The following is a 144,179-nucleotide window of genomic DNA, read 5'->3' as shown; positions in this document are numbered from 1 at the left end:
TTGAATATTATTAGGAACTGTATAAAAAAAAAATTGTTGAAATACTTTGTGTATAATAGAAGTATAATCATTTTATGGCATATGAATTTTAACAACAAAATCTTTTATGGACCCCAAAGGCCCATGTGGACTTAACACTGCTCTACAACCACCTCACCCATTTCCTTCCCTTCAATTCCACCTCCAACACTTTTAACCATACTTTTCTCATTCTTCCTTTTCCCTTACTTCCATCTGTACTCATTTCCATCACTCATCATTTTCATCCATCTTTAGAACACAACCCAACTATCTCATCCCACACAATCTAAGGTTGTGTCAAAAAAACTGACTATTTCATTGATATTTTCAAATGCAATAGTTAGGCTAAAATTGGCAAATAACTTGTACAGGGCTTTTCTGGTTTTTCTCAAGAACTGGTTTAGAGAGATCAGTAGCAAGTAGGAGAGCATCGTCATGTTACAGTCCACCATGGATTGCAGGAAAGTACGTGCAAAGTTGCTGGAGGAGGTAAAACCCAACAATGTCCATGACTTGAGTAGAATCTGAAGAGCCCATTGTTATATTGAAATCATTATTAAATGCTCTACAATAAAGTTTGTTATTGAAGGTAATAAGAGTCTTTCTAGCAGAACCCACCTACAGCATTCTGTACATTTAATGGGGTCCACTCTAATTGCCATCAAGCACACACCACACACAGCCACTTTTCACAAGGTTTTATAGATGAGAAACCACAGAACTAAAGCAACAGGAAAAAAAGTTTCCTGGAGGTGCTCTCACATGCCAAAATGAAAAAAAAAAATTTATGATAAATGGTAATTACAAAATTTTATCAAAATATGTTATTGAAAAATGTTTAGGAAAGAATACAAATATTATTATTTGTACAGCTTTAAATATTGAGAAAAGAAAGAAAAAAATTCTATTATTCTGTAACTTTCAGTATGATTCAGATGGTTCCAATATCACATACACCAGACTTATGTGTGCAATTGTGTTATTGTATCTCAAGAAGGTCATTTTGTCAATAAAAACACATGCACTGGTTCTATTTCACTTCTTTTTTGCTTTGTCATGAGGCATCAAAGTCACATCATTGATGAGGATGTAAATGATGACAAAAGGATGCTGACAAACTAACTGATAGATTAATCAATAAAATGATTAGCCAAGTAATCAATAGGCTGATTGTTCAATAAGCTAATGTGTTGACTAATAACAATAAAAAGAAGTGACATAGTACTGAAGCAGGTTTTCTTTATTGGCAAAATAGTCTGCCTGAGATACTGCCATTGTTTCAACACATGATTTCACACAAAGAATCTTGCAAAACTGAAGCAAATAAAAAAATAACTACACACATGCGTATAATTTGGGAAATGTAAAAGTTATCATACAATCATCATTATCCGTATTTAACATCCACCTTCCATGCTAGCATGGGGTGGATGGTTTCACAGGAGCTGGTAAGCTGAAGGGCTGCCTGTGCTCCATGTCTGTTTTGGCATGGATACTACAGCTGGAGGCCCTTGCTAATAACAATCATTTTACAGAGTGAAATGGGTGCTTTTATGCTGCACCAGCACAGTTGCTTTTTACACGGCACCACAGAAGTTGCAAACTTCTGTCCAAACCGAGCATATGCTTTTCTAGAGCCTCTGTCTATTTCTTTACTACCCACAAGGGGCTACATACAGAGGGGACAAACATGGACAGACAAACGGATTAAATCGATTATATCGACCCCAGTGCATAACTGGTACTTATTTAATCGACCCCGAAAGGATGAAAGGCAAAGTAGACCTTGGTGGAATTTGAACTCAGAACGTAACAGCAGACGAAATACGGCTACGCATTTCACCCGGCATGCTTACATTTCTGCCAGCTCGCCGCCTTCTAGAGCCTCTGTCATTCAAAGATGACCATGCACAAGTTTTTTTAATGAAAGTAGTTACCTAAGCATGCAAAACTCCCTTCTCCAAGCCCACACATCATTTTATTTGATGCCCTAGCAGAGCCACCTACTCCCCTCTCCAAGCCTGCACAGCATTTTATTTGATACCCTAGCAGGGCCACCTATTCAACCTCCTGAATAGGTACAGGATGAAAATCAAAATTGGCTTCAATGGGATTTGAACTTAGAGCACAGTGTTGAAAAAAATGCTTTAACAACTAACAACACTGCCAATATGATACCTTAAACCAAACATCAAGAAAGTAGCAAACAGAATCACTAACAGAGTAGCCTTATCTTCACTCAATGAGAAACCTATTATCAGGTTCCAAACCCCAATCCTTAGAATAACTCAGAGAAATGAGTAAATAATAATATTATCCAATACTATTCATATATATATACACGTGCATATATATGTGTTTGTGTCAGGAGGAAGCACTCCGTCGGTTACGACGACGAGGGTTCCGGTTGATCCGATCAACGGAACAGCCTGCTCGTGAAATTAACGTGTAAGTGGCTGAGCACTCCACAGACACGTGTACCCTTAACGTAGTTCTCGGGGATATTCAGCGTGACACAGAGAGTGACATGGCCGGCCCTTTGAAATACAGGTACAACAGAAACAGGAAGTAAGAGTGAGAGAAAGTTGTGGTGAAAGAGTACGGCAGGGATCACCACCATCCCTGCCGGAGCCTCGTGGAGCTTTTAGGTGTTTTCGCTCAATAAACACTCACAACGCCTGGTCTGGGAATCGAAACCGCGATCCTACGACCGCGAATCCGCTGCCCTAACCACTGGGCCATTGCGCCTCCACATGTGTTTGTGTGTGTGAGTATATATGTGTATATATATATATATATTATATATATATATATATATATATATATATATATATATATACATACTTGTGGCAATTGAAACCGAAAACAAATTCAATGACTGGCATCCATGCAAGTGGAGTGCTAAGAGTACCATACGAGCAAGATCATTGCCAGAGCAACAATCTGGCCTCCGTGCCGATGGCACGTAAAAAGCACCATTCGAGCATGACCGTTACCTGCATCGCCTTACTGGCACTTGTGCTGGTGGCACGTGAACAAAAGATTCGAGCGAGGTTGTTGCCAGTGCTGCTGGACTGGCTCCTCTGCAGGTGGCACATAAAAAGCACTATCTGAGTGTGGCCGTTGCCAGTACCGCCTGACTGGCCCTCATGCCGGTGGCACGTAAAAGCACCCGCTACACTCTCGGAGTGGTTGGTGTTATGAAGGGCATCCAGCTATAGAAACTGCCAGATCAGAGTGGTGTCTGGTGCAGCCATCTGGTTCGCCAGACCTCAGTCAAATCGTCCAACCCATGCTAGCATGGAAAACGAACGTTAAACGATGATGACTATTCATATTCAACTTATGAATTTACAGGCCAGCTGTGTATTCAGATTGGGATGTGTAATTAATAAGCAGTTTAATAGCTTAAACTTCCGTGTTTCAATTTTGCTAAAGGTGATTTGCATCCCATTAAAATCAATAAAATAAGTACTACTGGTATATTGAAAGAAGAAAGAGAGAGAGAGAGGGAGAAGTTGTCAAAAGCTAGACCATGGCGTAGTACACTGATTTGGTGAGACACTTAAACAATTATACTAAGGTGTTGTGAGATAAAACAAAGAGATAAAAAAGATTTTGCTTCATTTTTTTCAAGAGTATATCTAAGCAAACTAAATACTGTGCAAATGTAACAATACAATTAATACGCATGAGAAAGAATAATTTTAAATGATTTTTACGTCTAATTCAAGTTCCAAGGTGTTTATTTCTTCAGAGGCTTTGTTTAGTTGCTCAAGTTCAATCTAGGAAAAAAAAAAAAAAAGAAAGAAAATACAGTTTGTTACAAATGTGTGCCATATTGAAATTACAAAACAACAAACTGATAAACAATCTATGCATACTTTGAGCATAATAATCATTTGAAGATAATAACAAGGTGAAAAGAAAGTAGACTTAAAGGTGATGCATATTTCTATATCTTTCAGTACATTTTAAATAACGACAGAATTATGTGAGAAAGGAATTTCCATATATATTTCATAAAAATTAATGCTTCATTAAAATTATCTTACTTTACTATTTTTTTCATAACATTACACAATTAATTTAAAAAAGATGGGCTGGCTGAAATTGAAAAGACTAGTGATCTTATAGACACCAACTGCAAATTACTATTTTAGTCAGTGTGTTTTTTTTTTTTAATTGATCAACATCAATGGAAAATGTAGCTGTGATACCAGTGCTGGTGGCACGTAAGAAAACCATCCGAACGTGGCCGTTGCCAGCGCCGCCCCGACTGGCCTCCGTGCCGGTGGCATGTAAAAAGCACCATCCGATCGTGGCCGTTTGCCAGCCTCGCCTGGCACCTTTGCAGGTGGCACGTAAAGAGCACCCACTACACTCACAGAGTGGTTGGCGTTGGGAAGGGCATCCAACTGTAGAAACACTGCCAGATCAGACTGGGCCTGGCACAGCCTTCTGGCTTCCCAGACCCCAGTTGAACCATCCAACCCATGATAGCATGGAAAACTGACATTAAACGATGATGATGATGATGATGATGAGGTTAAAATTGTTACTTCTTTTAAAATAGGTCTTTATGCTTGAGGTTAAGTAGTGCAATAAAAAAGAAGTTTGGAGAATTAAGTGAAAAGAAATGTCATCTGTTTTATATTAATGGTTGGAATACTACCAAGCTCTATGACTTTGGTGAGGTTTAGTTGTTGAGACTCTAAGTAAGTGGAGAGAATGACTTAGAGAAAGAGAATCTAACAGGATATTTAGTGAGTGTTTGTGTGAAGAATGAAGCTGGAATAAAAAAGACCAACAAATGGAGAGTGAAGCGGGAATAAAAAAAAGAATATTTTCTGCAAAGGATTAAAATGTGGAGGGTCAAGAACTTTTAAGATGTTGCACAAAAAGTAAGCTTACACTTGATAACACCGAGTTGTGAAAGCAATGAAAGATTTTAGAAGTTATTTAGGGGTTGTTAGATGATACAAAGACATTTACTGGCATGGCTAATTGGTCTGGAATTGACAAACACATAACCAATTGACTAACTCATTGCTACTTTGGAAAGCTTGCTGAAGTGGTCAAATAATATCTAAACATGTCTAGAGTTGTCTCCCATACTTGCAGAGAGGATAAAACACTATTAATTATTGAGCTATTTGTCTTTTCTTCACCACAGAAGTATTTCTCATCTATTAAAGTAGTCCTTTCATATTCACTACATTAAATATCCTAACACTAACTTTTACTGTTTTTCAAGCAGATTGGGGTCTCTGAGTAATTAACTTCAGTGACTTGTGTTTCCAAGTAATTAACTTCAGTGACTTGTGTTTCCAAATAATATATGATCACGGAATTGTGTCTCTCAATCAAAACTGCTCATACCGAGATTGCATCAAAAAATTGTTTCCCTTCATGATAAAAAGATTACCAACATTTTCCAACAAACATACGGCTACTATTAAACTGTGCCCTTTTACTATTATTTATTATTATTATTATTATTATTATTCTGTTTGACTTTTGCTTTACATTTGTACAAGTTAGCTCCAAGTCTCACCCAGAGACCTCAAGAGACAACAAGTTGGAAGTTCATGTTGGTGTTATACCTAGGGTGCCATATATTTGGTTTTGTACTTAGTGTTGTACTAGTGAATGTCTAAAAAACAATACAAAAATTATGTTTGTTTTAAAACTTGAGATTACATAGAAAGTATTTTGCGTAGGATATGAGCAGTTCCCATGAGCACTATCTTTTGAATTTCTGCCCTTTTGGGGTTTCCTGGTATCTGAGTTAAGTAGCAATCAGTCCCTTTTGCTGATTATTATTATTATTAATATTATCATTATTATTATTATTAAAGATGCAAGCTGGCAGAATCATTAACATGACAGTATTTCGCCCGTCCTTACGTTCTGAATTCAAATTCTGCCAAGGTCAACTTTGCCTTTCCTCCTTTCGGGGGTCAATGAAATAAGTACCAGTAACACACTAGGATCAATGTAATCAACGAGCCCCTCTCCCTCAAAATTTAAAGCTTTGTACCTTTAGTAGAAAGGATTATTATTATTATAGTACTACAACAGCCCCTATGCTTTTGAAATTGGAAACATTATGACACCCAACCGCCCAATGCACCATCACATAGACACTCGCTAAACACTTTTCATTCCATTAACTAAATCCAAAACAATTCAAATCACTAACCACACTAAGTTATCCTAATCTATTTTAGGGAATCCCTAAGAAGATAGCAGTACAGTGGAGTCTGAGTGGCTGTGTGGTAAGTAGCTTGCTTACCAACCACATGGTCCCAGGTTCAGTCCCACTGTGTGGCACTTTGGGCAAGTGTCTTCTACTACAGCCTCGGGCCGACCAAAGCCTTGTGAGTGGATTTGGTAGAGGGAAACTGAAAGAAGCCCATCGTATATATGTATATATATATAAATATATGTATGTGTGTGTATATGTTTGTGTGTCTGTGTTTGTCCCTCCAACATCGCTTGACAACTGATGCTGGTGTGTTACAGCATGGCCACAGTCACATGACTGAAACAAGTAAAAGAGTACAGCATCATAATTTGCCACAATATTTTAACCCTTTTATTACCAAATTTCTTTTGAAGTACGCTGCTTTTGTTTCAATTAGTTTTGAAAATAATGAAGAATTTAGTAAAATAACCATTATTTAGCCTTGTGTATAGTACATAGATTAATATCAAAGACTGATAGAAGGTTTTAATTTGGATTACTTGGAAACAATTTTCTATCACAGAACCAAGGACAGTCATAGGCAGGTTGGCATCAAAAGTTGCTTTTTTTTTTTTTGCTCACATTGGTCAGACAGATCCAGCATTCAACTTGTCCATTTGAATCACATCTTCATACAAATGATGCAGCTATCTCCTCTGCAGTCTTGCATTTAATTAACCTTACACATACAACTGATCATGCTCATTTCATTTCTTTCCAGCTTCCATACATTTTATACATTCAATTTCCATAACTCACTAGTCTGCAGCACCGTATATTTCATCCATACTTCACACAGTCTGCCTTTGCTATGAAAAGAAAAACTCTTTGTTGCCAAGAATAAGCACTTCTGGACTTCTTCCATTTCTTCTTTATTCTGGCAACTTTGGTACTGTTATAACCACATCTAGCATTAATAACTGAATCTTTCAACTAGATTTAACCCTTTCGCTACCGCATTTATTTTGAGATGCCCTGTGTTTCTATGAATTACTTTAAATATAACAAAGAATTTAGTAAAATAACTTAGTTATCATTCAGCTGGTGTTAGGAACATAAATTGTGACTAAGGTTTGGTGGAAGATTTTAATTCAGAACTTATGAAAACAAGACATTTGTACTCAGAGCCAGAGCCGGTTTCAGCCGGGTTGGTAACGGAAGGGTTTGAGCAATTGAAGTTGTTCATGAACCTCATTTTATGGATGCCTCTACTGCTTACTACTTCTGTTCATCTATCACAGCTAAAATCCCGGTCCTCTATCAATCCATCAGATATCCTACAGCACCTTTTTGCACATATTGTTTGCATTGGACACACATTAAGAGATTCCTTCTTACATTCTTCCTAGACCTCAAGCAAGCTCAGTTCTTAAATCATACAGAGATCTTTGACTATCTGTTGCAACCAACACTTTAGTCTGTTGATCTTTGAGTCTTTTAACTACAGACAAGCACTATGACCCGGCGTTGCCGGGTCATAGTGCTAGTGCATGCATATACAGCTGCATGTGTGTGCACATACACGCGAGCACTGTCCAAATCTCTGACCAATCACATACAGCTAGCTGGCATTCAATTGGCGTATCAAGTTTCAGGCATTTTGATTGGGTTTTGGGTAGAAAATTCACAAAAAAGTTACTTCTATTGATTTTTTAATAGCTTTGCGGGGCGACTGGGGAAATGTAAAGATGTGCACAACCACCCTTGGACGGTTTTGAATGACCATAGAAAGTGCGAGCCCTCTAACTGAAAAATTGTGGATTTGTATAAAGGACACACACACAGACATTTTGCCGTTTATATATATATAGAGATGATGTTTCCAGATTTGGAACATCTTGTTTTTTAACAATTCTTTAATAGAAAATTCTAATAGGGAAATTAGCTTATCCACATATAAAAGCTGCTCAAAAAGGTGTAAAGATTTTGAACACTTGAATTATAACAAATACAAATTAATTGAAAATAGAGTCCTGGAGAACATCAATGATGTGTATACTAAACTCTCAGCTAATTCACCAACAAATCTAAGCTTACTAACAGCACTGTTGTACATGGTTTGAAAATGTTGAAACCATTCATCTAAACTGTGCTTTCTTAGTGACCAAAAGACTACAGTGCAGAACTTGTCAAAAGTCCTCACTAAAATTTTTAAAATGCAAAATAGAATGGTTGGTTCTTAACTAAGATTTTTTGAAGCTGTTTCACTTGAAACATGGTAACAGTGGTTTTGCACCTTGATACAAACCCCATACTGCATCTTACCAAAGCTAAACTTATACTAACTTTGCTAAAACTCCCTCGGTAAAATTCAAAACCTACTAGTTGTAAGGTCAAAACCTATTAGTTGTAAGGTCACTGTTCTTCAGTGGATTTTCTTTGCATTTGTAGCAGCTTCCAATGACACAGCTGTACCAGTCAACAACAATAATACTACTTTCTTCCATTACCTGATTACTAAGTAACTATTAGCAATTAATATAGCAAATGACCAATATCACTTAATGCTCTCAATATTTCTGTCAACTACTCCCTATAGAATTGCTGATTTCTCGACGTTGATTTCTTATATAGCCTTATTAATCATACTAAATTAACTTTCACAGCTGATTTACTTATTACTTCTCTCACCATTCTACCCATACCCTTGATTCACAACCTCAGTGGTATTTCATGTTTTTTCTTTTTCCTACTACTGAGGGTAGATGTGTCAGTCTTAGTTCAGACAACAACAATAAAGATACCAGTGACATCAATATCAAAAGAATAGATGATGGTTTATGTAACTCCAAGTCAGCCCTGATTGAGCCAACTTATAGCATGACTGTACAGTCAGCAGAACAACTGTGATCCATAGCTCTGCACTTAATATCTACATCTACCTGAGGGCCACACTACATGTTCTAACATGCAGTGGTTAATCATATACAGTGTAGTGTAACAGTGTGGTCATGTTGCACTCTCTTTCTGATTTCTGTATGCCTGCCTGTTTTTGTATAACCCCCAGGTGAGTTCTGATCTAGTTGCACTATGACCAAAGAAATTCCAGTCACGAACATACCATACTTTTAGAGGTATGTAGAAATTATCCAATGTCTTTTCTTTATCTAAAATGGCAGAGATCATTTGAGGAAGATTTGACTACTATTTCTAGAAAGATTAACAACCATACAAAAGTTCCTTCAATTGGCTTATATAGGTCAGTCAGCTCTGACCTAACACATACATGATGAAGATTAATCCAATCATAACCATCCAAATCCTTTTTAGAGATATCTATATAGGTCTGCATTATCTAATGTCTTTTCCTTTCATAAGATAATAGATGTGATATGAGGGATATTGGCTATTTCTAGCACATTAGGCCTGCCTATACATTCTGGTAATGGCTATAGCAGAGGTTGGCAAAAAAGACTCAACCAGAGCACAATGGTTGTTGTTCCTCTGCAGCACAAATTAGTACAATGTTTGAAGTTAATAAGACTTGATACTGCTGCTGGTACTGCTTTTGTATGTGTCTTACATTATGAGGATGCCCTTCCTAATGCCAACCACTCTGTGAGTGTAGTGGGTGCCAGATGGGGCTGGCAAACAGCCACGGTCGGATGGTGCTTTTTACGTGCCACCGGTAATATTCTCAAGTTGGGGTTACAGTGGTTTCAAATTTTGACACAAGGCCAGCAATTTCAGGAAAGAGGAAAGCTGATTCCATCGATCCCAGTGCACAACTGATACTTATTTTATAACCAATGTAAGGATGAAAGGTAAAGTTGACCTTGGTAGAATTTGAACTCAAAATGTAAAGACAGATGAAATACTGCTAAGCATTTTGTCCAGCATGCTAACAATTCAGCCATCTCACCGCCTTAAGTTGGTGCTATAACAGTGATGTATTTGTGGGTTTGTTCAAAGGTGGTGATACATGTTGCAGTAAGGACAGAGAGGTTGTTTATATGAGTAGTAGTAGTAGTTGAGGAAGTTTAGAAGATACAAAGTGGACATAAACTTGGGAAAAATACACTTTTTCAACATGTAATTCCAATATTTACTTTAGTACTAATAGAATAGCCTTCATACTGTTCTAGAAATAGACCGAGCTGACTAAACTTTCTTTCTGCATAATCAAACATCCCAATACTTCCAAGGTAAACTGAGCCTTTACACAGTAATAAGTCTATGAATAACAAGCTAGTCCATTTGTCAAATTTGAAAAGGAAACAGGTTTTGCCTGTTGTCTTATACACATTAGACAGAGGATTTTAAATGGTATATAAATATTTTACACTTGAACTATGAAGTTTATAAGAGATTATAAGCCATCCTATCTCCTACATCAATGCTACTTAAACCTTTTTAGCTATCACCTTTTTTTTCACAAATGTTTTCAACCCCAACCTATTTCAGTTCTATCCCTACTATTTATATATTTCTTTACTACCCACAAGGGGCTAAACACAGAGGGGACAAACAAGGACAGACATAGGTATTAAGTCGATTACATCGACCCCAGTGCTTAATTGGTACTTAATTTATCGACCCCGAAAGGATGAAAGGCAAAGTCGACCTTGGCGGAATTTGAACCCAGAACGTAACGGCAGACGAAATACGGCTACACATTTCGCCCAGCGTGCTAACGTTTCTGCCAGCTCGCCGCCTTTCAAAATATCCCTACTATTTATCATGTACATACACATATCAGACCAAAATAATTTAGTTTCAGGCATTAGTTTGATGTGGGTGACTGCTTACCACAACCCCACCCAACTATAAGCAAATATTATAAGCACATTTTGAAGTTTATTACTATTGCTGATATTGTCCTTGTGATTATATTTAAGAGTTTATCATAATATTACTGTAAATATTTTTTAAAGTTAATATTTAAATTGGAACCAAAGACTGAAAAAAAAAAAACTATACAAATGCATCTATTACCCCTACAACTTCCCCTCTGTCCTCAGAATACTTTATGTGACAAAAGATCAGACATTTACTTGGCAGAATAATTAAACTCATGGAACTCAAGAATGAAAAAATAAAAATAAATTAAGATGAAGAAACGAAATCGAAAAAGCAGAGTGGAGAATTTGCTTCTAATGTAAAAGTAATGAACTTTATTTGTAATGACTTAGACATATTAGGGAGTAAAAAAAAAAAGGGAAATGTATACATTTGTTACATCCATCCACCTTCCAATGATATTATGTATAAGATGGACTGTATTATTTTGTACTGAAGCAAAACTGCAGGAAATTGTGAAGGAATAGTGATCTCTTGTCGTCAACCAGGCAAAATGCACAATGCCAGGTTCAAACCCATGATTATTTAGTTAGTTATGCAGCAAGTTTAAACCTCAGAACCTATGTTTCCATTAGAAAACAGTAGGAGTCGAGTCGTTCGACCTGCTAAATACAGCAATAAAATCTATTATCACATCCTATCGTTTTTTTAAGACAGGACACATTGGATAGATAGCTATACAGTACGTTTGACAAAAAAGATGGGGAGGGGAGGCAGAATTAACTTTGATCATAAATCTCCCCAGAGTGACCTGGGGCTAAACAGCAACAGACTAATAATTCGGTACACTTCCTTAACCTTTGCCTAACAATATAAGACAACGTTCGAAATATAAGAATTTCACCAAATTTCTTGTCAAAGTCACGCTCTGTGTCATACATCGCTAATCCCTTAAACCTTCTTGGAGTCTCATCTCTGCAACTAACATTCTAATTTGTGAATGCAAATTATTATTTGCATTCTGTTAAACACTAAAATACCTAAAAGGTTAACATCTTTTGGCAACAATGATGCAACTGTTATATCGAAATTATCAACTATTCAAACATTCTGAGCAGACTCTAAGAAATGTTAAAACATTAGCAGAAGCAGTAGAGCGCCGGACGAGATAGCAAGTGGTAAATTAGTTACGTCCCTTTACATTCAGAGTTCAAATTTCACTGAGGAATCACAGTGATCTTTAAACACTAGGGGGTCAACATGAATGAGTACTAGGGTACCAGTAATATCTAAGGGTTGATTTAATCGTCTGCCCCCTTTCTCAAATAGGTGGCTTTGTGTTGCGTTGGTTACAAATAATTTTATATTATATTTTACAGCAAACAGTGTTCTTATGATCATAGCTGGAGAGATTTAAAAATGGAAATATATGGTTTTGAGGCAAATGTCGCTTACATCAAAATCTGTAAACTCTGGTGTAAATGGTAGATTAGGTAAATTTTTACCGTAGATTATTTACAGTATATACTTTAAATAAATTAGCAGTGTACTACAATGGATTGTTTACAGAAGAATTTTACTTTTAAATGATTTGAGTTATCACATCAATTCTGGCAGGTAAGCGATGTTATATGTAAACATTCGTTAGTCTTTTTAATAGATCGTCATTTCACTGGTGTTGAAATATTTCAAAACTGTTGTGTATTTAATACGAAGAAACAAACAACAATAATAATCGTCTTTGAGCAATAATTGAAAGTAGTGATCTTTTCACTAAGGGGGTCAACATGAATGAGTACTAGGGTACCAGTAATATCTAAGGGTTGATTTAATTTGTCTGCCCCCTTTCTCAAATAGGTGGCTTTGTGTTGCGTTGGTTACAAATAATTTTATATTTCACAGCAAACAGTGTTCTTATAATCATAGCTGGAGAGATTTAAAAGTAATAAAAAAAAAGGTAAAATTCGATTCAGTTCGGAAACAGAACCCAGAAGGATTTTTTTTTTTTATAATAGGAAGGAATTCAAGGGATTTTGATTGGAACCAATGAAAGAAATAAACAAAAATAGATAAATAGATAGATAAATAATTAAGCAAGCAGAGGGATAACATGATGGAATAATTATTTCAGAACTTGGGATTCTAAGGTGAAGAAAGAAAAAAAAAAAGGGGGTAACGATCCGTTGTGTTGTATGTAAGCTAACAATATTTATATATCATTCATAAATGGTTAAATTCTGTTGTAAATGTTGTGACTGCTACAGCATCGGCGAAAGAAGAAGGTTTGCGGCAGATGATAGATAGAAATAGAGTTCTGAGGAAGAAAGCAGCAACAATAACAAACAAAGCGATAGTTACGATTCGATACGATATATTATCGATCAGCTTTTTTTTTTCTCTCTCAAAATACTATACTAAAGCCTTAATTAAGAGACCTTTAAAATTGCATGTTTGCACTTCAAAACAATGAGTTTAATTAAAAATATTGACTGGTTAATATTTTCGACTTCAGGCTCCGTTTGGTTTAATGACAGAGAAATTAATATCGATGCTGTGTGTAAAATAAATTATAGAGGAAGAGTTTCGATTGTTAAAAGACCAAACGATCTCTGAATGAATGACATTCGTTGACATGAAAGGGTAAAATTACTTAAAACTACCTTGGCAGGTGTCTGCAAGATTGGGTTTCAAGGATCGTATTTTGGGGACTGAATTTAAGAATTCCTTTAGATATATATTGCACGGATCGACGAGAAGTAACGAAATTCGACCCACAGGAATACATGTAGGATGCACACGAGAAGTAGTAGTAGTTTTAATGAAGACTACAACAAAGAGAAAGTGTCCTACATTGAGTATTTACTATAAGTACATGCAAGCAGTTTGATTACACGATCGCTGGGGGAGAGAGAGAAAGGCCACGGATATACGTGGTAATTGCGGATATTGGCTGTAATGAAAGGCTTGAATTGAAAAGCAAATATTTACACAAGCGGAAAGTGATAGAATACAAAGAGATATTCACCTGAATGCGGGGATCTAAAACCTCGTCCTCCCCGTTAGATAACCGACGCTCACGGTCGGCCATCTTTACATTGACACCAACGCTAGTCTCCGTCAATTTATTAACATATTAATTATACTGAAATCCGAAATGTGATTATTTTTTCAAACTGAAGTAAGATAATGCGAACGATACGAATAAAACGAAGGAAATTTGCATCGAAAGTAAAATAAAACACTGTCGAAAAAAAACAATCACGTGAGATATATGGTTTGTCAACTGGAAAGGGAGGCAGATTTAAACTGTCTCAAGAGCTTGGTTGTTGTCTGTGTGGTGCTTGTTTGATTGATTGGTAATTAAATTCAGAACTTCAGGTTAAGAGTGAAAGGGCAAGTGGGATGCAAAAGCATTATAGATATGAAATTAAGCAAAAAAATGGGTTTGGGGATCTTTTCGGTTTGAACGGCAGTTTTTTAACATAATTTCTAGGTAACTAAAAAATTTTAAACTTCGTATACTGGTAGAATGTGTTTATAAAACATCTTTTTCTCTTGGCTTTATTGAGAAAATTCTATAGTTTGTAACATATTTGATGTTTTTTTTTCTTCAATTTCTGCAATTTCAACCAATCAATGACGTCTATTGAGGTTAAAAACATTCTGTGCCGTATGAATATGTCCCTCGTTTAAGAAACAGATTGGGTTTATTTACATTTGTGAAGAAAAAAAGATACCCTTCCCCCCACCAACCCTAAAATAGATTGAAATGCAATAGATCGATACTAGGGTCAATTATGAGTGACAATTTCATATGACACACAGGTAATGATCACGCCTGAATGGTGTTTTTAATGTGCCATCGGCACGGAGGCCAGCTTGTTGCTCTGGCAACGATCTCACTCGTATGGTACTCTTAGATGAACTATACTTAAGAGACTGCATTAAGAGAGGAATGGGATGTGTGGTTTGCATGTCAGTTTGTAAATGTGTAGGTTGGATCTGAGTTCAAGAATGTTAGAATAGATGAGGGAGAATTGTTCAGCAGGTTTGGTTTTAGTTTTTAGTAACTAGAGAAATGTTGAGGGTGTGCCATGGAGTCAAAATAATTCCCTGCCATAAGACTAGTTTGAATGCTAACTACAGGGCAACCTCCACTAGAGGCACATATAAACAAGAGCTAGTATTTAAAAAAGAGAAGAAGCTACACCAAATACAAAAGATAACATTTGATAAATGGTGACTCAAACTTAAGTGTTGAAATCAGTAATGTAATTAAATGGTTCATAATTAACCTCAAATTTTCATGCTTAGAAACTGAAATATTTAAGATAAAAAAGGGAGAAATATATCAGTAGTAGTAATAGTAGTAGTAAATATGTAAATAAATAAATGTCTGTCACAGACATTACCAGTATTCAGGAGAAGTCCTTCCCTCTCAGTTGTTCTTGAATTGTATATATATATAAAGATATATATCATCATTGTTTAACGTCCGTTCTCCATGCTAGCATGGGTTGGACGGTTCGACCGGGGATCTGGGAAGCCAGAAGGCTGCACCAGGCTCCAGTCTGATCTGGCAGTGTTTCTACAGCTGGATGCCCTTCCTAACGCCAATCACTCCGTGAGCATAGTGGGTGCTTTTTACGTGCCACCTGCACAGGTGCCAGGTGAGGCTGGCAACGGCCACGATCAGATTGGTGCATTTTACGTGCCACCGGCACGGAAGCCAATCAAAGCGGCGCTGGCATCGGCCAGGATTCGGATGGTGCTTTTTATATACATCACCCTCATCATTATTATCATCCTTTTATATGTATATTACACACACACTTGTACTGTTTCCCATACTGGCATGGGTTGGACTGTTTGACCAGAGCTGGAGAGGTGCACCAGGCTCCAGTCTGATTTGGTATAGTTTCTATGGTTGGATGCCCATCCTAAAGCAAATGAGGTGTACTGGGCACTTTTATGTGGAACTGACACAAGCGCTTTTTATGTGAAACCATCACAGAACTGTTGCAGGCCCATCCTCTTCACCAGGGGGAGGGCAGCCTTAACACTTTTGTTATGGAGGTTGGGTCTTCTTGAGTACAGCAAGGCACCAGGTATCTCGGTCCGTCATCATCTCATCTGAAAGAGGTTCTCAACATGGGTGGTACCACCCCTAAGCGGGACTCTGGGTATGTCAAAGATGGCATGAGGCTTTAGGGAGTGATGACGTAACATAATTAACATGTCAAATTTTACCTATTGTAGTAATGATAAAACTTGAATTATTTTAAATTTAAAATGAGACCTCATCAGGCACAGGAAAGTCATTAACTTGCAATACATAAAATAAACTTACAACTTTTGTCAGTATTAATTTATCATTTCACAGTTAAAAGCTTATACAATCCATTTTTATAGTAAAATTTATAAATTATCATCGATGTTGAGCTAGTTTAGTCACGATACCTCACTCACCACTAAGGTGGGTACTAGGCATAACAACTGCTTAAAAGGGAAGTGGGGCCACAAAAATAAATGTTAAGAAATACTGCTCTACAACATGTATTAAGCACTCCTTTCTAATTTGCTAAACATTAGCAATGTGCATGTGTATTATCATCATCATCATCATCGTTTAACATCCGCTTTCCATGCTAGCATGGGTTGGACGATTTTGACTGAGGGCTGGTGAGCCAGATGGCTGCACCAGGCTCCAATCTTAATCTGGCAGAGTTTCTACAGCTGGATGCCCTCTCTAATGCCAACCACTCCGAGAGTGTAGTGGGTGCTTTTTACGTGCCACCGGCATGGGGGCCAGTCAGGTGGTACTGGCAACGACCTCGCTCAAATCTTTTTACACATGCCACCGGCACAGGTGATGATCACACTCGAATGGTGCCCTTTTTACGTGCCACGGGTACGAAGCCAGTTGATATGCATATTTATATGTATATTACACACACACACTTGTATTTTTCTACTTGTTTCAGTCATTAAACTGCAGCCAAGCTGAGGCTCTGACTTGAAAGATTTAGTCAAAAAAGATGTCTCCAGTATTTATTTTTAAGTTTGGTATTATTTCTGTCAGACATTTTTCTTTTTGTTTTTGCTGAACCGCTAAGTTATAGACATGTAAAGAGATAATGCAGTTTGTCCATCAGTTCCACTTTCTCATGCTTGCATTGGATTAGATAGAATTTGTTGTGGTAGATTTTCTATGGCCAGCGGCTTTTCCTGTTGCCAATCCACCATTGTTTCAAAGCCAGGCAATATTTCCCCATGACTAGACATGTTTTTGTGGAAGATTGGAAACAAATGTCATACACTGTTAGTATGACAGCGACTTTTGTTTACAACTGTCAGTTGATGTCAAGATGAGGAGTCACCAATAAACACACACATGCACGATGAGCTTCTTTCAGTTTCTATCATCAAATCCACTCACAAGGATTTGGTCAACCTAAGACTTTCATAGGAGACACTTGCCCAAGTGTCTCCTATGAGCTCAAGTCTCCATGTTTGGGAAGCAAACTAAATAACCACACAGCCATACCTGTGCATATACATATATATATATATATATATATATATATATATATATATATAATATATATATATATATATACATATATATATATATATGTGTATGTGTGTGTGTATAGGGAGAGTTTACGAAAAAAACAAAAGACGAAGACAGGTGGTGTACAAAACAAACAGATGTATTAGTATAACGCTCAGGAATAGAAAAAGTCTTTTACGTTTTGAGCCTACGCTCTTCTACAGAAAGGGACACAGAAAAAACAAGAAGAGAAAAAAAATGTGTGTAGTGGCTAACGATCTATCATGGCGACTGACTCGGAATATATATATATAAATTAGAGAAGAACCACCATGTAGCAATTCAACAATGATATACTTAAATCATACCATGTAGGAAAAAATTAAAGATACGATAAAACATTTACCTAGAACTAAAAGTATGAAATAATAAATATATAGTATATAATTAGTATGCATGTATGTTTGTATGTATGTATCTATTTACTAATTATATACTACTTATTTATTATTTCGTACTTTATTTAGTTCTAGGTATATGTTTTATTGTATCTTTCATTTTTTCTATAAGGTATGATTTAAGTATATCATTGTTGAATTGCTACATGGTGGTTCTTTTCTAATTTATATACATCATCATCATCATCATCATCATCATCGTTTAGCGTCCGTTTTCCATGCTAGCATGGGTTGGACGGGTCAACTGGGGTCTGTGAAGCTGGAAGGCTTCGTCATGTATTATATATTGTGAAATTTGATTTAGTATTACTAAATTGAATTTTTCCCTGTAAGTTTGGAATTATATTCCCTAATATTATTATTATTATTATTATTATTATTATTATTATTATTATCATTATCATTATTATATATATATACTAGCAGTATCGCCCAGCGTTGCTCGGGTTTGTAAGGGAAATAACTATATAAGCATTTTTAGAGAGTTATAGCCAAAAAATAGTAAAAAAATGCATTAAAAATGGAAAAAAAATTATGGTAAATTTTTTTTAAATCGTTGACTCATCGTAGACATTTTTAGAGAGTTACTTCCCTCATATAATAGCGAAAAAATGCATTAAAATGGAAAAAAATGATGGTAAATTTTTTTTTAAATCATAGACTCATCGTAGACATGCGCTAATACCCAGAAGGGCTCAATATGAATCACAACTATAAGATTAAACTGCACCGCAAAATGTGGGAGTAGTTAGGAATCTAAATCATAGGAGACAGACACACAACTTGACTTTTATATATAAAGATATATATATATATATATATATATATGGATGGAGATGGATAGATAGATAGATACATACATACATACACACACAAATAGATAGTGTGTACTTGGTGCTTTTATCATTCTACTGGCACTATTGAGCCACATGGTGATCTCAACAGTACCGGTGCCACAAAAGAAAATCCATAACACACTGTAAAGCGGTTGGCATTAGGATGAGCATCCAGCAGTAGAAACCATGCCAAAACAGACACTGGAATATGACGCAGTCCTTCACTCATTGGATCCTTGTTAAACTGCCCAACACATGCCAGAATAGAACACGAATGTTAAATGATGATGATGAAAGTGACTTCAAAGTTACAGCTTGCTCATCTTCATTGGACAGAGTGATGAAAGTGAGAAGCTGTGTGACTTCAAAGTCACTATCAACCTTTCCATTATAAAAGTTAATATATATGTAACGGGATGGTTTACGAAAATAAACAAAAGATGAAGGCACGTGGAGTACAAACAAACAAATGTATTAGTATGGCGCTCAGGAATAGAAATAGAACAAGTCTTTTATGTTTCGAGCCTACGCTCTTCGACAGAAAGATACACAGAAAAAAACAAGGAGAGAAAAAAATGCGAGTAGGAGCTAATGATCTATCATGGCGTTCTGACTTAATATATATGTACTCTACTAAAATGTATTTAGTAATCATACAGTTTTATGTTAAATTGTCTTTATACATAATCTGACATAAAAGCAAACATTAATAAATACATCATCATCGTCGTCGTCGTCATTTAACGTCCACTTTCTATGCTGGCATGGGTTGGATGGTTTGACTGAGGACTGGCAAGCTAGAAGGCTGTACCAGGCTCCAATCTGATTTGGCAGAGTTTCTACAGCTGGATGCCCTTTCTAATGCCAACCACTCTGAGAGTGTAGTGGGTGCTTTTTACATGCCACCAGCATGAGGGCCAGTCAGGTGGTACTGGCATCAACCATGCTTGAATGGTGCTTTTTATGTGCCACCAGCATGGGAGCCAGTCAGGCAACACTGGCAATGACCACGCTCGAATAATGCTTTTTACGTGCCACCGGCACAGGTGCCAGTCAGGCAGTACTGGCATCGGCCACAACAATAACTTCACTTGACTACACACATAAATATGTATATGCGTAGTGTGTTTATGTGTGCATGCGTGTCTGTGTGTGTATGTGTGTGTGTATGTGTGTGTTAGTGTGTGTGTATATATCATTGCTATTATGTTAAACTGTCGTATGTCCAAGTCAGGCCAAATGCGTTTTTCTTTCAATATCTATTTTTGCTTGCAATAGCCAATTCTTTTGGTCAAACTATCGTATCTCCAGCTGCTTCAGATGCCAAGACATCAAAAATTGTTAAAGTGTAGTACAACAGTTTTGCTACGGAGTGGTGAAACTATTTTTCCATTTTCTGAAAAAGCAACATTTTTGGACTTACGATACTTTTGCAAAATAGCAACAACAACAACAACACACACACACACTCATGAATATGTATATATAGAAATGTAGAGAAGAATCAAACTGAGCAACCAAGTTATGCAATTAACAAAAATGAGTTACAGTGCAGCTAATTAGAAAGTCAATTAGTTTAGATGAGAGCTTGTAAACTATACAAATAAATGTAAGCTAGCTATAAGCAGCAAGCAGAAACAGCGATCTACGCATATGCACCATAACTAGAACTTGCAAATGAATAAAGGACTGTTTCTATGAAGTCTTTCTTGCAGGCGACCTCATTAACAGACAACAGTGACCTCGTTCTCAAGGCTGATCATCATAATACAAGGCTCTTTAAGTTCCATGGTGCAAATGACCCAACAATTTGAAACACTAACTTCAGGAAATTTGGCTACCCTCTAATCACCTAAAAATTCAGGCAAATATAAAAGCCAGATATATTTCATACATACCAGAAAACAAAATAAATAAGTGGTTGTGAATGCTAAATTTTTAACTAGTGAAGAATTTCAACTCAAAGAATTTCAGACTGACAATTATTAATAGCAGAGTAAGGGTTAGTGGAAGCACTCCGTCGGTTACGACGATGAGGGTTCCGGTTGATCCGATCAACGGAACAGCCTGCTCGTGAAATTAACGTGTAAGTGGCTGAGCACTCCACAGACACGTGTACCCTTAACGTAGTTCTCAGGGATATTCAGCGTGACACAGAGAGTGACAAGGCCGGCCCTTTGAAATACAGGTACAACAGAAACAGGAAGTAAGAGTGAGAGAAAGTTGTGGTGAAAGAGTACAGCAGGGATCACCACCATCCCCTGCCGGAGCCTCGTGGAGCTTTAGGTGTTTTCGCTCAATAAACACTCATAACACCCGGTCTGGGAATCGAAACCGCGATCTTATGACCGCGAGTCCGCTGCCCTAACCACTGGGCCATTGCGCCTCCACAGTAAGGGTTAGATAGAGTCTAGGACAAAAGACAGTTGAAGAAGGAATGAAATCTGAAAGATCCTTCAGCAAGACACTGCTTTAAAGTACTTGGTAGCATGTGTGTGAAGATGGAGGATGTGATAGAGGGCTTCATATGTAGGAAGAGTACAGAGGAGTGGCTGTGTGGTAAGTAGCTTGCCTACCAACCACATGGTTCCGGGTTCAGTCCCACTGCGTGGCACCTTGGGCAAGTGTCTTCTGCTATAGCCTCGGGCCGACCAATGCCTTGTGAGTGGATTTGGTAGACAGAAACTGAAAGAAGCCTGTCGTATATATGTATATATATATATATATATATTATGTGTGTGTATATGTTTGTGTGTCTGTGTTTGTCCCCCTAGCATTGCTTGACAACCGATGCTGGTGTGTTTACATCCCCGTCACTTAGCTAGCGGTTCGGCAAAAGAGACCGATAGAATAAGTACTGGGCTTACAAAGAATAAGTCCCGGAGTCGATTTTCTCAACTAAAGGCGGTGCTCCAGCATGGCCACAGTCAAATGAATGAAACAAGTAAAAGAGTAAAAGAGTAAGTAGTTAGCAGCAAAAGTACATATAAATTCTTTGAACGTTCAGTGAGTTTCCTGGAGGTAATTGATAGCTTCTGTAACCTAGGTGACCTAGTTAGAGCTTAGTATCCAGAGTAAGAAAGCGTTGGTAAAAGTTGAGTTCTTCAACTGTCAACAAAGGGAAATGTCTCTCTGACAGAAAGAGCAGATTGTGTGATGCCTAAGTATGAAGTGTGATTTTGCATGGTAGAGAAGCATAGTTATTTAATGGAGAGGGTGAAAAGAAAGGAAGCTGGCATGCTCTGCTGGATGTCTGATGTTAGAGTACATGAAGGACATGACAGAGTACAAATAAGCCGAGAGAAAGGGAAGGTGCTATAGGAGTCAAGTACAGAGTGTAAGAAAGAAAACTGAGATATTGCACATGACAGATGATGAATTGGCGAAGAAGTGCCAAGTAATTCAAGTGGATAGAATATGAGAGAGGAAGACATGATGAAAGCTGATCTCAGGATTCGGAACTTCATGAAAGAAATGACTAAGGACCACGAGTGAAGAGACACTGTTGGAAAAGATCTGTATGTGTGCGTGTGTATGTGTGTGTGTATATATATATATTTCGTTTTTGGATTTGGTTTGCAAGATTCTTTACATGAGTCGTGTGTTGAAGCATATTCTGTTGTGTCTGGGGAGAGTCATTTTCTTATTGTGCCTTATTATTTCACCAGTAAAATTTCCACTTTTTTTTCTTATTTTTATTGTCCTAAAACTTTTGTTGCGTCTTTCAACCTTTTGAGAGTCAAAACTATTGAAAAGGTTGAAAGACGCAATGAAAATTTTAGGACAATAAAAAAGTGGAAATTTTACCGGTGAGTGTGTTAAATAATTAGGCACAATAAGAAAATGACTCTCCCCAGACACAACAGCGATGTGTAGCAACATCTGATAGACTGGTCGGTCACGGTGATATATACATATATATATATATATATATATATATATACATACATATATATATCAGAGGTGACTCCAGGTCATCAGCGTCACTTGGACTCATCACAGATTTCGCATAAGACACATGCCTGCTTGAAGAATTTCCCCTTTTTCCACAATATTTCTAGCCCCAAATGACATTTCTTATATCTAGCACTATGTATTTCTCCATTTCTAAGTTGAAGGTAAAAAATAAAGCTACCCTGCAAAACACAACTGGTCTTTACACACAGACACACACAATAACATCAATCAAACAACAACAGCAGAGTGCACAACAATCATCAGCACTCTGTCACCCGTTAGTCTTTTATACCTACCAGGCTTGTTTGTATTAGCCTGAGTTGCTGGATGATTTTTCATACCTTTAAGAATATTGTAAAATGGAAACTTTCTATAGACTGGAATTTAAATCCTAATCTCTACAGAACTTTATTGTTACAAGAAAACACTGAATTTGAATTACTTTTAATTTTTACGATTATAGACAACAACTCGGGATGTAACTTCTGAGCCTGAGTCAGGCATGGGTGAATGATATTGAGAGAAGATCTGCTACAAATGATATTTTTTAACACGGGGCACCTTTAAGACAACTGCCAGATGCTGAACGAAAATAAATGAACTGCGATCAGGCTCAATAAAAGGAGACCGACTAATTGGCTGCAATTACATACTTGAAGTCACTGTTGGCAGAAATTGAATCACCTTGCATAAACATGTTCATTTTACTAAATTTCTGCTCAGGCTAAGCCTGAACAGCCCATGTGCCAGTATCAACACTGATATATCTATATATATATATACACATATATATACATCATCATCATCATAATCGTTTAACGTCCACTTTCCATGCTAGCATGGGTTGGATGATTTGACTGAGGACTGGTGAACTAGATGGCTGCACCAGGCTCCAATCTTGATCTGGCAGAGTTTCTACAGCTGTATGCCCTTCCTAACGCCAACCACTCTGAGAGTGTAGTGGGTGCTTTTACATGCCACTCGCACGAGGACCAGTCAGGCGGTACTGGCAACGGCCACGCACAAATGGTGTTTTTTATGTGCCACCTGCACAGGAGCCAGTCCAGCAGCACTGGCAACAACCTCGTTCGAATGTATATGTATATATATATATATATAGGGAGAGCTTACAAAAAAAACAAAAGACGAAAACAGGTGGTTTACAAAACAAACAGATGTATTAGTATAATGCTCAGAAATAGAAAAAGTCTTTTACATTTCGAGCCTACGCTCTTCTATAGAAAGGGACACAGAAAAAACAAAGAGAGAAACAAGGAGAGAAAAAAATGTGTGTAGTGGCTAACGATCTATCATGGCGTCATATATATATATTTAAGAAGAAGTAAAAAAAGGGATTAAAAAGTATATTTAAGTACATGTGTGTGTATTACATTGTCATATTTGTGACCCATGACCCCAGCGAACATGACAACTTTGCTGGGTGTGATAATAACCATGTTCTTATTATTGCAATGTAGTTACTGATTCCATGATTGCAGTTGAATATGAATTTCTGTTATTCTATTATTCTATTATTAGTTTCAGCCAGAGGCTGTGCCCATGTTAAGGCACCAGCATTGAAATAAATATGAAATATCCATTTGCAAAACTAAATTCAAGATTACATTACTGCATTATTTAATAATTATCTGCTAATGAAGGTGTATGACCTCATCACCTCACGATTGTAAGATTGTGAGTTTGATTGGTGAACCCAGCAAGGACTTATATCCTTGAGCAAAATACTTTATTTCACATTTCTCCAGTTCATGCAGCTGAAAAATTAGTACTTGTCTAGTGCTAGTATAGTCCTCTCTCTCTCCTTCCAGCTGTCATATCCTGGATGTGAAAGTTGAGAGAATGTCAGTGTTTGTCCATGGCCACATGGTTAATTAAAGTACTCAGCAAAAATATAGCATATAGCTACCTAGTCATACACGTTCGTGAGTGACAGCAATAGTTTCAACTTATGACAGAGCAAAAGTAATCACGTATTTTACAGAAGTTATGCTTGCTATTATTATTTTCAGCAATCTACTTTCTTTTGTAGTTGTGCAGACAAGTTTTCAAGTTAACTGTTGTAATGCAAATACCATTGAATTAGATATTAACAATGAAGTAAGTGGATGGTCTTACAAATTGATAAATTGTGTTATAAATGATATAAAGAAAGTTGTCAGATCATATAAGGTGAGAAAATCTCAAACTTTCAATCAATATCTTTTTCTGTTAGTAAAGTTCAGTGATGTAACAAGGGCTGTTAATGAGAAAATATATTTTATTTTCTTACGGAAAGAGTAATATAGCATCTGGTGTACATGACTTGTTGCTTGTAGCTAATGTCTTTTTGCAGCTGCCTGGACTGAAGTTAAAAGTGTGTCCCAGTTTTTCCCATTATCATAATGATATGTCTTTATCCATGATCCAGTTTTGCCCTGCCTAAGGAACAAGCAACATGGGAAATCTCCAGAGTAACAGACCAATGCTTAGGCATTGTCCATGATCCCTGCTGGCATAGGTTGGACCGATATCTATACATATATAGTGCGAATGTGTGTGAGTGTTTGTGCATGTGCGTATCATTATCATCATCATCATTATCAACATCATTTAACAGCCATACTCCATGCTGGCATGGGTTAGTCAGTTTAACAGGATCTGATTGATCTCAAGATTGTATTGTACTCCAATATCTGCTTATTGCAGGGGTTTCCTAATATCAACCAATTTACAGCATATATTAGGTGCATTTTTCATGGCACCAGCACCAATGATGTCACCAGGAAGTCTGCAAGATTAAGATCCCCTTTGACAGAGTGGGACTACAGAAGAGGGGAAGGTAGCTTTATGCTATGGAACAAGGGGTTCAAAGTGAAAGAGAAGTGGGAAGAATAAAACAGCTTTCTTGTTGTAGAGGAGCTACATGACTAGTGGTATAAATAAGAGTGCATTTTGCATCAAAATCCAATATGAGAGTGGCTCTCATGACATTTACCACAGTATAGTTTGTTCTAATAGAACGTTCACGTTTAAGTGGTGATAAATATTACCTCATGGTATAATAAATATTTTTTAACAAGCTCACTGGTTGATCACAACACCAGCACCTGTTCTGAGAGTGTCCATCACTGACAAGACCAAGGTAGGTTGAAATCGCATGTCTAGTTAGTGATATAAGCATTTTGGACCAAAAAGCCAATAAGAGAGTTTCTCTCATGGTAAGTACCACAGTATAGTCTGTTCTAAAAGAACATCCATGTTTAAGTAGAGATAAATATTATCTCTTGGTATCAATACTACCTCTGTTGCTAACATACATGTTTTTAACAAGCTCTCTGGTTACTTATGACACCAGTGCCTGTTTCGGAACTGCTATTCTATATATCTCTGGCAGAAGTGTGATAGGGGACAGGAGAACGGGAAGTGTGGGTGGGTAGAGGTTGTCAGAGTGTATGGGGGAGTGAGAGCTGGTTAGAGGTAGGGAATTGGTGAGAAAGTGATTATTGTGAAGGACACGTGTTGAGGAGTGATAAACAGAAGAGGGGAAAGTAGGTGACAACTAGAAGTTGGGGATGATTTGAGGAGTGACCAGTGTTACATGAGTTAGGAAGAAGGTAGGTGAGAGAAGGTGGCTGATGATGCAGTAAAAATGGGACGGGGTAGGGCGGAGAGCAACAGACTACTACTACTAATAATAATAATGATGACAGGGGTAGAAAGAAAGAAGATGGGAGAAAAGGAGAGAAAGAGAGAGATGACATGTGGTTAGGGTGATTGGAAAAGTGTGGGATAGGCATAATGAATGGAGGGAGGGGGAGATGTATGATGGCGGAGGAGAGATAATTTGGTGGCACAGGAGTGTGATCACTGTAAAATGTGGGTTGAGAGGATAGTATTAAGAATGAAAGGTGTGGGCATCTGTGTGTGTGTGTGTGTGTGTGTGTGTAAGTATATATATATATCTATATATATGTATATGTAAAAAAATACAAACTGGGACAAGAACGCAAAACATTTAGAAGACGATACAAAAAACATGGATGGGACATTCGAAGCCTTCAATCTTCAGTCAAGAAACGGATCATCCTCGCAATTTCGGCTGATTAATCTTGAGATTGCTCCGATCCGGCCAGCCCCAAGGAAAAACTAAGCTACGAGCATTAGATTTCTTGGAAAAAGGATCGAATGTATACGAAACAGGGACAGAAAAATGGACGATGCCACACGAATATAAATACAAAAAGCAATAATAGTAATAACAGGACATATATATATATATATGATTAATAATATCAGGGTAATAAAAATTTGAGAAATTTTTACTGCCAGTAGCCTAGCATATAGAAAAATTAGTCAATAGACTATATATTATTCATAAAAAATACAGTGTAGATTAAAACACATTAAGAGGTTTCCATCATAGGAATCCTTTATGGTAAAAAGAACAGCTAAAGTTCAAACCGGATAAATTCTTGAAGGGAATAAAAAATAAAAACATTTGCTCTTTGGTGTCTCTGTTGATGAAGACTTCACCTGGTAAATTATTTTATTTACTAAAATAAGTCAGAAACCATGGTCCAGGAAAGATATGGTAAATGTTTTTATTTTTCATTCCCTTTGAGAATTTATCCCTAATTAGTAGTTTGGACTTTAGCTGTTCTTTCTAGTGTAAAGGATTCCTATGATGGAAGCCTCTTAATGTGTTTAAATGTACACTGTAATATATATATATATATATATATTATATATATATATATATATATATATAATATATATATATATATATATATATATATATATATATATATATATATATATATAATTAATATGAATAGCTATGTACAATATAAAACCATAACAGAAAAACTTAATCATTACTAATTGTGACTAAGGATACTGAATAGCACCTATATAACTAGAAATAAGAATTAACCCCTAGAGCTACACTGAGTTAAACCCTTAAGGCTACACTGCAATTAACAGACAAAATTAGTCAAGTCCAGTGGTTTTCCAGCTTTGCTCATGGGTGGTTATCTCCCTTGTCAATGTACATAAAAGTGCACTTATGCAACTTTAAGGGTTTAACTCTTATTCCTAGCAACTCATTAACTCTGTGTGGACTGCTGTCTAGACCACACACACACACATATACTCTTTACTCTTTTACTTGTTTCAGTCATTTGACTGCGGCCATGCTGGAGCACCACCTTTAATCGAGCAACTCGACCCCGGAACTTATTCTTTTGTAAGCCCAGTACTTATTCTATCAGTCTCTTTTGCTGAACTGCTAAGTGACGGGGACGTAAACACACCAGCATCGGTTGTCAAGCAATGCTAGGGGGACAAACACAGACACACAAACACACATACACATATATATATATACATATATACGACGGGCTTCTTTCAGTTTCCGTCTACCAAATCCACTCACAAGGCTTTGGTCGGCCCGAGGCTATAGTAGAAGACACTTGCCCAAGGTGCCATGCAGTAGAATTGAACCCGCTACCATGTGGTTGGTAAACAAGCTACTTACCACACAGCCACTCCTGCGCCTATATATACAGAAAAAATTTAATTGTCACTAATTATGACTAAGGGTCTTGAATATTACCGATATTGCTAGGAATAAGAGTTAAAACCTTAAAGCTGCAGAAGTGCACTTTTATATATATTGACAAGGGAGATAACCACCAATGAGCAAAGCTGGAAAACCACTGGACTAGACTAAGTTAGTCTGTTAATTGCAGTGTAGCCTTAAAGGTTTAGCTCAGTGTAGCTCTAGGGCAGTGGTTTTCAACTAGGGTTCCGCGGAACCTTAGGGTTCCGCCAGTACAGTGCAGGGGTTCCGCAAGAAGTTACAAAACTGCTAAAATCAGCAGTAATTTTTAAGTCTCCTGTGCAGATATGTGTGCATAAGACTATCAAATTATTGCACAGGGGTTCCTCGAGCCAGTGGAATGTTTCCTTGGGGTTCCGCTCCAGCAAAACGTTTGAAAAGCACTGCTCTAGGGGTTAAAAAAGTATAAGCCTTTCATATCAACAATTACTTACATATAACAGAAGCGACATAAATGAATAATGTGGTTATATATGCATAAATATCATATAGAAACTAGGTTGTGTGTGTGTGTGTCAGTTAGATAACCTGACTCATATACAAGATATGTACATGTGTAATGACATTCATTCATTCATTCATGTCACTTCTGTCATACCTGAGTGATTTTTGACACGAAAATTTTTTTATTTGTTAATTACCTTCACTTATATATATAGTAAACAGAAGAAATGGACAGCTATACTTTATTTATAAGTTTGTGTTTACAGAACTTACTCTCTCTCTCTCTCTCGCTGTATGTGGGTGTATTTATATGTGTGTCACCAACTGTCACTTGTTTCCAAGCAAAGTAATAAATTTCCCAGTCTACTGAGCCACAAACAGCCCAAACATGTTCGCAGTGAGAACTGGTGACAAATGACTCTGTATGAATGAGCCTTTCGTTTACTAAAACTGTGCAACATGTCAAAAAAGCTTTGGATGTGTTTTTGCAGTTGACTGTGAGAGAACAACACTGTCACCTAAGCTGTTGTTTACCACCAGCAAACTCATAGGAAAACCTGAACTCACACACACACACACACACACACACACACACACACACACACACACACACACACACACACACATACACACACACACACAAATACACACACACACATGCACACACACACAAACACCCATGCACACACACACACACGCACAAACAGGCGTGCATGCATACACACACACACACACACACAAATACACACATAACATACATGCATACACACACATACATACTCACATGCACACACACAAACATGCACAGAAACACACACACAAACACCCATGCACACACACACACACACACACACAAAGAGGCGTGCATGCACACACATACACACACACAGAGAAGAAATGGATAACTCAAAACGTCATCACACATTTCAATATGTTATTTGATGGCAGCTGTATTGTTTATTACAGGAAACTAACGGCTCATCAATAAATTCATTTAACCATAAAATCCAACATCTCATAAGGATATAGCCTTTTGACCTCTCCCTTTTTAGTATATTCATACATTAATTTAGTTGCCTTCACAGTTATGGTGTTTGATTAGACACAAGTTTTAATATCTCCATCCCAGTTTGAAAATCCCTATTTCGGTCAGCTTATTTAGAGGATTTTTATCGTCATAGATATAGATTGATTGCATTTTGCTGAATGAGAGCTGGATATCACCAGAAGAAGGGGTTTACACAACAATGCATATTTATATGATGTTGTATATGTTATGTTATGTATTTTGCATTGGGAAGGACAATAGGTGGACAATTAGGGTGATGGAATGGACACCAAGACACTGGACAAGATCAAGAGGTTGACCAAAGACAAGATGGTGAGATAATCTCATTCGCTACATGGTCATGACTGGTCAGAGACAGACAGTGATAGAAAGAGACCAGGGAGGGGTTCCTCCCTCAGGAATGATGAAGCCCTGGATAGGGAATAAGTAACCATGTAACTGAAATGTGTGTAGTGATGTTTAGAGCTATTCACACCTTTTGTTTTCTAAAAGATACTCTGTGTAATAATAAGCACCAATTATACCTTTGATACATACACAGATTTCCAGGATACTTGGGGCTATTAAACAACTCATTAACTCAGGTCATGACTGGTCATGAACAACTCATTAACTCAGTATGGACCACTGTCCTGACCAGCACAAAGAATATGTTCAATTGTTTTGAATTTGGAAATAAGGACATCAAGAACTATAATACTACTTAATAGACAATCCCCAATAAAATGTGCCATAGAATTAGAGAATAAAATATGCCATAGAATTAGAGAATAAAATGTGCTGTAGAATTAGAGAATAAAATGTGAAAAGAATTAGAGAATAAAATATGCCGTAGAATTAGAGAATAAAATGTGCCCTAGAATTAGAGAATTGTCAGGATGAACAAAATACAATTCCAATACACTATATACTCTAGCTTACATAGCAACACAAACTCAAGGAATACAGAAACATACAATATTATCCATCAAAACATTCCATTACTGAAGCAAGATCCATGGATGAAAAATGCATTTGAAACATTCAAAATAATTAAAAGCAAAAGACAACCAAAATCTATGAAGAAATTATTGATCCATGCCAAATTGCCTTTCCAGAACACAACTCCAGTAGCTAAAAAGTGTAGTTGCCCTAACTACAGAACCTGCATCAACCTTATACAAGACATAACCCTACAAATTCAGATCAGGACATATCTTCCTTGCAAAAAGAAATCACTTCACCAGCTTATCAACGAATGTAATCTCTTACTGTTAAATGTAAAGGTTGTAAGGAAGATTATATAGGACAAACAAAACTTTGAGAACCAAATTCACTATCCATAAGCAACAAATACAATAGCAGACAGGTTTTTCTAAACACTTTATGCAACAAAGAGAACCAAAGAGAACAAAGACATTTCCACAAAGAAGAGAACCATGAAATTCTTAATCTTCTCACTTTATCTTTGTTCCTATAAAACAACAGATGAAGTACAGATAAATAAAAAAAATCATCATCATCATCATTTAACGTCCGCTTTCCATGCTAGCATGGGTTGGACGATTTGACTGGGGACTGGTGAACCAGATGGCTGCACCAGGCTCCAATCTTGATCTGGTAGAGTTTCTACAGTTGGATGCCCTTCCTAATGCCAACCACTCCAAGAGTGTAGTGGGTGCTTTTAGGTGCCACCGGCATGAGGGCCAGTCTGGCAGTACTGGCAACGGCCCTGCTCCAATGGTGTTTTTTATGTGCCACCTACACAGGAGTCAGTCCAATGGCACTGGCAATGACCTCGCTCAAATTATTTTGCTCATCTGCCACCAGCACAAGTGCCAGTAAAGTAACGCTGGTAATGATCACACTCAAATGGTGCTTTTTACACGCCACTGGCACGGAAGCCAGACAGCATGTTTATTAAACAATATAAACACAACCTAATAAGCTATATTGTATAAGCATGGTCACAGGTCCCTAAAATTCGAAATCCTAAAACCTTGTTTGGAAATCACCAATGAAATCTTTCTCAAAAAAAAAAAAAAAATCAACCTCCATCCCCCCAAAACCTGTAAAAAAAAAAAGAAAAAAACCCAAGTTTCCAGATTATACTGACTTCATCAAAGGATATATTAATAGCCTTGTTTGGACAGAACTGATAACCCATTTGGCATCAGCATTATAATGCTTAAAATTTGGTAATGCAACATGGCATTAAGGAATCTTTAGAAGAACTGCCACACAAAACATGGGATAAGATTTTCCATATTCCATTACTTTTGAAACTTAAAATATATTTGTGAAACCAGTTTGGTAATTGTATACTCTTTTACTTGTTTCGGTCATTTGACTGTGGCCATGCTGGAGCACCGCCTTTGGTCGAGCAAATCAACCCCAGGACTTATTCTTTGTAAGCTTAGTACTTATTCTATCAGTCTCTTTTTGCCGAACTGCTAAGTTACGGGGATGTAAACACACCAGCATCGGTTGTCAAGTGATGTTGAGAGGACAAACACAGACACACAAACATATACACACACACATACATACATACACACACATTCTTTCAGTGTCCGTCTACTAAATCCACTCACAAGGCTTTGGTTGGCCCGAGGCTATAGTAGAAGACACTTGCCTTGCCCAAGGTGCCACGCAGTGGGAGTGAACCCAGAACCATGTGATTGGTAAGCAAGCTACTTACCACACAGCCACCCCTGCACTGTATATTAATTTTCATGAAATAAATTTTCTTAAATTGCATTTTCAGCACTTTTCTTTTCTTTATACTTCTTACTCATGTGGAAAACTGCATTTTCCTACACTTTCTCTGTGTGTGTAAGAGAGAGAGGGGGAAAGAGAGAGAGGGGGAAAGAGAGAGAGAGCTCACCTTATTAAATGTTTGTGTGTCTTTATTTCTGTGTGTGGAAAGGTGTAAACGGGGGAGGGGAAAATAATGGGTTTGTTTTGATTTGCTACAATAGCCAAACAGCATAACAAAGTGTGTCATACAGTGTGACTCAAAATTATGAGTGTGTACTGACATAGGTCATGACATTGGAAATTTAGGGGTCAAGGTAAATAAAGGGGAAAGAATAGGAGCTGACTGTGCTTCACAAGGTGAAGGCAGGGGACTTATTATTTGTATAAGTAGACCTCGTGCAGTAATGATGGTGATGGTAAGGCTGTTGGTTATGTTGTGTGGCTATTTTCATGTTAATACCGAGAGATTTGTTTTGCGGGTGGGAGTGGGGTGTCACTACTCCTAACCGACTATTTCATTTATATGAGATAAGTACCTTGCATATGTGGGTGGATATATATTTGTGCAAGTATGTGTGTGCAAGTGTGTTTGTATTTATTTATATAGTCCAATATGTATACACACAAATACAAACACATATATACATATAGTTGACTCCAAAAGTCTCTTACACTCATGCCAAACACACACACATACACGCACATGCACACACACACACACACACACACACACACACACACACACACATTTTCTGAAGTCAAATATCTTATAGTTACATTGTGTCAGTTGCTATTCATTTTACTGTGTTACACATTCTACTTTTGTGCATATCTTAGTTGCTTATTGATAAATGAGCACAAAGAATTTAAACACACACACATATACACATACACATGCATACATTCATGCGTATATACATACAGACACATGCATGCACATATACATATTTCAAAATAGATATAGACAGTTTGGCATTAGGAAAGCCATCAAGCTGTAGAAACTGCCAGATCAAGATTGGAGTCTGGTGCAGCCATCTGGTTCGCCAGTCCTCAGTCAAATCGTCCAACCCATGCTAGCATGGAAAGCGGACATTAAATGATGATGATGATGATGATGATGAGATCAATACATAGACAGATAAACAGAAAGAGAGAGAGAGAGATTATTTACATCTGTCTATCTGTTTCTTTCTTTCTCAATATATATATATATATATATATTAAATTCATAAGGATATAGTGAACAAACGTCCTACTTGTTCAAACAACTTTATAATATCCTCATACCATCGCATTAATGAAAATAAATACATATTAAAATAACAGGGTATCCAACATATAAATCCCCAAAGCATAAATATATATATGTATACATATGTGTATGTGTATATATATATATATATATATATATATATATAGTTGAAAAATTTTGTTGTAGGTATAAATATACCATAAACAAATATAAAAAATCGAGGAAAAAGAGGATGTTGAATCAAAATTAGATTTAATATAAAATTGGATTCAATACATCATGCCACATTTCCAGTCATCGAAATTGATTTTGATTTTGATTTGATTTCACTTGCCTCAACAGGTCTTCACAAGCAGAGTTTAGTGTCCAAAGAAGGAAAAGGTATGCATTAGTGGGCTGGTTATGCTCCTGGCATAGGCCACAAGGTCATGGTCTCATTTGGCTTGCCAGGTCTTCTCAAGCGCAGCATATTTCCAAAAGGCTCAGTCACTAGTCATTGCCTCGGTGAGGCCTAATGTTCAAAGGTCGTGCTTCACCACTTCATCCCAGGTCTTCCTGGGTCTACCTTTTCCACAGGTTCCCTCAACCGCTAGGATGTGGCAGTTTTTCACACAGCTATCCTCATCCATTCTCGCCACATGATCATACCAGCACAGTTGTCTCTCTTGCACACTACATCTGATGCTTCTTAGGTCCAACTTTTCTCTTAAGGTACTTACACTCTGTCAAGTATGCATACTGACATTACACATCTATCGGATCATACTGGCTTCATTCCTCACGAGCTTACGCATGTCCTCAGCAGTCACGGCCCGTGTTTCACTGCCATGCAGCTTTGCTGTTCGCACACATGCGTCATACAGTCTACCTTTTACTCTGAGCGAGAGGCCCTTTGTCACCAGCAGAAGTAAGAGCTCTCTGAACTTTGCCCAGGCTATTCTTATTCTAGCAGTGACACTTTCAGCTCACCCTCCCCTGCTACTGATGTGGTTACCTAGGTAACAGAAGCTATCAACTACTTCCAGATTTTTTTTCTCTGGAACGTGATGGAAGTTGTTCTCTGCACATTTTCAGTGTTTATTGCTCCTGAGCATCTGCCACATACAAAAACTATCTTCCCAGTTAGCCTTCTTTTGATATTGCTACACCTCTTACCTGTCCATAGCTTACACTGGGTACATCTTATAGAGTTTCTACCTATGCCTTTTCTATAGACCAAGCAGGGCCACTACCTGAAGGGATTTGTTGTTTGTCTGCCTTCCTACTTATTAGTACTTTGGTTTTAGCTAGGTTGACTCTAAGGCCCTTGTTTCCACATCTGAAACTTCTCCTCTAGTTCTGATTGTGACTCAGCAATTAGAGCAAGGTCGTCAGCATAGAGGAGCTCCCAGGGGCATCCTGTCTTGAATTCCTCTGTTATTGCCTGGAGGACTATGATAAATAGGAGGGGGCTGAGGACTGAACCTTGGTGGACCCCTACCTCCACCCGGAATTCTTCACTGTACTCATTGCCAACCCTCACCTGACTGACAGCGTCCCTGTGCATGGCTTGCACTAGCTCTCACTAACCATTCATCTATCCCTAGTTTCCTCATTGACCACCAGATAAGGGATTGGGGAACCCTGTCAAAGGCTTTCTCCATGTCAACAAAAGCCAGGTACAGAGGTTTATCTTTGGCCAGGTATTTCTCTTGCAGCTGTCTTACCAGAAATATGGCATCAGTGGTGCTTTTCCCTGGCATGAACCCAAACTGCATCTCATCTAAACTGACTCTCTCCCTAATTGGTTGGGCTATGACCTTCTCTATGACCTTCATTACCTGATCCAATAACTTGATACCCCTGTAATTATTTGTATCTAAAGCATCACCTTTACCTTTGTAGCAGTTGACTATTATGCTGCTACACCAGTCATTGGGTATGACTCCTTCGTGTATCACCTGGTTAACTATACGGCTGACTTCCTTTGATATTGCTGCACCTCTTATCTGTCCATAGCTTACACAGGGTACATCTTATAGAGTTTCTACCTACGCCTTTTCTACAGATTCAGCAGGGCCATCATTATAGCCGACACTACCAGATATTTTGAGCATCTCTGCAGTGATTCCTGATGGGCCGGGGGCTTTCCCTGTCTTCATACACTTAATTGCTTTATCTACCAAGGTACTTTCAACTCAGATAGCAGATTCCTCTGTTGGGTTGACATTCGGCAGACTCCCTTTCTCCTATTAATTTTCTTTATTGAGCAACCTTTCATAGTGGCGTCTCCAAACTTCTCTCTTTGCAGACTCGTTTAGTGCAAGTGAACCATCATCCATGCGAACACATTTCTCTCCTACTACATCACGTTTCCCCCTCACACACTGTCTTGCAACACGAAATACCTCAAGTCTTTGATCCTCATAGCACAGAATATTGGCAAATTTTTTCTTATTTGCTTCCCCGCTGGCTAAATAAACCTGTCTCCTAGCTTCCCTTCTGGCAGTCTGATACAATTCCCTGCTAACACCGTTCTGCCAGTCCTTCCAAGCCTGTTTCTTTTCTCTAATAGCCCTGTCAACAACATCGTTCCACCACCATGTTATTTTGGGTCGAGAGGGGACTTTGCACCATCCACAGATCTGGTCGGTGGCCCTTAGCAGGTTGTCCTGTAGGAACCTCCAGTTGTCTTCTACATTGTGTGAAGCTATATCTCCTGCTATTTTGTCAAAGGCTTCAAGTAATATGTCTCTAAATCTCTGTCCATTGGCAGGACCTTTAAGCTTCCAGACCCTTCTCTTTCATGCTGGTTGTCTTCTGAGCATCCAGTTAGCCCTGATCCTGAAGTCACTAACTACCAGTCTATGTTGTGGGGTACATTCTTCACCTGGGAAGGTTTTGGAATTTATAAGCAGCCATCTTCCCCTTTTTCTGGTGAGGATGTAGTCAATTTGGCTAGTGTGTCTGCCAGAACAGTAGGTGACTAGGTGACTGGCAGGTTTTCTGAAGTTAGTATTGCAAACGATAAGATCATTTGCATCACAGAACTCCAGCAGCCTGGGTCCCTCCTCATTGCGGGAGCCAAAACCATAGCCTCCAAGTACGCCATGGAAATATATATATATGTATATATATATATATATATATATATATATATATATATATATATACACATGAAATTGATAAAGATGAGGAGAACAGAGATTTGCACATCCAAATTTTATTACACGGTTAATTACATCGTTCTTCATTAAGAGCTATTCGTGTTTCCACTGCAAGCCATTGCACACTGTTAAGAGTGCTTCCTGGTGTTAATTATTCTGTGTGTGTGTGTGTGTGCGGTGCGTGTGTGTGTGTGTGAGTGTGGGTGTATGTGTGTGAGAGAGAAAGGAGAGTTAGAGAGAGTTTGTGTATGTCTGTATGAGTGTGTGTGTGTGTGAGAGAGAGAGAGAGTTTGTGTATGTGAGTGAGAGAGAAAGGAGAGCTAGAGAGAGAGTTTGTGTATGTGTGTATGAGTGTGTGTGTGTGTATGTGTGAGAGAGAGTTTGTGCATGTGTGTATGAGTGTGTGTATGTGTGTGTGAGAGAGAGAGAGAGAGAGAGAAAAGAACCAAGGTGAGGAGAGTAGTTATTGATGGTTGTTTTTTGAGCCTACTCGTTTGCCATTTGATATGTGGAACAGACATGTTGTTCAACAGAATATGTACAGATGGAAAATTCTTTTTGTTCACTGTGTACCTCTAATCTTATGTCACAAACAGGATAATCAGTAATGGATAAATTATTATTTTACTAACCCCTCGAAATCGTTGATTAATTGAGAAATTAACTAAAACAAATCGACCCGATATTGCATCAGGAATATGGTCATGAAAGTGTTAAAGGCTTCAGCAGAACTATTTTGGGATCTTTTCGGTTTGAACAGCAGTTTTTCCTAGCAGTGTCATATGAAATTGTCACCCATAATTATGACCCTAGTATCGATCTATTGCATTTCAATCTATTTTAGAGTTAGGGTTAGGGGTGGGGGGAAGAGTATCTTTTTTTCTTCACAAATGTAAATAAACCTAATCTGTTTCTTAAACGAGGGACATACTCATACGGCACAGAATGTTTTCACCTCAATAGACGTCACTGATTGGTTGAAATTGCAGAAATTGAAGAAAAAACAACAAATATCTTACAAACTATAGAATTTTCTCAATAACGCCAAGAGAAAAAGATGTTTTATAAACACATTCTACCAGTATACGAGGTTAAAAATTTTTTAGTTACCTAGAAATTATGTTAAAAACTGCCGTTCAAATCGAAAAGATCCCTATTTTGGTGATGGTTGTTGTTTTGATTCCAGATAAGCCCTGCTTAAGGAGACATGTTCAGAAATAATCAATTCATGTAATCCCCGTCCTTTTCAACGGTATTGTAAAACAGCATGGTATGATTTAAATAAAGTGTTTGGCTACTATTTCTAGCAGGTCAAGGGATCTCGTAGGTGTCTTCTCATAGACGTAGCTGTGACTGTTTCCTATCTATCGCATAATATGATACATTGACAGGTCGGTGCTTAAATTAGCAAGTTTGTAGTTAAAGGGAGATAATTCATGTAGTCTTGTTACAAGTCAAAATGTGCTCATACATTGTCACTCGACCAACGAAGGGAACAGTATTTTCTTTTCTTTCTTTCTGTCATTGTATTTAAATATATCTGGACGTAGAACAGGAGTTCCCATCCGGCGATGTTCTAGAAATTCATTTTCTAGGAGTGCGACAAAGACGAAAAAAATATAATTTATTTAGATCAATTTTCAAAATAAAAGTATTAACCAATTCCTATAAAACTCTATTCTACTAAGCACATCAAGAACTTTTTATTTTTATTTTGTATGAGTAAATTTGATTAGGGCCAAAAGCTCATTCTATTTGAGAATAAGGGTGCATTCCAAATGGGATCTTTTCGGTTTGAACGGCAGTTTTTTAAAATAATTTCCACGTAACTAAACACTTTTAAACTTCGTATACTGGTAGAATGTGATTATAAAACATCTTTTTCTCTTGGCTTTATTGAGAAAATTCTATAGTTTGTAAGATATTTATTGTTTTTTTTCTTCAATTTCTGCAATTTCAACCAATCTATGACGTCTATTGAGGTAAAAAAAAACATTCTGTTCCGTATGAATATGTCCCTCGTTTAAGAAACAGATTGGGTTTATTTACATTTGTGAAGAAAAAACGATACCCTTTCCCCCCACCCCTAACCCTAACCCTAAAAGAGATTGAAATGCAATAGATCGATACTAGGGTCATAATTATGGGTGACAATTTCATATGACACCGCTAGCAAAAACTGCCGTTCAAACCGAAAAGATTCCATTTGTAACAACATACTTGTGTGAATCTAGATTCAGTTCTCTTTCCTCACTCAACACAAAATCTAGGTTTCGCCTGAATCTTCAGGTAGACCTGCTGATGGCAGTTTGCAAGAAAATTCCACGTTCTGATAATGTTCTGAACGAGAAATAAGACAAAAAAAGAAGTCCTTGAAATTTTGTTTTCAATTGCGACTGATTTCCCTGTTTACAGTTCTCTTTTTCTAAATTGTTTACGGTTCTATTTTTATGCAGTCTGTGTCAAAAATTATATTTTCAGTCCTGTTTGTTCACCCACCCTACCGTATGAAGTTTAATTTTGGAAAAAAAAAAAAAATGAGAACGAATGATAAATTACTGTTTTTCATGTCATGGAAGACGCACTCAAATTCCAGCCACGTATATTCAGGAAAAGGTTTTAGTACCTTTAACCATGTAATATAGACTCGGCTTCATATATAAGACTCGGGGTAACTGTTTGAGACATTTTTATTTTCAAGGTAAAATTACACGTGCGGGTGTTACTCTGTAATTTTACCAAAAATAATAATAATAAATCGGAGAGCTGCTGGAACAATCATTCGCTTCTTTTTGTTGTACTGAGGAGGGATACTCTCAAATGCCTTCAGTCGGCCAAGAGCATCTTTTCCACGCTTAATTTTATGAGGAAGCATATCTCTGACTGTCCTAAAGAAAATTTTGCTGGGGGCCCTGAAATGGAATCGTTTTCGAAGGTAATCTAAATACTTCATTTTATTTCTGTGGAAATGGCCTTAAATATTGATACCTTCACATCGGACAATTACCATTCTTTGTCCTTGCAAGAGACTTTTGGCTACGACTGCAGACAAACGCCCCAAAAGATGCCCACTGGCATCGATCACGATGGGCTGACGTTGGAACACCATGATGGGAAAAAGGACGTCTTATATGCTATCAAATACGGCAGTTGTTACAAAATTAACTTTTCCGTAAGGGAAGACGAAGCAAGTTGATCCAGTTTTAGTTAGGAGTGAAATTACTGTTCTTGCAGAAAATAGTATCTTACTTTCAAATTAAATCCTTAGGAAACATTCGTAGCTAATTCTAACTTTCTATTTTCACACTGAAAGTCACGGTAACCTTTCAAAAAATTAATGTCAAATGGTTCAGTTTGCTCCGCCTGTGGGATAAGTTGATCCAACCTCTGAAGTAAGTTGATCAGCGGCTCAAATAAAGTTAACTGCGGTATAAACCCGTTGTTTTGCCTGAAAAATATATTTAATGTTGTAACTACAACATTGGGCGAAATGATTATTTTGTGTTCATCGTTATAACAGTCAGTTAAAAAGAAATTGAGACAGAGAACAGACAAGATTGTTAACTATGGTAAGAAAAGTCTGCTCCATTGAGCTGCAAAAATTAATCAATCATTTCCTAGGGGCGCAGGGCATAGAAAAATTTGGGAACCATTGATCCAGAAGTACATTGTTATTTATTTATTTATTCATTTATTTATTTAAGATGACAGTGATATGAAGGAGATTCGACTGCTATTTCTAGCAAGTCGAGCCATCATGTAGAGACTCTCCGGTGTTGGTGCTGATGATGCGGTTGTTGCTTAGCGCCAGGGGAGTTCAAATGAAGCAGACTTATGATCAAAGACGTTCCAGCCGTGCCCATCTCTTGTGGAGATTATCTAAACCTACATTATATGGAGTCATTTAAAAAATAATTTTAAAAAAAGAGTTATACCCCCACCGCCTTAAAAATAAATTGGGAAGAACACATTGGATACTATAGGCCTAGATATTAAAAATAAGACGGGAAATTTGATCTTAGATCAACGTAATCAAAGTTGACCTGGAGCTAAACGACGAGATAAAAACGAGTCCACGAACGAATCACTACGCGGTCGGTCGATCTGCTAGAAAGAGCAGCCAAATCCCCTCTGCTATACAATAGTGTTTTTAAAAGAAAAACGACACATTGTATTACATAGCCCTTGATATATAAAAGACAGGATAGTCATGGTGGAATGCCTTTGATCATATATCTGCTCATAATGGACAGGCTTGAACAAAAATATACATAAAAGTTGACAACGGTCAGACTCGAACTCAGAATGTAAAGGGGGGTAACTAGACAAGGCAAGCTGTTCCATCTGGTGTTTTACAAGATTGTGGTGGTTTGTGGTGCTTTTATATAATCGCTTATAACACAGATGCAAAGCTAGGGATTTGGTAGAGGGGAATATCGATTATAACCAACCAGTATTTGACTAGTAATGTATTTTATCGATCCCAGGTAGATGAAAAGCATAGCTACCCTACCGGCCTTTATATAACATAAACTTTCTGATTCAAGTGTAGCTTTGATGCCTCTGTTGTTTAAACCCAGATCAATACTGACTGATCGACCAGAGTTATGATCAAAAGTAATACCCAGCCATGAAAATCATGTCTTTTTCAGTGGAACGTTAGAACGGTAAGGTGTGATTTGAGGGTGGCTTGGCTTCTGTTTCTTATTTCTTTATTGCCTACAAGGGGCTAAACATAGAGGAGACACACAAGGGGATTAAGTCGATTACATCGACCCCAGTGCGTAACTGGTATTTAATTTATTGACCCCGAAAAGATGAAAGGCAAAGTCGACCACGGTGGAATTTTAACTCAGAACGTAGCGGCAGACGAAATACCTATTTCTTTACTACCCACAAGGGGCTAAACGCAGAGGGAACGAACAAGGACAGACAGACGGATTAAGTCGATTACATCGACCCCAGTGCGTAACTGGTACTTAATTTATCGACCCCGAAAGGATGAAAGGCAAAGTCGACCACGGTGGAATTTGAACTCAGAACGTAGCGGCAGACGAAATACCTATTTCTTTACTACCCACAAGGGGCTAAACATAGAGGGAACGAACAAGGACAGGACAGACGGATTAAGTCGATTACATCGACCCTAGTGCGTAACTGGTACTTAATTTATCGAGCCTGAAAGGATGAAAGGCAAAGTTGACCTCGGCGGAATTTGAACTCAGAACGTAAGGGCAGACGAAATACCGCAAAGCATTTAACCCGGTGTGCTAACGTTTCTGCCAGCTCGCCGCCTTCTTGGCTTCTGTTTCCAGCCAGTCACAGTTTTGGCTGTGACTGTTCTCCAGTTGGATAGCCAGGAAAAATAATAGCCTCAAAGGCAACTTGGTGTCAAGGGAGATAATTCACGCAAGAGAAAGGATACGTACATAGTGCAGTCTTCAATGCAGTAATCCCTCGCCATCTCGCGGTTCACTTATCGCGATTTATTATTTAAGCTTACGTCGATTCCTCCGTCATGTTGTTTTGCATTTATGATACAATAAATGTATATAAATTATAAAAATGATTAAAAAATATACAGTACAGTACTATTTCTACTTCGCTGATTTTCGCCTAGCGCGGGTGTCGGTGGGTGGTGGAATGTAGCATCCGCGATAGTCGAGGGATTACTGTACTCCTAAAATTACGGGGTCACAGCTGGAGTGACTGATTAAGTTTGTGCATCAGGACCCATTTGAGTTAAAGCGACTACCTTCTAGAGCTGAAGATGGAGCCTCTATGTGGTCGTTACACATGCCAGAAATAGCAACCACATTTTCATCAAATCAAACCTGTTATATCTTTTACAGGTAATTTTTACATGCTAGAAGAAGCAGTCAAAATGACCCAATCCACATTTAATAGCAAATTACCTGTTAAAGGTTAGTTTTCTCTTGTGTTCCGAATGTACACTATTTTATATTAAGAATATGTTGTCTATTGACTATTTATACATGCCAGGCCACTGGTGGTGATATTTCTAAGAATATTCCCTACCCTATATATGTATCTTACGAATTTTGATCTTAGCATTTTCGAAGAATCAGCTTGGCATTATCCATTTACTGCTGACTGAAACTGCACTTGCGCTGTGAATTTTGAAAAACTATAACATATAATGATGGGACACGTGTTATTTGTCTCTGAATTGCATGTTAGTTGTTAAGGTACGGTTACTGATGAGAATTCGCCTAGCTAATTATTTTATTTGCTAAAGAAATTTGAAACCTAGGTGTAACTGCAAAAAATAACAAGGTAAAAGTTTTTATTTTTCATTCCCTTCGAAAATTGCTATTAAATGTGGTTGTGGTCGTTTTGGCTGCTTCTTCTAGCATGTAACAATTACCTGTTAAAGGTAGTTTTCTCTTGTGTTTAAATGTACACTATTTGATATTGAGAATATGTTGTCTATTGACTATTTATACATGCTAGGCCACTGGTGGTGATATTTCTAAGAATATTCGCTACCCTATATATGTATCTTATAAATATATATATATTTATAAAATGTGACCGCGTGTGTACTGTTGGCGATTTTTTTTCCTCCATCTTCCCTTCTCCTATGTTTCTGACGAAGAGCTCCGCTCGAAACGTTAAACCCTCCTTCTTCCCTTCCTTCCTGAGCGTCCAATTATACTATATTTGTTCCATGTCCTCGCGTTGTTGTTTTCTCTTTGTGTTTTCATGTTTGGATTAACTTTATATATATATACATATATATCAGTACTATTATGCAAAAGTGTCACAAGTCCAAAATGTTGGTTTTTCAGAAAAAGAAAAAATAAATTCGCCAGCAAAACCATTGTACTACACTTTGACATTTATGTGCCACCTGCACATACATACATATATATATAATATATATATATATATATATATATATATATACACATATACACACACATATACATATACATACACACACACGTGTGGTGTGTGTGTGTATATATATATAAAAAAAATTTTTCCCCGTAATAAGATAACAAACCAAGGCCGTGTAGATTTTAGAACATTTATAAATAGAAGGCTGTAAGACTTTCTATTTATAAATGTTCTAAAATCTACACAGCCTTGGTTTGTTATCTCATTATAGGATATATGACCTAAGTTGGACCCCTTATTCGCATAATCACCGAACCTGGAACTTGACTGTTTTATATATCATCATCATCATCATCGTTTAACGTCCGTTTTCCATGCTGGCATGGGTTGGACGGTTCAACTGGGGTCTGTGAAGCCAGAAGGCTGCATGACAAGTAAGCGAACCATCCGATCGTGGCCGTTGCCAGCGCCGCCCCGACTGGCCTCCGTGCCGGTGGCACGTAAAAGCACCCTCCACTTGTATCTGTTGCCAGCCCCGCCTGGCCCCCGTGCCGGTGGCACGTAGCACCATCTGTTCGTGGCCGTTGCCAGCCTCGCCTGGCCTCCGTGCCGGTGGCACGTAAAAGCACCATCCGTTTGTGGCCGTTTGCCAGCTCCGTCTGGCTCCTGTGCCGGTGGCACGTAAAAGCACCATCCATTCGTGTCCGTTGCCACCTCGCCTGGCCCCTGTGCCGTGGTGGCACGTAAAAGCACCATCCATTCGTGTCCGTTGCAGCCTCGCCTGGCCCCGTGCCAGTGGCACATAAAAGCACCATCCATTCGTGTCCGCTGCCAGCCTCGCCTGGCCCCTGTGCCGGTGGCACGTAAAAGCACCATCCATTCGTGTCCGTTGCCAGCCTCGCCTGGCCCCGTGCCAGTGGCACATAAAAGCACCATCCATTCGTGTCCGCTGCCAGCCTCGCCTGGCCCCTGTGCCGGTGGCACGTAAAAGCACCATCCATTCGTGTCCGTTGCCAGCCTCGCCTGGCCCCGTGCCAGTGGCACATAAAAACACCATCCATTCGTGTCCGTTGCCAGCCTCGCCTGGCCCCTGTGCCGGTGGCACGTAAAAGCACCATCCGTTTGTGGCCGTTTGCCAGCTCCGTCTGGCTCCTGTGCAGGTGGCACGTAAAAAGCACCCACTACACTCACGGAGTGGTTGGCGTTAGGAAGGGCATCCAGCCATAGAAACACTGCCATAAAACAGGTATGATGGATAATCTGAGCAGAGGGAAAAAATGTGTTTGTTTAGTTGCATACCAGATCTGATCAATTTAGCTACGATCATGTATGTTCTCATCATGATTATCAACTCTTTTTTTTTTTATTTATTACATCGTGCCTAGGACAATGTTCGCCAATGAGCTATACTTTCAATTGAATTAGAAAATTTCTTGGAAATTTTGCTGCTATCTGAGTGTTCAGGGCCCAGTATAGCATTGCTAACATCTACCTTTTACATAGACAAGTTTAGGCAGTGTTTAATATATCATCAACTGCTAATTAGGTTTGAAAGGTAAAATTCAGCAAGTTATTGAAACTGTTTGATCTTAGACCTGTCTTGATTGATTGAACTTAATTGATTTTAGATCAGTCTTGACTGATCAAGCAAAATTAGTCAAACATCTAAAGCAGTGGTTCTCAACTGAGGCCCATATCAGATTTTGTTGTTAGAGTTTCAGAGCAATAAATTAGTCATGCATGGTGGGCATGACTGGAATGGTTGAAGTTTTTCTAAATCTGAACAAAATAAAAACAATAATGAATATACAAGTACTTAATAAACAAAATTAATAAAAATAATATTGACTTCTAATTTTGGCACAAAGCCAGCAATTTCAGGGAAGGGGGGAAATCGATTACATCATCCCCAGTGTTCAACAGGGACCTATTTTATTGACCCTGAAAAGATAGGATAAATACGTCAAATGTTTTGGTGTGTGACTTTTGGCCCACCCTGTACTTCTACACTGCACAAAATATTTTACTCTTTCTTTATTCTTTTACTTGTTTCAGTTATTTGACTGTGGCCATGCTGGAGCACCACTTTTAGTTGAGCAAATCGACCCCAGGACTTATTCTTTGTAAGCCTAGTACTTATTCTATCGGTCCCTTTTGCCAAACCACTAAGTTACGGTGACGTAAACACACCAGCATCGGTAGTCAAGTGATGTTGGGTGGACAAACACAGACACACAAACATATATACATATATATATACGACAGGCTTCTTTCAGTTTCCGTCTACAAAATCCACTCACAAGGCTTTGGTCGGCCTGAGGCTATAGTAGAAGACACTTGCCCAAGGTGCCACGCAGTAGGACTGAACCCAGAACCATGTGGTTGGTAAACAAGCTACTTACCACACAGCCACTCCTGCATGGACGCTCACACTGCTAAAAATAGCAGTGAAATCTCCCTCAAATTACACTGTATCATTGTTTAAAAAACACACATTGGGTAATATAGTCCAGGATACTACTATGTCAGCTTAATTCAATATGGGATGGTCACTGCTGGAACACAAGGTCTGCTGGAGTAGAACATGAGGCTAAACAACTGGCACTGCATCAGTTTTGACAGTGAAGGTTCAGTTGATTCAATCAATGGTACAGCCTGCTCATCAAATTAACATGTAAGTGGCTGAGCACTCCACAGACATCATCAGCATCATCGTTTAATGTCTGTTTTCCACTCTAGTATGGGTTGGATGATTTGACCGAGGTCTGGCGAACCAGATGGCTGCACCAGACTCCAGTCTGATCTGGCAGATTTTCTACAGCTGGATGCCCTTCCTAACGCCAACCACTCTGAGAGTGTAGTGGGTGCTTTTATGTGCCACTGGCATGAGGGCCAGTCAGGCAGTACTGGCAATGGCCACGACCCTTAACGTAGTTCTCAGAGATTCAGCATGACACAGAATGTGACAAGGCTGGCCCTTTGAATTACAGGTACAACTCATTTTTGTTAGCTAAGTGGACTGGAGCAGTAAAGTGTCTTGCTCAAGGACACAAAATGCCGCTTGGTATTGAACTTACAACCTTATCATTGTGAGCCAAACACCCCTAACCACTTAGCCATGGGCTTTCACTTTCAATGATTCTCACCTTTTTTCCCTATAAAGGGCTGTTTTTATGTAAATAAATTTTGTGTATAGGTTGGAGGAGATGCATGTTTTAATGAAGTGGAGCTGTCGGGTAGCTATTTTGATTTTTAGACAGCAGAACACAGTGTTTCTCAATGTCTTGCTAGCTTGGCTAAAGCTTATAATACTTCGTTTTTGGATTTGGTTTGCAAGATTCTTTATGTGAGTTCCTATTTCTATTTTCCTAAAATTTTTGTTGCGTCTTGCAACCTTTTCACACAAATCTCAGGGTTTTAGAAATTTTGTCTCATGAACAAAACATTTTCAGTAATTACTAACAAACTCCTCTTCTCAGTTTTATCTCTTAACTGTAAGTTATACATCTTTTATCTTTTACTGGCTTTAGTCATTAGACTGTGGCCATGCTGGGGCACCACCATGACAAACTTTTTAGTTGATTGAATCAACTCCAGTATTGTCATTTTTGTTGAGCCCCTAAAGTATGGGAATGTAAACACACCAACACCAGTTGTCAAGTGGCAGTGGAGGACAAACACACATATATATAACAGGCTTCTTTCAGTTTCCATCTACCAAATCCACTCACAAGACATTGGTAGATTTTTACCCGAGGTGCCACACAGTGGGACTGAACCTGGAACCATGTGGTTGGGAAGCAAGCCTCTTACCACACAGCACACCTGTGCCTATGAATATACAACAAAATAAGCAACAGAATTACTTGTTTAATGAGATAAATGATGCTGCTTGATTGAGATGAGGTTCCAGATTTCTGGCTCAATGAAACCTAGTTTTAAGTGTTGATCATGTTTTAAAAGGCATCTGCAAAATTTAGATTATTCTTGAAGGTTTGGAAACTACTTTCAAATTTTTATGGTTTATCTTTATCAGCATTTTCATGAGTAATTGTTTTATAAACTGCAGAGTCATGAAATTTTGAACTTAGTTCATGAGTTTGCAGACAACCTGTTGGCAACTATGATACCGTGTCATTGCCTGATCTACTAAAAATAGCAGCCAAATAAATCTACCTCAAATTATACTCCACTTCTAAAAACTTAAAAACAGCACATTTGCTCACGGGTGTGATGTTAAGAAGCTTGCTTTGCAACTACATGGTCTCAGGTTCAGTCCCACTACACAGCATCTTGGGTGTCTTCTACTACAACCTCAGGTCAACCAATGCTTTCTTATTTCTTTATTGCCCACAAGGGCCTAAACATAGAGGGGACAAACAAAGACAGACAAAGATTAAGATTAAGTTGATTACATCGAACCCAGTGCGTAACTGGTACTTAATTTATTGACCCCAAAAAGATGAAAGGCAAAGTCGACCTCGGCGGAATTTGAACTCAGAACGTAATGGCAGACGAAATACCTGTTTCTTTATTACCCACAAGGGGCTAAACATAGAGGGGACAAACAAGGACAGACAAACAGATTAAGTCGATTACATCGACCCCAGTGCGTAACTGGTACTTAATTTTTCGACCCCGAAAGGATGAAAGGCAAAGTCGACCTCGGCGGAATTTGAACTCAGAACATAACGGCAGATGAAATACCACTAAGTATTTTGCCTGGTGTGCTAACGTTTCTGCCAGCTCACTGCCTTTCAACCAATGCTTTTTGAGGGAATTTGGGGGATGGAAATGTGAGGAAGCCCGTTATCGGTACAACTATGTTTGGGGCATATTTGAACCCTAAGAAAACCAATCATTATATCTCGTTATAGAGAAAATTTCTCACCATAGATAAATAGGTGTAAACATCTCCATGACAAAATACACTGAATGGCTTTGAATACGCCCCATGTATAATTGAACTGATAACAAGTTTGTAGTTATACATGGAAATGATAAGGGAATGGGAGATGTGGTGTTTTGCTGTACTTGATAAGACATATCAAGCTAAGTGGTCTTCCACATATACAGCACCCATGTCAGTGCTGTGTGGTAAATAGCTTGCTTTCCAACCACATGGTTCTGGGTTCAGTCCCGCTGCGTGGCACCTTGAGCAAGTGTCTTCTACTATAGTCTCGGGCTGACCAAAGCCTTGTGAGTAGATTTGGTAGATGGAAACTTAAAGAAGCCCGTCGTATATATATGTGTGTGTGTGTGTTTGTCCCCCCAACATCTCTTGACAACTGATGCTGGTGTGTTTACATCCCCATAACTTAACAGCTCAGCAAAAGAGAGACCGATAGAATAAGTACTAGGCTTACAAAGAATAAGTCCTGGGGTCGAATTGCTCGACTAAAGGCGGTGCTCCAGCATGGCCACAGTCAAATGACTGAAACAAGTAAAAGAGAGAGTAAAGAGAGTTGTGTCAGTGCTGAGTAAACACACCTGTGCTGCTGGTACACGGAAAGCACCCAGCACACTCTAAGTGGTTGGTGTTAGGAAGGGTATCCAGTTGTAGACACCATACCTCAAGAAAGAGCTGGAACCTGGACAGCTCCTTGTCAAACCGTCCAACCCATGCCAGCATGGGAAGCAGATATCAAATGATAATGATGACATATCACCGCTTAGTTGCCTATTCACCTCGTTTTTTAAGATACAGCATACCCCATTGCATGCTGGTATGTCCACTCATATACTGAAATTAGGAACTCAATGTTCACCTTATACTTTGATGCCTTAGATCAGTGGTTTTCAACCAGGGTTTCGTGGAACCTTAGGGTCCCCGCCAGTACAGTCCAGGGGTTCCGCAAGAAGTTACAAAAATGCTAAAATCGGCAGTAATTTTTAAATTCTCCTGTGCAGATATGTGTGCATAAGACTATTAAATTATTGCACAGGGGTTCCTCGAGCCAGTGAAATGTTTTCTTGGGGTTCCGCTCCAGCAAAAAGGTTGAAAAGCACTGCCTTAGATCAATGGCTCTCAACCATTTTTTGCCTATGGACCCCATTTGATTCCTCTTTTATTCTGATGAATCTCCATGTTAAAAAAAAAATCCTATATTTTTATAATTATTACTCTTTTACCTGTTTCAGTCATGTGACTGCGGCCATGCTGGAGCACCGCCTTTAGTTGAGCAAATTGACCCCAGGACTTATTCTTTGTAAGCCTAGTACATACACACACAATTGTGTATGTATATATGTATTAAGTATGTGTGTGTTAGTGGCCTACCAGTTTGACAGCCAGTGTTGGTTTGTTTGCAGTTCAGTAAAGGAGACCAAAGTAGTACCAGAATTTTTTAAAATTTCCCTAAATTACGTTCTGCTATCTTAACAGAATGAATGGCACATGGGATCCTGTATTTTCCAGTTTACAAAACAAGACATTTAAATACTGAAAATAATTTAGTTCAGTTATCTTCAAACTCAACCATATTACATAATGACCTAATGAGCTGATGAGGAAGTCTCAATGCAGTTACTGAAACTGCTAGAAATGACAGCCAAACCTTTGTTGAATCACACATTTCTGTTTCAAATAAGAGTGCATTTGTTAGTTCTCTATACCCCTAAAATGATGGAACTGTCAAAGTTGACCTGGGGTTATTCAACATTGGCATCATCCTTCCAAATCCTGCAGTATTTCACATGGAATTTTCGGTCCTCTAAAGTTGTCTTGGTGAACAAGTCAACTTACTTTTTTCTAAAAGCCGTAAATTTTGGTCTGAAAAATTCACCTTGTATGTATGCGGCGTAGACAGAGATGATCGAAGGATTCTAGTCGCTTAATATCTTCCACCCTCATTGGCCATGACTCGCTGCCGTAAAGGAGAATCGTTCGCACTAGTGCTTGGTAGATCCGTACTTTGGTGGTGCGTCGGATCTCAGATCTTGACCAGAGTCGTGCACTGAGTTGGTTGAAGGCTTGGTGAGCGAGGTCAATTCGTGTTTTAATGTCAGCCTCACCTTGACCTGTAGCTGTAATGATGGCGCCAAGGTATTTGAAACTCAACTTCTTCAAGAATATCACCATTGAGGACAATGGGTGTTTTGTCTGATGGCATCACTTTGTCTCCAACAATTTGGTGCGACACCAGTGCAGAATCACCTCCCTCCAACAAGTCATCCTAATGAGACGTCTGCATTGGCTGGGTCATGCCCTCTGTCATCAACCAGGAGAATTCATCTACGAAGCAATTGCCCCAGCTCCCCTTCAGGGTTGGCAAAAGCAATGTGGTGGACAACGAAAAACCTGGCTGACGACAGTCAAGGCTAATCTGGAACCCAACCTAGGCCCCCATGTCTACGGCATTCGCCGCTGGAATAAGGAGTGGTTGGAGATCACGCGGTTGTTAGCCTCAAATCGCTAGGCCTGGTCGGCGTTTGTGAGAGATGCAGCATTGAGGATCAATGAAGCCAGCTCAACCCACCCCAGGTGAATACTGTAAGAAGAAGAACTTGTATGTATATCAAAAAATATTGTAATTTGACTGTAAACACACTGTAGTCGAAAGAGAGAGAGAGAGAAAAAAAAAAAGATTATCATAACTCATAGACTTTTTGATCATTAGTCTTCTCAGTCATGACTGAACAACAACAACAAATAGTATTGATCAAGTTCACTTCTCTCTTCATATAAGATCTTCAGGAAATAAACAAAAAAAACAGACAGTATTTATAAAAAGGAAATAATGCATTTATTTAACAGTTTTACAATTAATGGAATGATCAGGGGAGCAGGGAAATTATATGCTTATTTACATTAAGAGCAGAAAAAAAAAAAAAGGGTTTATCAGTCCAAAATAGCAGCTGCAGCAACAGCAGTAGCTGCTGCAATGTCCACTGCAGGTTAATGCCACTGTTGCTACAATTAGTGACTCATTAGGAGGTAATTAAAAAAAAAAAAAAAAAAAAACTGAGCCACACTGCCACATCTCCACCCCCCCTGTACAACAGAGGAGACGGAGTAGTAGGGAGATTTCAATATGAGTTTGCAATGGCATGTGAGCAGCAACGGCAAACATCCTTCCGTTTAATGCAAGGTAAGGTCCTCATCTGAACCAAATACCTTTTATTTGTTGAGATGGGCTGAAGACAAACACGGTCACACACACACACACACATACATACACTTTATATCTATATATACATACACACACGCACGCACATATATAAATCTACATTCATACATGAAAATAGATTTTTTTTTTTAAATACATCAGAGAGAAAAATATATAAGGGACAGTGGAAGAAAGGAGCTCCAAATGTAAGAAGGTACCATATTCTCAACAATGTTGTTATGTACATAAAAACACTTTATCATTTTGAGTATTTTTTTTTGTTTATATATATATTTATGTATTCCAAATTATATACCAACTACAAAGACACACATACATCCTTGCATATAGTATAATGCCTCTTCATGATATGAAAAATAGTTTTACAAGAAAGGGAAGAAAATATTTTGCCTTGGCACAAACACTATATTTTTAGTAAGAGGAAGTGGAACTGTCAATGGCTTTTTGACTTGAGTACAAGATATTTTGTTTAATTCTGGAGGGATGAAAGGCAGTGTTGGCCCTGGCAGGATTTGAATTCAAATCTAAAAGGAAGGTAACTGAAATGAGCTTTTGTTTTTTTTTTTTGTGTGTGTGTGTGTGTGTGTGTTCGTTTTGACTAGTTGCAAGGCCAAGATTTGTATGAGAGGTATGTAGTTGATTGGCAAAAACCCTAGTTTTATTATTAAGTATTGTTTATAAACTCTGGAAGGATTTGGAATTAAAAACAAGACATTTAAATACTGAAAAATAATTTGGTTCAGTTATCTTCAAACTCAACCAAATTACATAACGACCTAATGAGCTGATGAGGAAGTCTCAATGCAGTTACTGTAACCGCTAGAAATGACAGCCAAACCTTTGTCGAATCACACATTTCTGTTTTAAATAAGGGTGCATTTGTTAGTCCTCTATACCTCTAAAATGATGGAACAGTCACGGTTGGAATGATTTAGATAAGTCTAATCAGTCAAAGTTGACCTGGGGTTAAACGACCAACTCAAAGATTTCTAACACAAGCAGGACAAAAGTCCCTGCATTTCATGAGATAGGAGAGAGAAGTATAATCAATTAATATAGAAAGACTGCCCTCATTGATAATGGTTCCTAGCATAGGAACAAGGCCATAAATTTTGACAGGGGTGGTGGTGGTGGTGGTGGTATGGTTGACCGAATCAATCTTAGCAAGCTGTATCTAAATACATCTCTCTTCGAACAAAGGCAAAGTCAACTTCAGAGGGGTTTGAATCCAGAATATAAAAATGGGACCGAGTATTGTAAGATATTTAATTGAACATTGTAATTGCTTCTACTACTGATGGTTACTAAAGATATAGATTTTGAGGAGAGGAAATTGTCATTTTGATCAACCCCAAATCCATGACTATATATTTTATTGACTCGGGGAAAGATGAAAGGCAAAGCTGACAAGATTTGAACCCAGAACCCACCTAAATACTTCAAGGTATATTGTCTGGTGCTCTAAACAATACTGTACTTGCCACTACCCTTAGAATAACAACAACAGAAGATTAAAATCCTAACTATTATTTGTTTTTGTTTTGTTGTGTTAACATCCAACGTAACATTTCAATAATGTTGAAGATTTTATTGGAAAAAATCTAGAGATTAGTAAGCAATGTATTTAAGAATAACCAGGTTCAGGAATGGCAGAATAAACATTGAACTACATAAATTAAGTTAATTACAATACGTAGTTTCAGTGTTCTCCATGATCATTAAAAATAATTATCAGATATAATCATTTCAACTGATTGTATCCCTCCTTTATGGAAAAATATCATCTTCGTCACAACATTATTTATGAGAAACCATTAATTAAAACTGAAGAATTTAATTTACTATTTACACACGCAAAAGAAAATTACAAGTGATCTTTTCTCCATAATATAGGATATTTTCCAACAATCACAGAAAAATAATTAAACTGTCCAAACCCAGAGGAAGACCAGGGAAAAGTAAAACATTTTCCCTTTTTGTAATTATTTAATAAAATATATATTTCCACTTAATTCACAACACAATATAATATTTATGTTATTTACTGATTTTTGTCTCTCTTCTTTCCTTTGTCTACTATTAGACCGGCCTAAAACTTTGACAATTACATGACTAGTGACTTGGTAAAGATAAGTTCAATGGGAATCAAATTAGTTATCTATTTTATGTCCATTTTCCCATGCCAGCATAGGTTGGACAGATTGTAGGTAAATATATTTCAAAATGAATGAAACATATAATTTATTTACTAATAGGTGATAAGTGAAACTGCAAACGGGAGGGAAATAACTTCACGCTTGGACATAATGGGATAGAGGACAACATTAGAAGGCTTTGTCTCTACATTGTTGAAAGTAATTTAAAGGAAGATTTAGCAGTTATTTCTAGCAGGTCGAGTGACTGTAGAAGCTTCACTGTTAGTTCCTCTGAGCCCATATAAATAATTAACTTCACTGCAAATATATGCAAACTTCAGTGGACTCTATATGAAACTCTAATAGTGATTTACTAGTCCAATTAGCTAGACACAAAGTATATTCTACACATATTCGCTCTACAAGAATATGTTGAACAAGATGCTTGTAGGATGAGAATAAGTTTTTACAACATGCAGATGTAAGGATGAAAAAAAGAATGTGTTTAGATGTTAATCTGAGAGGGTGTCATTTACCATGAGTCAGCAGAATCCACCAGGGTTAATATTTACCAAGATATCAGTTAAAGGTTTAACCCTTTAGCATTTAAACCGGCCAAAAGTATTCTGCTTGTTTTATGTTCAAATTGGCCATATCTGGTCTCTTACACCAACCCTACAATATCATCTTAAAAATTAACAGCAACCTCATCAAAATCTCAAAGCTACAAGATAATACGTGATTAGTTCAAAACAATGAGGATGTGAAAGCATTAATTTTGGCAGAATAATGTGAACACTAAAGGGTTAATAGTACAATGGTATTTTACTAAAATTAAATACGAATTTATAATAAATAATTGTGTAGTGTGTGTATAAAGATGTACTGTGTGTGTGTGTGTGTGTGTGTGTGTAAACGATTTAGATCCATCACAAATTGGATCAAGAGTAGAGCAGTATTATAAGACCAGCATCTCAATTAAAACTAATTGTAAGAGATCAAAGAGGCAAGGTAAGACCCAGGATGGATTGGAAAGAAACATGTCTATGGAGGAGAAGTAATCTCTTATACAGCTTCTAATTTAGTAATAATGGGTACCGCTAATTTGCCTCACACATTTTGAGATGAAAGAGACATTACTGATTGATTAATGAATAAATATAATCTGTGCTGATAATTACAGTATGGCTTTTATGTACTCAAGACAGAGGAAGGCAAAAGCTTAGAATGAGAGAGAAATTGAACAGAGATTTTGCATTTGAAAATAAAAATAATTTAGGAGATATGACATAAATGAACAGATATATTTAAGGGAGATATGGGTACATAGCTGAGTGGTTAAGAAGTTTGCTATTCAATCATGAGGCGCTCAATGCACAATCCTGCCACGTAACAAATTGGGTTGGTCTCTTCTATTATTTATGGGTGAAGTTGAGTAGATAGAAACTGTGGTGGAACCCTACTGGATGGACTGTACTTGTATCTAAAAATCAACTTTTGTCACCCACACGGTCATGTTGATTTAACTTGGGGATTAAGTCTAAATTGTATGAGTGACCGTATCATTTAGTCGCTTTGTAACAGAATGTGTAGAGCAGTTTTCTTGATCAAACTGGAATACTTATTTCACTGATAAAAGGTCCATTTAGGGAGATATATTTTTTAATCTTTTAGCATTTAAACTGGGCATAACCAGCCCTAAGATTATGTGTGTTTTATGCTAAAACTGACCAGATCCAACCTCTTACACCTCCCCTACAATGTCATTCTAAAAATATACAATCACATCATCAAAATCCTGAAGTTACAAGATAATTCGTGATTAATCCAAAACAATATGAATATAGAAGCAATAACCTGGACAAAGAGATCTGAATGTTAAGGGGCTAAAACATTGCTGCTTCTCCCACAAAACAAGACAAGGGCATGATACATGATAAAGAGCGATGATGATGGGGCAAAACAGGAGATGAAAAGAAGAAAACAAACCCTATTAAAATTTTAAGTATGTTAGGTTGGTTGGATTAACTCAGTACATTACCAGTACTTATATCAAACCATCCCCAATCCAACCCTAATGAGCAAGGAAAATTAGTTTAATCTTAACTGATGGTTGATGTCGTTTTTGTGTGAAAGTATGGAATGACTGTTAATAAAGAACAAAATATTGATTTATTATGTTAATATTTTGAACGGCATTACCCTGTTGTCTTTCTGTACAAGACTTATTACGTTAATATTGATTAAACTGTAGTAAAAGACAAATTCTCAGGGTCAACACTGACAAGTCTTGAACAGAAATGAAAGTGCATATAATAACTGCTTCTAATTTAGGGATGAGGCCAGTAACTTTGAAGAGAATGGGATTAGTAGATTAAAGCGACCCCAGTATGTGACTGGTACTCTAATTTTATCAAGGCAAAGTAGACCTTGGTGGGATTTGAGCTTAGAACATGAAGAGCCAGAAGAAATACCACAAAATATTCATTCCAATGCTCTAACAACTCTGTCAGCTTGCCATCGTAATAAAGGAAGTAATAATAATAATAATAATCTTTTCAACTATAGGCATAAGGCCTGAAATCTGAGGAGAGTGGCGAGGAAGTGGGGCTAATTGATTACACCGACCCTGTGTTGAACTGGTAGATATATTACTGACCCTGAAATGATGACAAGCAAAGTTGACTTGGCAGAACTTGAACTCAATGTAAAGACAGGAAAAATACTGCTAAGAATTCTGACAGCTTGCCACCTTAATAATAATAATAATAATAATAATCCTTTCTAGTATAGGCACAAGGCCTGAAATTTTGGGGGAGGGGATAAGTTGAGTACATCGACCCCAGGACTCAAGTGGGGCTTATTTTATTGATCTCGGCAGCATCTGAACTCAGAGTGTGAAGACAGACAAAATGTCATTAAGCGTTTTGCCTGGCATCCTAATGATTCTGCCACCTTGCTGCCTTAAATAATAATAATAATATTGGTGGTGATGATTTTTAACATTGGCACACAAGCCAAATTTACTTTTATACTGGAATTGGTGGGGAAAGCTGATCCAATTAACTCAAGTACTGAAGTGGTGCTTATTTTCATTGACCCTAACCCAAGGGATGAAAAGCAAAGCCACCCTCTCAGTATCTGAGCTCAGAACTTAAAGGCACATTAACTAAAGTCATCTAGTCTGGCACTTCATCATTTCCGCCACTCAACAATTTCTTACAAACACAGAGATGCATAGGATGAGGAGGGCATGGCTGGATGAATCGACTCAACTAGGAGTGGAACATATTCCGTTGATTTTGGAAGGATGAAACGTAAAGTCGACCCTGGCAGGATTTCAACAACAGCAACAATGAAACTATTTCTTTTTTGTTTGTTGTTTTGTAAACTAATATTTTTTTTTGTTTTTGTTTGACTAGACATAAAGGCATTTTTATGTTAAGGAAAGATATTGACAGTTGAATGAACCCAATGTATGACTGCTAATAAATTTACCAGCCCTCATAGCTGAAACACTAGAGAGAAAAAGAAGTGTAATGTCAACACCAAACAGAATCTAAAACAAATAAAAAGGTGGAGGGGGGGAGCAAAATACCAAAAACCAAGGGTCGATAGGTATATATTAAGTCAAATACTTTATATCAGCATTCCTGCCAACACCACTGCCCTTCATAATCATTAAATAAGTACATTTACAATTATACATGTGTCTGCGAGTAACATTTTATAATATATGTATATGTGTATATATATATATATATATATATTTATATGTAAGTATGTATCGATATGTTTCTCATATGATGTGCTGTCAGCAAAAAGGCCCGACTGAATGAATCCCTTGGTTTAGAGACAAACATATACTGGGCTCTATAAAACTATATATATATATATATATATATACTTATAGGCTGGCCCAAAAGTAGGTTCACAGTTATTCAATTATCTCTTTTGCATTGATATAACAGTTTAGATCTTAATTATAAAGAAATATGAATCCATTATTCTATGCTAATTTAGTTAATTTTGTCAGGCTCCCTTTTTAGTTGACAGTAAGAGACTACCTTAACCAAGCCTTTCTACAGCGTTGGTTTGGAAGATGGGGCAGCATCGAATGGCCACCACGTTCACCTGACACCAATGGATTTCATTTTTTTGAGGTGTTGTAAAGAACAAGGTTTATGATAAGAATCCCCAAAAACAGTAAATGAATTTAAAAGATTACACATCTGACACATTCACTGAAATTGATGGAGATCGGAAACTGTGCCGCAATGTGTGTCAGTGTTCTGAAAAAGGTTTGAAGAATGTTGCACTGTTGAAAGGGGACATTTTGAGCATCTGAGAGATTAAACATTGTCTGTTTAAGATGTGAATAAACAATATGATTTTAAGACAGAAATTTAAATGTAATAAGATTTTTTTAAAAGAAATTTAAAGTGCCTATGTGATAATTGTAAACCTACTTTTGGGCCACCCTGTATATATAGATCAGTGGTTTTCAACCAGGGTTTCCCCGAACCTTAGGGTCCCGCCAGTACAGTCCAAGGGTTCCGCAAGAAGTTACAAAACTGCTAAAATCGGCAGTAATTTTTAATTCTCCTGTGCAGATATGTGTGCATAAAACTATTAAATTATTGCACAGGGTTCCTCGAGCCAGTGGAATGTTCCCTTGGGGTTCCGCTCCAGCAAAAAGTTTGAAAAGCACTGATATAGATACACACACACACACTCAATATACTATATATATATATATATATAGTATGTATATATACTTATCTTTTGAGAGAAAATGCACGACTGGTAAAATAGCAGTTTACACTAAATGAATGAATGAGTTGTAGTAGTTTTTTACTGCAATGTGTAAGTCTTGTGCAATGCGTTTTGTTTGGAAAGAAGGGAGGGAGGGGGGAAGACAGCAGCTTGTTAAAACAGATAGAAGAGAAGGAAAAAGAAAATAACTATTAAAGAGGCAACTGAGAGAAAAAAAAAATACAAAACAAAACAAAACAAAAACAAAAAACAACAACATGCAAACACACAAATAAATAAATAAACATAAATATAAAAATGTGCGTGTGTGTGTGTGTGTGTGTGTGTGAATTGAAGAGAAACAACTTTTTTTTGTTTTGTTCTGATGACCACCTCTTCGGGGTGGCAAGCCTGAAGAGACGGTTTCCATCAATGAACACCAAACACATTCATGCTTGCATGTGCGCGTGCTCACACACACAGGGATGTGGACATACAGATACATACAGACAATATAGTTATGAAATTGTTCTCCACCTAATTCTCCCAAGAAACAAGATACAGTGAACCATTTCTCAGACAATTTTTTTCTCTTTCTTTTATGTGTCTTTTTTTTTTTCCTTTTTTTCATTCGTACAAATACTTTTTTTTCCCCCCATAGTTGTTCATACTTCACATCTTTTTTCCATTATTAGCTTTTGTTTTTCCTTACTTTCTTTTGTATTTGTCTAAACAAGTAATCGAACAAACCATTTGCACATTTCTCCACAAATGCAAACTGTCGTGACAGGACAAAGGGAGAGGGAGAGATGTAATATGTTAATGCATGTATATGCACACACACACACACATGTTCAGACGAGGTGAAGGGGAGTTTAGGAAAAAAAAAGAAAAAAAAAACACAAATAACAACCAACTTTGCATGGGTATTAGGGATCTCCGGAGAATTTTTCAACCACTTCTTGAATTTTCTTCACACACTCAGCACTAACATTCATCAAGTCAAATTTGAAAAAACCCTTCTCCACCAAACAGTTAGTGTCCTCAGCTGCCAAACAGGCAACTTTTTGAACCAAGTCCCTGTCTTTCGAAGAATTCACAACGTTCATTATGCCCCAGAGGATTCTCACAGTGAAACCATTTGGCGAGACCTCCTCCAGTTCCTCGTGTGTAAGATCTTCCTGTTCAGATAAGGAATCTCCAATTACTTGTTCTTTGCTGTCCCTATCCGGAGACTCTTCAGAACTGAGTCTAGCAGTGCTTTTGTCTTTAGTGCTGCTCATTCGGGTCTTTTCTTTATCGCTGCCCTCTGAGTGGTCAGCTACGTTTGGTTCAGTTTTCACAACTGGCTTACTGTTACTTGATTTTACACTTTCAATATCCTTCTTCAAACTTCGGCTTTCGGAGACACCAGTTTCTATTTTCTCTTTCTTCACAATAGATTTGCTGGCTTTATCCCTAAATTCCTTACTTTTAGAGTCCCTTTCTTTATTTTCTTTCATTTTCATTTCTTTCGATGACTTCACGTCTTTGGTTGCTTTCAAATTGTCCTTAGACACTTTGTCGTATTTTTTCTCTTTGGAAACATTTTCCGAAGCTACTGGATTGTCTCGACTAATTTCCGGAGACTTCATTTCTTTCTCTTCCTTAGAGTGTTTAAGATCTTTACCTTCCTTCGGAGATTTCACACTGTCCTTGGGAGTTTCTTTGGAATCTTTTGGTGATTTCGTATTTTTACTCTCTGATTTTGCTGATTTATCCTTCATTTCTTTCGGCGACTTCATCCCTTTTCCATCCCTGGGAGTTTTATTTTCTTTGCCATCTTTCAGAATCTTGCCGTCCTTATTCTCTTTCAGACTTTTACTCTCTTTACTCTCTTTACTGCGGTTATCCTTGCCAATTTCTTTCGCTTTAGCATCTTTCTCTTTGCTGCTCTTATCCTTTTCCTCTTTGTGAGATTTCGTTTTCTCTTTATTCTCCTTCTTAATCTTATCCTTAGACTCCTGATGCAACTTGATCTCCTTCCCTTTCACATCTTTCCCATCTCGCTCCTTGCTCTCTTTCACCTTCTTCTCTTCACGTGAACTCTTCTCTTTCTCTTTACCCTCTTTCTTTGATCGATCTTTCTCTTTTTTACTCTCCTTCTCCTTGCTCTCTTTCTTCTCCTCCTTCGCGTGATCTTTCGAACCGTCTTTCTTGTCTTCTTTCTGAGATTTTGTCTTTTTGTTCTCCCCGTCATAGTCAGAGCTGCCCGGAGCCGACTTTCTCTTCTCGCTGGAGCCTGCGTCGCTCTTGGATTTCGAACTTGACTTGTGGGAACTTGAGGATTTGCTCACTGACTTATTTGACGATGAATCTTTGTGGCTCTCTGGTGAAGTTAACACTGAACTGCTGCATGAGTTGAACGGATGGTCATCATCAAAATCGTCACCAGCCTCATATGACGACAACAGTTTCGATGACTTCATACAATCTGTAGTTGATGGTGAACTGGGGTTACTGAGGTCACTGAAATCAGTCAAGCTGCTGGCCTTCTCACTTTTGATCTGCTGACTTTTAAAACTCTCTTCCTTGCTGCTCACTGGTAGAAGTTTCTCTTTCTCACTCTTCTTATCCCTTTCCTTCCCCGTGTACAGCTTGTCTTTACTCCGGTGCTTCTTGTCTTTCTCTTTGTTTTTCTGTCGATCTTTATGCTTGTCTTTCGACTTCTCCTTCGACGAAGTGTCTTTGCTGTCATTGTGTTTCTCTTTAACTTTGCCTTCTCCCAGGTTAATACTGAGTTTAATCTTTTTCCGTTCGCCTTCTTCATTACTGGAAGACTCTAAAGGCCGTTTTGATGAGGATTCTTTCGGAGACATTTTATCTTTAATTGACTTAGTTTCTTTCGAAGCAACACCGCTGGTTATCATCTTTTGCTTCAGTTTAGTCTGAAAATAAAATCAAGAACATCATATACAGCAGATATTTAATAGCCAAATAGGTTAGAAACATCCAATGTGTTTGTGTGTGTGTGCACATGTATATATTTTTTGTTTATTTAGAATTACAAAAAACATGTTGGAAGTGTATGGAGCATAACATCTTTTGTCATATATAAATGTGATGACATATCTAGACCTCAAGTTTTCATGCAATCACCTTATGGTCAGCTATATTCATTAACAGATTGTGAAGAAATTAGATCTGCTGACAAGTACAGCCAAATATAACATTGATGGCATGAAACCTTCAGGTCAAGATATATAATCCTGACTACCTTACACACACACACACACACACACACATAGTGGTTAGAATGTTAGGCTCATGATTGTGAATTCAATTCTTGGATCTGGCAGCACGCTGTGTTTTCATTCATTTTACATTGCCCCAGTCAACCTGCTGTAACCGAGTACCAGAGACAGCAAAAAACTGGTGTCCTCTTCAAGGAGCTTTGCATTCCCAATCCCTTAAATGCCTTAGAGAATGGGATAAGCTCCAACCTAATAAACCTGAATACTTGAGATAGACTTTTACACTTTGCATGTACACACATACACAGAAATATTCAACAGTGAAATGAAGACCAACATTTGTTTTTTAAACACATTGCAAAGGAATAATTATCATTAATAAAAATCAACAACAATGGCTATAAGTGTTTTGCCATAGAAACTTCCAAACCATCATATTAATATGATGGTGTTGTTATTGTTTCAATCTTACCTGGGTTAGTATTGAACTTGCAGATATGAAGGGCTGCACTGGAATTTATTGCTCGTTCTCTCATCTCTGGTTAATTAATAAAGCACTCAACAGTCAGGTAGGAGTGATACCTATTTTGTAGTTTGTAGTTAGGCAAGCAAACCTAACATGTCTGCTGCCGTAACACAATGGCTGTTCAAGTTAATGAGGGAACATATACAAATGATTACTTGATGTGCTAGAAATGGCAGTTAAATTTCCCTCAAATCACACCCTACCGTTCAGAAAAGAAAAAGAATGCCATATTGGCTAACATAGTTGAAAGAACACTGCTTGAAATGAGACAGCCGTGGATAAAATGCCCTTGACAGATTTGCTCAGTTAGGGAAACTTGGGGCTAAACAATACAATGATTGTTTCAGAGTCTTGAAGAATTCAAAGGCAAAATGTATGGCATCACAGTTTCTATAAACTTGATGAAATGTGATAGAGTAGCGTTGTGCATACAGCACAAAATACTTGTCTAAATGAGATCGCAGGTTAAAAAAACACATTCTTTGGGGTTAATGCTGTCTTAAGACATCACCTACCTTAGCAGACCCGTTGGATTTAATTGGTTTCATATCCTGTCTAATGGGTAGAAATTGGGTGGGAGGCGCCGCCTGAAAGCAGAAACACTAAAAAAACTGAGTGTTTACAAGACTCAATTAAGTGGAAGAGGATGGGTATCTCACTGATTACTAACAGATAGACCAAATAGAGAGGTTTACATCTGGCCGAAATGCTAATGATATACCTGACTGGGGTGAGGTTGGAGGAGGGGTGGGGAGGGTCTTTTTGACTATTTGTATCGTGTTGACAGTACTGCATTGTGTTCCTGGCAGACTCATAACTACAGGTGGTCCAATTTCCATAGCAGTAAATAAGTACGATATAGAACTGCAGTTTCGCCATAGCAACGTTGTATAATTGAAAAAAAGTGTTTCATTAACATTCCTGGTTGAACAGGGGGAGGAGAATGATAGAAATCCATTCACGTGTATCCATCCTTCAACCACTACAGGTCAGTCAGCAGCGATGCCTCAATTATCCAATTTTTATATATATTAAAACTCTTAATTGCTTTAAATCCTCTAGTTTATATGTCATCCCTGGTTACAATGTTTACACCCACTTTGATACTCCTTCATATAAGCCATGGGTATCTCTACAGGGTCACTCAGCCTGTTGAGGGTTGATTTAGAATTAATCAAAGCTAATCTCTGTGTTAAATTAAGATTGACCAACCAGCATTATATCCAACTCTTCCTTCTTTAGTCACGGAAGGTACTCTGAATTCTCTGCAACATATCTGAATTGAGAAAGTCATATTTGATAATATAGTCACAAATAAAATCTCTGAAAAGATGGGATGATCATAGCTAGAATGCTTTGTTCATAGGTCTACTCGACCAGGAGTGATCTGGGACTAAACAGCACTTATTTCTCAATTTAAATATTTAGCAGAGTATTCAGAGTATCTTCCATGACTAAAGACAGAAAAGGTGGACATGATGCTTGTCGGTCAATCACAGTTTAACAAGGAGATTAGCATTGATTAACTCAAGATAAATCCTTGTTCTAAAAGCATTAGTTCGATTAAGTTCAAGATGGACATCAAATGCATCCCTTTCACCAGCACAAGAGATACGAGGCGTTGTGCCACTTCTTCAAAATAACTAATAAAACAAATCCAAATGTCACAATAGCCACATAAATCTAGAACACTGAAAAAATCCTGAAGTTACTACCTTTCAAAATATCTCATATATCTGTTGCAAATTTTTGATAACAATGAAATATTCCAGATTAAACTTGAAGAACTTCCTCTATCCATAGAACAAAATCTTAGCCCTAAACAAACTACACAGAAAGGGAGAAAAGACAAGTGCCTTTTTTTTTTCTTTGCTTTCCCTTTATTTATACTTACTGCTCCAGCTTTGAATAGTTTCTCTTTGAATTCTTCAGTGGGGTTTTGAAAAGTTAATTTCTCACATCGTGAATTATTTACTGCTGGGCCGCCTAAACCTTGTAGAAACAGATCATACTCAAACCGGATCTTTTTTGGCTCTTCTTTGTTTTTAAAATAAAGTTCCACTGGTAATAAAAAGCCAGCATAACCTGATTCTGTCACCTGGAATGGAGCTTCTTTAACAACTAGAAAGAAGAAAAAAAAGTAAAGAAAAAAAAGTAAAAAAAAAACCTTTGAATACACTGAGATAAAACAAAGAAATTTACAAACAAATAAATAATATAAAATTTTCTCTAAGAAAGAATACAGTTTCAGAGAAGATATACTGTGCTGAACTATTATAGGAAGGAATCAGTAGACTGTTGAATATAATAAAAGTATGAAAAAAATGTGAGTTGAGAATGTGGTGACACAGAGAGAATAAATAAGTAACCAAGCAAGTTCTTAGAAAAGAAACGAAAGTTTATAGTTATGGCAGAAACAAAGGCAGAATAGAGCTTAATGTGAAAAGAAGAACTTTGTGTAAATAAGGTTGGCTTATCACTGGAAGTGCAGAAAGGACAATGCTTGACTATGGACATAAAACTGACAAGGGATCTGAAATCTGGAGAGGGTAGAAAGTAGTGAAACAAACTTCATTATCATCATCTTTCTACGTCCGTTTTCCATGCTGGTATGAATCAGACCAGTTTGATAGGATCTAGAGATCCACCAGCCCTCGTTCACACGCACCTTTGTGTTGGGGGTCATCTTTACTTTGTTATCTCCCCTACTTTCCCTCTCATGTGTGACCCTTCTGTCTGAGTCAGTCACCATGATAGATCGGTAACCACTACACATTTTTTTTTCCTCTCCTTGTTTCTTTCTGTGGAAGAGCATAGGCTCGAAACGTAAAAGACTTTTTCTATTCCTGAGTGTTATACTAATACATCTGTTTGTTTTGTACACCACCTGTCTTCGTCTTTTGTTTTTTTTGTAAACTCTCTATATATCTTGCTCCAACTCTTCATTTTGCGCATTATTTCTACAGTTGAATGTCCATCTTTTCCTTTGTTAGATGAGATATCCTGAGATCACTTTTCACTGCCACATCCATAACCTTCCTTGGTTTCCCTCTTCCACAAACACCGTTCACTTTTGAACACTAAGTACTTGCTTATACAGCTGCCATCTACCCACATCATGTGCCCATACCATCACAATTTCCTCTCTTTACATGCTACTTAATCTACTTATTCCCAGTTTGACTTTCAGTCCAGTTCACCATTCATGCATGGCATATCTAGTGAAGCAGACTTGTCTCATTTCTTTCTAGTCATTGCAGAGCCTTCACATTTAAGGCCCGTGTCTCACTGCCATGCAGCAATATACTTTATACACAAGTGTCATACAAGCTGTCCCTAACCTTGAAGGAGAAGACCACTGTTGCCAGCAAAGATAATAACTCCCTGAACTTTCTCCAAACTGTTCTTATACAGCATTCTCATCGTTTAACGTCTGCTTTCCATGCTAGCATGAGATGGATGATTTGACTGAGGACTGGCGAACCAGATGGCTGCACCAGGCTCCAATCTGATCTGGCAGAGTTTCTACAGCTGGATGCTTTTCCTAACGCCAACCACTTTGAGAGTGTAGTGGGTGCTTTTACGTGCCACTGGCACAAGGGCCAGTCAGGTGGTACTGACAACGGCCACACTCAAACGGTGCTTTTTATGTGCCACCTGCACAGGAGCCGATCCAGTGACACTGGCAACGATCATGCTCGACAAATTTTCAAAACACTAGTTTACCTCTGCTGGTAACAAAGGACTTCTCACACAGAGTGAAAGGTACACTGTATGACACGTGTATGAACAGCCATGCTACACAGCAGTTAAACATGGGCTGTGACTGCTGAGGACATGCGTAAGCTTGCAAGAAATGAAGCTAGTATGCTTCGCTAGATCTGTAATGTCAGTGTGCATACACGACAGAGTGTAAGTGCCCTGAGAGAAAAGCTGGACATAAGAAGCATCAGATGTGGTGTGCAAGAGAGGTGACTGCACTGGTATGGTCATGTGTTGCGTATGGATGAGGACAGTTGCATGAGGAAGTGCCATTCCCTAGTCCTGTCATAAACAAGTTCTCTAGTGTCAGCACTCTGATAAATGTAACCAGTGCATTCTGTAAAGTGGCTTGTGGTATGAAAAAGATCCAGTTATGGAAAATACAAGTGGAACATGAACTCCACATGCTGCATTGCAGGGTACCCATCTATGAAGGTAATGATTTCAAATAAAAATCACACCTGCGTACTTTTGGTAGCACGTCAAAATATATATATATAGCCTACACAGTAGACATAACACTAAAGCAGATTGGTTTGGTCTGTTACTTGTGAGTGCAAGATTATGTATATCCTAACGACCCAACCAACTCACGCCATTATGGAAATATGGATATAAAAACTAAAAGAAGCCCATCATGCGGTTCAGCAGAATAGACCAACAGAATAAGTACCAGGCTTAAAAATATAAGTCTTAGGGTCAGTTTGTTCGACTGAAACCTTCAAATCAGTGCTGCAGCATGGCTAGTCAAATGAATGAAACAAGATAAAAGATATATGTACACGTAAATGTTGAACAATGAGAACGCGGGTGGATAAAATATTTTTATTCATGCATTGAGGTTACCATTGGTTTCATGCTATGAAAAATATCTTAATATTTTAACAATTTTTCAAACCAATCACATAGAGGAATGAATGGTGTTCATCTCCAACCATAGGATTCTTGGTTCAGCCTCAGGTTAACTGATTACACCCCTTAAACCCTTTAGCATTTAAACCGGCCAGAAGTATTCTACCTGTTTTATGTTCAAACTGGCCAGATCTGGTCTCTCACACCAGCCCTACAATATCGATTAAAAAATTAACAGCTACCTCATCAAAATCTCATAGCTACAAGATAATGCCTGATTAGTTCAAGGCAATGTGGATAAAAAAGGATTAATTTTGGCAGAATAATGCGAACACTAAAGGGTTAAAGCCTGTGCTCTATCATGGCAGCACAGTTAAACTCCTATCATATTTTGGGGGTCAAGGGAGCTTATGATATTTGTTATACAAGAGCATCTGAAACAGTGTTTCGAAATGTCTTTTTCTAATAATTTTATTTCAAACTGCCATCAATATTATTGAAATTTATTTTCATCCTACCAATGTCCAAACTTATAACAATGTACAACTGTGTGTTGTGTCTTGGGAGAATTATTAAAGGGTAAAAACTCCCTTCAGTCATGAATGACCATGGGATTGCACCTAGAAAGTTTCCCCCTACCAAAGCACAAGTCTAGGCAAAGTTGTTTATGGAAGGCCAGCAGTCGCCCATGCACACCAGCCTCCCCTCTCCATGCTACTGATGTTTCCCAAGGGAAAGGCAAAGGGGCCAATACAGCTTGGCACCAGTGACATTGCAACTCATTTCCTATAGCTGAGTGAACTGGAGCAATGTGAAATAAGTGTCTTGCTCAAGAACATAACACATGCACAGGTTCAATCCTACTTCTTTCTTGTTGGTCAAATAGTTAAATATGTAACCAACTAACCAATCAATCATTTACTTAATGTGATCGTTAAACAGTCAAACCAGCACATTAAACAAACAATTGATTAGTTAGTTATTCTTTCACTTGTTTCAGTCATTTGACTGTGGCCATGCTGGAGCACTGCCTTTACTCAACCAAATCAACCCCAGGACTTATTCTTTGTAAGCCTAGTACTTATTCCATCGGTCTCTCTTTTGCGGAACCGCTAAGTTATGGGGACATAAACACACCAGCATCGGTTGTCAAGCAATGTGGGGGGGGGGGGTGACAAACACAGACACACACACACACATATATATATATATGCATGTACATATATATGATGGGCTTCTTCCAGTTTCCATCTACAAAATCCACTCACAAGGCTTTGGTCGGCCTGAGGCTATAGCAGAAGACACTTGCCCAAGGTGCCATGCAGTGGGGCTGAACCCAGAACCATGTGGTTGGTAAACAAAGCTACTTACTACACAACCCAGATAATTTTACCAATTAACTAACAAGAAAGAAGAGGAACTGAACCTATGTGTGTGTGTGTTATTATTATTGGTGTAATGACTCTCCCAAAACACAACAAAATTTGTTTCAACACACAATTCATATCAACAATCTTGCAAGCCAAATTCAAAAACAAAATATGACTATGTGGTTACAAAGTTCACTTTGGAACCATGTTGTTTTAATTTCTTTCTCAGAGCATGATACCCTGAGATGGAAGCACTCCGTCGGTTACGACGATGAGGATTCCGGTTGATCCGAATCAACGGAACAGCCTGCTCGTGAAATTAACGCGTAAGTGGCTGAGCACTCCACAGACACATGTACCCTTAACGTAGTTCTCGGGGATATTCAGCGTGACACAGAGAGTGACAAGGCCGGCCCCTTGAAATACAGGTACAACAGAAACAGGAAGTAAGAGTGAGAGAAAAAGTTGTGGTGAAAGAGTACAGCAGGGATCACCACCATCCCCTGCCGGAGCCTCGTGGAGCTTTAGGTGTTTTCGCTCAATAAACACTCACAACGCCCGGTCTGGGAATCGAAACCGCGATCCTATGACCGCGAGTCCGCTGCCCTAACCACTGGGCCATTGCACCTCCACTCGATACCCTGAGAAAGCATCTTCGATGATAGATTCTAGTTGAGGAGGATACAGTCACTTAGATAGATCAGTTTTTGACTGGTACTTAATTTTAATGACACACATGAGAATGCAAGTAGATAGGTTAAAAATGATATGTTAAAAAATGCACTTTACCTCGTCTTGGCTTCTGAAAACTCTCGTGTAAATGAAAAATAACTTTATCAACAAAATGATGAATGGGACTGTCGTTCTGTCCTCGGACAAATACTGTCCAGTCATGAGTGAATCCATTCGGAGTAACTTTCTTCCGTAGACTGGCTTGGTGACCAATTTCAACCTTCACCTGGACTAAATTATTCTAGAAAAACAAGAAAGAAAAAAAAAAAAGGCATTTGTAGAAGTATTAAATTATGTTCAGGTAAAGACAAGTGTCATTAATCAATAAGATTTTATGGCTAAAAACAAACATCTTAACAGTGGTGGGCTACGAAACCCAAGGCGACTCTAAAGTCAATACACAACCATATTTGTATTACATAAACTGGGTTCTACCAGGGGAGGAGATGAATCTACAGTTCTGAATAAATGCTAAATCTCTCTATGTATAAATGGCAAAATGTCGGTGTGTGTGTCCTTTATACGAATCCACAATTTTTCAGTTAGAGGGCTCACACTTTCTATGGTCATTCAAAACCGTCCAAGGGTGGTCGTGCACATCTTTACATTTCCCCAGTCACCCAACAAAGCCATTAAAAAAATCAATAGAAGTGACTTTTTTGTGAATTTTCTATCCAAAATCCAATCAAAATGCCCGAAACTTGATACGCCAATTGAATGCCAGCTAGCTGTATATGATTGGTCGGAGATTTGGACAGTACTCGCATGACGCACACAGCTGTATATACATGCACTAGCACTATGATCCGGCATTGCTGGGTCATAGTGCTAGTCTTATATAAAAGTGAATGTATCATATGTCTGAGTTGTAGGCCATAGTTGTGCCCCACAGTAACACAGTTTTTGCATTGAGGCACATGTTTTTAAGGAGTAGGTCATCGACAAATGTAACTTTTACTAATCTCTGTGATAAACACAAGCAATCAATTGATTATATGAAGACTTCATATAATCATCATCATTTAACATCCATTTTCGATGCCAGTATCGGTTGAATAGTTTGGTAGAATTCAGCAAGCTGCTGAGCCGAGTTCCGGTGTCAGCTTTGGCAGGGTTTCTATGACTGGGCACTCTTCCTAACACCAACCAATTTACAGTATGCATTAAGTGCTTGTTTTTTTTTTCATGCCTTAGCAACAGTGCTGTTGCCAGATAATTTGCAAGACAGAAGAACAAGGAAGTAAGGAAAGGAAAAACACAATGGAATAAATTGTTTTAGAGAAGTCTAAGAGGAGAACTTTGAGATAGAAACCTTCAGGGAGAGGAAAAAAAATACTTATTAAAGTACTAAGATAAAAAATAGGGTAAATATTTCCTCCATCAGTGAAGAAGACTCTGCCTGAAATGCTAAACTTTTCTTCTTCATGGCATAAAATTAATTCCACTCTCAGATATCTGTTTTACTATTTGCCAACACTGAATACCTTTGAATTCAACTGTTTTGTTATTATTATTATTATTAAGGTGGTGAGCTGGCAAAATTCTTAGCATGCTGGACGAAATGCTGCTAAGCATTTCGTGTGTCTTTACATTCTTAGTTCAAATTCTGCTGAGGTCAACTTTACCTTTCATCCTTTCGGGGTTGATAAATTAGGTACCAGTTATGCACTGGGGTCAATGTAACGACTAGTCCCATTCCCCATCAATTTCGAGCCTTGTGCTTTCTGTAGAAAGGATTACTATTATTATTATTTAGTTAAAACAGGAGGCAGGCCAGTGTCTATAGGACCCTTCAGGCTATCCTGTATTAACAAAAAGGATTAGTTGGTTAAGGCTGAAAACAGTCGATGCTCAAAACATTGGGGGAGAAAATGAGAGTAAGGAAATTGGTGTTGTTTAGCCATGGGTCAACTTTCAACAGACAGATCTATGAAAAAAAGCATTTCGGACATGACCACCACTTTATTTTCAGACAAGACAGTGAATCCAGAACTGCAGTAAGACTGTAGGGTTAGATTTTAGGGAAATTTAACTGATATTTCTACCAGGTTAAGCAATCACACAAAGGTTCCTTGTTCATTCTACAGAATGGTGGAATTCTTGTTTAATCCCAAGTCAACTCTGATCAAAGGTATTCCTAGCCTTGACTACCTTGTCACTATTTTATTTTTTGTCTTGTATATCAAGAAATACAGCAGTCAATGTGTCTTTCATATTTAAGTAGCTAGATGTGATTTGAAGGAACTCAAACTTGGCTGTCATTTCAAGTAGGTCAAGCGACCACATAGTCAGGTGTCAGCAACAAGCAGAGTGCAGCCAAAAAGCCATAGAGATTCTCTGTGGGCTTTGAATCTTCTCTAAAAAATTTTCCTGTTGTTTTTATTCATGGGTCATTGGCAGTTGATGATTTCAAATAGTCTTTTGAATCACAAATTGTTTAATTTCAGCTTACATAAGCATTGCCAGTGATGGATACAAAGGGATATCTATACATGCATGATATTTATATAATACATATGTGAGACATGGCTAAAGATAGATAAGTGGGCCACTAGAAAAAATTTACTCAGAGGCTCCCTTATCAAATTTCCAAATAGTTGTAATTGAATGAACGGGATGAATCATCATCATTTAACGTCCGCTTTCCATGCTAGCGTGGGTTGGACGATTTTGACTGAGGGCTGGCGAACCAGATGGCTGCACCAGGCTCCAATCTTAATTTGGCAGAGTTTCTATAGCTGGATGCCCTTCCTAATGCCATCCACTCCGAGAGTGTAGTGGGTGCTTTTTACATGCCACCGGCACGGGGCCAGTCAGGCGGTACTGGCAACGACCTCGCTCGAATCCTTTTACACATGCCACCAACACAGGTGCCAGTAAGGCAACGTTGGTAATGATCATGCTCGAATGGTGCCCTTTTACGTGCCACTGGCACGGAAGCCAGTTGGCTGCTCTGGCAACGATCACGCTCGGATGGTGCTCTTGGCACCCTTTGCAATCTTAACAGAAAACTGGGATGAAAAACGAAAGCGAGAGAGAGAGAGAAAGAGAAGGAAGAGGACAGAAATGTTTCCATTATACTGAATGCAAAAGCAATATATGCCATTAGATATAATATAGAATAATTTGTCTTGATACTTATTGACATTCTTAGTAACAAACAGTAAAGACTTATGGTATTCAGGAGAAATTGGTTGTTCTCTCAGTGTACTTAATGGCAATTTTAATGTGCACATACACCACAACCTATCCTTTAACATTTTGTGAATCTAACAGGTACATTATTTACATGGCCTTTCTTTTCAATATTTAGAGAGAAAAATGCATATTATTCACTGAAATGTGAGCCATACATATTTTGCATGTTACACTTTTAACAGTTCATCCTTTCAACAGGAGCCCACCTATTTTTATATGATAGTAAATTAGCAAAGTTATTTGGGACTTGACATGCAGTAATTTGTTCTGCAACTTTGCACTCTGACTTCAAATGCCACTGAAGTCAACTTTGCTTTCCATCTTTCTGGGAACAATAAAAATGTGCCAATCCAAGGCTGTGGATTGACAGAACTGATAGAATGTCAGGTAGGATATCTTGCAGTGTCTGTTCCAGCTTTTTGCCTTCTGACAGTAATACCTGTTTTGGTTTGTTGCTTGTTCCTTCTCGAGCCATGCCTGGCTCATAAGGGCCGGTTTCCCCGGTTTCTTGGTGTATAGGTTCCCCACCTGGACGGGACGCCGGTCCATCACAGATGAGCAGCAAGATGCAGGAGGAAAGAGTGAGAGAAAGTTGAGGCGAAAGAGTCAGCAGAAGTTCGCCATTACCTTCTACCGGAGCCGTGTGGAGCTTAGGTGTTTCACTCATAAACACACACATCATCCAGTCTGAGATTCAAACCCGAGATCCCTCGACCACGAGTCCGCTGCTCTAACCACTAGGCCATGTGCCTCCATGGTAATACCTGTGATGAGACCTGTACAAAGGTGTACCAGACCAAATGCAGAGCTGTCTTTCCTTTAGATATCATGTCATGGAAAGAATACCAAAATTAACTGAAACAGTATATTTCATTAGAAACATGACTAAGAGGGTTAACCTTTTAGCATTTAAGCTAGCCATATCTGGCGCATATATTCTACTTGTTTTATATTCAAATCAGCCAGATCTGGCCTCTTGCACCAACCCTATAATGTCATTTTAAAATTATACAATCATGTAATCAAAATCTCAAAGCTACAACAAAATGCAGGATTAATTCAAAACAATATTGTTTTTACTTGTTTCAGCCATTAGACTGCAGCCATGTGAGGAATACCACCTTGTAAGGTTTTAGTCAAAGAAATCAACCCCAGGACTTATTCTTTGTAAGCCTAGTACTTACTCTATTGGTCCCTTTTGCTGAACCGCTAAGTTACAGGGACATAAACACACACACACATAAATACATTATGTGTATGTGTATATAAATATATATATATATATATATATATATGTCTGTGTGTGTGTGTGTGTGTACATACAACAGGCTTCTTTCAGTTTCCCTCTACCTAACCCACTCACAAGCCTTTGGTTGGCCCGAGGCTATAGTAGAAGACACTTGCCCAAAGTACCACACAGTGGGACTGAACCCAGAACCATGTGGTTGGAAAGCTAGCTTCTTACCACACATCCATATCTGTACCTAAGTATTTCAGTCATGACAACACTTTATTTTTGGACAAAACAATGAACCCAGGAATGCATTATTTAACTTTTTTATTACCGTATTTATTTTGAGATGCTCTGTGTTTCTTTCAGTTATTTTAAATATAACAAAGAATTTAGTAAAATCACTTAGTTATCCACATCACATCTACAAAATGATTGACTTACAAGCTAGCTTAATACCACCTGCTTATTGCAAAACATAATGTGTTTGTAACTTCTGTGTAAGATTTCCATTCTTAACTATGACCGTCCTGTCTCTTTACAGATGTGTAGAACTGCATTAGCTAATGTGTTCTGGCGGTGCCACGTAAAAAGCAACCAGCCCACATTGTAAAGTGGTTGGTGTTATGAAGAGCATTCAACCGTAGAAACCATGCCAAATCAGACTGGGAGTCTGGTGGAACTCCCCAGTTTGCCAGCTCTGGTCAAACCATCCATCCCATGTCAGCAAGGACAAAGGACGTTAAATGATGATGATGATGATGAACTTACACAGACATCCGCATTAAAATTCACTCTCTAAAATACAACAGGTACTACTACTTCAAAGACTCCACTTACATAATAAACAAACCGATGCCTTCCATATATTTCTTTATGAAGCTTCTGATATTTTGATTTGTTTTTTGTTTTTTTTATCTTTTAATACTTTGTATGTCAGTACTTTCTTTGAATAGAAGTTTCTTGAACATTAACAAATAAATACTATTGAGAGAGAGAGAGAGAGAAAGAAAGAGCAGTGGTTAGGTAAGTGAGAAAATACATCAATATCATATTTTCTTCTTTTCTATGAAGGAGAACAAAAGAGAAGATTGATTTGTTACAGACACAAGGTTTTGGATTTACAGAGGAGAAAGTAGTGTGAGAAATTACTCTTTGTAGTACTTCTGCTTTATTAGTGACAGAAGTAAAGGCCTATAGCAACTGGAAATAAGATTAGTTTGAAGAGAGAGCTAACGAAGAACCTAAATTTGTGTGCTCTTTATCTCTTTAGCAATCAGATTACTCTATCACATGTAATACTTAATCATACATTATCTCATAGCTTCAAGACTTTGATTATGTGATTGTTTATTTTTAGAGTGATATTGTAAAGTAGGTGTGAGAGGCTGGATCTGACCAGTTTGATCATACAACAAGTAGAATATTTGGGCCAGATATTTTTGGTTTAAATGCTGAAGTGTATTACTACTTAACCTGACATGCATATGTATATCAATGATAACACATACAAACCTCAAGCCAATGACACTTGGTCTACACAAAATAGCTTGATCAGAGCTAACAAGGAAGTGATGTGATTGTCTGACCTGCTAGAAATAGCAGCCTAATCTCATTTATGAGCCTGTTGCTAAATATTTTGTGAAATTTGATATTTATAATGACTAACATGAAGCTATGTGGATTCACTGTAAGAAACTTGGATTGGTAACAATTAAGTTATCAATAAAGTAAAATAACTTATGAACAGATGTACACTAATATGTATTTGAGGTTTTGGTTCCAAATCTTAAACTAGTTTCTTCAACATGATACTCACTTAAGTCTCCATCAAATTAAACCCTTTAGAAAAAAAAGTGGGGGAGGAGAGATACTGGATGTCATTCAAGGAACACTGTGGTTACAAAAAGTTGGGATAGGCATGTCTAAAATGCCATTGTTCATAAGTCTGCTTGATCAGAGCTAACAAGGAAGTGATGTGATTGTCTGACCTGCTAGAAATAGCAGCCTAATCTCATTTATGAGCCTGTTGCTAAATATTTTGTGAAATTTGATATTTATAATGACTAACATGAAGCTATGTGGATTCACTGTAAGAAACTTGGATTGGTAACAATTAAGTTATCAATAAAGTAAAATAACTTATGAACAGATGTACACTAATATGTATTTGAGGTTTTGGTTCCAAATCCTAAACTAGTTTCTTCAACATGATACTCACTTAAGTCTCCATCAAATTAAACCCTTTAGAAAAAAAAGTGGGGGAGGAGAGATACTGGATGTCATTCAAGGAACACTGTGGTTACAAAAAGTTGGGATAGGCATGTCTAAAATGCCATTGTTCATAAGTCTGCTTGATCAGAGCTAACAAGGAAGTGATGTGATTGTCTGACCTGCTAGAAATAGCAGCCTAATCTCATTTATGAGCCTGTTGCTAAATATTTTGTGAAATTTGATATTTATAATGACTAACATGAAGCTATGTGGATTCACTGTAAGAAACTTGGATTGGCAACAATTAAGTTATCAATAAAGTAAAATAACTTATGAACAGATGTACACTAATATGTATTTGAGGTTTTGGTTCCAAATCTTAAACTAGTTTCTTCAACATGATACTCGCTTAAGCTCTAAATTAACCACACCATTCTCATGGAAACCATGCATTAAATGAACCACTCACTCAAGCTCTATATAAACCAGGCATGGGTAGCCTTTTTCCATGTGCAGGCCAGATTAAGTTTTCTCACCAAAGTTGCGGGCCAGAGCCCTAATTATAGACTTACAAAATATGTATACAAGTGCTTATACAGGTATTTGTTTTATAATATAAAACGGATATTAAAGTAAGGGTAAGAACAAAACAATTTATTAATATAAAACAAATGTAGTTGAATCAGTAAAATTATTCATTCTCATAGGGAGAAAATAGCCACGAAACATTATTCTACTGGGATGTTTGCAGTTGATGTTTCTTCATTAACATCTTGATGTTTGAAGAAATGCTAGAGGTGGCTACTCTCGAGTTATTTTCAAGATGATTATCAGTTATTCTTGATCTTGCTTTGGATTTAGTAGATTTCATTCTTGAGAATAGCTGCTCACATTTATATGTGTTCCAAAGAGTGACATTTTCTTTCTAGCAAAATCCACAATCAAGGCTAAACTTTCTCTAGGTAGGCTTCTATAAAACTCTATTAGTGAATGACCTCTCATTTCCCTGTTTTAAATCTTCATTCCCTTGGAGTTCAATTAATTCCATCTGTAATTCCTCGGGAACCTGGTTAATATTGATATCAAAAGGCAAAGAAAATATACATAGATTTGTTTCTTGCGATTTGAAATCTATTATTGAATTTTTCGTTGATCAATTTTACCTCATCTGCATAAGTACAATCGATTTTGCCATGAATTACCAATGTTCCCACAAATGCATTTTGTTTTGAAATGCTTTGATATGACTGTACAACCGATGAATGAATTGGCCTTCCCCTTACAATTTCAAATTAAGGCCATTAAGATATGAAATAAAGTCAACAAGAAAAGCAAGATCACATATCCAGCCATCATCATTCAATTCGGGCCTAGACTTTCCATGAATGTAAAAATTTCACTCCTCAAATCATAAAATCATTTCAACATTTTTACATGCACACATTCGTATACACGCTTGAAGATACAAAAAGTGGCATTGGTTGTTCACTGTCACAGAGATTTATGAAACGGGCTTTTTAATTAGAACCTAATTAACAAATCTAATTACGTTCTAGATACTGTAATGAGTTTATTAATTCCACACATATTTTGAATTTTAATTTACTGAAAGCTTTCTATATATGTATACTTCTAATGTTGCTTGAGTGAGTATGGTGTAGTCATATAGAGCTTGAATGAGCTTGGTATGGTTTATATCAGGCATGGGCAACCTGCGGCCCTTAGGCCAGATCTGGCCCAAGGAGACCTGTAGCAGTATGGTCGTGAAGTGGTTAATTTTCAAGTCTGGCTGACTCATAGAGTAAATAGGCAAAAAGGAAACAAACTTTTGTGGAATGCACTTCAGCAAAAATTCTAGGAATGGTGAAAGGACTAAATTTGTAGAAACAAAATAGAGAAAGTGAAACTCATGTGAAAGGACTAAATTTGTAGAAACAAAATAGAGAAAGTGAAACTCATGTGAAAGGACTAAATTTGTAGAATCAAAATAAAGTGAAAATCATGTTTTCCTGAAAAACAAGAAGGAAACATCGGTGATAAAATGAAATTAATCGTAAGCCTTTACTAGTCAGTGAGTAGCTGACGTTCAATCCGTAAGGTTATCTCTTGACACTAGCAAATGGTCAACATGTCATTCATGCACTCGCTCAAATTTATACTCTTTCTCATACCTTGTTTTGCTCTCAAAGTAGCTTCTGCACCAACACACACATTGATATTTACACATGTACACACACAGGCACATAAATGTATAATAGATCTTGTGTTGCAAATTGAGCTTCTTAAGCACACGGCCATGCTTGTACCTATATTTCTGGACTGTACTTGTGATTTGGGAACTCAGCCTTGTGTAACACAGATCCTGCTTTATTATTACACTAGCACTATGACCCGGCAACGCCAGGTCATAGTGCTAGTGCATGCATATACAGCTGCGTGCGTGCGCACATACATGCAAGTACTGTCCAAATCTCCGACCAATCACATACAGCTAGCTGGCATTCAATTGGCGTATCAAGTTTTGGGCATTTTGATTGGGTTTTGGATAGAAAATTCACAAAAAAGTCACTTGATTTTTTAATGGCTTTGCGGGGTGACTGGGGAAATGTGAAGATGTGCACGGCCACCCTTGGACGGTTTTGAATGACTATAGAAAGTGTGAGCCCTCTAACTGAAAAATTGTGGTTTTGTATAAAGGACACACACACACATTTTGCCGTTTATATATAGAGAGATAGAGATTAAGAGTACCAGTGTCCATAGATTGATTACCCAGCTGTTTAAACTATATTTTCACAACTAGGTGATTCTATTGATCAAAACAAACACAAGATCCATTACACATTTATGTGTGTCTGTGTGTGTGTGTGTGTATGTGTTGGTGTAGAAGCTACTTTGAGAGCAAAACAAGTTATGAGAATGAGTACATATCAAGTGTTCCATTGCATTGCTGAGGGTATCATCTCTAAGAGAGTGTGTGTGTGTGTGTGTGTGTGTGCGTGCCTGTGAAAGACAAGTGATGATCCAGGTGAGCAACAGAAAACAAGTCAACAGATTCACCCTGCTACACTACGTAAAGGGCTTGCAGATGTTTGTTATTTAAAATATCTTTTTCTGTGTGCATGTGTGTATGCATACATGTGTATACAATGTGTTTGATGCATGGAATATATATATCTGCATTTATACAAACAAGTATGAGTTATGCATGTGTGTGTGTGTTTCTAGATAACGGAAATATGAGCATTTGGAATTCATTAGTCAGAGTAAATAAATAAACTGCTAATGACAAAAGCACAAACTTTCTCAGCCAAGAGTATTTTGAGTTAATCCTTCAGAATTCAGATTACTTTGTCAAATGTGATACTTATTTAATCACATTATTTTGAATTATCTTGAAGGGTAGGTGTTAGAGGCTGGATCTGGCTGGTTTGAATATACAACAGGCAAAATAATTGGGTCTAATATGACCAGTTTAAATGCTAAAGGATTAATGGAAACTTACTGAACCAGACATCTTTGCAAAAACTAAATATAAACACAGACATGGCTGTGTGGTAAGAAGCTTGCTTCTCAACCATGTTGTTCTGGGTTCGGTCCCACTCTGTGATACCTCGGGCAAGTGTCTTTCACTATAGCCTCAGGTCAACCAAAGCGTAGTGAGTGAATATGGTAGAAAGAACCTGAAAGAAGCCCATCATATATATATCTATCTACATGAGGTGGCTGGGGCATGTCAGGAAATTGGATGACTATCGAATCCTGAAGCAACTGCTCTATGGAGAACTGGCCCAGGGCAAGAGACCAAGAGGAAAGTCAAAACTGAGGTATAAGGACACTTGCAAAACTAGTTTGTCCATTTGTGAGGTGAATGTCAGCACCTGGGAAGAGAGGGCTGAGGACAGAACAACATGGAGAACTGTGATGAAGGAAGGAACTGCTTCACTAGGGAGCAGCTACAGATACAAACAAGTTGAGAAGCGTCAGAGGCAAAAGGAACACAACAGAAATGCAGAGCGCCCAGCCAGCCTCTTCGTATGCAAGTACTGTGACAGAATCTGCGCTTCAATCACAAGAAGACAACCATGAAAGAAGCTGCAAGAAGGGGAGCCCCTGATATGTTCGATTAAGCTAAATTGACCGTCTGCATAGACAAAGAGGGCCAGTTATATACATGCGTGTGTCTTTGTCCCCCACCACTGCTTGACAACTGGTGTTGATGTTTATGCCCCCATAACTTAGCAGTTTGACAAAGGGGGCCAATAGAATAAGTACCAATCTTAAAAAAAAAAATTAAGTACCGAGGTCAAAAGACTCGAAATTCTTCAAGGCAGTGGTCCAGCATAGCTACAGCCTAATGACAAACAAGTAAACAATAAAAGAAAAATACCACTGACCACTCTTTTGAATTACAAAAAAAAAATTTTTAATCTACAGAACCCTATCATGTCAGAGGAGCTTTGTGAAAGGCATAGACTTTTTAAATTACTGGCAATTTAGCCAGATGCAATGTTGGATTTTGTGAAGCGGCTGACCTTATTCATGGACACAGACCAAATAGAGAAAGTAGATGGGCAGTTTGAAATTTGACAGCCGTGTTAAGAAAATGGAAGATGTTGATGAGTGGATGTGTGTGTTTATGTAGACCTTTTACTTATTTCAATTACTGGACTGTGACCATGTTGGGATACTACCTTCAAGGGTTTAGTTCAACCCGATCAACCCCAATACTTCAGTTTAAATCTGGTACTTATTCTATTGTTGTCTTTGGCCAAGCTGCTAATGTTATGGGGACATAAGCAAACTAACAACGGTTGTCAAGCAGTGGTGAGGAACAAACACAAAAACATACACATGCATGTACGTGCGTGACAGGCTTTCACAATTCCTGTCAAACCAAATTTACTCACAAGACATTGGTTGATCTGGGGCTATAAGAGGAAGTGCCACACAGTGGGATCAAACCTAACTACATGGGTGCAAAGCAAGCTTCTTAACCAAACTGCAATGTCTGTCTGTCTATATATATATATCACCTTGATCACCTTGACTGACCAGTCCATCGGGCGTCCATGTGACACTGCTGGTCACAGCAGGCTGTCCACTCCTCTCTGGATCGCACCTTTCTCATCAACGTGATCCCAATTGCCCTCCTGAAACCGTAACTCCACCGTCGTGGAGTCCTTCCGAGTGGTTGTTTCCACTCACGCGGGTACCACTCGACAAATGCGCATGTCCACTGATTATCAGTTATATGTTATATGGTAGTGAAACATGGGCTACAACAAATAGAGAAGAACAGAGATTGGTAATGGCTCAAAGAGCCATGGAGAGGTCAATGCTTGGAATCTCATTGAGAGAGCACATCAGTAGCGAGAGGTCATCAGAGAGAAGTCCGGCATGAGAGATGTCATCGTAGAATATATATGTGTGTATATACATATATATATATTTCACTTAGGGATTGCGAGACTAATAACTTGGTATTGAATTCAATATACTTATGCTTAAGAACAAAGTGTTAGTCGAGTACAGAGAAGTAATGAAAGAAAATGAGATGAACTTCATTAGCTTACAGCTGTTTCTGCTATAAGATATAGAAAACTCACATTTTCTTTTAATATATATAATAATTTAAATGTTTTCTATGCTGTATATATGAAGAGAGAGATGTAAAAACACAAATATTTGTTCTCGTGTGCAAAAATAACTGTGCTCATTGTGCACATATTTTTGTCCATTGCTCAAAAATCAATGGAAATTGTAGTTGTGATACCAGTGCTGGTGGCACGTAAAAGAACCATCCGAACGTGGCCGTTGCCAGCGCCGCTCCGACTGGCCTCCGTGCCGGTGGCATGTAAAAAGCACCCACTACACTCATGGAGTGGTTGGCGTTAGGAAGGGCATCCAGCTGTAGAAACACTACCAGATCAGACTGGAGCCTGGTGCAGCCTCCTTGGCTTCCCAGACCCCAATCGAACCGTCCAACCCATGCTAGCATGGAAAGCAAATGTTAAACGATGATGATGTTCAAATGTACTTATCGTTCATATAACTGGAGTCCATCAAATAAATCAGCAATAAAATAAGGTTCCATAAAATTCCTTTAACTCTTTGGACATCTTGTCTGGCACAACCTTGGGTTGAGTGACCTGCCTATTTTAAACTTCATATTTAAAAAGAAATCTTAATTTTATAGAAGAACATTTTTGTTAAGTTTCATTTCAAGTCAATTATTTTGCTATACCTTTTCAAACTCTTCGTTATCTTCAAAATTAATTGAAACAGTTATTTTCCAGGAAGTATGGCAAGAAAACTATTCATCTACATGAGCAGAAGTAGATAGTATATATATAGAGAGAGATATATATGCACATATAGATAAAACAAACAGAACTAGATCTCAAAGAGAATATACATTTTTTAAACTGATGATTGAATATATATATATATATATATCATCATCATCGTTTAATGTCCGTTTTCCATGCTAGCATGGGTTGGATGGTTTGACCGGGGTCTGGGAAGCCAGGAGGCTGCACCAGGCTCCAGTCTGATCTGGCAGTGTTTCTACAGCTGGATGCTCTTCCTAACGCCAACCACTCCGTGAGTGTAGTGGGTGCTTTTTACATGCCACCAACACAAGTGCCAGGGGAGGCTGGCAACAGCCACGATCAGTTGATGCTTTTTACATGCCACCGGCACGGAAGCCAGTCAAGGTGGCACTGGCATCGGCCACGTAAGGATGGTGCTTTTTAGGTGCCAGGGTAGGCTGGCAATGGCCACAAACGGTTGGTGCTTTGTACGTGCCACTGGCACATCAAACTAAACAGCTAGGATATCCAGAGGTGATGCAGTACGACTGTTTCAAGCAGTTCCATTTAATTGAACAAAGCAATCATTACATCAATTTAAATGCAGAGCTATCCTCAGCTGCATCAATAAATAAATAGAATTTAGTCAGACACATTTGTATGATTTTACTTAAATCCTTTAAGTTAAGAAGACAAAGTCCATGCTGTTTTCACTTCAGCTTAGAAGCTACTAAGGCATCAGAGAAAAAGAAACTTGTTAGGGTTCTAGCTTGTCACAGATTTTTGGGTCGGTTTTGACTGCTCTATAGTCTTAGATTTTGATTACAAAGATTTGATAAACAAGACTATAAATCAAAACTGACCCAAAAATCTGTGACAAGCTAGAATCCTAATAAGTTTTTTTTTTTCCCTGATGTCTTAGTAGCTTCTAAGCTGAAGTGAAAACATTGACTTTGCCTTCTTACCTTCTTAGAGGATTTGAGTAAAATCATACAAATGTGTCTGACTAAATTCTCTTTATTTATTTATGCAGCTGAGGATAGCTCTGCATTTAAACTGATGCAATGATTGCATTGTTCAATTAAATGGAGCCGCTTGAAACAGTCATACTGCATCACCTCTGAATAATACCGCAATAGGTTTTTGGTGCCGCAACTTAAGTACCTAATTCATCTGAATCTCAATCATCATCATCATCGTTTAACGTACGTTTTCCATGCTAGCATGGGTTGGACGGTTCAGCTAAGGTCTGGGAAGCCAGGTGGCTGCACCAGGCTCCAGTCTGATCTGGCAGTGTTTCTACAACTGGATGCCCTTCCTAACGCCAACCACTCCGTGAGTGTAGTGGGTACTTTTTACGTGCCACAGGAGGCTGGCAATGGCCACGATCGGTTGGTACTTTTTATGTGCCACCGGCACGGAAGCCAGTCAAGGCGGCGCTAGCATCGGTCACATTTGGATGGTGCTTTTTACGTGCCACCAGCACAGGTATCACAACTACAATTTCCATTTGATGCTGATGTACTTGACTCAATAGGTCTCGTTAAGCACAGCAGGTCACCCTACGATCCAAGGTAAACACAGCAGGTTGTCCTGCAATCCAAGGTACTTTGGATGGGCTGGGGCTGCTATATGAAGCTGGTGCAGGAAACAGCCATGAACTCACATTTTATAATATATATATATATATATATATATATATATATATAAACTTGAGATCCTAAAACCAAGGTCCCACATAATACATAAAAAGCATCCAGTACACTCTGTAAAGTGGTTGACATCCAGCCATAGAAACGAAGCCAAAACGGACTATGGAACTTGATGCAGACCCCAGCCATGCCAGTTCCTGTCAAGACATCCAAGCCATGCCAGTATGGAAGACGGACCTTAAATGTTGATGATGATGGTGAAATATATATTTAGACGTATATATACAAGTCATCAAGCGAGGTCTCTATCATCGCCGTGGTTTTAAATTCCTACTTTTCCATGCTTGTATAGGTCAGCCAAGGATACATTGAGGCAGGGTTTTTCAACCTTCGACCATCCTTCATGTTGCTAGCTCCTAACTTGTTTCTAAGTGGAGTAATAATCTAACAGTCTGCTGAGCAACTAATAGCTAGGACATGTTTATTTTTCTGCTTTATGTGGGGAACTGAAAGAAGCAACATGGTTTAAGTCACCTTTTGTTTACAAAGATTGCACAACAAATCGAGAAGCCCTGATATCCTTTTGTAGTGGACTACAAGCCAATGACACAGGCAGGAAGCCGTTGTTTACAAAACAATTAAACATGAGAGAAACATACACTCACAACAGGTTCCCATCAACCAAATCCAGCTTTGGTTGATCTGGGTGATAGAAAATACTTGTCCACACAAAGGTCAACTATGATTGAGTAGACATAAAGTCAAAAGACATTCCATCTATGACCATCCAGTCCAGTGTATGTTTTGGCTGCTGTCATTTATAGTAAATAACTATATAGAGGAACTCTTACTGGTTTGCTTCTATGCAGCAGTTCAATCAACTAGAATTAGCAGCCAAATATTTCTCAAACTACTCTACATTAACTGAAAAAGAGAAAACACAAAGAAGTCACCGGATTCTTTGCTCATGCTACACCAACAAAATATGAATTCCATGCACTTCCCTCAACTAAATTCCCCTCTCAAGGATTTGGTTGACCCAAGGCAATGATAGAAGACTCTTGTTGAAGGGATTAAATCTGAAACTATGCAGTTGTAAAACAAACCATATATCATCATTATCATCGTTTAACGTCCGCTTTCCATGCTAGCATGGGTTGGACGGTTTGACCGGGATCTGGCGAACCAGATGGCTGCACCAGACTCCAATCTGATCTGGCAGAGTTTCTATAGCTGGATGCCCTTCCTAACACCAACCACTCCGAGTGTAGTGGGTGCTTTTATGTGCCACTGGCACGGAAGCCAGTCAGCTGCTCTGGCAATGATCATGCTCGGATGGTACTCTTAGCACTCCACTAGCACAGATGCCAGTCATTCAATTTGATGTCTGCAAAACTTCTCTTTAGTCTTGTGTTCATGCCATTAGATGTTCTACACTCTCCTAAGAAACCTAGTGTATGTACATACTATCAAGGTGATCTTGAAGATGTCCCTTCTTTAGAGTCCAAGTTTCCTTAGAGAATGCTCTCTATACATGCTCTGAAGAAGACCAACGTGTTGACTTGGAAATGTGGAATTGCCAAATGTCAAGAAATCTTTCTTAATGTAAGCAGCATATGGTCTGAGGTATCTGAAGTCACCACCATTCATGTATGGAAATTTGTTGATCTTTGTGCCAAGTACAGTTGTTAAAACCAAAGTGTTTCCAACAACAGTAAGAATCCTTCAGGAAGACACCCAATTTCTTTTCTCATTGTTATTGCAGTGAACTACTATTGCACGAAACCTCCCAAAAAGCACCCAGTACACACTGTAAAGTGGATAGCATTAGGAAGGGCATCCAGCCACAGAAACCATGCCAAAGCTGATACTGGAACATGGTAGTTCTTTGTTTGTTTGTTCCTTCTCAAGCCATGCCTGGCTCATTAGGGCCAGTTTCCCGGTTTCTTGGCGTATAGGTTCCCCACCTGGACAGGACGCCGGTCCATCGCAGGTGAGCTGCAAGATGCAGGAGGAAAGAGTGAGATAAAGTTGTGGCGAAAGAGTCAGCAGAAGTTCACCATTAACTTCTTCCAGAGCCACGTGGAGCTTAGGTGTTTCGCTCATAAACACACATATCGCCCGGTCTGAGATTCAAACCCGCGATCCCTCAACCACTGCTCTAACCACTAAGCCATGTGCCTCCACATGGTAGTTCTTGAATCCATTGGATCCAGTCAAATCATCCAACACATGCCAGAATGGAACATGGATGTTAAATGATAATGATGATTGTGATGATTTATATTTCTTAAAGTTTTAACTCACATCAAGATATAGTGATTATGATATCAGTAGAGCCTTTATCCCTCTGACCCTGACTCTACTAATGATCTTATTTTCACAGCTCATCAACTATAAAGTATTATAGCTGATTACAGTGAACTTGCATGTTTTAGCATACCAATGATAGACAAACGAAAATCAAGTTACACATTAGAAAGACTCGAACCTGAAAACGAGTTGGTATGCAGCTGCTATTTAAGGGGGTCTACCTTAAAACAACCATCTCACTAGATTATACTATAAAGGCAGTGGAGCAAAGATTCAAAGGATATGATAAAAATTGAATAAATGCCAACAGATTGATACTTGAAAAAAATATTTCATATTTGTTTTATATACCTAGTTTTATCACATAAGCAAGATAGAGCTAACCTAATAGGAACGGCGACTAAATCTTCCTTAAATTGTACTATGATTTTTAAAACAAAAGGGCATATTGGAGGCACAGTCCTAGGCAAGCTTTTATAAGGTGGGAAGGCTGTGGTTGCAATGCCTTTCGATCGGGCTCACCTTGGGACAACAACAACAAGGGTGATGGGGCTAAATATCCAGTTTACTAATAAGCAGTGTTCATTTATGTGATTAACCAAACTGACAACAGAAGAATTTGAACGAGTCAACGAGAACTGCTACAAACAGTGAGCAGATGGCGCTACCTTACCTACTGTCTATAGATAGGTAGGTGTAAGGGAGTATTGATAGCTTAGTGTATCTGTCCATAAACACACACAAAGGTGCCATGTGAAGAGTACAAATGGTCACTTCGGTCAGCTGTTATATTTTCACTTGTCAAGACTATATATATGACCACGGTTTTGTATATTTTCCTGGAAAAAAAAATATCTTTCAACCATTTGGGTATTCATTTCATGTGTCTCATATGTTTCTAACTTAATGCCGAAAAGTAGTAATGAAAAAAAAAAAAGGTGCCAAGAGAGGGGTTAAAGGTGTTTGGTCAAGATGTGACGAAGGGTCAGCTTGTAAAATAAAGCGATTTTCAAATTTCCGTTGAAAGTTATCTGCCCTTGGCAGCCATGACTTTTTTCGGTAAACAAACAAAAACATTTTTTTAAGTGACTCGGATAATATTGACAATGGTAACCATCTTTCCAAAAAAAAGCTAACAAAAACAAACAAAATCTAATGAAATAAAGAAAAAAACATTTTGTTTTCTTCTTTCGCTGTTTCACATCCCTCCCCCTCCCCACCACTCTGGTCCACGTTTACATGAGTGGGAGGGGTTATTTGTTGTAACAAAGGTTTCTAAAAGCTGGATGGATGCCCTTCCTACAGTCAGAATACAAATGGACCAACGAGAAAGTCCTCTACGCGGTTGTTCGACCCGCTACAAATAACAATAAAATCAGGGTACCATCTTGAGAAAAGGAGTGAGCATACATAGAATTAATGTAGTTCCACACACACAATGCCAGAGAAAATGATGGGATGGTCGTAGATGGAATAGCTTTTGATAAAGGGCTGCTCGATGAGAACTAAACAACAACCTCACATTAAGACTTTTTTCTTTTTTTTTTTTGAAAGAATTTAATTTGTTCTAGAAGCAAAAAACATTTCCGCACGGAAAAAAAAAGTCTCCAGCGGTAGTGCAATATACGACCAGGATAAATGGCTGCAACTTTTTTTAGAAAAAGGAGTTCTGAACGACATGAAATCATTTGGTAGACATTCATACGACAACTATGAACCTTTTTTGGAACCTCACTCGAAAAACGACATCGAGGTCCGAGATCGTGGGGCGAACAACAAGAGAACAGAAGGACCCCAAAGCGACAAGCTCGATGGTGGGGAGGGGGGGGGTCTTAGAGAAACCAAGAGGGAAGTAGGTTGAGAACGGAAAGAAAAGTATTAAGGATATGAAGACTAATTGTCGAAAACGAACGTCACAAAATCCCGTTGGGAAAATTAAGAAAGAAAAGTTACAACCTCTGCAGTTCCTGTTCTTTTTATGGATATGTTAGTTAACAACATCACATTATCAAGACACTGACAAAAGTACCAATAAATAAAATTCTACATTCAATTAATCCAACTACTGACCACTTGCTAAAATTTAATCAACCACCAATCGATACATAATAGTTTCAATATCCTGCATTTTACTTTGCATTGTGTGTGTGTGTAACAAAGGTATGAAAATCAACATCAACATTCTTAGAAATAAAAAACCTAATATAACGAAACCAATTATACGTATATACAACGAACTAACAAACTTTAAGGCGAAACAATATGCGTAGGAGGAAGATAGAGAGAAAGACTGGAAACGTCAAAGATTCTTGTTTTCCAATTTCATATGAAATGATACAAATTTGAGAACTTTACTAAATTATTTTCGATAATGCTTAAACGCTTTACTTTTCTTGGAAGCTAATTTGTATTTAAAAAAAAAAAATGCCTGATGACAGTGCGACCCAGTTTAAATTCCAGGGTTGCAGTAAATTCCACAACCCTTCTTCTAATCGTTTAATGCATCTAAGAAAGGCATTAACGTCACACATACACATTCTCTTCCTCCTCGTAACAATTAGAGAGACATTTTCGCAAAATTTCGCTTTAGGTTTGGTTTCGTTTCGTAATTGACTCGTAAAAGAAAAACCGTCTTAAATGGTATATATCCCTTTTCTCCCCCTCTCTCTCTCTCTCTCTAATAAATAAAACCCCCGATGTTTCGTGTCTATATTATAATAAATAAAAGCAAAACAATCGAGGGAGCCTGTACGTGGTCACCTCGAGCAGCTAGACTTAGCAGCCAAATCTCCCTCAAATCATATTTTAGAAAAAAAAAAAAAAGAGAGAGAGAGAGAGAGAGATGTCGCACAATGTAAGTCCTAGATGCACTATTTGTGAAGAAGTGTGATTACGACTAGAACATTGTCTTGAACAAGTCTGCAAAGCCACAGCTGACTTAGGTATATTATAGGAGACGGTCCGAATAAAAAAAGTCACCGAGCCGAGTAGAGGTGAGTGACCGTTCTAAGTTCAAATTCAATTTCAGACAACTTTGACTTAAATCTCCCCCGCTACATCGACAAAGCTCCCAGCCAGAAAATATTTATTATTATTATTATTATTTTTACATTTATACGTCATTGATGCCCTTGAGAACGGCATGAATATCACATAATCCCTTTAAATCTAATAGATAAGTAAGCAAAAACAAAAATTTGCTCGGGAAAATTCGTGGTTTTACTGTGGGGGGGATTCTTTAAAGTGTGAGATGTTGTGATGCTCATGCCTTTATTCTTAGGACATTAACGAGAGGAGCTTTCGAACAGCAGTCCCGTATTACACGTTTTTGGGGGGGATTTTTTCGATTTTCACTTGTAAATAAAAAAAATCAAGAGGAATATATATTAAAGAGAGAAGTACAAGATCTTTCCGTATTAATTACAGATGAGGTTTTTGTTTTTGTACATACTACACACAAACACACTGTTTACGTATGTAGCGATCAATCAATCATACACGCCAATATATACATATATATTTGTGTATATATATATATATATTATATACATACATACATAGGTAATAATTAGCCCAAGGGGGAAGGGGAAAAAAACAAAAGGAGAAGAATATTTTTTTTTTTTTTTTTTTGGTAAAGTAAGAGATATAAACATACCTGAGTAGTCATGGTTGCTGAAGAGGTGTCTTATTTTATAATGTATATGTATAAATAGCTATATATTTAAATATCACAGTAAAAATAATTTTCGTTGTCGTTGAGTCGATTTGATCCTGGCAGTATCCATCTGCCTCACCAATTTGGGTGTCGTGCTTCCTGCAAAAACAAACGACTGAGGGCGCCGTCTAACGGTAGCGGATGTGACGTCAGCTAGACCATAAACACTCACTTTCAAAGTAGATAGATACAGAGTTAGGTTACGTAGAGAGCGAGAGAGAGAGAGAGAGAAATGATGGAGAGAGGAAGAGGAAGAAGGAGGGGGATAGGGAAAAGACGAATAGAGAGAGAGAAGGAGAGTTAGGTTACGTAGAGAGCGAGAGAGAGAGAGAGTGGGGAAGAGGGAGGGGGATAGGGAAAAGACGAATAGAGAGAGAGAAGGAGAGTTAGGTTACGTAGAGAGCGAGAGAGAGAGAAATGATGGATAGAGAGAGAGGAAGAGGGAGGGGATAGGGATAGAGAAAAAGGAGAGTTAGGTTACGTAGAGAGCGAGAGAGAGAGAGAGAGAAATGATGGATAGAGAGAGAGGAAGAGGGAGGGGATAGGGATAGAGAAAAGACGAATAGAAAGAGAGAAGGATAGGTGTAAAGGAAAAGAGAGAGGGGATAGAGAAAAGACGAATAGAGATAGAGAAGGATAGATGCAAAGGAAAAGAGAGAGGAGGGATAGAGAAAAGGCAAAGAGATAAAGATAAAGGGAGAGATAGAGAAGAGAAAGGGAGCGATTGGAGGAAGAAAAAGAGATAAATAGGAATAGAATGAGAAAGAGAAGATAGATAGGAATAGAAAGAGAGAGAGATAGGAATAGAAAGAGAGAGATAGATAGGAAGAGAAAGAGAGATAGATAGGAATAGAAAGAGAGAGATAGATAGGAAGAGAAAGAGAGAGAGATAGGAATAGAAAGAGAGAGAGAGAGATAGGAATAGAAAGAGAGAGATAGATAGGAAGAGAAAGAGAGAGAGAGAGATAGGAAGAGAAAAAGAGAGGAAGTAAGATGAGAAAGAGGGAAAGATTAGGAAACGAAAGATTTTGGAGTTGAACTTGCTTGACAATAAAAAAAGAAGAAAAATGGTGGAGGTGGAGAACAAGTATTGTGTGGAAGTAGGAAGGAAATATGAAATAGAAATAACGAGAAAGTAGATTAAAGAGAGAGGGTGGGAGGGAGAAAGAGAAAATAAAATAGGGACAGATGAGAACAACTCTATATGGAAGGGAGAGAGAGAGAGACGGAGGAGAAAACAAGGGGAGAATGTATAATAGAAAAAGGTGTGAAAGAGAGAGAGATCAACAGAGATAGAACATAGAAAGAAGAAATAAAGAAAAAGAGAGAGGGAGAAGAGAAAAAGTAAAGTTGGTAAAGGGAGAGAGACATGTGAAAAGAGCTAGAATGAAGAACGAGAGGGGAAGATTTAGAAATACAGAGAAAGAGAGATATTGTCAAAGGGAAGACGGAAAGATAGAAAATCACCAAAAAGATTGAGAAGATAGAGACGAAGAGAGTAAAAGAGAAGAGGAACAGGTGATACAGACGAAAGGAATAAGGCATAGAGAGAAAGAAAAATTAGTAGGCAAGGAGGACGAATACCGTAAAATATGAAAGGAAAAAAAAGACAAAACAAAAATAGTTAGAAAGTGAAACAGTGGAAGGAAGGAAAATTTATATATAACCTATAGAAAAGATTGGCAGTTTGATAAGCACGCTTTTGTTTTCTGTGTTGATTTTGATGTTACTTAGTTTCAGGTCAACTCTTATCTTATAGTAGAATTCCATTCGCATCTAGGATGCCTTACAAGAAAATATTGTCCGTTTGTGGTATCCGTCTGCCACCCGACTCAATTTGACCCCCTAATTACCAGATCTGGTTGCGCAGTTGTTATAAATACGAACTGCATTTTGTCGTTGGTTCTATGTGCTGTTTGAACTTTATTTACAAATACCATGAAACTATGTTTTATATGCGTCACTATTTACACCGCGCCTTAAGATACCAGTTCTGATGTTATACAAATTTAACGTATTTTGCATGGTCTCGATCAGTGCGGTCAGCAAAATTTTGCACCAACGTGCTTATATCTGGACCATTGATATGCCCATTTAAATGTCTTTCTGCGTATTGATTCCTGGTCAATGATGTTTTTGTGTGTGTGTGTGTGTGTGTGTAAGAGTTCCATGCAGGGTTAGCATATTTCACAGCAAGTCTAAAAATGGTTTTATATGTCAAGGTTTTGTTATGGACTTCGTGAACGTGTAAGATTTTGTTGGATTTCATATCATCTGGGTAATTTGCAAGTCGAAACTTGGGTAGTTAAGCCACAGGTCAACCATGTGTAAGACCCATTCAGCATTGTAAGATTTTGTTGGATTTCATATCATCTGGGTAATTTGCAAGTTGAAACTTGGGTAGTTAAGCCACAGGTCAACCATGTGTAAGACCCATTCAGCATTGTAAGATTTTGTTGGATTTCATATCATCTGGGTAATTTGCAAGTCGAAACTTGGGTAGTTAAGCCACAGGTCAACCATGTGTAAGACCTATTTAGCATTGATCGTCCTTTTTTTTTTTTTTTGTATATCTAGAACTACATTGATCATGAGTAGTCTTTTTTGATTAAGATAGTAATTTAATGAAATTTGGTTCCTTTTCCAGCGGATCATGCGACAGCATGGACGCTTCGTTGGCTTGTCAAAACTTCGGCTGTGAGTGATGGTGGTGCCAAATATTTAAATTGGCTAACGCTAAGTGCATATTATTGATTTGAAATGAGTAGCAGTGTAAGCGCGGCGGGGGGGGGGGGTTCATTGTCATTAGAACCACATATAGGTGGTATTAAATTTTACTTGCTTACAAGTCCGAATTTCTTGATGAAAAGTTTTGCGGCTGGGAATGGAAGCCTAAGTTGACGTTAATTAGTTTGTACATCTGAGCGTCAATTGTAAAAACTCTGAGGAGAGGATTTAGATTAAGTCCTTTACCTCGAATAACAAATCGAATATCAAATACACCTATGAGTAAAGGTGCTTCAGGCCGTTATCACCTGGTCTCCGTTAGCCTGCTGAGGCTATAGGACTGCCAGTTCCATCAAAACATACGTATTTAATTCCACTTTTCTCTCCAAAACATAATGTCCCTATTGGTACATTAAAGTGTCGTTCAATTTTTAAGGTGACAGAATGTGAGTTAGGAGAGATTTGGGGTATTATTTTCTAGCAGGCCGAGAGACCATGTAGACACGGAGGCTTTGCTGCAGAATTCCTCGGCAAAACAATCTTTTATGCTACAAGCCCAAAGCCTGAAATTTTCGGTAAAGGGGAAAGTCGATCTCGACGAAATTGGAATTCAGAATGTAAATACGGACGAAATGCCACTAAGCATTTTGTCCGTCGTGCTAACGATTCTGCCAGCACTCCATCATTCTTGGAAACAATAATAAAAATACGAGATATAAGATCATTTTTTTTTTTCAAATTTTGACACAAGGCCAACAAATTTGAGGTGCTTTACTGGCACTAAATTTTCAACCTCAAAAGGATGTATGATAAAGATGACCTTGGCGCCATTTTAACTGAGAATGTATGGTATATTAAATAATAAATGTATTACTAGAGTACTCTCTGACTTTATAAAATCTTCAAATCAGGATTTCTTAAAACGTCTTCCCGAAGTCTATCAATTCATATGATTATCAACAATATATATATAAATGTACAATTATTTTTGGTTTGTATTTGAAATATATTCGAAGTGTACAGTATTATATATCCACAACGGTCGCTCTTACCAATCGGTTTCGCACTAGGGGTTCAATATAGTGTTAGATAACAGTCCGATTATGTAACCCTGCGCTCTTCAGAGATAGCCGTTATAGAATGGGTTTTGTGTGTGTGTGTATGTGCTTGGAATTATATTTTCATTCTTTAAAGAAAATGAAACAATAACATTTCAAATTTCCAGAAAGTAAAACAGTAAACTATTAATGCTTTCGTTATTGAATAAAGATTTTTAAGGTGGGGAACTGGCAAAAGTTACAGCGCCGGGCAAAATGCATTGCAGCATTTCTTCCGACTTTGCGTTCTGCGTTCAAATTACGCTGAGGTCGACTTTGCCTTTCATCCTACGAGGTCGATAAAATAAGTACCAGTTCTGCACTGGAGTCGATGTAATCGACCAACCCTCTACCCCATAATTTCAGGTTTTTTGCCTATAGTAGAAAATTAGTGATTAAAAATTTCTTTCACTATTTCGCCAGACTAGTTGCGACGGCGCCTGACCTAATGACTAAGATATTGGGATCATGAATATAAAGTCGTGGTTTCGACTCTTGGATTATGTAATGCACCCTGAGGAACGCATATCATTTCACGTTGTTCTAGTCTAAACCAGTTGAAAATGAGCACCAGTTTACTGCTGGTGCAGCCCTCTCTCTCTTTCCAGCAGTCATACCTCGATGTTTCGCTGGGTCACGGTTGTTTACGTCTCTGCGCTACTAATTGACGAAAGCATTGTACAAGCTACCAGGTCCTGCTTACGAGTGACACCTGAGCTGTTTATGGTGGTGAATTTTCTGAACTATGAACGTCAGGAAAATGCTTTACAGTATTTCTTCCGGCTCTTTGTTATAAACTGAAATAACGCTGAGGCCAACTTCACCTTTCACCCGTCCGAGATCAATAAAATGAAATACCAGAGCCAATGGTACTGATTATACCCCTCTCCTAAAAAAATTTCTGGCTTTGTGCCGAAGTTAGAAATCATTATTTTTCTAAACCAGTGTATTGATAGAATAGCCAGAGCATCGTAGAATCTGTCTTGTGGAATTTAGTTCCTGCTTTTTCCATTCCGATTTCTAAAGCTAACTTATATATAACCTTATCTTTCACTTTAATTTCAAGGAAGTGAAACAATTTCATTATATAAATCCTTTATCAGGACCATAGAATTATTTTCAAATGGTTTTTACTTTTGTCACACAGTCTCTTTTCTCCGGTTTCCTCTTAATATAAGATGCCTATATTTCAATCTATAGCTAAAAGACGGAAGCTTTTCTTGTCTATTTTATGACATTCTATTGTTAAGTATATTGATGTCGATATTTTGGGGGTTTTTTTATACGTATTTTGTATCATATTAGTTAATGATTGTCTTGTTAATTTGTTGGCAATTCATCCCCCACTTCCTTTTTCGTGTAGGACAATTTGTTATTGTTGATGTTTGAGATGGAATAGAAAGGCGATTTATCACGAAATTCGAAATAATTTACATTATTTTACTTCGTAAAATAGATAAAAACCGAAAGTAAAAGAAGGCCGCATTGACGGAAGTGACACAAAAAAAAAAAGGCTTGATAAAAGAGACATATGAGATTTTACGGTGCTTCACGAAAGGGAGTCGGATGTTGTAAACTTAACCCAGAACTCTGGTCTTGTGCTTCTGTAAGAAATTATTGCTTTGCTGAGATCTTTGAGCACAAAACCCACAACTTTTTTCAGAGAGAATTGTATGTAAGTCGATTAAGTTGATTATTGTATCAGTTTTGGAAGGCAAAGTTGATCACGGCAGCATTTGAAATCCGAACATACAAGGACAAAAGTAGGATCTTTTCGGTTTGAACGGCAGTTTTTAACATAATTTATAGGTAACTAAACAATTTTTAACTTCGTATACTGGTAGAATGTGTATATAAGACATATTTTTCTCTTGGTTTTATTGAGAAAATTCTATACTTTGTAAGATATTTGTTGTTTTTTTTCTTCAATTTCTGCAATTTCAACCAATCGCTGACGTCTATTGAGGTGAAAACATACTGTGCCGTATGAATATATCCCTCGTTTAAGAAACAGATTGGGTTTATATACATTTGTGAAGAAAAAAAAGATACCCTTCCCCCACCCCTAACCCTAACTAACCTTAACCCTAAAATAGATTGAAATGCAATAGATCGATAGTAGGGTCATAATTATGGGTGACAATTTCATATGACACCGCTAGAAAAAACTGCCGTTCAAACCGAAAAGATCCAAGGACAAAACTAATACTGTACTTCTTGTGAAATTTAAAATATTTCGATAAAAAAAAAACTGTTAATGACAACGGCAAAATAGACAAAAAAGTCAAGATTACTGCGGCGCTTTTTTTTATTGTTTTTTAATGAAGGGAGGTAATTAAACATTAGGTATTTGGAACAATGCAATGTCGATTCGGCCGTTTCAGTGCTGAAAATAATTTCAAGCACGAGCACAAGGTCACACGTTTGCAGAGAAGTTATAATCCTTTATGTCAAATAATGACCTCCATACTACACTGTTTTGACATGATGTCAAAATGGAATAAGATTCCTTTGACAAGGTTCATATCACTATATTATAGCAGAAGAAAAGGAGAAAATGATGTGTAACATTCGTACTTTTCTGGGTGGTATTAATGTGAATCGTCTTTAAGCCAAAATGGAAACCAAATCGCGGTTTCGTTATAAAAAGGGCTGATCTCTTGTTCTACAGTGATTTCAGATATTAGCACAAGGTCAGATTTTAGTGAGGGTGAAATTTAACAAAAATGCAAATCCTGAACAATAGTCATGATTTTTCCATAATATAAGTTTGTACAAAAGAAGGATCTTTTCGGTTTGAACGGCAGTTTTTTCTAGCGGTGTCATATGAAATTGTCACCCATAATTATGACCCTAGTATCGATCTATTGCATTTCAATCTGTTTTAGGGTTAGGTTTAGAGTTAGGGTTAGGGGTGGGGGAAGGGTATATTTTTTTTCTTCACAAATGTAAATAAACCCAATCTGTTTCTTAAACGAGGGACGTTCATACGGTACAGAATGTTTTCACCTCAATAGACGTCATTGATTGGTTGAAATTACAGAAATTGAAGAAAAAAACCCAACAAATATCTTACAAAGTATAGAATTTTCTCAATAAAGCCAAGAGAAAAAAATGTTTATAAACACATTCTACCAGTATACGAAGTTTAAAAGTGTTTAGTTACGTGGAAATTATCTTTAAAAAAACTGCCGGTCAAACCGAAAAGATCCCAAAAGAAAGAAAAAGGGGAGAGAAAAACAAGAACAATGCAGCATCAGGTGTTTCAATTGGTCGCACACCACAAAGTTCAACGGAACCTACTGAAGCAAGCCAGCATGTTCGCATTACCAAGGGCGACAGCGAGGCTAAACCGTTGGAAAAGCCAAGCGCCCTCACGAGCATCACCCGACACCTCGGTGATGCGAGTGGGCAGTGAAATTTTTTCCCCACGAGAGTAATGAACTCATTTGCATACAGCCAATCAGAGCTCACCTTGACTTTGATGTCCAAGTTAACAAACATACTCTACCAAGTAAACTCAAGAGGAAGAACAAGTTGGGCCTAATTTTAGGAGACAAGTAATTCGATAGATTTGCATCTATACCCATTATCAGATTTTGTTAGGGCCCCTTATGGTAAAGATGTGGATGGGGAAAATGTGGGTAGAGGGTGATATGCTAGCTTTACAAAGTAAACAACAATACAAATAACTACGCAAGGGCGGCCATGGTTGAAACAAGAACAAGAACAACAAGCATTCTTAAAAGAGAAAAGAATCATGGTCGTTCCTTATCCAAGTGACCTCATCTTATCACCTATCACTTGTTATGCACTCATAAATTAGTTTGATAGTTGAGCTCTGGTTGGTTATAAGCAGATGAGTTTATAATTGGGGTCCGGAACTCACGTGGGTAAAAAATTTCGCGAGCGGTCAACGATGATAAGAACTTCTGCAGTTAGTGACTTAGTTCCCCTAAGGGTCTCAAACGCCACAGGTTGGAAGAGATAGTTCACTGTCAGGTCCTGATACTTCAGGGTTTTGTTCCGTTTGGTTATGGAAACAGTGACCCTCGCATTTACTGCAGCATCCAGGATTGGTTAGATTAATTCACTTGGACAGTATTTTATCGATTCGGAATGTAAACGGAAAAGTTTAACTCGACACCAGTTTAGACCGACATCTGTATGCAACTGGTACTTAATTTATCGACCCCGAAAGGATGAAAGGCAAAGTCAACCCGGGTGGAATTTGAACTCAGAAGAGTGGTAGCTAAATATTGCAATAACAATTCTTTTAAAAGAAATATTGAAATGATTGGCGTAACTTCGGTATAGGTACCGGAAGTACCGGATACATTTCAAGAAAGTGTTGTTTTTTTTATATATGGGGGTTAAGGGTGGGAGAAAAGGGTGGGAGAAAAGGGTTTATGTTATCTTCAGAAATGTAAGCAAAGCCACTTACGGTACCTATACCGAAGGATCGCCAAATGATTTTTTTCAAATTTTGGCACGAGGCCAGCAATTTTAGAGCTGTGTGTGTGTGGGTAGGTGGGGTGAGTCGATTATATCAACCTCGGAAAAAGTGAAAGCAAAGTCGACCTCGGCAGCATTTGGCGCAGAACGTAAAGCCGAAAAAAATGCTGCTAAGCATTTTGTCCGATGTGTCTAAAGATTCTGCCAGCTCGGCACCCCCGAAATATTGAAATAATAGATAAATAAATAAAAGCTTAACATTTATTGCATAGCTTTAATTACTTTATTTTCATCACTCTAGAATTAATTATGCAAGTACCAGTAATCTGCTGAGTTAAATTAATCTACTTTATTTGCTCATCTCTCTTGTAAATGAATCAATAATGCAAAAATCACAATAAAATCATGTTTTATACACTGACTGAAATTACTGAACTAATTAGGTGGTTAATTACACAAAGTGACATTATACGATAAGAGAAATAAGAGATATATATTTTTTAAATTTAGTACTTGCACAAATTGCGTTAAATTATTGGGATGGAGAGAGAATATGGGAGTTAAGTCGGGTATATGACTCGTCTATCTTGAAGCATTTGTTTAATCGTTTCAAGGAATAAAGCCAAGTCAAATATTTACATTCCCATTATGACTGTTCCCAATTTTTAATTGTCATTTGGTTCCCTTTTTTAATATAATAATAATGAAATTATTGTATACAGTGCTCAGGTGCACCACAACTTGTCAAAAGTGCGTATAAAGCATATGCAGTAATGTACAAATGTCTGGGAAGTGAACAGTGTATGAGTCAGATACATGCTTGCGTGTGTATGGAGGGGAGAAAATTAGGTGTAGTGTTGGTGAATCTCAGGAAGCATGGAAGTTTTGAAGGATGCAGTGCTCCGACAACTAACAACTGATGCCGGCAGTTTGTTCCATGCTTCAGCAATTCTTAGCGTGAAAAAATGTTTCCGAAAATCACGGGAGCTGTGCTGTTTTCTGACTTTGTAAACATGTCCACGGGTGTTAGACAGGTGGAGTTTGAAAAGGTGCTCAGAGTTATTGTTAGTAAGATTATAAATAATTTTGCTTAGTATTGTTATATCATGCGTTTGGAATATAAACGTTTGTTCGTTTGACGTTTTTAACAAGTGTTATCAAATGTAAATGAATAAGTCTCCCTCTCAGAAAAACTTGAACTAGTTTAGAATAACCTGAAACTATTCAGGATCACTCCTATTCCTAAATTAATTTTTATTGCTTATACAGACTTTTCTCTAAAAATATATGGAGATAAACTATCAAACTTTAATCTTCCATTATCTCAATCAGTATTAGCAACATATGAATACAGGACAATATTGATATTAATTTTGGTACAAGGTCAGCGATTTAGGGGGAGGGTGTAAGTGGATTTCATCGACCCCCCCCCCAAGTGCTCAACTGGTACTTATTTTATCGACCCGAAAGATTGAAAGGGAAATTCGACCTCGGCGGAATTTGAACTCAGAACACGAAGACAGAAGAAATACTGCTAAGCATTTTCCCCGGCATAGTAACGATTCTGCTGACTCACCCCCATAATACTGAACAATATTAATGAACAAATTAAGGCAGTGAGCTAGTAGAATCGTTAGTATGCCGGGAAAATTTCTTAGCGGCGTTTGGCCTGTCTTTACGTGCTGGGTTCAAATACCGCCGAGATCGATTTTTCCTTTTATCTCTTCGAGGTCGATATAATCAACTTACCCCTCCGCTGGAATTGCTGGCCTTACTCCAAACTTTGAAAGCAATATTAATTAACAGATTCTGTTGGTTTCGAACACATAGATTTAGATTATAAGCTTCATTACATCTTTTAGCAGTTTGTACCTCGATTCGAACCACCTGACTCAGATATCCAGTTTAGAATCACAGTCTAATTTTATTTCCATACAGGGCATAACCAACCCTCATTCTGCATACAGTTGTCTTGCTCTTTCTTCCTGCTATTCCATTGGTTGTAAGTATTCTCTATACTGACTGGGCAGGGAATCCTGCACAGTCAATTTCGACTGGAAATGGCCATGTATGTCATCTATTCTCCATGAAAAAGTTTCTGGTACTTGGCGCCCTTCCATTCAAAGGCATTTTCCTTCCTGTTTGACTGTAAGCTCGATCACTATTCTTTATTCATTTATTTATTTTTGCCTTCTCAAGCTACAAAACTACATTCGGCCTTTGATTGGTCAAGACGACCAGGGGAAATTGCAACCTTCCCTCGGGTCCACTTTCACTGCCTATGGTTAGGTCTCTTGTGTTAAACTGCTTGTTTTTGCTGTGATCAATGTCAATCATTTGTCTTCTTCCATCACGAACTTGATTGATGGTGTTGTTTTTCCCGGTTGGGGTTGTGTTATACCTCTCTTGCACCTGTATTCAAGTGAATGTCACGAGTACGCTATCATGGCACCATTTGTATCCGAATTAGTCGGGTAGAATTCCCTTTTATGATCTTGTAGAGACTATCCGGAAATTTTATTGCGGCATTTATTCCAATGCAAAAACTATCAATCTGAGAGATGACATTTTGAAATCTTCCTAAGATTATCCTGGTTGGAAGTATAATTTTCAGATCTACCAACAAGTAAATAATATCCTTTAATTCGTAGACTACAAAAAGGTTTAACATTTAGCTGTTCTTCGTTTCTATTTGTTCTTATCTTCTTTTATATAAGAGGCATTAGGTAACATTTTCGGCCTATCATGATTTTCCAGATCCACACGGACTCTTAAATTAAATGAATATACAGTTATTTTCCGAGGGCGCTTGACTTTCTCAACGCCTTAGTCTCGCCATCACTCTTGGTAACGCTGCGAGCGTGTTGGCTTGCTTCAGTAGGTTCTGTCAAACTTTGTGGTGTGCGAACAGTTGCTGTGATAAAAGAAAAAAAAATTCCCACAAATGGTTTCAATACAGTTTTAACAGAATGATTTCGAAGAATTAGATGAAAGTTCTCCGGTAATTTTCTTTCATGTAATTAAATTTTTATGTTAATTTTAAAATTTGCCAGCGAAATCTTATAAAATGACGATATTCTAAAAGATGTACATGTTTATATGTTATATATGAAACATTTCACTTCATCTTAATATTTTATGGCTAACAGTAACATTAATTGACATAGATCTACTTCTGTAAGCAGAATTCGTTGCTGAAGAGTGCACGGCATTAGAGATTAGCAGGTGGTGGTAGTTATATTAAGTTTTGTTATTTAAGGAATATCAAACTCTCAGCCAAGTCTCGTCAGTTCACACAAGGATCCACAGGAGAATGCGGCGGCCATGTTGAATAGTGTTTCCTCTTTACAAGCACAGAATTGTTTATGACTTTTAGAGTAGATTCTCTTTGTAAAACTTATGTATTTATCTTAATAAATTTCTTTAAAGTTTTCTAAGAGTCTTACATAACACAGGAACATTAAAAAAGTGTGTGACCTCTATAACATGCTTATAATTTTATGATGTTCATTACTAGCCCAAATTAAGTGCGTACTTCTAGATATGAGGACCCTGATAAATCTGCCAAGCAAAGTGATAGAACTCTAGAGCCCGATCTTTTACCAAGTTAAAGATTGAATCAAAGGCGTTTTTTAAAATCGAGTTTGAGAACTACCCGGGGCTTAGGAATATCTTTTTTGGCGTGAACATACCCGAGCAATTATTAATTTTTCACAAAGAGCGACGACCTATATTGAAGTACCCATCACTCTCACATATCTGGGAAGGTGCTGCTTCATAATCAAACATTCTAAACGACAAGTTACTCGGTTGATTGGGAAACCATCACGCTACTTATCCGCAAAAGCGCTGTTTTCTCTAAGTTTGTCTTCTCACGCTACTATTGCAGCTACCGCTTCTTTGAATTAACTGTTTCTATTTAGGCTTACTGCCCATCAACTTTACCGTGTATCTCGTTTCCCGTGTCCTATACATTATACACCTTTTCCTATCATTCTTTCCTAGAACTGAAACCTATGGTTTTGTTTGGAGACATCGACTTAAATCTGTTTAAAATAAACATTAATAATGTCGATTAGTTCAGTATGAAATGGCCTGCATCGGAAATGGATAACACTCCTGGTATAACATTTTTGCAAGCATAAAATTTGAGACATACCAACCCAAAACAAACATATCGAAATTTCGTCTTGTTTTAATAAGTTTTACTCCGTTATTAAGACTTCTTGAGTGTTTAAAAACACTCACATACAAAAGTAGACGATGACATACTGTAGTAAACCCAGAAATTAGCGTAATGATTAATTCTAATAAACAAAAAAAATTCTGAGGGCGATTCCAAAGCAATTAAAACTTAATACACACATATTAGCGACTCACAGCTGGGTACAATGGGTATACATTGTGAGGAGTTGGTATAGAAAATTACTTTTTAAATTCCTTCAATTTTCATCCAGCATACCTACACAAGTGTGCCCCCCACCATCGATTTTTTCCCTCATAACTTCCAGAAAAATGTATATTTTTTTAACGAAATTTTCTGCAAACACACTTCAGTGTAGATCCCGACTATATCGAAATTTATGGTGAAAAAAAAAAAACTTTTCCGGGGATACGGCGAAGAGTTTCCGAAAATTCACACGACTCGGCTTTGTTTCCTCATATCTTTCAGAAAAATGCGTAATTTTTAATGAAATTTTGTAAAAAAAAAATTCATTTCAGAGTGAATACATGACGATCATATCGGAATTTAACATGAAAGAAATTGGTGGATTCGTACACATACATGCTTACACATCTGTATCTAGAAAATGAAACTTGAAATTTCGGTGAAAAGAAAAAAAATTGATGTGTGTCAGTATGCATGTGTACGGGTCAACTAATTTTCTTTTTTATATTAAATAACTATATTATCGTAATCTACACACTCTGAAAGGTATTTGTTGAAACTGTCACCAAAGAATACCTATTTTTCTGAAAGACATGAGGAAACGAAGCCAAGTCGTGAGAATTTTCCGAAATTCATCACCTCACTCTCGGAAAATTTGTTCCCCATGAATTTCGATATAATCGGAATCTACACTATCTGAAGCGTATTTGTAGAAAATTCCATTAAAAACATCCATTTTTCTGGAAGTTATGAGGAAACAAAGTCAGGGGGGGGGGGCACTTGTGTAAGTAAGCCTTTCATCATATAAGCTTTATGCTGTATACGTAGTACAGTATGATACGTTAAAAAAAATATTCAAGTGAATTAATAAATGCCAACTAGACACTGCTTCAGAAGTGTATTAATTTGAATCTGTTAAATGTTGTTTAGCTCTTTATTTTTCATGGTTTATTTTATGTTTTAAGATTGTAGTTAGATTGTCTCCAGAAAACCGGAAAACCCAGAAATCCAGAATACTTCCGTCCCAAGCTTCCCGGATATTTTTTTCCGGTACCATATAATTTTCATGTCACTTTTTTTTTCAACAATTCACTCGTCGCCTCATTAATAAAGGAACTCACTATAATATAGGATGTCGAGATTGCTTGACGGTCACGACTTTCCCATTTACAGTGTAAGCAAAATACAATAGCAAGGAACCGGGAACTGAAATCAGATCTCAGTTGTAGCCTTATAAGCGATCGTTTCCTTTCTAAGGAAGGGACTTGATACAAAAGTCTACGTGATTTAGCAGACGAGAGTTATGGTTACATATTTGAAACCGTTATCTTAAGCCGTAGATTTTTATAAACTGAAAAATTGTAAATGTACCCTATTTTTATATTAACAAGTTAATAAGTAATTATTATTTAATAATAAATATTTACGATATAAAATATTTTAAATTCTTATTACGAACGAGAATTTTCGAAAAGATATTAAATGATGTTGTGAATTGTACGAATCGAAGGCTGGTTTACAAACCGGCATGGCAGACGTTTAGTGCTTAACGAAACTGTAAACATAGAAAAAGGTATTTATTTCTATTGTCTTAGGTTGATGCATGTTTCTTAACTGGTTGAAAGCTATTCTTCAATTGCTTTGTACTATATAAGAACGAAAAATCTTTCTTACGCACGGATTATCATAGAAATAAACCTGCGATCTGTTTGAACCTGTGCAAATGAAAAGCATGAACATCACACGTTCTGCTTCTTCTTCAATGTGTAGTCTTGTGTCTAAGAATATATTGTGTTGGAAGTGATTGCCATAGAGGATAGATAAACTTTCGTGGAAGAAAATTACGAACAGGTTTCTGCGGAAGTAAAGAATAGGCACACCACCCGTATTCTTTACCTTCGCCCAGGTTTCGATTCCCGGTTGAAGCCATTTCATCTAATTTCCACCGGTGATACCCTTCAAAATGACCTCATAGTGTCTCGTTCCTGTCCTCTCTAAACCTGATATTCCATGAGTATATATATATATATATAAATAAATAAAACTTTCATTATAAGCCATTTATTTTTTATTTATAAGTTATAAGTTAGGTTAAATATAGCAATACTTGATTTTTCTTTTAGTTGTAAGTCATAGAGAAAATGTTTAAATGGGATTCTGAGACATTCATGAATTTTGTAAGACTACTGGTTATGAAAGAGAAGCAATTATAACAGGAATTAAAACAGAAACTTCAGCAACATGTCTCATAACATTTTAAGCAGCATGTCTTATGTAACGGTTTCTGAAACGCTACTTATGTAACAATTTCTTATTTTCAGATTTATAGGCGCTCTGACATTAATTTCTTTTTTTGTAAAACTTTGGCTTTATATGTGAAGCATTTTAAACAATGGATTGTCACGGATTCGATTCTGCGAGGACGAAGACGTGGCACAAAGTACATCGTCTAATTAAACACTTCTTAATATAGTAGGGCGCGAATTGAGTGATATTTGCCTGCTATTTTTAACGGGTCGATAAACCACGTAGTGGCTATCTCCCTTTTGGGTCGATTTTTAAAAATATTTTCAATAGCATTTTTATATTATGTCGGGTTATTTTCAACATGTACATTCCGGATTAAAAGTATAGCTTTAGGGGTAGTTTGAAGTCTGTACTTAGATTTGATGACCAGATCTTATGCATGTCATTACAGGCTGACCAGGCCATACCCTTTCTAGTTAGAAAGTCTTTTCCAGATGATGATATGTATGACCCAAGATATTTGTAATCAGAAACCATATTTAAAGGTGCACTGTTGAGAGTATGGATGATGCAATCACTGTTGGACAGGCACTTGTTTATGTATTCAGTTTATGTATTCAGTTTCTACTATATGGCTCAGAAACCTGGACGTTATCAAAGAAGTTTGAGAGGCGGTTGGATGGAACCTACACTCGCCTCCTTATGAGAGCTCAAAATCTCTCGTGGAGGCGCCATCCAACCAAAATGCAAATATATGGGAAACTACCACCTGTGTCATCTCTTGTGAAAGGTAGGAGAATCCAGTTTGCTGGACATTGTTGTAGAGCTGAAAAAGAAGTAATTTCTACTCTTCTTCTCTGGAAGCCATCTACTCGCAATACCAGAGGGTGCACACTCTCCTACCCTGATGTAATCTCCAGGGATACAGGCATCCAGCAACAGGACCTCCGTAATGCTATGATGGACCGTGAAGTCTGGCGTAACATAGTAAATTCCATTGTCTCAACCACGGTCGAACAATGATGATGATTAGGGGTAGTATTTGTCCCATTTACGAGATGGTATCAAAAAGTTCCCGGACTAGTTCTGTAGCGCGCCAACAGATGGTAGCACACGGTTGCGTACGCAGTGAGAGTTAGTGACCTTCGTGAGGCAGTGTGCCGAGTGACATTGCTGTATTCACTTCGCAAGTTGTGAAATTTGTGTTTTTGTGATCGCGTGTATGCTGTAGTCTGTGATTTTGTCATGAACAGGAACAAGGAGCCAACGAGAAATGTTTCATAAAACTTGGGAAGTCTGCTACAGAAACATTGAACATGCTGCAGCTAGCTTACGGTGATTAGGCAATGGGCCATACACAATGTTTTTTGAGTGGTATGGGCATTTCAGAAGCAGAAGACACCTCTGGAAGACCTGCCGCAAGCATCACCCCTGGAAATGTATTGTACAGTGAGAATTTGTCCCCCAGGGCTAGACCATCAATCGAGAGTTCAACTTCAACATTTGGAAACTTTTGAGGGAGGGCATCTGGCGAAAGTGACTAGATCTGTGGAGCATGAAGAATTGGAAAGGGAAAAGTAAAACCTTTTTATGAAATGAAAGTGAACGTTACCTTACTTACCTGTATAATGATGTAGCCTGAATGATTTCTGGTAAAAAGTCCAAGAAATTTGTCGTGAATGTATCCCACATTCATTCACTGTGTGTGAATTCAATCAATATATGTTTTAGTGTGTAATATCTGGAGTTTGGTAGCATAGAATAGGTACTCCAGTAACACAATTAGATCACTGAGGCATTACTGAAGAATTGGTTTTTTGAAGGTTTACACTTAGGTGGGCTTTCTCATGGCTTGTCTGGAAACACAACATGATCTCCATTGACGCTATCATTATCCAGACCTGCCTGAGATGGGCTGGTCACGTTGTCCAGATAAAAAACAACCACTTACTAAGCAGTTTCTCTACTCCCAGTTAAAAGAAGGAAAACGAAAAAGTAGAGGGTAAAAGAAAAGATTCAAAGATGTTCTGAAAGCCAACTCCAAGAAATTGATATTGACTCTGAGAACTGGGGGAGAAATGGTCAGAATCAAGAATGCTAGAGATCCATCATCAAAGAGGTGAGTAACAACTTTTGAGACCAGTAGGACTGCTGAGCAAGAAGAAAAAGAAGAGGCACAGAGAAGATAGAGGCACCAAGAAGAGATTTTCCATCCGGAACCACCTGTCCCACTTGTTGAAGGAGCTTCCGAGGAAGAATTGGACTTGTCAGTCACCATCATTGATATAGAAAAAAAGGACTATCATCCTCAGCCTTGAGGAATAGCCATGATGACGATGACAAAAGGACTAACAAAATACTTGTCGGGCTAGTGAAAGAGCCTCTTCAGTGATTCTCAATAGAGATCCATATAGACCCACCCTGAGGGTTCATATAAGATTTTTAGGTGTCCAAGCAGCAAAATAGTAAACTAGGATCCACAATGGTATTTTAAGGCGGCGAGCTGGCAGAAACATTAGCACGCTGGGCGAAATGCTTAGCGGTATTTCGTCTGCGTTACGTTGTGAGTTCAAATTCCGCCGAGGTCAACTTTGCCTTTCATCCTTTTGGGGTCGATAAATTAAGTACCAGTTACGCACTGGGGTCGATGTAATCGACTTAATACCTATGTCTGTCCTTGTTTGTCCCCTCTGTGTTTAGCCCCTTGTGGGTAATAAAGAAATAGGTATTTTAAGGCCCTCTGAAAAATGTTGCTTTAAATGTATATATTAGTATGTATTGCAAGATATGACAAGGTTTCTTTCTCTAACATTTTACATCGTTCAATCTACACAAGGGAGTGTGTGAAAAACAAAATAGGAATTTTGAAAGAAGTATACAACTAGTTTTTAGACATTGAATGACTATGGGTCCACCAGAATAAAATAATAATCAAAGGGGTCCATAAATAAAAGATAGTTGAAAACTCCTGCTCTACATAGTTGCTTGACCTATCAGAAGTAGCAGTCACATTTTCTTCAAATCATGCCCTATAAAAGAATACATTCGTTAATATAGTCTTGTGTCCACTGTCTGCAGGAGAGGGGTTGAGGTGGGGCTATTGCACCAATTGGTGACTATGAGGACTGTGCAATTAATAATTGGATGGGTTTGGACTGGAACACAGTATAGTAAAGGTGGAGGCACATGGCTCAGTGGTTAGAGCAGTGGACTCGCGGTCGAGGGATCACGGGTTCGAATCTCAGACCAGGTGATGTGTGTGTTTATGAGCGAAACACCTAAGCTCCACGCAACTCTGGCAGAATGTAATGGTGAACTTCTGCTGACTCTTTTGCAACAACTTTCTCTCACTCTTTCCTCCTGCATCTTGCAGCTCACCTGCGATGGACCGGCATCCCATCCAGGTGGGGAGCCTATATGCCAAGGAAGCCGGGAAATCGGCCTTTATGAGCCAGGCGTGGTTCGAGAAGGAACAAACAACAGTTATAGTAAAAGCAATGGGACAGAAATCATAAACTTTTAAAATCATAGCCCAGAACCTTGATGACTCAGCCAACAGTGGTTCACTCCTGCTAGTGATGGTGGTGGTGATGGTGGCAGTAAGGATGACATCAAAATGGCATCACTCTGCAGGGGAGGAAGAAAGATTTCTAAAGGCTCCTAGCTTCCTCTTGCTGATGGGGCAACAGTCTTCTACTGCAAACAAAGGTTACATTTTCAACAAAAACACGAACATTCAAACCCAGCGTACATCCACACGGACTCTTTTCTATGCACTCGCACAAACATAGACATGCAAGCCCACAAATATAGGTGAAGATGCATGGGTTAGTGGTTAAGGTGTTGGACTAATGATAGTAAGATTATGGTTTCGATTCGTGGATTGGCTGATGTGTTAAGTTCTTGAACAAATCACTTCATTTCATGTTCTCCAGACCACTTAACAAGTAAAAATGAGTAATTCTGTGATGGACTGATATCCTGTCCAAGGAGTAATATATACACCAGAGAAATTGGTTAAACTGGCTCTATACTCTTTACAGAGTAATGTGGATGAACCATCAAGATATAGAGAGCACAGAAGATTCTGTCCTCTGTAGAAGTGGTGGTCATGGTGGTAATAGGAAGTTCATTGTCATTGTAGTTTAATTCTTTGTTTCAGGTAGATTTTACACATAAGTGAAGACATCAATTTACTAAAACGTCACCATGTACCGAGTGTTCTCTAACAGACTGGCTTCAGCTCAGAATCTGCAACTGATTGGAGCCCATCTGCGGTTAATGTCTTCATGTCAGAAAAACTTGGTGGATCGAATAATCCGTGTGGATCATGCCGGTGAACTCGGAGCTGACAGAATCTATGCAGGACAATACGCTGTCCTTAAGAAAACCCCAGTTGGCTCTCTCATTAAGGTAAATCACCAAAGTTTAATGTTTACTTTTGTTATATTTGTCTATTATTATTATTATTATTATTATTATTATTGTTATTGTTGTTTATTTCAAAACTTTTTGTGTCTAACCCTTATGATGGAATTTAAGGTGAGTTTATTCTTGGATAACAAGTCACCATTTGTGACCTCAGCCATCCAAGAACTTTCAAATGATCTTCACCCTTCCTAACAAACAGGCCAGCTGCATGTATTCTATGTGCTTCTGCAAACCATTCTTTTCTGTTCACTTCTTAACCCTTTTGTTACCAACTCAGCTGAAACCGGTTCTGGCTCTGTAGTACAAATGTCTTGTTTTCAAAAGTTCTGAATTAAAATCTTCCACCAAACCTTAGTCACAATTTATGTTCTAATTATAGAAATGTAATAGGATTTTTTTAAGCATTGAATGGCTTGGAGGGTACATCTGTGTAAAACAGGAATCAAAGGGGTCCATAGGCAAAAAATGGGTGAGAGGCACTGCTCTAAACTCTCTTTGTCTTCTGTAAATCTGCAGTTTTGTGCTAATAATTTTTTTTTTTTTTTGCTATTTTGCATTTAGGAAATGTGGGAGGAAGAGAAATACCATAGAGAAACATTTGAAAAACTGATGGTCCAACACAGGGCTCGACCCACAGCTTTACTACCTATTTGGAATGTTGCTGGATTTGTCCTTGGTAATTATATTATTTTGCTATACTTTCTACTGTCCGCCATATCGAATTTTCCCAGCTACTCCTACCTTCATTATGGAACATGCTGGTGATGATGTTGCAGACATACAGATATTGGGTTGTCCGGAAAGTTCGTGCCGATTTTTAAAGGAAAGAAAAAGGTCAATAAATACTTGCCATTACATTTTTAATCAACCAAATATGAACCATTTTATTGCACAATGCATCTCCATCTTTCCTTTAACTTGAAAATACCCTCTTCCCAGAAATGAGGTGGTTTCATGGCAAAGAATTCATCAAGGTATCTTTTTACGTCATCCAAAGAATTGAAATTTTTACCATTAAGACTATTCTGCAGAGATCTGAATAAGGAAAATCTGAAGGAGCAATATCTTGTGATATGGAGGGTGGGGTAACACATCCCAGCCGAGCTGCAGCAAATTTTGTTTGCTTCCCAAAGCATCGAGTGCCAAAAATGAACTTTCTTATCTTCCATTTTAAAGGGTTACAGAATTAAGATAGGTTATAGGAACATAAACCTTCTTCAATGAAAAGATAGCTTAAATTGTGCTCTAAATGGAGTTGTAGTCAAATCCTATTTTATGACTCAACCATGTTCTAAAATAAGTCGAATGGTAAGCTACTATAAATCGGCATGAACTTTCCGGACAACCCAATAAATACATACCTACAAGCATATATACATAATAATAGTTAAAATATAGAAGAGGCAGGCAAACAAGTATACATACAAGCATTATGGCTGCCCCCTCGTTATCGAGTATGGCCATTGCACGAAGCTTAACTGTTACTGGTGCTGTGATCGAATGTGACTTTTTAGCCCAGCTAAAGATCTACAATGTCTTGTACAAAATTGGCAACTAAAACCTTTACTGGTAATAGCCGGCTGTAGTTGTAACTGGGCTTCATGTACCTTTGCATGTCGTTTAAGTCCTCCTGCCGAATTACACTCTCTTCCACATGCCTGGCAGATAAGATTAGTATGGTGTGTTACACACCACCAGTGGCCGGGTTGTCACTCATCTGTCTCACTTTATGACTACGAAGATGACTCTTGAGTCCAGTTTTACTGAGGCAGGATCTTCCTTTGATGCTGACATGCAATGTCTGTACATACAAGCATACATACATAGATACATACACACATGCATGCATGCAAGCATATACTCAGAGTGAGAGAAGAAAATATCGCCTCGACTATCTGGAAGTAAAATTTGTTCCAGTATTTGTAGTTTTTGTATTCCATGAGTATCCTGGCATTTCTTTGAGTTCGTTAACATTTTATACATTTTCGATTGTTAGGTGCTGGCACAGCCCTGATGGGGAAAGAAGCAGCTATGGCTTGTACTGTGGCAGTTGAAGATGTAATTGGTCATCATTATAATGCGTAAGTATTAAACCATATCATGTGACTTGTCTGTTAATATTGAGAAGTTCCTGTTTTTCTTAATTTTGTCAACATCAGTGGAATTGTAGTTGTGATACCAGTGCCGGTGGCACGTAAGACAACCATCCGAATGTGGCCGTAACCAGTGCTGCCCTGACTGGCCTCCATGCCGGTGGCATGTAAAAAGCACCATCCGATTGTGGCCGTTTGCCAGCCCCGTCTGGCCCCTGTTCCGGTGGCACGTAAAAAGCACCATCCAATTGTGGCCGTTTGCCAGCCCCATCTGGCACGTAAAAAGCACCCACTACACTCACGGAGTGGTTAGTGTTTGGAAGAGCATCCAGCTGTAGAAACACTGCCAGATCAGACTGGGCCTGGTGCAGCCATCTGGCTTCCCAGACCCCAGTTGAACCATCCAACCCATGCTAGCATGGAAAGCGGACGTTAAACGATGATGATGATGATGATGATCCATTGCAATGAACACTGATACGTGTTAGTTGATCGAGTAATACCAGAAGGTGTCGTACTCAGTGACTGACAAAGCAATATCATTGTAAACCTGTAAAAGTGCAAAGGGAATGCTTTGAAAAGAGGGATTTATAGGGACATCAAATTGTTGGACCACAACAATCACAGACAGGATCACTGCACACTTGATCAAGAATAGAGTTAGCTATGATGAAATGCTGTTCAACTTTATGTCTGGGAGGGGTACAATCTTACTTATGAGACAATTTCAGGAGAGGTACTTAGCAAAGAGCAGATCACTATCCCTGGTATTCATTGACTAGGAGAGGATCTTTGACAGAGTACTGCATTCTGTAATCAGGTGATCACTACAGAAACTAGATGTAGATTATTGGCTTGTGAGAGGTGTACAAGCTATGTACATAGGTTCGACAAATTGAGCTTGGAGCCAAGGGTCTATCAAGGCTCAGTTCTCAAATTCCTCCTATTCATCATAATCTTACAAGCTATCACAGAGCAGTTTAAGACTGTTGATCATGATAATGTGCATATACTGATGATCTAGAGTAGAATTAGAGAAGAAATTGACATTATCAGATCCCTCCTCTCTGATCATTGTGTGCATGCGACTCTGGAAGGTGTTACTGCTTCTTAGTATTCTATCAATCTAGGTGTTTCTCAAGGCTCTATTCTTGGTCCACCTCTATTCTCCTCTACATCAGCAATCTTCCTGCCAGGGTTCTTCACTTCATCAATGTTTATGCTGATGACACTACTCTTTATTCTGGTTTCTCTGGCAATCCCTCTCCCTTGAAAAAGTTGGAATTTGCTGCTAATCTTGCAGTGGATCTACAGCTGCGAAGAAATGGGGTGAGAAGTGGCTAGCAACTTTCAGCCTTGGTAAGACCAAACTCATGACTTTCAGTATGAAATGGGATCCTTATCTTCCTCCTATTTGCATGAATTATAGGTCTGATGTGTCACGTTGTGAGACAGTCAAAACACTTGGGGAAAGGTCTTATTTGAAATTCCTTAGTCTTAATTTCTCACCTGATCTTTCTTGGTGTTCCTACATACAGTCAATTTGTAGATCTGCTTCCCATCAGGTGGTGCTGGTATAGGTCAAAGGCATGCCTCAAATCTGAGGCATGTTGTATTTTTACAAGTACACAATTTTTTCTTGTATGGAATACTGTTCTCATATTTGGGCAGATGCACCATCTGTCACTTGGACCTCCTTGATAGGGTTCAGAAGTGAGTCTCTAATTTGATTGGCCTCTCTCTTGCCTCAACTGCAAACCTTGTCACAGCAACATGATGTCACTAGTTTCAGTATTTTTTATTGTTATCACCACAAAAAGTGCTCTGATGAACTCTCTCCCTTAGTTCTAGATCACTTTGTGCCACCTCGTCTTCATCCAAATGCTATTGTGCTCCCATGAATAAAGGAAGTCTTTCTATCATTCTAGCTTTTTTTCCTCGAACTGCCAGACTTTGAAACTCTCTTTGATCTCATTATTTTCCCACTTCTTATGACCTGAACTATTTCAAGTAAATTCATTCCTTTCATCTCAATTTTGCCTTCTTCGTACTCCTTTACACTGCGTGTCTTTCCGTCTTGTTTGAGACTTTCAATTAAAAGAAGAAAAAAGAAATACCTTTTTCTGCTTGTCTTTCATTTGTTCTCAGATAAATTTTTATGATGAAAGGAGGTGAGTGGGTGAAACAGAGAAAGGAAGAAAGGAAAATATGAGGAGCACCATGCATAAATAGCGAAATCCCCTAATCCCACTTGTATTGTAGATCAGTATAGTAGAACACACATTCAAAATACCTCTCTCCCATTTTCCTTTTTCAACAGCCAAATTCGGGATTTAGTTGAAGATGATCCAGTAAAACATGAAGAACTTTTGAAGGTCTGTGTAGTTTTCTTCTCTATTTCTTCCATATTTTTCTTGTTTTAAAATCTATTTTCCAATGTGTCTTCGTTTTTGTTTTCTTTTTTCCATAAATTATATTGGAACATTAAAGTTGTCAGCTACAGGATCTCAAAGAGAAACATCCAATGCAGCAGCTGCACTTATAAAATTGGTTTATTAGTATTATTATTACTGCTGCTGCTGCTGTTGTTGTTACCTCTGCCTTCACTAAGGTGGAGGTATTGTTTTCAGTCATGTTTGTTTGTTTGTTTGTCCATGGACAAGATATCTCAAGAACTGCTGGATGGATTCAGATGAAACTTTCAAAGATGTTTGACCTCATACTGGCATGAACTGATTAGATTTTGTGTTTGATCCGGTACCACACAAGGATTCTGGATTATTTGTTATATTTACTTTACTTTACATGAAGTATTACAATCTTATGTTGACTTTCAAGTCTTTCTCTGATTATCTCCCTTGAAATCACACTCATGGTTTCCGCGTAAGTTATGGTGGCGTTGCTGTTTCCAAAGTTTTATTTTTGTTTCTCTTTTATTAATTTTACTTATGTCTCTATCTTAGTAGAAACTGATGGATAAAGAAATCAAACTACATAAACGGCAGCAAAACCGTTCAGAAATTAAATAACACTAACATATCTAGTAATGATAATAAATTTAATTTATCGGCGACAATTTTTAGTTTTAATAATTTTTAATATATTGCTTCTGTTTAAAACCTCTTACCTTCTTGACAATTGCATTTCTAGCTCTCCCTTAAAGGCAGCTTTACTTCTTGGATTCCCGTTTTTGTGCACAACGATGTTGTTAAACCTCCGTTAACAGCACCGTATGCTGGTCCTTTCCGTTTTCTTTCGCGCATGGATAAATTTTTCACTATAGACCTTTATGATCTTAAAGATACTATAACCATGGATAGATTAAAAAAGGCCTTCATAGAGAAAACTGTCTCTGTTCCCATGGCAGATGACACACTAACAGCATTACAAACATGGCCTGCACTCCCATTTTCATATTCCATGACTATCATTGGGATCGATCAGGTACCGAACAAAGATTCTGGATTATTTTTGGGGGTTTTTTTGCTTAATTTTTGAGAGCGGTCAGGTTCATTTTTAGTATTCTCATTTGTGAGAGCAGTCGAGTTTATTTCAGATATTCTCATTTTAAAAATCATCTCCAGCTAATCATTTAGAGGATATTGGCGTTGCCTTGGCAGAGGTTGACGCTCTCTGAGTACTCTTGTTGTTGTTGTTATTAATATTATTATTAAGGTGGCGAGCTGGCAGAATCATTAACATGCTGGACAGAATACTTAGCGGTATTTTGCCCGTCACTACATTCTGAGTTCAAACTCCACTGAGGTCGACTTTGCCTTTCATCTTTTCGAGGTTGATAAAATGAATACTAGGATCAATGTAAATGATTTACCCCCTCCTCTAAAATTGCTGGCCTTGGGTCAGAATTTGAAATCATCATTATTATTATTATAATTATTTTTATTATATACATAAAAGTATATGTTTGTATGCAAGTAAGTTGTAAAACCCTTTTTTTGATAATCGTTTTTTAATTTTTTTTCTTTTTTAAAATTTTTTATTTTTAAATCATTTTTTTAAAATTCCAATTTTTTATATGAATATATACAGCCCCTCTATAATGTCCCACTTTCACATATATCCCGAGATCTGATATAAAAACATTATAAAATACCCATGTTTGAAACCGAATCCAGCCTGCAAGATCAGATCATCAAGCTCGCCTGAACAAACCAGGTTTCTATTAGAAGCCTGTGAAACTTTCAATTGCATGGAGCCAATCAAACTGTCTTCAATAATAATAATCTTTTTGTATTATAGGCACAAGGCCTGAAATTTTGAGTGAGGCGGGTTAGTCAATTACATTGGCCCCAATGTTTGATTGGTACTTATTTTATCGACCAAAAAAGACAACAGGCGAAGTCAACCCTGGCTGCATGTGAACTCAGAATGTGAAGATGGATGAAATGCCACAAAGCATTTTTTCTCGGTGTACTCACTATTCTGTCAGCTCACTGCCTTAATAGTAATATTAATAATAATATGCCCTGATGCAGTACCAGGCTGTGGCTTTCATGGCTACTGATCTTAACTGATTGGAAGTGTTATCATGCACATTGTTTTGTCTTGGTATAAAAGATGGGCTACAGCAAATATTCTGCTCAATACCACAGATTTGCTTGTCAGTTGTTTGACCGTAACCAGTTGAGCATGTCCCTTAGTGGCTGATGATATGTGCATCTCTGATCACGAGCAGAAGTAGTGGGGGAGCATCATAGCCACATGTTGAGAGGGATTCTTTGGGGTTTGAATAATTCACCTCTGGAAATGGGTCTTTCATTCAATTATTCAGGGACATTTTGAGCAGGATGGGCTACTGAAGAAAATTCTAACTGGGCCCCACCTGCAAGGTCATATGCTGTTTATCTTGATATGAGATCACCATGTCGTGCACATATGGTTGTGATGCATGTGCCTGGTGTACTCTTATCAGATGGATAGTTCTGATGGGTATACTGGGTTTCATATATCTTACCCCAGTGTCACTTTGATGGCATGCACTGCTCTCTCAATGATAATAATAATCTTTCTGCTATAGGCACAAGGCCTAAAATTTGGTGGGAGGTGACTAGTCGATAACATCGACTCCAGTGTTTCACTGGTACTTAATTTATCGACCCTAAAAGGATGAAAAGCAAAGTCAACCTAGGTGGAATTTGAACTCAGAATGTAGTGATGGGTGAAATACTGCTAAGCATTTTGTCCGGCATGCTAATGATTCTGCCAGCTCACCGCTTTAATAATAATAATAATAATAATAATCCTTTGTACTATAGGCACAAGGCCTGAAATTGGGAGGAGGGGGATAGTTGATTACATCAACCCCAGTACTCAACTGGTATTTAATTTATTGAACCTGAAAGTTTGAAAGGCAAAGTCGACCTCAGAAGAATGTTGCGGCAGACGAAATACCACTATGCATTTTGCCAGCTCACTACCCTAATAATAATAATAATATGCATATATGTATGTATTAGGTTTTATTTCAAGATTTCTTGCCAATAGAGAAAGAGCCAGTTTCTAACCCAGATCCAAATCTCCTTCATTGGAATTTCGACAGCATCAACTGCGTGTTTTTGCATGCATCTTCTGTATATGTATATATGTATGTATGTATGTATGTATGTATGTATGTATTAATTAATTATTGTTTTTTTGTTATGTATCTTTATAGATAATAAAGAAATTTCGTGATGATGAATTACACCATTATGAAACCGGGCTTGAACATGATGCTGAGCAAGTAAGTTTGTTCTCTCATCTTAAAAACTGTTGTGTCCATACTTTATTGGCAATTGATGGATTAAATTTCTCTTTTTCTCATTTTCCTTTTTTAATGTTGAGATCATTTACAAGGGTGTCAGCAATGTCTCTTGATTTTACTTTGGCAGTGATGGCCATCTGGGGAGAATTCTTATCCTTTAGTCTTCATTTTGGTTTGATGATCATGGCAAGTTTGGGTATTAACTAATTTTTAGTAGTCTGAACTTGTACAGCATCATCCACGCTTTCTCACTCCAATTCATCTGGATCCACTGTCTAGATATGTGTAGGGTGGTTGGGAACAGACTGGCCAGAGTTGTTGGAAACTTGGCAGAATTTGTCAAGAAACTTGGTGCAGGCATGGCTGTGTAGTAAGAAGCTTGCTTCCCCACCATATGGCTCTGGGTTCAGTCCCACTGTGTGACACCTTGGGCAGGTGTCTTCTACTATAGCCTTAGGCCAATCAAAGCCTTGTGAGTGGATTTGATAGATGGAAACTGAAAGAAGCCCATTGTATATCTATATCTACATGTGTGTTTTTGTGTCTGTGTTTGTCCCCAGCACCACTCGACAACCAGTGTTGGTGTGTTTACATCCCCATTACCTAGCAATTCAGCAAAAGAGATCAATAGAATAAGTACCAGGCTTTAACAAAAAAATAAGTACTGGGTTGATTCATTCAACTAACAAAAAAATTCTTCAAAGTGGTGCCCCAGCATGGCCATAGTTTAATGACTGAAAAAAGCAAAAGTTAAATCATAAACTGTCTATGGGACTCCTCTTTAATATTTCTGTCAGTTTTTTTTTTCTGCTGTCCCAAGTACTCAAAAGACAGTGTAACTATTTCATCCTTGGTTGCTGGTTTGTTAATCACAATCATGAGCTAGAGTCTTATATAGATATTCTACAGCATTACAGAGCAAATTGAGATACGTAGATAGGCGCAGGGGTGGTTGTGTGGTAAGTAGCTTGTTTACCAACCACATGGTTCCAGGTTCAGTTCCACTGCATGGCACCTTGGGCAAGTGTCTTCTACTATAGCCTCGGGCCGACCAAAGCCTTGTGAGTGGATTCGGTAGACGGAAACTGAAAGAAGCCCGTCATATATATGTATATATATGCATGTGTGTGTCTGTGTTTGTCCCCCTAGCATTGCTTGACAACCGATGCTGGTGTGTTTATGTCCCCGTTACCCGATAGAATAAGTACTGGGCTTACAAAAAGAATAAGTCCCGGGGTCGAGTTGCTCGACTAAAGGCGGTGCTCCAGCATGGCCGCAGTCAAATGACTGAAACAAGTAAAAGAGTAAAAGAGTATATTAAGTATTGTGTTTATACATGCTGCATTGGGAACCTGTATTTACTTATCTCAGATTCCTTTTCTCTCTATTTCAGGCACCTTTCTATAAAACATTGACTGAAGTGATAAAAGTTGGTTGCAAAGGAGCAATATGGCTATCGGAACGAATATAATGTCACATCTTCCTCTCTCTCCTCATCTCCTATCTTAGCTATCTCCATTGCCTCATTTCCTATTCTTTGCCCTTTCTCTTCCTTTCTCTTATCTATCTCCATTATCTTAGCTCCTCCTCTTCCTCCTCCTTCCACTTCTAAGCACTCAATCTACTGATTGTGTGCGTTTCACTTTTGCCAGAAAGTCAACTTTTTGCCGATATCCTATGATTTGCTGTAGGTTGTTAGGCTTAGAATACAGAATGGGATACACCTGCCAGATCCTGTCTGTGACATCTTGGTCATTAATGGAAACAAATTTTGCAAGCTTTCTCTCAGGTTACAGATGATATGTGTGTGTGTATGTATATATATATATATATACATACATATTTCAAAATAGAAAATTACCCTTTAACAGGTAATTTTTACATGCTAGAAATAGCAGCCAACACGACCAAAAACCACAATTTAATAGCAAATTTCGAAGTAGATGAAAGGTTTTTATTTTTCATCTACTTCGAAATTTGCTATTAAATTGTGGTTTTTGGCCGTGTTGGCTGCCATTTCTAGCATGTAAGAATTACCTGTTAAAGGGTAATTTTCTATTTTGAAATATGAATATGTTGTCTATTGACTTCTTATACATGCTGGGCCACTGGTGGTGATATTTATAACGAGTATTCGCCACCCTATATATATGTATATATATATATATATATATATATATGTATGTATATGTATACTAATATAGGATGAAGTTTTTTTACAGAAAAAAATTTCGTCAAAAAATGTGGCAGCATATTGAAATACCTTTAAAGGTTAAAATTATAAACAACTTATAAACAAGAGCAAAAGAAAATTATTTCTATGCCAATATGCTGATAACAGACTTTTAAATCATCAATTTCCACTGGGTATAATAATATGTGGAAATTGACGATTTAAAAGTCTGTTATCAGCATATTGGCATAGAAATAATTTTCTTTTGCCCTTGTTTATAAGTATGTATATGTATATATATGTTGTTATATTTCAGGATGCTCCTTCTTTTTTGTTTTTGCCAAATAAACACATGCCCTATATATTTGTTCTTCACTCGTATATTACTGTTCTTATTTTATCTTATTTTGTCCATTGTCCAGAAGTCTTTCGTCACACATCTGTGACCTCTTTGGGGTTGCTGAAGAGACCGCAGATATGTGACGAAAGATTTCTGGACAATGGACAAAATAAAATAAAATAATAACCGTGATAAATTAGTGGGGATCAAATATAGAGTGCATGTGTTTATTTGGCTAAAACAAAAAACAAAAAATTACCATCCTGAAATATAACAATATCTGTTTCAATACAGTTTCACATCCGGAATCTTGCAACTCATATTCATAAACGTATATATATATATATATATATATATAGGGAGAGTTTAAGAAAAAAACAAAAGACGAAGACAGGTGGTGTACAAAACAAACAGATTAGTATAACGCTCAGGAATAGAAAATGTCTTTTACGTTTCGAGCCTATGCTCTTCTACAGAAAGGGACACAGAAAAAAAATATATACATATATATAAATGGTACTGTGTGGAATGGGACTGTTATCTCATTGATTGTATTGGGTTGTGTTGTCCGGAAAGTTCGTGCCGATTTTTAAAGGACAGAAAAAGATCAATAAATACTTGCCATTACATTTTTAATCAACCAAATATGAACCATTTCGTTGCACAATGCGTCTCCATCTTTCCTTTAACTTGAAAACACCCTCTTCCCAGAATTGAGGTGGTTTCATGGCAAAGAATTCATCAAGGTATCTTTTTACGTCATCCAAGGAATTGAAATTTTTACTATTAAGACTATTCTGCAGAGACCTGAATAAGTGGAAATCCGAAGGAGCAATATCTGGTGAATATGGAGGGTGGGGTAACACATTCCAACCGAGCTGCAGCAATTTTTGTCTGGTTCCCAAAGCATCAAGTGCTGAAAATGAACTTTCTTATCTTCCATTTTAAAGGGTTACAGAATTAACACAGGTTATATGAACATAAACCTTCTTCCACGAAAAGATAGCTGAAACTGTGATCTAAATGGAGGTGTAGTCAAATCCTATTTTATGGACTCAACCTTGTTCTAAAATAAGTCGAAAGGTAAGCTACTGTAAATTAGCACAAACTTTCCAGACAACCCAATATTTGTTAAATATATTCAAGAGACAGGATTTATTGTGATTGTACTTTTTTATGTGTAGTACTACATGTTTTAGTGGGTGCTATGTGTGGATTATTTACATTTAAATAACTATATTTGAAGAAGAAAAATTATAAAAACTTGATTTTGTTCTCTCTGAAAGAGAATTGATTTTGAATTGAAAAAAAAAGAATATAAATTAAAAAAAAATAATTCTAAACTTGCAAAAACCAAATCATGAATCTGTTATGTTTTAGCTTTTAAGTGTTTCAGTCATCTGACTCTGGCCATGCTGGGGCATCACCTTGAAGAGGTTTAGGTGAATGAATCAACCCTGGTACTTACTTTTCACTTTTTTAAGCCTGGTGCTTATTCTATTGGTCTCTCTTTTGCTGAACCCCCAAGCTAAGGGAACGTAATCACACCAACACTGGTTATCAAGCAGTGATGAGAGTTAAACACAGACACAAAGAAACACACACATATATATATGTATATACAACAGGCTTTTTTCAGTTTCCGTCTACCAAATCCACTCACAAGGCTTTGGTTAGACCAAGGCTATAAGGTTCCATTATGATCTGTGTTCACATCCTGCTGTTGTTGTCCATTTATGCGTGCCTTTCCTTCATTGGACACTAAACTCTGTTTGCGAAGACTTATTGAGGCAAGTGAAGTCGAAATCAAATTCAATGACTGGCACCCGTGCTAGTGGAACGCTAAGAGAACCATACGAGTGAGATCGGGGCCAGAGCAACAAGCTGGCCTCCGAGCCAATGGCATGTTAAAAATACCATTCGAGCGTGATTGTTACCTGTGTCGCCTACTAACACTTGTGCTGGTGGCACATGAAAAAACATCTGAGCAAAGTCGTTGCCAGTGCCACTGGACTGGCTACTGTGCAAGTGGCACATAAAAAGCACCATTTGAGCGTGGCTGTTGCCAGTACCGCCTGACTGGCCCTTGTGCCGGCGGTATGAAAAGCACCCACTACACTCTTGAAGTAGTTGGTGTTACGAAGGGCATCCAGCTGTAGAAACTCTATCAGATCAGATTGGAACCTGGTGCAGCCATCTGGTTCACCAGACCTCAGACAAATCGTCCAACCCATGCTAGCATGGAAAGCGGACGTTAAACAGTGATGATGATGAATGATGATGATTTCACCAATTTCATTAAAAATTGTATGAGTTGTTGTTTAATCCTAGGTCTGTCCTGATTAAACAAATCAATGACAAAAACATTCCATTTGTGACAACTTCAGGTTTTCTCCAAAGTGGCCCAGGTTCAATTCCCAGCATGGGAATGTGATATTACTTTAGCTTAGTGGACCGGTAGAGTCTTTAGTTTTGGACAAAATACCTTGTGGTATTTGTTCTGGTTTATTACTGAATTCCAAATCCCATTGATATCAGCTTCACCTTTTATCCTTTTGGGATCAATAAAACAAAGTGTCAGTCAGGTACTGGAGGTAATTTCATTGGCTGTCACCTTCATCACCATCATCATCATCATCGCTTAACGTCCGTTTTCCATACTAGCATGAGTTGGACGGTCCGACCGGGGTCTGGGAAGCCTGGAGGCTTCACCAGGCTCCAGTCTGATCTGGCAGTGTTTCTACAGCTGGATGCCCTTCCTAATGCCAACCACTCCGTGAGTGTAGTGGGTGCTTTTTACATGCCACCAGCATAGGGGCCAGAGGAGGCTGGCAACGTCCATGATCAGTTAGTGCTTTTTACGTACCACCAGCATGGACGCCAGTCACGGCAGCGCTGGCATCATCCATGTTCGGATGGGGATTTTTACATGCCACCAGCATGGGGATCACAACTCCAATTTCCATTTGATTTTTATTCCTGTCACAAATTTCTGGGTTTGTGCCTATGTTAGAAATGTTTATTAATATTATGGCAAGTGGTGAAGTAACAAATTGGCAGACTCGTTAGCATACCAGGCAAAATTCTTAGCAGTATTTCATCTGTCTTTATGTTCTGAATTCAAATTCCATCATGGTCAATTTTTGCTGTTCATCCTTTCGGGGTCAATGAAATAAGTACCAGTTGAGCAATGGGGGTCGATGTAATTGACTAAATCCCAAGCTGAAATCGCTGACCTTCTGCCAAGATTTGAAATCAATATTACGACAAGTGTGCTGGTAGAATCATTAGCATGCTTAGTATCATTTTGTCAATCTTTATGTTCTGAGTTCAAATTCCACCAAAGTTAGCTTTGCTATTTATTCTTTCAGGGTCAATAAAATAAGTACCAGCTGAGTACTGGGGTCAATGTAATCCATTAACCCCTCCCCTGAAATTGCTGGCCTTTTACCCAAACTTGAAAGCAATACTATGGCACAAAAAAGTGGCATTTATTCCAATTATTTACATTTTGAGTTCAAATTCCTCTGAGGCTGGCTGTTTCTTTCATCCTTTCAGGGTCAATAAAATAAATACAAGTCAGCTACTGGGATTAGTATAATCAACTTGCCCCCTCTACTCTAATCTACAGGCCTTGTGCCAAAATTAGAAAGAGTAATACTGTTGTTGTTATGCAGAAAGGGATGAACCTGCTCTGCATACTCTCTTTCAGTATTTAAGTATTGCTGAATTGTGGAGTTATGTTGAAAAGCTGTTGCCATGTATATTGTTCCATCAGCCGAACCCATCATGAGGATTGCTCTACCACCTTGGTTTAGCCAGGAAAAGACGGTAGTTTTCCTTTCTCTGCAAGGTGAGTTTGGAAAAGGAGTTGCTGCTCTCAAATTTGCTGTAAGGTGTGTAACAGTGGTAAGTATGGCCCCCTAATAAATTCATCTTTATGCTGACGGCCACAGCTGGGTGAGAGCAATTGCCCTTTTCAGAATGAGAAATCCAAAATCTGAGAGGTTCCCTGGTTGACTCCTGATAGCTGTTCTCTTATTAGAACATTTCATGTTGAATTCAGTTATATAGGAACTAGCACAAATTGTGGATTTGTATAATGGACACACACCCAGACATTTTGCCGTTTATATATAGAGAGATTTCAAACCTGACCCTTTATTTGGTTCATGTCAGGGTACACTATTAGGTTGGAACCTAGCCATAATAATAATAATAAAATTGTGGTGGACCCATAACAAAGTAGTATGTCTTGGCAAACCAAATCTGTTGGCTACTTTTAATTTTGTATTAAAAGCAATTACTTTGTCTATGTTATTGAAACTCTTGGGTGAAACATAAATTTTACAACCTTTGATGTCCATCATACTCCTTTACTCCTTTGTTTGTTTCAGTCATTTGACTATGGCCATGCTGGAGCACCGTCTTTGGTCAAGCAAATCGACCCCAGGTCTTATTCTTTGTAAGCCTAGTACTTATTCTATCAGTCTCTTTTGCCAAGCCGCTACATTATGGGGACATAAACACACCAGCAGAGGTTGTCAAGCAATGTTAGGGGGACAAACGCAAACACATACACACACACACATACATACATACATACATATATATATATATATATATATATGCATATATACAACGGGCTTCTTTCAATTTCCGTCTACCAAATCCGCTCACAAGGCTTTGGTCGGCCCAAGGCTATAGTAGAAGACACTTGCCGAAGGTACCACGCAGTGGGACTGAATCCGGAACCATGCGGTTCGTATGCAAGCTACTTACCACAACTTACTCCTCATTTTTACATTCTCTTTTCTTGTTCGTATGAGTTGGATGGGTCTTGATAACCTCACTAACTGTTATAGTTTATTGTCATCCATCACATAGAATATTAGAGAAAATTGCAATTTTTTGACATATTTTTATGTTAGGTTGTCCTAACATAAAAATATATCATAAATCATTTTGCAATGTGAACAAGAATCATTTTATCATGCCATGGATATTAGAGAAGCTTTCTATATTAGGACTAAACACTGCCCCTTCTACTATGTATCAATTTTTATTCAAAATTACGACCCATCAATGTAGATTTCTTCATGGTCCACATCTCTTTCATTTATTCCTTCCTTTGTTCTTCTAAAACAATCTCAGAAATCCTTCCGGACGGTTAGATTATAAGATGTTTTGTGTTCTGGTTTAGCATTTCATTGGTGTTTGTTTTGGCAATGTTTAAACTAACTTATTGGCCCACTCAAACATGTGGACATATTTTACAGAAAGTAGGGTAAAGGACATTTGGTTGCTTTGTAGAACAGATTAGGTGATTACGTAGAAGGTTCTTCAGTGTAACTGTAAGTTCAGTTGATTGTAATGAAATAGACACATTACCAGCACTTGAAAACACTTCATGTACACACATATATACATATAAATACTACATACATAGTGAACATAGAGAAATATGACAGACAAAATGTAAACACGAAATATTTTCATTGTAATATAAGCAATAATAGTTCTTTGTTCTGTTCTATCTGCTTTGCTTGATTTTCTATTGAGTTACATAACCCATAAGAGGACTACTGAAGATTGTCTTTGTCTCTAGACCAGAAGTGGGGAACCTGTGGCCTTCTGAAAAAAGTACAAAATCTAAAGGAAAATCATTATATTGGAATATATTTTTCTTCATTTCATTTTATCTAAAGCCTACTTCTTTTAACTATCTGCAAATTTTAGAGTTGGTTGCTGACAGATTTTTCTGCTTTTTGAGGATTTTATCCTATACTAGCAGTATCGCCTGGCATTGCTCGGGTTTGTTTCGACCCTTTAGAATTGGAATTTTTGAAAAGGAAAAATTTTGCATTATGTAGCTTGTTATTCTCTTTAAGTGAACCTTTTTCTGGTTGAAATACACTGAAAAATGGTGACACAGCAGTCAAACAATTGTAAAAAATAGGGATTTTCATAGAAAAAAGTACCTTTTTGATGTAAATAATTTTTGGTGTTAACATGGTCCGATTTGAATTTTTTCTTCTATGGAAGGAAGAGCAAGCCTTCTTCTATCATACACTCAATTTTGGTCAACTTGCACCGCAGGGTCTCGGAGGAGATAGTGTTAATTGAAGGCTACCAAACCTGCCATACACAGACAACTTCAGCTTTATATATATATATATATAGATATGCTGTTCAATCTGTACTTATGCATTGAAAAATAATTTTTTAAAAATTACAATGGAGATGCTTATTTCAAAACTCTTCTTTAGATTTTGTGGTAGTTTTTAGAAAGAAATATATATTTTATAAAATAATAGGTTAAGCTGTATAGTTCTTTTTAAATTACAACCTTGTCAGACAGTAGTTAATATGTCTTTCAATACAGAAATATTCTTTACCTCTGGTTTAAACTGTCTGTGTATTAAGATCAAGCCAACATTTATGTATTGCTTAACGAAGGTTAGATGCAGTGAGGAAATGGAGAGATATGCAGGGATATGATGCTCCCTTGCTAATCAACAGTAGGATTGGAGTGGCATAGTCCCCACTTCTCAATCTCATCCTCCCAGACTTTAACATATCCCTAGTTACTAATAGGGGTTTTCTATTATTAGGTTAAGTATAAGACCGTTAACCTTCACACTACCTCCTAAACTGATGGGTTTGATCCACTTTATATGTTCAACACGAATATTTCAGCACCTGCCAGTCCTTCTCCAACAGAAGGTGTTGAACTCAGCTCTGAAAACTAATAAACCACTTGTCAATTTTATATTGTTTCATTTGATCCTACCTTGTTGAAACTATTTACATCTGGATTAAGTTATTCATTTGATCCTACCTAGTAAGTGTTTACATCAAGATTAATGGGGTAGTTGATCCTCCTTTGCTGTAACTATTTAAATCTAGGTTAACCGGGTATTTTTCTGATAGGCATAAAGTAGTGCTGGTGATAAGAAATAAACTGTTAAGCTCCTTTTTAATCGGTGCCACTAACAATTTGACCACTTGTGTTTTGTTAGTGTATAAAATATTTTTACCATAACCACCAGCATCAAAACAAAAAGAACAAAATATTTCACTTCACATCATTTTAAGCTACATGCAAACCTATTTCTTTACTACCCACAAGAGGCTAAACACAGGGGACAAACAAGGACAGACAAACGGATTAAGTCGATTATATTGACCCCAGTGCATAACTGGTACTTAATTTATCAACCCCGAAAGGATAAAAGGCAAAGTCGACCTCAACAGAATTTGAACTCAGAATGTAACGGCAGATGAAATACGGCTACACATTTCGCCCAGCGTGCTAACGTTTCTGCCAGCTCGCCGCTACATGCAAACCACCCACAGAATGAAAGATTACATGGATAGGTAAAAGTACAGCCACAACAGGATCTAGGCCTCACCTTAGAACACTACTACAACAATAAAGAAGCCTCTACATGATCTCTTGATCTGTTAGAAAAAGCAACTAAATTTCCTTCGCACATCTTAAAAGAAAGGACACTTTGGATAAAGTAATTTGAAGTACACTTGCTAAAAAAAAGGAAATACCCATCATTACAGAAGCATCAAATTGCTGGACCAGGTGATGAAAGTCACAGAAAAGGTCATCTCTATCCGCTCAGTCGAAGTTGACTCTTGGTCACTTGGATCAGTGTCCTCCAGTCAGTTCTATCCTGGGCTGCTTCCTTCAGATTGGCCATGTCCATTCCGGTATCACTCCTGGTTCTTGGTCGGCCTCTTCCTCTCTTGTCACTGACCATTCCGAGCATGATGTCCTTCTCCAGGGATTTTCTCCGCATAATATGACCGAAATATGCCAATCTACGCTTGGTGATCCCAGCTTCTAGCGACATTTTCGGCCTTATCTGCTTAAGAACTTCTCCATTGGTGAGCCTTGCTGTCCATGGAATCCGCAAAAGTCTTCTCCAACACCAAAGCTCGAATGCATTAATTCTCTTCTGGTCAGCTTTCTTTAGTGTCCAGGTCTCACATCCATATGCTGCTATTGGGAAGACAATTGCATTTGGTAGCGAGTCTGATGTCTCTACTCTTCCAGACCCTGCTCATGCTGACCATTGCCTCTCTACCTAGTACTATCCGCCATCATAGCTCAATTAATTAGGAAGAGAATTGGTGTAGATGAGATGCAGTTGAGATTTGTGCCAGGCAGGAGCTTGACTGATGCTATATTTCTGGTTAGGCACATAACTGGTACCCATGCCAGTGGCGTGTAAAAAGCATCATTCGAACATTGGGCCTCACAGGAGCAGTGACAAGTGACCGAAACCTTTAGTGATATACTGTGCTTGAGAAGACCTGTCAAACCAAGTGAGACTGTAGTTGTAGCAGATGCCGGTGTTGCGTAACTGGCACCCACTACACTCTTGGAGTGGTTGGCGTTAGGAAGGGCATCCAGCTGTAGAAACTATGCCAAATCAGATTGGAGCCTGGTGCAGCTTACCAGTTTTCAGTCAAACTGGTCCAACCCATGCCAGCATGGAAAACGGACATTAAATAATGATGATGATGATATATATATATATATATAGAGAGAGAGATAAACTTACTTGGAAATGGATGAGTGGTGTTCAATCATATAATAATATAAATAAAATATATATATATGCATGTATATATACATATACGTATATATATATATTACCCATATATGCATATATATATATATATATATATATATATATCATCATCATCATCATCATCGGACGCTAAACGATGATGATGATGATGATGATGATATATATATATATGCATATATGGGTACTGGACGTCACAAAGCGTAAACAACATGAAATACGAAGACAAACTTTGGTATGCAAACACCGAAAGAAACAAATGGAAAACAAGACAAGTAACATAACGAACGACCCTTCATCAGTTGTCAGCTGCCCAATCTACTCCTCATTTCGAGCAATTAACAGCATATATATATATATAATATATATATATATATATATATATATATATATATATATAGGAAAAGGAAAACAAAACCAAGGCAGGATGAGCACCTGAGGCCGTTTAGAAAATTTAATTAAAGGTGAATCAAAAAAGGAGTAGAAGTAAGTAATGTCTTACAGCTGTTTCTGGGATATCCTAAGTAATGGGTCAACACATCCATACACTGGGTATTCCATCATCAAAGACAAGGTGTGTATGCAGGAAAAGTTCCAGGCAGAGAATTTACAGTAGACAGAAGAATAAAGTTCACAGTTCATCTTGTTCCAGAGTGAATTTGGTTGATAGAAACTGAAAGAAGTCTGTTATATATACACACACACACGCATGCACATATATGTATATATCTGTGTTTGTTATTGTGTATGTGTTTGTCCACCTATACTGCTTGACAACTGATGTTGGTTTGTTTACATCCCTAACTTAGCAGTTGAGCAAAAGAGACCACAAGAGACTAATATGTATCAGTCTTCAAAAAAAAAAATAATAATAAGTACTAGGGTTGATTTGTTTGTCTAAACACTTAAAGGTGGTGCTCCAGCATGGACACAGCTAAATGACTTAAACAAGTAAAAGATAGAAGATAACTGGATAATGACTCCAAGTGCTGATTAAGTGTTGAGTTAAAGTATTGAGGCAGTGAGATGGCAGAACCATTTGCTGGACAAAATGCTTAGAAGTATTTCATCTGCCCATTCATTCTAAGTTCAAATTCTGCAGTGATCAAGTTAGACTTTTATCTTTTTGAGTCGATAAAATAAATACCAGCTGAGCACTGGGGTCAGTGCAATTGACTTAGCTACTCCTGGGTATGAGTATATAAAAAAAAAATGAAAGAATATAAAAAACTCTGCCAAGCTATATCAAGTCAGTGTGGGTAGCCTTGGCTCATCAAACCAGTATGGCTTCCACATCAGACCGTGGTTGGTGAAGGAAACCAGGGGCATAGCTAGATTCTAAAGTTAGGGAGAGCAAGCACATAAAATAAAGGTGCCATGATGCATAGCAAACAATCTTGAACTCATTGATTATGCATTTGAATTTTGTATTTAAAATTGAAATGTAAGGAAGATAGAGCGTTAATTGACTTTTATTGCACAAGTGAACAAAAGAGTTAGAAAATGATTGTCGAAAAGGTGCCAGTTTGAAATTATGCTGTGGGAATGGTTACCCTTCTTGCTTCTCTATTAGCTATGCTCTTGGAGAGAGCATGCCGAGGCCTTTGTCTTACAGTGGACTGAACATAGGCAATCCAATCCAAGTGTTGAGTATTAAGTATAGTAGTTTAGACAGAGTATGTGAGTTCAACTACTGAATCATCATCATTTAGTGTCCGTTGCCCATACTAGCATGGGTTGGATGGTTTGACTGGGCTGGTACGCTGGAAGGCTGCACCAGACCCCAGTCTGATTTGGCATGGTTTTCTATGGCTGAATGCCCTTCCTAACGCCAACCACTCTGAGAGTGTAATGGGTGCTTTTACGTGCCACTAGCACAGGTGTCATTTGTGTGACACCAGGGTGCGTTTATGTGCCAACTTGCATGACACTGGTATCGTCCATGACTGTGATTTCACTCAGCTTCATTCATGGGTCATCTCAAGCACGACACAATGCCAAAAGTCTTGGTTATTTCCTCTGTGAGGCCCAACACTTGAAAGGAACTCAGCCACTTTGCCTCTGTCAGGCCCAAAGCTCAAGATGAACTCAGCCACTTTGTCTCTGTGAAGCTCAATGCTTGATAGGAACTCAGACACTTTGCCTCCATGAGGCCCAACGTTCAAAAGACGTTCTTTATGTGCCACCAGCACAGGTGCACTTGGCTTGACAGGTCATCCCAAGCACAGCACATCGCCAATGGTCTTGGTCATATCACCAAAGGTCTCAGTCAAGTAATATTATATTCTAATTCATAAAGACAGTGAGCTAGTAGAATCATTAGTATGTCGGGTAAAATGCTTAGTGGAATTTCGTCCATCTTTATATTCCAAGTTCAAATTTCACAGAGATCAACTTTGCCTCTCATCCTTTTGGAGTTGATGAAATAAAGTACCAGTTAAACCCTGGGGCCGATGTAATCGGTTTACTCCTCCCCCCAAATTGCTGGTCTTGTGCCAAAATTTGAAACCAATATATAGTCCACATCAAGTGAAATTAGCAAGCTTATATATCACTAGTTGGGGAATAACTAATTAGAGAATATTCTTAGTACAGGTAATATAACGAGAACAGGTTATCTCTGTGAAATTTCAACCTGAACCCTTTAATAAAGCAGTGATCTTGAGATTCCAAGCTTAACTAAATATGACAAGCACATGAAGAAAGCCAGAGGGTACAGAGTGTCTGAAATGTCGTGACCAAGGTGAAACCATTAGTCCAAATATCTGCCTGTGTACAATAATGAAAATTCTTCATTTCAAAAGTTCAGACAAAAACTGATGAGAGTTAGCTGTGTCTGGCTGATCTCACAGCACTACTGCCCAGCCTTTGTGAATTTTGGCCGTTTACGTAGCACTATATAAATATCAATTGTTATCGCCATATTAATATGGCATTCTTATAGATATAAGAATAAACATGAATAATGATATTTATATAATAGAAATATTAAAATTACTAAGTCTCTATAAATTTCAACCAGAACCCTTTAATAAAGCAGTGATCTTGAGATTCCAAGCTTAACTAAATAAAACAGGCGCATGAAGAAAGCCAGAGGGTACAAGAGTGTCTGAAATGTTGTGACCAAGGTGACGAGGTGGCTTTCTTCATGTGCCTGTCATATTTAGTTAAGCTTGGAATCTCAAGATCACTGCTTTATTAAAGGGTTCAGGTTGAAATTTATAGAGACTTAGTAATTTTAATATTTCTATTATATAAATATCATTATTCATGTATAGTAAAAGATTTGTGTTGCCCAATATTCACTGTTCAAAACTCGCTGAGTCTAGTTCCGGCTTTCATTTTGGCGGTCGATTCAACTGACAACCGCATTTGTGGTTTCTGTGGCAATACAAGAAGCTATTATTTATTTACAACAGTTGAATTTGACTTCCTATAAAGCGATGCTATTGTTGACTGACGTAAGTTCAGCGTAGCGTTATAAAGGCTGATCGTTAATAAAAAGTCGGTGTTATGGTACGGTGACAGACTAGAACCACTTGAAATCTGGAGCGTGGGTGCGTTTTGTCATATATAATAGTTTAATGCCCTGCCTAACCTCACAACGAATGCGAGATTAGAGCATTGTGAAATTTAATTAGAGACAATATGGTGACCATTGAAGTAAGGTGCATAACTCTGCTTGCTGCATTTTGCCTAACTGTCGGAATCAGTTTTCACTCCTATTTCATAATCAAATATTTAGACTCTAGACAGGTATTCAGTGACGCCCCCGCCAAAATACACAATTGGGATGACAAGGAATTCCTCCACTTACGCAAATTTTAATCCAGCTGTGTCAAAATTTTGTTCAGAGACATTAAAATCAATACCTTTCAATATCCTCAACAAAATTTAAACTACAAACTTGTTTATACAATTCAGTTGTTAAAACTACTTTCAATCCCATTGAAGTCAGTTAAAATTATTTATGAATCTAAACCTATTCAAGCTTTGCGTGGATAAATTTCTCTATAAAAGTCTAGCCTTAACCACTTGTAACTTGTTCAAATTCAAATGTCTAAAAGCACTGAACATTTAAGTTTAACGAAGTTCTCGAGTTTGGATGAGTTCGTGTATCTTGGAGAGAAATAGAAAGAAGGTAAGGTTCTGGAACTTATTAATCCTCTTAGAGAAAAGATGATTTTTCGATACACTGAAAAATTACTTTCTCTTTAAGGTGAAAGAGCCAGTGCCTCTCTCCAATTCAAGATCGATATATTGTAGAAAAAGTTCTCAGAGCCTTGGGAGAATGCACACATTTGGTGCTCCGACTTCAATTAACATACATTATAACAGATTATGAGAAATTTGGGGCATGGAGATGGTTGCTCCCTTCGTCTCTCTCCTTGCTACCGTCTCTGCCTCTGCTCCCAACTGAAAAATATCTTGTGCTTCAGACCCCACATCAAACACTATATTTATCTGAACTCACAAGCTTCAATATTTATTTTATTATATTATTTTTTTTCAAATCTGTTAATTATTAATATTCGGTAGCCAGGTTATATTACAAACTTGCATGTGGCCCGTGCTGCATCCAATAGAAAGTTATCAGACGTTATTTGAGGCTAAGGTAAACTTCCGTCACACTCAAACATCAACCCAGTTTCAATTCCCGTTTGAGGCCATTTAATTTGATTTATGTCCTTAAAGTTCTACAGAGATGAGGTGGGGGTATTAACTTCAGGGTTTATTTTTTTTTTACCCGATAAAATCTAGAGGCTTGTGCCTCGTGAAGGATATTTATGTATATTGATATAACATTTCATAACGTTTTCATTACCACCATCTATCCCAACTCCCCCATTTAGCCGTTTCAGATGCTCACACACAGACGTGTGCTCACAAACACACAGACAGGCGCGCGCCGCATATACACAACACACATACACACAGCACGCGTGCATGCCGACATACACACACACAAAAGCACACACACGCACACGTACACACACACAAGCACACACACACAAGCACCCATACAAAACAAAGAACGAAAGAATAAATTGAAATTAAAAAGAGAAAAATTATGTATATATATATATAAAAGTTCATATAAAGGGGCTGTTGTAGCAGCCCCTTTCCTCTTCATGACTCCGTCTCCCGTCAGCAAGGTTTTGGTTCAAGCGATATGTGTCTGAGCTGTAATTGTATGCGTGTGTGTACGCGTGTCTGTGAGGAGGAGGAGGTCATTGTTTTTCCCCCTTACCTCCTGCAGTCAGCTGGAATACATCTGAGCTACAAAGACAAATTTAACAATGGCCACTGAAAAAAAAGGGCCAAGTGAGGTTAAAAACTGATATCCAAATTTAATCGCTTAGGATTCGGAGAGCCTGATGAAAAATTTGCGATGTCAAGCGTCAGCATACAGTGTGTATACATACATACATACACACACACACACACACACATATATATATATATATATATATATATATTATATATATATAAGGATAAGATCGTTAATTTAAAAATAAAATAACGATTTTATCAAGTGGTCAGCATGGAAAAAATAAGGAAAAGATCCTAACCTTCAAAGGTAATAATTATTAAAATTATAAATTAGGGTATCTACGAGATACCACCATGCTGAAAATAGCAGCCATGATCTGACTTTATATATATATGTATATATATATATATATATTATATATATATATATATATATATATATATAAGGATAAGATCGTTAATTTAAAAATAAAATAACGATTTTATCAAGTGGTCAGCATGGAAAAAATAAGGAAAAGATCCTAACCTTCAAAGGTAATAATTATTAAAATTATAAATTAGGGTATCTACGAGATACCACCATGCTGAAAATAGCAGCCATGATCTGACTTTATATATATATGTATATATATATATATATATATATATATACAGAGAGAGAGAGAGAGAGAGAGAGAGAGAGAGATGAGAGATAGATAGATAGATAGATAGTTAAAGAAACACACGCACACATTCGTTTTGTGTTAGCTGTTCGAAGAAAGAGTACTGAATACCATGCTAGAGATTAATAATTATTTTATTTTGGTCTAGTCACTCTCTTGCTACTCTGAGTTTCACCTGTGAGTGCATTGGATCTTTTAGGCGAGTTGTATTTGAACAATGAACGCTCTATAAAATGTCAGACCAGAATTATTGCTGAAATATTAATACATATGCAAATTTAATAATATCCATGCAAAAAAAATATATATAATTGTGATTAGCTCTTGTAGAGAAAGTTGAACAATCGCCTGGTGGCAACTGAGACCCCCAGACCATGATTAGAAGGGGAGATAATCTCAAAACTTAAGATTTCTCCAAAACTGATAAGCTATGAAGGAAAAGACGATCTAATAATTTAGAGACAAAGATACTTGTCTCCCTTCCCAGTTAGGAAGTTGGTTCCATTTGCCAGTCAGTAATTCTTCTCTCTTCTCTGGAAGTAGAGGTGATCTCAATAAATCAAGAATTTATCTTGTACAATATTTGATATATTCTTATTTGACTTTATACATCTATGGGTCGAAACAGTTGTAGTGATTAATAAATATTCTTGTATCTTCTATCTTCTGTCTCTGTCATTCAAATACCCAATGAACACTGTGAAAATGAACGTGCTTTACCGGTAAGCTACCAGGTGTATACCATACAATTCATCATCTAATAATAATAATAATAAAAGGCGGCGAGCTGGCAGGAACGTAAGCGCGCCAGGCGAAATGCTTAGCGGTATTTCGTCTGCTGCTATGTTCTGAGTTCAAATTCCACCAAGGTCGACTTTGCCTTTCATCCTTTCGGGGTCGATTAAATAAGTACTAGTTATGCACTGGGGTCGATATAATTGACTTAATCCGTTTGTCTGTCTTGTTTGTCCTCTCTCTATTTAGCCCCTTGTGGGTAGTAAATAAATAAATAAATAATAATAAGGATAATAATAATAATAATAATAATAATAATAACCTGGGACACCAATGCCTTCATGCAGTACCATCCCTTGATGCTGTACCAGGCACTGGCTCTCATGGCTTCTGATCTTCACTGATTGGCAGTGCTATCATGTACATTGTTTTGTCTTGGCATAAAAGATGGGCTACAACAAATATTCTGCTCAGTAGCAAAGATTTACTTGTCAGTTGCTGGACATTAACCAGTTGCCCGTGTCCCTTGGTGGCTGACGATATGAGCATCTCTGATTACATACAGAAGTAGTGGGGGAGGATCATAGCCATGTGTTGAGAGGAATTCTTTGGGGTTTGAATAATTCACCTCTGGGCGCATGGGTGTTTTATTAAAAATCCTTAAATAACCTCAACCTCTTTTAGTCACTGTTTACAACACAATTAAGAAATGTTGGGACTATTTTTTGACATGCTGCTCTCCACATAGCACAATATGTCAGTTGTTGTTGTTGTTTGTTCCTTGTCGAGCCATGCCTGGTTCATAGGGCTGGTTTCCTTGGTGTAAAGGTTCCCCACCTGGACAGGACGCCGGTCCATTGCTGGTGAGCTGCATGATGTAGGAGAAAAGAGAGAGAGAAAGTTGTGGCGAAAGAGTCAGCAGAAGTTCACCATTACCTTCTGCCGGAGCTGCATGGAGCTTAGGTGTTTCACTCATAAACACACACATCGCCCGGTCTGAGATTCGAACCCACAATCACTCGACCACTAGGCCATATGCCTCCACACAATATGTCAGTAGTGATGGTAAATTAAGGCTCATGTTCTTGTCATCCAATATTACTTCCATGACCCAGCCAATGGATCAAGGTATAATTGTAACCAACTAAGATGTCTGGATCAAGGTCTTGTAGTGATGGATGTGGACAATCTTAGCGAAGTTCTTTGAGGACAAAGAATATGTGGTAACATCCAACTACCACAATCTTAAGTTTGCAATATTCAATCTAGCAGCTTCATGAAAAGCAACAAAATCTTCTAATCTCACTAATAATTAGAAAAACAAAAAAACAAAATAAAAACATTCCTTCATATATAGTCACAGGAGTGGTTGTGTGGTAAGTAGCTTGCTTACCAACCACATGGTTCTGGGTTCAGTCCCACTGCGTGGCACCTTGGGCAAGTGTCTTCTACTATAGTCTCGGGCCGACCAAAGCCTTGTGAGTGGATTTGGTAGATGGAAACTGAAAGAAGCCCATCGTATATATGTATATATATATGTATGTGCGTGTGTGTCGGTGTTTGTCCCCTTTGCTTGACAACCAATGCTGGTGTGTTTATGTCCCCGTCACTTAGCGGTTCGGCAAAAGAGACCGATAGAATAAGTACTGGGCTTACAATGAATAAGTCCCGGGGTCGAGTTGCTCGATTAAAGGCGGTGCTCCAGCATGGCTGCAGTCAAATGACTGAAACAAGTAAAAGAGAGTATTGTAGAGGTAGAATATGATTATGTAGGATTCAAGGCAAGTGATATCTTGCTGGAAAAGAGATACATGGCTACATCAATAAGGAAGAAAGAAAGGGTGGTGGAAATGAAGTGTGAGGGCATATCCTCAAGGTACAAGAAGGTGGATGAAGGGAGAGAGTAGAGGTTCATGAGAATGTGTAAGGAGAGTGACAAACAGTAGAGATGAGAATGAATAATGAACAATGACAGAAGCATGGTTAATGGTGAATCTCAGTTTGAAGAAATGTAAGGAAAATGGGAGTGGGTTGAGGAGGAGGAGGAGGAGGTAAAACATAAAGGTAGACTGGAAAATAACAGTATAATAAAATGGTAGATAGATGAGAAAGAGATGAAGCGAAGTGTGAAGGCAGTGAGAGAGAGAGAGAAAGAAAGTGATGTGCACAGTTTACAGATATGGAACAGGTTGTGGATGTGGTGGGTTATAATAAAGAGAGGAGGGTGTTGATGACAAACATGAGAGGGTATTCAGGGGAAATGGGGCATTCAGTGTACATTTAGTGGCAAGGGATGGTAGTTGGGAGTGTAAGATGCATGGCAAAGTAGGTGGTTTCTTAGAGGGATTACTGGTAGTACAGGTGTAGGTCTGTGTGGAATGGGTAAAGCTCTGCTCTCATACTGCTACAGCTGAGGAAATAGTGCTTGATGTTGTTGTTGTTGTTAAGCAACAAGCCGGGTAAGGGTGATTAGGCGATGGTCTAGGGCTTAGGGGCAGGAGACCCCAGACCTTGGAAAAAAAAAACTTTGGTCGTCTTGTAGTTGAGAGCTCTTTGTTGACATCTGACACCACTGGGATGTGGCCCTCGAAGTCACTGGAAATGGAGATCTCCAGGTCCAAATTCTCGGATGGCGGAAATAGTGCTGTAGTGAATGGAGTGAAGGAGAGATTGGTGTTAAGAAGATGAGTTGTTGGAAAGTTTTGATAAGTACAAATTAGGTAGGGTTAGGGTTAATCATATGCTTTAGAACTGCATTTTGGCTGAGATGGATGGGTCTTTTCAATGCCATATCCTCCATGAGGCTGAATGAGTCATCAGAACTTCATCCAACATCTTCTGGGGTTTCATTCGTCCATGCATTTCATCCAAATTAAACAAGCAGTACATTTATACAGCTGTTCTCATCTATATGTGCTGTATGACCATACAAGCTCAGCCTTCTCACTTATACAATTCATGTGATACCTCTTAGGCCCAATTTTTTTCTTTGAACACATTTCCAATTTGTCATGCATGCATGCTGACATTGCACATCTAGTGGAGCATGTTAGCTTCATATCTTTCTAATCTTTGCATGTCCTCAGCATTCATGGCCCATATTTCACTATTATGTAGTAACACTACACAGGTATCATGCAGTCTGCCTTTCACTCTCAGAGATAAGCCTTTTGTTAACAAAAGAGTTAATAGGTACCTGAACTTTCTCCAGCAACAATTCTTTCAGAACATCCTGCTTATTAGAACACCTAGGTAACAAAAACGGTCTACAACCTGTAAGGATTTTCCAGGGTATTCTAGAAAACCTATTCCCCATGCATTCTTAGTGCTTGTTGTTACTGCACATCTGCACAAACAAAGGCTACTTTCTCTGTTACTTTTTCCAGTAATTCTTCTGCACCATTTGTGGGTTCATAGTTTGCACTGGATACGCTGTTTGGAATTATTGCTTACACCTTTTTGACATATCAACAGGGCCATTTTCTTAACCCTTTCGTTACTGTATTTATTTTGAGATGCTCTGTGTTTCTTTCAATTATTTTAAATATAACAAAGAATTTAGTAAAATAACTTAGCTATCATTCAGCTAGTGTTAAGGAACATAAATTGTAACTAAGGTTTGGTGGAAGATTTCAGTTCAAAACTTCTGAAAACAAGATATTTGTACTACAGAGCCAGAGCTGGTTTCAGCCGGTAAGGGATTTGTCTACTGTCTGTTTTCTTGTTTACTAGGACTTTAGTATTTTCTAAATTAACTTTAAGGTCCATTGATTCCTGTTTTTTTTTTGTTTCCACACCTGGAATTTAAGATATAAGAACAAGGTCATCTGCATTCTCTGCCTTTGCACCATTTTTTGTCAAAGGGGCCTTTTTTGTTCTTTCCCAGTCTTGCAAGTTACTTTGGTTACACCACTATTGCTGGTGGCATGAAAGAAGCAGCAAGTACATACTACAAAGTGGTTGGTGTTAGGAAGGGCATGAAGCTGTAGGAACCCGGCCAAAGTTGACAATGGAGCTTGGTGTCACTGCCCTGCAACTTGCCAGATGCTACCTATAGAAGCATGGAAAACGTACATTAAATTATTATTATTGAGTGAGAGAGCAGTGCATGCCATCAAAGTGACACTGGGGTAAAATATCTGAAGCCCAGTATACCCATCATGACTACCCGTCTGATAAGGGTACACTAGGCACATGCATCACTACCATATGTGCATGACCTGGAGATCTTATATCAAGATAAACAGCACATGACCTTGCAGGTGGGGCCCAGTTAGAATTTTCTTCAGGTCGAGTAGCCCATCCCGCTCAAAAGGTCCTTGAATAAGGATTGTTTAAGGATTTTGAATGAAACCCCCATGTTTCCAGAGGTGAATTATTCAAACCTCAAAGAATCCCTTTCAACACATGGCTATGATGCTCCCCCACTACTTTTGCTCGTGATCAGAGATGCACATATCGTCAGCCACTAAGGGACATGCTCAACTGGTTAAGGTCAAACAACTGACAAGCAAATCTGTGGTATTGAGCAGGATATTTGCTGTAGCCCATCTTTTATACCAAGACAAAACAATGTATATGATAACACTTCCAATCAGTTAAGATCAGAAGCCACGAGAGCCACTCCTGGTACTGCATCAGGGCATTTATTATTATTATTATTGAGCTGACAGAATCGTTGGCATGCTTAACGGTATTTCGCCTGCCGTTACGTTCTGAGTTCAAATTCCGCCGAGGTCGATTTTGCCTTTCATTCTTTCGGGGTCGATTAAATAAGTACCAGTTACACACTGGGGATGATATAATCGACTTGATCCGTTTGTCTGTCCTTGTTTGTCCCCTCTCTATTTAGCCCCTTGTGGGTAGTAAAGAAATAGGTATTTCGTCTGCCGCTATGTTCTGAGTTCAAATTCCTCCGAGGTCGACTTTGCCTTTCATCCTTTCGGGGTCGATAAATTAAGCACCAGTGAAACACTGGGATCGGTGTAATCAACTGTCCTCTTCCCGCAAAGTTTCAGACCTTGTGCCTAAAGTAGAAAGGATTATTATTGTTATTATGTGGCTAATTAAAGAAAGGATTATTATTATGATGATATATATCGTCAGGCAGAGTTACAATCAGCAAAACTTCGAAGTCCCAGTTAGCCTTTTCTTTGCAAAAATGTATACCTTTACTTAAATGTATTAAAGTGATATTTCAAGTTATATTTGATTGTTTTTATAGATAAGTATATACAAAAACAGTATAAACGCGTGTGCATATATATATATATACACACACATATATATATATATTTGCATACATACATCTATACTTATAGTGTGTGTGTGTGTAAAATCATGAAATAAACGTAATGGATTTTAAATGTCAGACTAGTGGTAGATATATCCTGTGATATAGTTAATTTAGATACAGAGAAAACAACGTAGTCTGTTGTGTTCTTTATTTGTTTCCAATAGAAAGTTGTTTTATTGTTGTTACTGAGACATACAAATACATGTTGTATTCACAGCTCCGCATGTATACATATATATATGTGTGTGTGTGTGTGTGTGTATATATATATATATAATATATATACCACCCACAGATATATATATACATACACACATATATATATATATATATACATATAATATATCTATATATACACACACCTATATAAATATACATATACACACACACATACATATATAACATATATATATCTATACACACACACACAAACATATATATATATATTACACACGCAACAAACATATATATATATATATATATTATACATACACACACCATATATATGTATACATAGTTATTGATATGAAGGCGGGGAAAGCGACGATGAAAGACACTTAGATAAGATAGAAAGAAAGATAGATACACACACACAAAGGGATAAAAAAATTAAAAAATGAAACGAGACGGCGAGGAAGTAATCGGAAAGGAACGGAAAGTAACGAAAGGCAGCGGAGAGAAACGAAGACGACCGACGACCTCCATGTTCTGTTGTTGATGCCAATGTGTTTGTTGTTTGTTGTTCGACGCTCCTTTGCAACAAGAGCAAGAACAAGAACAACAACAACAAACGGGCTTTTTTTTATTTAATTTTTTTTTCTTCTTCTTCTACGTACTCCACACTTCGATGCCTTCCAAAAAACATCAACAACAACAAGGAAGAGGATAACGCGAAGAGCGAAGACGAACAACTGCCGTGGTAAAAACACTGAACGATAATCACAAAAGTAGTAATAGTAGTTGTCGTGGTGGTAGCAGTAGTAGTAGTAGTAGTAGTAACGTTGAGGGTATCATCATCATCATCATCATCATCACCATCATCATCGTCATCATCGTCATCATCATTATCATTAGCAACATCATTAAGATCGGCCCTCACTAACGTCCATCCACCGCTGCCTCCACCAGAACCCTTAAACACTTCACCATCATACCAAACTTTGTCCATGGAAGCTTGTTATCCTTATTATCCCTACAAAACATTCTCTTCCTCATCACCTCCATCATCATCACCCTCATCTCCATCATCATCACCAACAACAACAGCAGTCGGTAAGTCGATTTGACATCTTTAAATCCTAATAACTTTTTTTTTCTCGTGGGAGGGAAGAGAGGACAAGGTTTGGCTTTTAATTTTCGCTAATTAACAAGAAAAATTATTTAAAAAAAATTATTTTAATAATTTTTTTCTTTTGTTTTCATGTATTCAAAAAAAAAAAACAAAAAAAAAAAGCGAATTATTTTTGTCGTTGTAATAATAATAATAATAATAATAATTATTATTATTATTGTTTCTTATTTGGATATTTTCTGAGTTCAAATCCCGCCACAGCTTATAATATAACTGTCAAGCACTGGGTCGATTGTTCCCCTTCCTTTCAAATGTGTGGGCCTTGGTGTTCAAGTGCGTGATTAGAGCGGCGAACTTAAATATTTAATTTCTTTCTGTCATTTAAAACCACATCTATCTACATTCATTTCCCTTCCAAGATTGATCAAATCAAGTACTAGTTATTACCTATTGATTGAATCTGAGTATAATATACACCCTAGTTGCCATAAAAATTGGTATAGTGCTTGCCTTAGGAAGTAATTAGCATTGTTATAGAATTTTTTGCTCTTTTTTTTTCGACTATATTTCTCTTTCCTTGTGTCCAACTTTGGTAATTAATTGGGGGAAAAAAAATGAGACAGATATTGGAACCGTGTCCCTTATATCCTCGACAAAATATTTTTTAGCTCTTAATTAATTGTGATTGAGTTTATTGTTTCAGATTAACTAGAAATATAAATGGTATTTCATTTATATATATATTTTTTCTGTGGATCTCAGCAGTCCCGGAGAACTTAAGAAGGATATTGGCTCAGTCCTTTCAGACAAATCTAATTATTAAAGAATATATATGGAAATGCAAACACACACACAAACAAATATATACAATTTCATTTGGGGCGAAACTCGGAATAGACTGTCAACTTTGGATATAATAAACATAACGTATTGGGTTCTACATCAGATACTATATAAAGTGTGTTCCAATAATACTTTACAACATTGTATATACACATTTACATGTACATATATACACGCGCGCACATACACACCTATAATATATATATATATATATATATATATATATATATACACATAAAACGTATAATTGCTTCAAGTATATTTTCATAGATATGAATATATATTCAGATATGTATACATACATATAAACATATACACACATCCATATATACATACAGCTTTCAACTTTATATATATATATATATATACATAAAACGTATAATTGCTTCAAGTATATTTTCATACATGAATATATATTCAGATACATATGTATACATACATATATACATATACACACATCCATATATACATACAGCTTTCAACTTATATTAAAATATACATCATTTATTTACTCATACACGTTTATATATATATATGCACACTGACATAGTTTTCATGTTTTTCTGTTTATGTATAACAAAACATGTATATTTATACGATATTATATCTACGATGTGTCTGATATCTGTTCATCTATGTATATATGCCTGTGTCTACATCTCTGTGTGCGCATATATATATATATATATATATATATATATATATATATATATATATATATATATATATAGGAAATAGCTAAGGTTCTTTGGCTGCTATTTCTAAACTTCGGTATGTGGTAAAGCAAATCTTTGCTGAACCCTAATTATAAAGTACTACTTAAGTTTACCGTGAAATGGTCCTTTTTCATGCCGAATTCTACTTGGTGAAATATTATTGATTACTAGTTAATTAATTAATTAATTAATTAATTTTACCCTTCGTTATTATTGATTATATATATATATTATATATATATATATATGCAGATATGTTTTAGAATAGCTCTTACTATAATTAACATAGAAACTTGTCAGCTACTTTGAAGGTATCAATTAGTGTATGTATATATATATATATATATATTATATATATGAATGTATGTATGTATGTATACACCACACACTTGTGTAAATTTTCTTCGATTTTTTTTGTCATGTGTGTTTGGGATTAAATTTTTTTGTTGTTTGTGTCTTATTTATTCCGCCGTATTCGTATTGTGATGTTTCTTTCAATTTTTCTCTTCTCGTTATATATATTTTCGTGCTTTATAAATTATCGTTTGTCTGTGGTATGGCTGACTTGAGAAAATAATTGCTAAAGAAAGTTTGGCCGTTCCTGTAAATACACTAGCAGGAATACACACACATATACATACACATAAATGCGTGTGTGTGTATCTATCTCTATCTATCTATCTATCTACCTATACCTATCTATATCTATCTATCTATCTATCTCTTTATATATATATATATATACACATATACACGCACTCAAGCATAAATATTCCAGGGGTGACAAGTTCAAAAGAAGCTATGTCCGGCCACTTAAAGCAAATTACTCAGAGATATAAATCTTGAATGAAATATTTAATCCATAATCGCTTGTGTATATATTTACAAACAAATATACTGGTAGAACAAACAGTATGAACAGAACGTAATGCATGAGTGTGTATATATATATATAT

General features: G+C 37.7%; 4 protein-coding genes and 1 long non-coding RNA gene across 8 annotated transcripts in view; 2 read left to right on the top strand and 3 right to left on the bottom strand.

Annotated features, from left to right (window-relative positions):
• LOC115220940 overlaps nt 1-14,175 on the bottom strand; it is a 50,317-nt gene extending 36,142 nt beyond the window's left edge. Inside the window, exons 1-2 of the mRNA XM_029791148.2 lie at nt 14,037-14,175; nt 3,744-3,806 (exon numbers count right to left, since the gene is read on the bottom strand). Of these exons, the coding sequence (XP_029647008.1) occupies nt 3,744-3,806; nt 14,037-14,099 (126 nt within the window). The 5' untranslated portion in view covers nt 14,100-14,175. The remainder of the gene's footprint in view (nt 1-3,743; nt 3,807-14,036) is intronic.
• Nucleotides 14,176-57,308: 43,133 nt separating this feature from the next.
• LOC118766788 lies at nt 57,309-59,232 on the bottom strand. The gene is made up of 2 exons (XR_005002703.1): nt 58,958-59,232; nt 57,309-58,119 (listed from the first exon to the last, which is right to left on the bottom strand). It is a non-coding gene; the product is annotated as an uncharacterized LOC118766788 (long non-coding RNA).
• Nucleotides 59,233-59,576: 344 nt separating this feature from the next.
• Nucleotides 59,577-90,223, bottom strand: LOC115220932 (protein AF-9-like). 2 transcript variants are annotated; one of them, XM_029791131.2, is made up of 5 exons: nt 90,021-90,223; nt 69,501-69,684; nt 64,622-64,848; nt 63,243-63,329; nt 59,577-61,895 (listed from the first exon to the last, which is right to left on the bottom strand). In XM_029791131.2, exons 1-5 carry the CDS (start codon nt 90,030-90,032, stop codon nt 59,898-59,900), a joined length of 2,508 nt encoding a protein of 835 aa, XP_029646991.1. In that variant the 5' UTR covers nt 90,033-90,223; the 3' UTR covers nt 59,577-59,897. The 2 variants fall into 2 exon arrangements, with proteins under 2 accessions (XP_029646991.1, XP_029646992.1); XM_029791132.2 differs by lacking the exon at nt 63,243-63,329 and having other exon boundaries at nt 90,021-90,222.
• Nucleotides 90,224-91,576: 1,353 nt separating this feature from the next.
• Nucleotides 91,577-119,206, top strand: LOC115220907 (5-demethoxyubiquinone hydroxylase, mitochondrial). Of its 2 annotated transcripts, none has more exons than XM_036510544.1 (7): nt 91,577-91,774; nt 109,159-109,409; nt 109,989-110,103; nt 111,424-111,508; nt 113,841-113,895; nt 117,195-117,263; nt 118,678-119,206. In XM_036510544.1, the coding sequence occupies exons 2-7, from the start codon at nt 109,206-109,208 to the stop codon at nt 118,753-118,755; spliced, it is 606 nt and encodes a 201-aa protein (XP_036366437.1). In that variant the 5' UTR covers nt 91,577-91,774; nt 109,159-109,205; the 3' UTR covers nt 118,756-119,206. The 2 variants fall into 2 exon arrangements, with proteins under 2 accessions (XP_036366437.1, XP_029646967.1); XM_029791107.2 differs by lacking the exon at nt 91,577-91,774 and adding an exon at nt 104,190-104,322.
• Nucleotides 119,207-141,056: 21,850 nt separating this feature from the next.
• The window catches only part of LOC115220889 (serine-rich adhesin for platelets-like), a 65,479-nt gene continuing 62,356 nt past the window's right edge, over nt 141,057-144,179 (top strand). Inside the window, exon 1 of one of the 2 annotated variants that reach the window (XM_036510543.1) lies at nt 141,057-141,645. The gene's annotated coding sequence lies outside the window, so the exon portion shown is untranslated. The remainder of the gene's footprint in view (nt 141,646-144,179) is intronic. The other variant, XM_029791083.2, reaches the window with a different exon arrangement.

Source organism: Octopus sinensis, linkage group LG17 (genome assembly GCF_006345805.1).
Source record: "Octopus sinensis linkage group LG17, ASM634580v1, whole genome shotgun sequence".
Lineage (NCBI taxonomy): Eukaryota > Metazoa > Mollusca > Cephalopoda > Octopoda > Octopodidae > Octopus > Octopus sinensis.
This window is presented reverse-complemented; position numbering and strand designations above follow the sequence as displayed.

What these genes read in the sequence shown, in the direction of transcription:
- LOC115220932 (XM_029791131.2), bottom strand. An exon ending in AACTATTCAAAGCTGGAGCA is followed by an intron (nt 63,330 to 64,621) that starts GTAAGTATAAAT and finishes CAGTTTTTTTAG; the next exon opens with TGTTTCTGCTTTCAGGCGGC. An exon ending in AATCCAACGGGTCTGCTAAG is followed by an intron (nt 61,896 to 63,242) that starts GTAGGTGATGTC and finishes TTTTATTTTCAG; the next exon opens with ACTAAACTGAAGCAAAAGAT.
- LOC115220907 (XM_036510544.1), top strand. Translation starts at nt 109,206, where the DNA reads ATGTACCGAGTGTTCTCTAACAGACTGGCTTCAGCTCAGAATCTGCAA. An exon ending in CAGTTGGCTCTCTCATTAAG is followed by an intron (nt 109,410 to 109,988) that starts GTAAATCACCAA and finishes TTTTGCATTTAG; the next exon opens with GAAATGTGGGAGGAAGAGAA. An exon ending in AACATGAAGAACTTTTGAAG is followed by an intron (nt 113,896 to 117,194) that starts GTCTGTGTAGTT and finishes GTATCTTTATAG; the next exon opens with ATAATAAAGAAATTTCGTGA.